Source organism: Scardinius erythrophthalmus (assembly GCF_964197995.2).
Source record: "Scardinius erythrophthalmus genome assembly, chromosome: 1".
Lineage (NCBI taxonomy): Eukaryota > Metazoa > Chordata > Actinopteri > Cypriniformes > Leuciscidae > Scardinius > Scardinius erythrophthalmus.
This window is the reverse complement of record NC_138221.1, coordinates 14,716,999-14,861,177: the sequence shown is the minus strand read 5'-3', so window position 1 is coordinate 14,861,177 and position 144,179 is coordinate 14,716,999. Positions and strand designations below refer to the sequence as shown.

Here is a 144,179-nt window from a genome sequence, read left to right as displayed (position 1 = left end):
ACTTACGTGAGAATGGGGGGTGCTTGGGTTCGGTGTAGGTCAGCTGGATACCACGAAGGTGCACCTTATAAGTTTCTAATAAGTTGTAAAACCTTTTGACAATAAAATATTTAAAAATAATAAGACCCAGAGATAGTTTTTAGTTTAGCAAAATAAAAACTTGGTTTATTTTAAATAAAAGAATTTGACAAATAGAATATAAAAGCTTTCCCCAAAAACAAAATATTAACGAATATACAAAATAAATAACCAAAAAATTCCCCAAACACTTAAATGATAGCCTCGTTAAATTTAGCTAGAGACCTTAATAGCTTCAATCACACTTGTTACACCAGAATAAATGATCTAAAAGTTCCCTCCCTTAACGTTAGCTCTTTCCTAACAATCGAGAATTCACAGAGAACTTTACAATCAACACAAAAAACCCCCGCCAAGTGTCCTGAAACAAGTCTTAGCAAATGCAGTGGTGGGCCCACTCACACACACATTCACACACGTTCCAGTTTACTCACGGTAACGATTTGAACAAAGAAAAAAAAAACGTTGCAGGCCTGTGTTGGTCGTGCAAAACATTGAGTGCGCTGAACAAACACTTGCAACACATTGAGAGCGTGGAAATTCAGTCCGGATGCTAACGTGCAGCGCGATTCACCAACATGTCCGCCAACATAAGCCCACATGGCTAGCTATCTTGGCTACCTCCGATCACACGCTTCCGCTCCTTCTCTCCCGCTCCGTCAGACGGGTCTCGGGCTTCGTTTCTCACTCAGTCGCTCGCTCAGCAACAGCAACACCCTGAGTCTGCGATCCTCCTATCTGAACACCCAGTTCAGTTTCATCGGCTTTACTCACTCTTTCTAGCGTTATATTTTTCTTTATTGACTATACAACGTTAATACCCAAATGACCAAAAAAATAAGGTAACACTTTACTTGAAGGGGTGTGCATAAGACTGACATGACACCGTCATAATCATGACATGACACATGTCATGAATATGACGGAGGTCTTATGCAAGTTTATGACAACTGTCATTAAGTGTCATTCGTTCAATTTTGTCATGTTTAATGCAAATATGACATTGTTTGAGATGTCTTTGTTATGGCAACTTGACATTACTAAGACAACACAACCTGTCATATATGTCATAAACATGACATAGCAGATTAATTATCAAACTTAAGAAACCACTTAGCTTTATGGGTTAACATTTCATTAAACTGTCAGGTGGTTGGTTTTGACATTGACTGTCATGAAGCCATTATAACATTTTAATGACAAATTAAATTTGTACCACTGTAATTGAGGTCAAGAAAAACATTCATGACAGTTATAATGGCTTCATGACAGCCAATGTCAAAACCAACCACCTGACAGTTTAATGAAATGTTAACCCATAAAGCTAAGTGGTTTCTTAAGTTTGATAGTTAATCTGCTATGTCATGTTTATGACATATTTATGACAATTTATGTTGTCTTGGTAATGTCATATTTGCATTAAAAATGTCATAATTGAGCGAATGACACTTAATGACAGTTGTCATAAACATGCATAAGACCTCCTTCATATTTATGACATCTGACATGTCATGATTATGAAGGTGTCATGTCAGTCTTATGCACATCCCTTCAAGTAAAGTGTTACCAAAAATAATAACATGAAAACAATAAGAATAGAGTAATAAAAGGCTTACTGTATAAAACCTCTGATAATATTATTTAGCTAAATAACATAAACTTTAAACTTTAATTTTTGGAGTCCATCTCCAGAGGCCAGCTCACCCTCCGATGCTGCGATCTGCGTCCTGTCCGCTGGGGGAGCCCCGGGTGAAACGGCCGGTCCAAATATTACGGATGGACCAGCACGCTCCACGGGGGACACCACCGGCTGCGGCGGAAGGGATGAGTGAGGGAATGGTTAGACATCCAACACTATCGTCCTGTCACCCACGCGGCACCCGAAGACGGGACGTGGTAATGGGGACTCACGCTTCGCGGACGAAAGCGAGTCTAAACCTCAACACTGCGACAGTCATATTCCCGCAATGAGAACATGAACTGTCCACTGAAGCTGCTTCAACGTGCTGTAAGCCCAAACACGTGATGCAACAATTGTGACCGTTACAGAAAGACAGGGAACAAATGCATCGAGAAATGCACTGGTGGAATGACATATTTTTCTTTTTGGAATTGGCTTGATAAAATCTTAGTACGAAGAAGACAGGCTCCCTAAGCTTGATCCCCATTCAGTCGACATCGACTACGTCTGAGGTTCTCGACTGAAAGGGAACTGACCATATATGGACTTGTTATACAATCTATTTTTCTATATGATGTAGCCTAATGGAACCTTAAATCTAACAAGTACATTGTTATTATTTTATATTTGGGAACTTTTTAAATCATAATAAAAGATTTGCAAATGCTATTCCATCCTATCCCCACTTTAAAATTGAATTAAACCCAATTCTTAAATCTCTTTATTATATAGGCTAAATAATGAAATCAAACTAAGATTCCTTAAAAATTCTGAAGAAATATTTAAAGACAAATATTTGTCTTTAAATAAGTTTAAGTTATAATAAATAGGTTTTTTAGAAGCTTTCCTAGTGTATTAATGTTATTGTATTAATACAACTGTAGTGTCTGTGTCCTTGTCATGTTGTTTAGCAACTTCATTAGCAAAATTATTATATAACTCTCTTTCTATTAAATTGTCTATCTCAATTTGTAGTAAGATGTGTGTGTCCATCATAAAAAATAAACATTAAAAACGTACTCGGTTACTAATGTAACCTCGGTTCTCTCTAGAAGAGGGAACGAGTATTGCGTAAGTAGCTTACGCATCGGGAAAGTCTTCTTTCTTCGAGATCTGAAGCCAAAAAATTATCCTTAATTTTGTATTCATTGTCAACGCAGTGCAGCAGCCGACAGACCTAGGCAGGCTAAATAAGCGTGCTCATTGGCTGCTCGGCTGCAACTGCTTAAGCCTATCGGTGAGCGCTCTGAACGCGGCAACCAATGAGGGCGCTTCGCGCCCTCCACACCCTTCTAACCGTCAGAATGGGCGTGGCCAGCGTGTATATATTCAGCGCTCACAGGCTAAAATTCTGGTTTTCGCAGTCTGAAGCGCAAAAGCTCGTGGCGCGACACGGCAGGTTACGCAATACTCGTTCCCTCTTCTAGAGAGAACCGAGGTTACATTAGTAACCGAGTACGTTCTCTTACGAGAGGTTCTCTCGTATTGCGTAAGTAGCTTACGCATCGGGAACCCTTTGTCAACGCCGTGTGCGCCGAGCATCCAGCCCATGAATCCCAGGGGAACCGGGGAAAACACTCTGCTGGGAAATGTGGCCGGTCGGAGAGACGGGCCAGCGCAGTACATGCACTTCATGCAGCATATGAAATAGAGCGGCGCGGCCGGTCTATAAACATAACAGTACAAACAGTAGGGCCGGCGGAGCGAGCCCATACAGCACATAAGCACTCATAAGGGTAGGAGAAAACGACATAGTCGGTCTCACATGAAGAGAAAAATTCCCACGCGGCAGAGAATAATGCGGGCGGCCAGCAGCGCGGGCCAGCACCGATAACAGCGCGTAACGGGAAATAGGAAACAGAACGGATCAGCCGGTCTGAGTCAAACACTTCACCCTGAGTAGTTACCAGAATAGCGCCAGCATATGAACGTAGTCTGCACACGGGAGCTGGGCAGAGCATACATGTCACTTATACTGACAATATTTTTGCCTGTAGGGCAGGAACTTCCAGGTTATAAAACCTCACGAATGTTGACGGGGAGGCCCAGCTCGCCGCCATACAAATGTCGTGGATAGAAATTCCGCTGGACCAGGCCCACGACGAGGCCATGCCTCTAGTGGAATGGGCTCTGATGCCCAGAGGGCACTGCAGGTGTTTGGAGGCATAAGCTGCTGCTATCGCGTCCACTATCCACCTGGACAAGCTCTGCTTCGAGGCGGCAAGACCTTTGGTGCGTCCGCCGAAGGAAACAAAGAGCTGCTTTGAACGCCTGAAAGCGGCGGAGCGCGTGATGTAAACTCTCAGCGCCCGGACAGGGCATAGGAGGTTATCACTGTCCCCACTATCGGATGCTGGCAGAGCCGAGAGGGAAATAACTTGTGCCCTAAACAGGGTTCCAATCGCTTTGGGGATGTAACCGTGCCTCGGTCTGAGAATGACTTTCGAGTCATTCGGCCCGAACTCGAGACATGCAGGGCTAACAGATAGCGCGTGCAAATCACCCACTCGTTTGACTGAAGACAGAGCTATCAGAAAAACGGTTTTAAGCGACAGATACTTTAGATCCGCGGATTCAAGCGGTTCAAAGGGAAAAGCCTTTAGGGCCGCCAGGACCAAGGACAGATCCCACGAGGGAACCGAGGGGGGCCGCGGGGGATTCATCCGTCTAGCTCCTCTGAGGAAGCGGATAATGAGCTCATTCCTTCCCATTGCCCGGCCGCGCGTCGTCTCAGCGAACGCTGTAATAGCGGCCATATATACTTTGAGCGTGGAAGGGGATCTGCCCTTTTCCAACAGCTCTTGTAAGAAGGAGAGCACCCGCGGGACCCCGCATGCGCGCGGATCCAGGTTTTGAGTAGCGCACCATTTAGAAAACACCGACCATTTAGACGCATAGAGCCGTCTCGTGGAGGGGGCTCTCGACTGTGTGATCGTGTTCACGACCCCTTCTGACAGGTCAACGGGTATCCGTTGATCACCCATGCATGCAGCAACCAGCGCTCTGGATGGGGATGCCAGATCGATCCAGCGGCTTGGGAGAGGATCCTTTCTCACCGGGATCGGCCACGGGGGTGAGTGCGACAGCCTCACTAGCTCTGGGTACCAAGTTTGGTTTTCCCATCGCGGGGCTATAAGCAGCACTGAGTGGTGCGTTTCTCTGATCCTCTAAATGACCTGTGGCAACAGGGAGATCGGAGGAAAAGCATACAGCGGGAGGCTGGGCCATGTCTGGGACAGCGCGTCTTCGCTCTTCAAATAAAACTTCAGGCATTGAGCATTGTCTTTCGACGCAAAGAGGTCGATTTCCGCTCTGCCGAATAGGCGCCAGAGAAACTGGACTGTCTGGAGGTGCAGAGACCATTCTCCCGGGGGAATGTTGTCCCTGGACAGTCTGTCTGGACCGACATTCAGGTGGCCCGGTACGTGCGCGGCTTTCAGCGAGCGCAGCGAGCGGTAAGCCCACACGAGAAGGCGTTCTGTCAGCCTGCACAGATTCCTGGATCTGACACCGCCCTGTCGGTTCACATAGGATACCACGGACATGTTATCCGAGCGGACTAGCACATGGTGATCCCGTATGAATGGGAGGAAGCGCCTGAGCGCGTTCTCGACCGCTATCATCTCCAAACAGTTTATGTGGAGGCATTTTTCCCGGTCTGACCATAGGCCAAAAGCCGGTTTGCCCTCGAACAGAGCGCCCCAGCCTGAGGTGGAAGCGTCCGTCGAGATAATTTTGCGGTGTGAGATAGCTCCCATTGTCACTCCCCGCTGGTACCAGTCGGCCGCTAACCAGGGCTTCAGAGCTGAAACGCAGCTCTGAGTCACTCTGATGCGAATACCGCCGGAAGCCCATGCTCTGTGAGGCACTCGGGCATTCAGCCAGCATTGTAGCGGGCGCATTCGTAAAAGACCCAGCCGAAGCACTGCTGCGGCTGAGGCCATACAACCCAGTAGCCTCTGAAATGTTTTGAGAGGTACGGTGCTGCCCGGCCGGAGAGACGCGGCCAGGCGTCGAATGCAGCGCGCGCGCTGTGTCGACAGGCGGGCCGTGTACTGATATACCTGACCGTCGAAGGCGAATCTCAAGAATGGCCTGTGACGGGGTATTATCAGGATCTGAAAAGCACGCGTCTTTTAGATCGAGAGATATAAACCAGTCCCTCGGGCGAATTTGCGCGAGAATTTGTCTGGTTGTGAGCATTTTGAACGGTCTTCTCATAAGAGCCTCGTTCAAACGTCTCAGATCCAAAATTGGTCTGAGTGCTCCGTCCTTCTTGGGAACGAGGAAATAACGGCTGTAAAAGCCCGACTCGCTCATGGAAGGGGAAACCGGTTCCATAGCCCTTTTGCACAGAAGTGTATTTCTGCTCGAAGTAGATGTGCTACTTCCCCATTCACTCTGGTCTCGATACGCGCTTGAAAGCGCGGAGGGCGGCGAGCGAACTGCAGAGTATAGCCCTGTTTTACTGTGCTTAGCACCCGTTCTGATGCGCCTGGAATAGTTTCCCACGCTTTTGCGTGTGCAGCCAGGGGCAGAATGGCCTCCGGGCTCCGATCGCCGCGCATCGCGGGCTCGAGAGCTCGAAACAGAGGGGCGGGCGCGGCGCGCGCGCTCTTGGTGCTTAGATACGGCAGATCGCACGCAGCGATAGCTGGCCGTTTTACACACAGTGTCCCGGTGGCTTTAGACGGGGAACATAAAGTGTGAGGCGCGACGCGCGATGGCGGCGTCGGGGCGAAAATGTTCGTTAGTATGTGTGAGCGCTCGAGGGCGGGCACAGGAGTTACATTCAGGGGCGGGCGCGGCGCGCGCGCTCTTGGTGGTTAGATACGGCGGATCGCACGTAGCGATAGCTGGCCGTTTTACACACAGTGTCCCGGTGGCTTTGGACGGGGAACATATAGTGTGAGGCGCGAAAATGTAACGTTATGTGTGAGCGCTCGAGGGCGGGCACAGGACTCACATTTAAAACATGACCGGTCGTGCAAGGCCGTGTGACAGAGCGGGCAGTGAGTAGGTGTGGGCACGGAGAAGTGGACACGTGACCTACTTTTAACACTAAAGCGGCTTTTGCCTGCTTCATGAGAGTGGGCTCTGTGAGAGACACGGGATGTATAGTGCTTGTGTACAGGGGTGAGCACAGAACGTGGGCACATTCACTGTACTAGAAACACATACGGCGTCAGCCGTGCAACCAGACATTATGCTCTTTTGACATTTTCTGGGTTGCCGTGAGAACGGCGGATGCGCGCAGGCGAGCGAGTAGATACCGGCTCGTTGACTGCGGGGTAAACAGCTGCAGTAGCCGTGGCAACGGGGACTGACAGAGCGTTAAGCTTCGATGGTGGTCCAGCCGCAGGGCTGCGGGATTTAACCGTCTTTTCTTCTCTCGTGTTTAGACGCTCAAAAAATACTCGAGCACCCTGAGAAGGTGTGGTGCGAGGGGCGGGTTCGCTTTCTGTAAGTAAGAAAGACTGGCCGCGAGCTCGGAGAAGCAAGCAGCATAAATTTTATTTTCCCCGAGAGCTGGGATCGAACGCGGGTCTCTCGCATGAAAGCGTATGATTCTGCCACTGAGCCACAGGGGAATCACATAGGCTTTCAGTTAGCGCGAGCATATAAAAAGCGACCATGTGTCGCGTCGGCGTTCGTTTGCAGGCGAGCGTGTGTTTAAAACAGGCTCGTTTACTGCAATAGTAATATTTCCAGTCGCCTGAACTTAAGAGGGGACTGAGAAATGTGTGAGGATTGGCGGTTGTCCAGCCGTAGCGAGACTAACACACTCTCTTCTCTTTTCGCCGGTGAGTGAGGCGCGCACGCTGAACGCTGCTCGTGACCGTCCGCTTTGTCATCCCTTGAACGGCGCAATTTGCACGGCCCAACGAGGGAGAGAGCGGGCTTGTTTTCTGTATGTAAGAAAAACTGGCCGCGAGCTCGGAGAAGCGAACAGCATAAACTTTAACTGCCGCGAGAGCGGGGACCGAACCCGGGTCTCTAGCTTGACAGTCTAGGATTCCGCCACTGAGCCACAGGGGAGAATACATTAGTACGCGGTTAGCGTCATCATGTCTTGTGACAGCGTTTGCTTGCAGGCGAGCGTGTATTTATAACAGGCTCGTATACTGCAATAGTAACAATTCCAGTCGCCTGAACTTAAGAGGGGACTGAGAAATGTGTGAGAATGGAGGTTATAGTCCAGGCCACGGCGGGACGAAAACACTCTGTTCCCCTTTCACCAGTGACGCGCGAAGACGGAGTAGCTTTCTTGTAACGTAAAGAGAGCTCAGACCGTCCGCTCCTGCCATCCCTTGTGAACGGCGCAGTTTGCGCGGCTCGAACAGAGGGAGAGGAAACTCGCTCCGAGACCGTCCGCTCCTGCCATCCCTCGTGAGCGGCGTATTGCACGGCTCGAACAGAGGGAGAGGAAACTCGCTCCGAGACCGTCCGCTTCTGCCATCCCTCGTGAGCGGCTCAGTTTGCGCGGCTCGAACAGAGGGAGAGGAAACTCGCTCCGAGACCGTCCGCTTCTGCCATCCCTTGTGAGCGGCGTATTGCACGGCTCGAACAGAGGGAGAGTACGGGTATCTATCACATTCACCTCATCTCCTGACGCGGCGGCGGCGCAGGCAGAGCCGGCGGTTGAGCGGCCGGGAGGGAGAGGGCGAGAGAGAGCTCGAGGGAGAGGTTCCGGCGAGCTCCTCAGTCACAACAGTCTCCGGTGGTCGCTGCGAGCGGCGCTTCTTATTGCGCGGCCCGGCAGGGACAGGCGGAGCGACAGCTTGGTCGAAAGCTTCAAGTCGAGCCCGCAGGGTCGACATTGAAAGCTCTTCGCACTCGGAGAGTGCGGTGGCGGCGTGCCCGCGGCCCAGTCGGAGAGCGCAGAGAGGTGGCGGTCTCCGTTGCTGAGCGGGGCGCGGCACGAGCCGCAAAACGAGCCACGTGCTCTTTTAGAGTACACACAGAAACAGTAATAATGTAAAGGATATGTCGCCGGATAGCGTAGCAGGCACGGATGGCTGAAGGCGGCGAAGACGGCCGGCTTCCTCAGGCGCTGTCCTAAGCTTGCTGGTCGCTGGTTTCAACGGCGGCGGCTCTCAAGATCCAGCGATGCGAAGAGCGTCGCTGAAGACAAGAAAATCAGAATTTTAGCCTGTGAGCGCTGAATATATACACGCTGGCCACGCCCATTCTGACGGTTAGAAGGGTGTGGAGGGCGCGAAGCGCCCTCATTGGTTGCCGCGTTCAGAGCGCTCACCGATAGGCTTAAGCAGTTGCAGCCGAGCAGCCAATGAGCACGCTTATTTAGCCTGCCTAGGTCTGTCGGCTGCTGCACTGCGTTGACAATGAATACAAAATTAAGGATAATTTTTTGGCTTCAGATCTCGAAGAAAGAAGACTTTCCCGATGCGTAAGCTACTTACGCAATACGAGAGAACCTCTCGTAAGAGAACCTGTGATTACGTCTGATAGCAAGGCTTCGAAGCTTGTGTCGAGAACATCTGGTTGGCCTATTATGTGAAGTGCAGGCTGACAACAACACGCAAAATGGTTATCAATGTTGGAAACAGTTGCTACTCAATGATTTTTTGGAACCTGTGATACTTTATTCAGAATTCATTGATGAATAAATGGTTAAAAAGAACAGCATTTAATTAAAATAGAAATTTGTCTTTATTATATTACAATAGAAAACTATTATTTTAAATTGTAGTAATATTTCACAATATTACGTTTTTTTCTGTGTTTTTGAACAAATAAATGGAGCATTAATGAGCATAAAAGGCTTCTTTCAAAACATTAAAAATAGAAATGTTTCCAAACTATTGACTAGTTCTGTTGTGGATTCTCTCATGTCTTTTCAGATTTGATGACTGAATGAATCTCTTGTCACAGAGTGAACACTTGTAAGGTTTTTCTCCAGTGTGAATTCTTAGGTGCCGTTTTAAACTGTTCGCTGTAGTAAAAGTCTTCTCACACTCAAAGCACATGTACTCTCTCACACCAGTGTGTGTTTTCTGATGTCTTTTCAGATTTTCTGTATGACTGAATCTCTTGTCACACTGTGAACACTTGTGAGGTTTTTCTCCAGTGTGAATAATCTGGTGCCGTTTTAAATTGTTCGCTAAATTAAAAGTCTTCTCACACTCAAAGCACACGTACTCTCTCACATCAGTGTGAATTTTCTGATGTATTTGTAAAGTTTGCAGCCGTGAAAAACTCTTTCCACACACAGAACATGAATGCGGCTTCTTCTTCGTATGAACTCTCAGGTGTCTCTTCAGGTTTGACGCACAGAGAAATGTTTTGCTGCATTGATCACATGTGAACGGCCTCTCTCCGGTGTGGATCATCATGTGACCTTGAAGGTGTTGTTTTTGTGTGAAGCTCTTTCCACACTGATCACAGGTGTGCGGCTTCTCGCCTGTATGAACACTCATGTGGATCTGAAGACTTGGTTTGTTTGTGAATCTATTCCCACACTGATCACAAGCGAACGGCTTTTCTACAGTGTGGATCCTCATGTGAACATTAAGACTTTGTTTGCGTGTGAAACTCGCAACTGTGAACGGCTTCTCTCTAGAGTGGATTCTCAAAGGTTTTTCTTCAGGTTTGACATGTTCCTCCTTCACTTCACTCAGTTCTTCTCTCTCCTCCTTCACTTCACTCAGTTCTTCTCTCTCCTCCTTCACTTCACTCAGTTCTTCTCTCTCCTCCTTCACTTCACTCAGTTCTTCTCTCTCCTCCTTCACTTCACTCAGTTCTTCTCTCTCCTCCTTCACTTCACTCAGTTCTTCACTCTCCTCCTTCACTTCACTCAGTTCTTCACTCTCCTCCTTCACTTCACTCAGTTCTTCACTCTCCTCCTCCACTTCACTCAGTTCTTCACTCTCCTCCTTCACTTCACTCAGTTCTTCTCTCTCCTCCTTCACTTCACTCAGTTCTTCACTCTCCTCCTTCACTTCACTCAGTTCTTCACTCTCCTCCTCCACTTCACTCAGTTCTTCACTCTCCTCCTTCACTTCACTCAGTTCTTCTCTCTCCTCCTTCACTTCACTCAGTTCTTCACTCTCCTCCTTCACTTCACTCAGTTCTTCTCTCTCCTCCTTCACTTCACTCAGTTCTTCTCTCTTCTCCTTCACTTCACTCAGTTCTTCTCTCTCCTCCTTCACTTCACTCAGTTCTTCTCTCTTCTCCTTCACTTCACTCAGTTCTTCACTCTCCTCCTTCACTTCACTCAGTTCTTCACTCTCCTCCTTCACTTCACTCAGTTCTTCACTCTCCTCCTTCACTTCCATCAGGTCTGAAATCAAAGAGAAAAATTTATTTCATTTTCATTACAACAAAAATAATTCAAAGAGAGGAATATGAAGTGAAAGGACATAAAAAGAGCTCTGATGTAATAGCAAAAACTACTTTCCATAAATAAGGTACATTAATCTTCTAATAATATTTTTTAAAACATTATAGACACAAATAACGTTTCTGTGGCAAACAACTATTAAATATATTTGATCAATGACACAATTATCTAATGTAATATTAGCACTACAAATTATACAATAGTTTCATAATGTTGATACCAATGTTTAGATTGATATTTAATTTATTTTACTTAAAGCTTTTTTAATTATTACAGTCCAGTCACACTAGACTTTTAATTCCAATGACTCCCATTCATTCGCATGTGAATGTGGGAAACCAGAAACTCAAGCTTCGCTGCGTTCCAGTTCAAGTTGGAACGCCAATTAATTATTAGTCATTTATATTATAATTTAAAACAGACATTTGATTATTCTATTTAACTCTTTACATTATAATTTACTGGTTCATTTGGATTCCAGAGTCAGTTTGGATTGGCGGCTCCGTTGTGGGCGAGAACTCCCTGCGCATCCATGCAGCCTAGCATGGATAAGAGCAGGGAGAGCAGCAATAACCCCCCTTGGGGTAAACAGAACAGAACCAACATGAAAATTTAATATATTTAATATATGCAAATATATTTAATTCAAGAAAAAAAATGTAATATATGCAAATATATTTAATTCAAGATTTTAAAGTACAACATTATTCGATAATTATTCTGATTCAAGGGGAATCAGAATATCAAATCCTGACTGGGCGAGAGGAGGAGCTGGGGATGGAGGAGGGTAATTAGCTCCTGAGAAACGCGATCGCTGCTGATAATACTGAAGGAGCTTATATATGTATATGGTGATAGGCGTCGTATTCCTATAGGTAGATGTGGATCAGCTGAGGGTCAGCTGATGCGAGCTTGACTAACGTGACCTGCCAGAACTAACGCTATGCTTGATTATTAACAACTTTATAACACAACAATAAATAACACAAAAACTAACTCTCTTTAATACTGCAAATATCATGTAGAGCATTTGATTCCTGAGATGCAGAATCACAGAATCCAGTCACTAATGGAACTTACTGTATAAAACGGAACGTCACAGAATTGTGGGATGAATAAATCATTTAGAGAAATAACAGTTTTTCTTTAAAGGCTTGTATCCTGACTCAAATAATGTGTTTCTAACAGCAAACACTCAGAATAAAGTGAGATGATCTGCTGATGATCCTGAATGGCTTGTTGAATGAGTGTTGATAGTCTGAGGCTCATCAATATTAACAGATCAGCTGAAAACACTCTTTATTTCATGACAATAGTTCCTGTTTTCACCTCATTTATTATGCTGATGTCTTCAGATCTCCTGTGAATTGACACTTAAAGCTCATTTCATTGGTGTCAGCAGACTGAGGTTACAAATATTGCTTTTATTTTTATTCTTTTGTTCAAATGCTTTTCTTACAGTTCTTTACTACTTTAAAAATATTTGCCCTTATCTAAATAAGGAAATAGAATAATGTTAGAAATATAAATACAAATGTGTGAAATAGCATAAATTGTTTTATGATAGACTGACAGATAAATTATTTAGCCTCAATTAGCATATAGATAAAAGAACTGAACTGAAACTCCCTTTAACTGAACATTTGCTGAAAATCTGTACCATTTCATAGTTTAACTGTTTATCTAAATGTGATGATGTGCTTGAATGTTTCTAACATGAATGTTCTTCAGCATCATGAATGAATGAAGAATAAACACCAACCTCTTTGTTCTTCAGGATCTTCAGTGTGTTTCATTCTGCAGGGTTCTGGATCACTCATGTTCTCACTGTCCTCTTTAATAAACTCAGTCTTTGCAGTTTTCAGCTCTTCCTGATGCTTTGATGCTCGTCTTCACTTGTAGCTGATGGGAATTTACAGCATTTATTGGAGAATTACAGTGGGAGGAGCTTCACTGATGATGTGACTGCTGTGGGAGGAGCTTCACTGATGATGCAATTGCTGTGGGAGGGGCTTATCTGCCAAAATCAAAAATATATATATCAGTTACTGAGTTTGTTTTAATAGGGTCAAAGACCAGATGTTTATTTTCAGTGTCAGATTGATATTACATGTACAAAAGTGATTGTGTATACACAGAAAACCCAATAAATGCAAGTGTAATGTTTCAAATAACTTTTGTGGAGACAAAATGTCAGAATATAGGTGAAATAATGTTGAATCATCATTCAGCGTAACATCTTTATGTAAAAATGAAACAACATAATTATTCTGACTTTTTTTCTGAAGAGACCAAGAGTTCAAGAATAAGAGATCATACTAAATTTCATTATTTTTTAAATGATTAAAAGCTTCTTGCTGACAAAAAAAGTAGTTTGAAGGACAGTGGGAGAAGGATAAGTGTAAAGACTTAAAATGAAAATTTATTTTAGTATTTTGGGGCTGCACTATGATCCTAATATACAGTGTTTGAATATGTCATCAAATTATTCTTGTTCTAAATATGACTGAAAAAAATATAGAGAGAGATTGTATTTGTTGTTTTTGCTATATAAACCCCTTTTTGTATTTAACCATATACTAATTTGCACAGTTAAGCATTTATATCTGTCTGTCTATCATAAAGCAATTTGTATTTCTAATTCTAACATTATTCTATTTCTTTGTGGAAAAAATAGCAGATATATAGAAAAGTAGTAAAGACCTGTAAGAAAATGTTATAAAATCATAAAATACAGAAATAAACATTCATATAGTAATCATCAAATCCCCTCAGTCTGACACCAATGAAATGAGCTTTATGTGGCAATTCACAGGAGATCTGAAGACATCAGCATAATAAATGAGGTGAAAACAGGAACTATTGTCATGAAATAAAGAGTGTTTTCAGATCTGTTAATATTGATGAGCCTCAGACTATCAACACTCATTCAACAAGCCATTCAGGATCATCAGCAGATCATCTCACTTTGAATGAATGAATGAATGAGGCATTTATATAGCCCTTTCATATGCACTACTGAAGCGCTTTACAATCATATCAGGGGATCTCTCCTCAACCAACACCACTTTATTCTGAGTGTTTGCTGTTAGAAACACATTATTTGAGTCAGGATACATGATAAAAGCCTGTAAAACTGCTCTATTGGAAAACTTGATAAAGTTTGATTTTATGATAACTACATTCATCAGAATAAAGTAATTAGTTCATTAAAGTGTGCAGAAACTGAAAACAATCATAAAACTTTTACAAATAGAGAGCACCACAAGAAACATTATTCCAAGTGTAATGGATAGAATATTATTTATGTATAGATTTAAAATGTCTCATGTGAGTCATTTTAGACTCAATGTAAAGTATTTAGCAGTATCTGTTGCAGTTTATTTGAACAATTTAAAGTAACTAACAAATCCAAAACTTTAATCCAAATGTGTCAAAAGAGTAGAAATAAAATGGCAGCAGCAACACTTTAGATCGAATCAATTCCCCTCACAGATCTCAAACCAGTAACAGTTCACCGATATAAAGTTGGTTTGACGTTGGACGTTTGACATTTGTCAATGATTCAGCTCCGAATACATACATCAATAACGATTTGGCATTAAGAACAAAAAAAAGGTTGTGTTCAAACTGTTTTAAATTGTAGATGAGAACACACAGTGTAGTTTGTGTTTGAATTGGTTTAACTGTATATCTATACATTTTGCTATGTAAAACAGCAGATAGGGATCATCTATAAAGTACAAAACAAAGAGGAAAAACGCTCAATTGTTCCATCCATATGCTTTACTCTTGAAAAAAGGTACTCAAACTGTGCACACAAAGCCCTTTAAACACACACACTCAATCTCACCTGTTTCTCACTCAATCTTCGCCAAGACGGTGCGGAAACGCTCTTCATGAGGCTTGCAGATGGATCTGACAGAGGATCTCGAGACTGCTGAGGCACATTTTCGGAAATCCTCTGCCAGTTCTGATGTTCTCCCCCCGTGGCTTCTGCCCACTAAACCATGCAGGGATACATCATCCTTAGTTGTTAGAGCTTATATGGCTGCGGGTCGGGATGGCGCTTGTCTGCACACAATGGCAGTACTCCAAGCTTACCAGACCGACCTTCTTAAAGATATTGATGAGGGCGAGGGCCCAACTCCGGAAGATATTGCGGAGTTGAGGAAGGCTGCAGACCTGTCTCTCTGAGTCACCAAGGAGACGACCTGTGCTATCGGCCGATCCATGGCGGCGATGGTGGTCTCGGAGAGACATCTATGGCTACATTTATCGGGCATCAAGGAGAAAGACAGGGCTTTCCTCCTTGATGCCCCAATTTTGCCTTCTGGCCTGTTTGGCGACGCTGTAAATACCGTCGTCGACAGGTTTCAGGAGGCAAAGAAGCATTCTGCAGCCTTCAAACAATACATCCTTCACTGCACCAAATCTAAGAAGTCTGCCCCCAGTAGGCAGCCGCAGCCATCCACCAGCTACCTTGCCTACATACAGGCGCAAAAAGAGAGCATCACGTCTAGAGCTTGGGGTCACAGACGGCGCTCTCAAGCGAAGCCTCAGCAGAAGCAGGGCGACCTGAGGGCCATCCTGCAGGCTAAAAAGGCTTTGTCATAGAGATCCTAGGCCCACACATGGCGGAGCGATCAACCGAAGTTTAACGGGGTGGTCTGGACTGTTGTCGACCCAGAGCAGGGTCAGGTATTGGAACAAGAAGTAAACTCCCTGTTGGTAAAGTAAGCTATAGAACGTATTCCTCCACCAGACAGGGACTCCGGGTTTTACAGCCAGTACTTCATAGTTCCCAAGAAGGATGGGGGGTTGCGTCCAATAATACATTTCAGGCACTTGAACCGGTCTCTAAGGAGGTTCAAGTTCAAGATGCTCACCATTCCTATCATCGTGAACCAAATTCAATCCGAGGATTGGTTTGTCACGATAGATATAAAGGACACTAACACATTTCCATCCTTCCATCTCACAAGAAGTTCCTGAGGTTCGTTTTCAGGGGTGAAGCGTACAAATCGATCAGACATATTGGCACCAGCCTTACACATCTGACCTAAGAATGTATCAATCTCTGCTTTCTTCCTTTTCTGTTGATGTTCATGCCACAAAATATTTCCACAACAAGATCAACAGCTCCTCCAACACACGATCACTCTTCAAGACATTCAACTCTCTCCTCTCTCCATCTCCACCACCACCCACCTTCTCTTTAACTGCTGATGATTTTGCTAACTTCTTCACCAACAAAACTACAACTATCAGCAGTCGGTTCTCAGCTCCACAGACACAGGAACCCAGACTGACCCCTTCAACAGCCAATAACCCTCTCTCCTCCTCCTCTTCGCTAACCGAGGAAGAAGTATCTAAACTTATCCTCAGTCTGTTCACACCAATGAAATGAAGTGTCAATTTACAGGAGATCTGAAGACATCAGCATAATAAATGAGGTGAAAACAGGAACTATTGTCATGAAATAAAGTGTGTTTTCAGCAGATCTGTTAATATTGATGAGCTTCAGACTTTCAACACTCATTCAACAAGCCATTCAGGATCATCAGCAGATCATCTCACTTTATTCTGAGTGTTTGCTGTTATTCTGAGTGTTTGAAAACACATTATTTGAGTCAGGATACATGATAAAAGCCTGTAAAACTGCTCTAATGAAAGACAAAACTGTTATTTATCACAAATTAACATGGATCAGTGGTTCCCAACCTTTTTTACCTTTAAGTTCATAGTAATTGTTCTGGCTTCATGAAGCCTCATGGTGTGAATGAAACATCAAACTGACTAGAACAAACTCTTTGTAATGTGTATATGATACAGGATATCAAGGGTGAAACTGTTAATAATGTAGACAGACAGCAATCTCATTCAGTGTCAGTCATGTCTGGGTGAAATATAATTTATTAGCCATTTATAAGCTATTTTGAGAAAATTAAAACATGGAAAGCTCAAAAAGCAATCATATCAGGATACTTCATAACTTTCAGATCTAAAATTATTCCTGATTCAAGCAGAATCAGCAGAAAATAAAAAACAGTCAATAACAATGTTTAATGTTTAAAGTTTAATCAATCATTACATGAAGCAAATACAAACATTAAGTAAAAGTGAAAGCAAATGAGAGATCTCTCTCTTTACTGACTTATAAGAGCCAAAGCATCTCAAGAGAAGAAGAGAAGTGTCCAGTTTCAAAGATACATGAAAGTATATCTTGAGTTTGCGTGGAAGAGTAGAAGTGGAAGAGAAACTAGATGTTCTGATGAAAAACAATGAAGAAGGAGTTAAAATTATTTTCTGCTGTAATATTACGAATGAATCTTCTTCTTTGTGTGAATCTTCAGGTGTTTCTTCAGGACTGAGAATGAAACGGTTTACCGCACTGATCACAGTTAAATGGTGTTTCTTCAGAATGAGAAGAAGTGATTTCAGAGAGAAAGCCTGAGCCGCTTCTTCCCAGTGTGAACTCTCATGTGAACCTTCAGACTTGATTTATATGTGAAATGATATTATAATGCGTTTTTTACACTGAGGACAGGAGACCTGAAGCGGTGACTGATTTTTAGCTTATGTTTTTCCTTTCTTGTTCACGTCCATCAGGTCTAAAAGAAACATTAAATCAAATGAGATTTCAAATGAGAGACAAACGTGAAATGAAAAGTGAAGCTCAAGATCACTGATGAGTTAAACACTAATTTTAATCTCATCAAATCTGGTCAACAACGGCTGTGCACGATTATGATCTATTTTAATGTCAAGAAGATTATTTGTGTTATAAGTCACTAGTTTGGTCATGAAACAATGTAAATCTGGTGAGCATCAGCATGTCATAATAATGAGATAATTTTATGTAATAATGAGATATTTTCTTATAATTATAACTCAAAATCTTATAATAATGTAAAAAATGTGAATCAGATAGCAAGCAACCACCAAGATGTCCTGTTGCTCATCATGGCTGTTAGGAAACTAACTTACACAGGAGAGACTTTATTGCTCAGCACATAAAGATGAACTACTTACTGTTATCTCAGACTGTGATTGTTCTCCATTTGAGTGAGTCACTGAAGATACAGACTGATGTCATGAAATGGCGTATGTATGACACGCCAATTCGATTTCCATTTTTGGCGTGCTATCAACATGCATAATCGCTTTTCAGCTTGTTTATCAACGCCGTTGACTTAACGTTACATTACTGTATAAATATGACCTAACGTTACCCCAACTCCGTCCCTAAACCTACCAGTCACTGGGGTTAATACCATGAGTCTTCTCCTACCATCCTAGGAAAAAAAATCGATTCCCCGGTATCACGACAAGACGTGAAATAATCACGTTGTTGGTCCCCTTTGGAAAACGTGTAACAGTTAGATGTCACAGTTTAACGCCCTCAAACGTGAATCATACATGTTTGCCATATCTTGAAGATATCTGTACAATTTCCTATACCATTGTTTAGATTATAAATGTAAGATCCCTTACTCCCACACCTAAACATACCCATTTTATGGACAATATTAAAATGATAAAACGTAATGGACAGATATGGCATTAAAAGATAGTTTGAGCCACGAATCCTACCCCTAAACCTAACCATAACCATTTCTTAAAACTACCTAGGCAACAATTATAAAGAAAAACAACAGACAGACGAGTATAATCACAATAATTTATTTATGGTTACTATAGAACCATAATATACTAACCTTACAACACAACATCGATTCACAAAATACACCAATTTTATTAGCTTGATGCAATCCAAACCTTCAGAATCCATATATTATTTGCAAGAAAATGATCCAAACTCAGCCCTTTATCCAGTAATCGTCATCTTGACCGTAAACGTCACACCCCGCTCTTGTTATGAATTCAAATTCAAAAATTGCGCCCTCAAGAAGCGTTACGACAGGTTACTATGGTTACGGCAGTAATATCAAACGCTCATTGGCTCTCGCCTCGCCTGCTTCGTCACAGATTGCGTCATGCACATTCACATTTGAAATGAAGCGCGCACTGCCGTGCCGCGCAGCCCTCAGAGCGAACCGAACCAAAGACGGATTAACATTTTCATGGATTTGAATTAATAATTTAAATTCTGCTCTGTTACCTCATACAAAACCACGGCCAGAGAAGACTGCGACACATCGTCACGTGAACAACTTTTGGTACCGATTTTGACATTTTCTCATTAAATAAATTATTGTGATTATATTTGTCTGTCTGTTGTTTTTCTTTTTAATTGTAGCCTACGTAGTTTTAAGAAATGGTTATGATTAGATGGTAGGATTAGCAAAAGTCCGGTGATAATGGTACGAGTAAGATTCACGTCTGAGGCTGTTAAACTGCGACATCTACACGTTTTCCAAAGGGGACCAACATAATTATTTCACGTACATTTTGCTCCGTTTCGCTCAGACATTTAACGGCGTAGACATACACGCGGAAGATGACGGTTCGTTTCGGCGTGAACATACACGCGGATAGCTCAAAATGCATATAGATAACACGCCACTTTTGACTTGAAAGTGGCGTGTATGTTTACGCAAAGTCATGATGTCATGTTGGAAGATAACTGAAGGAACCTCTCTCCACATGGATCATGGTGATCCGGTTTATCCACTGCATGGATCTTCAAGTGTTGCTTCAGGTGACTTTTAAAAGAGAAAATCTCTCCACACTGATCACACGTGTGCGGCTTCTCTCTGCTGTGGATCCTCTCATGTGTTTTCAGACTTATTAAATGATTGAATCTCTTGTCACAGTGCGAACACTTGTACGTTTTTTCTCCAGTGTGGATCCTCTCATGTGATTTCAGAGATGATGACTGACTGAATCTCTTGTCACAGAGTGAACACTTGAAAGGATTTTCTCCAGTGTGGATCTTCTCATGGGTTTTCAGATGTCCTGATTGACTGAATCTCTTGTCACAGTGTGAACACTTGTACGTTTTTTCTCCAGTGTGGATCCTCTCATGTGATTTCAGAGATGATGACTGACTGAATCTCTTGTCACAGAGTGAACACTTGAAAGGCTTTTCTCCAGTGTGGATCTTCTCATGGGTTTTCAGATGTCCTGATTGACTGAATCTCTTGTCACAGTGTGAACACTTGTACGTTTTTTCTCCAGTGTGGATCCTCTCATGGGTTTTCAAATCTGCTGACTGAGTGAATCTCTTGTCACAGTGTGAACACTTGTAAGGCTTCTCTCCAGTGTGGATCCTCTCATGTCTTTTCAGATGTCCTGATCGACTGAATCTCTTGTCACAGTGTGAACACTTGTAAGGTTTTTCTCCAGTGTGAATTCTCTGGTGCAGGTTTAAACTGTCCGCTGTAGTAAAAGTCTTCTCACACTCAAAGCACATGTACTCTCTCACACCAGTGTGGGTTTTCTGATGTATTTTTAAATTGGACAGCTGTGAAAAACTCTTTCCACATACAGAACATGAATGCGGCTTCTCCTTCGTATGAACTCTCAGATGTGACTTCAGGTTTGATGCACAGATAAATGTTTTCCCACACAGATCACATGTGAACGGCTTCTCTCCGGTGTGGATCATCATGTGAACATTAAGGGATGATGATCGAGTGAAACTATTTCCACACTGATCACACTTAAACGGCTTCTCTCCAGTGTGAACTCTCATGTGAAACTCAAGACCTTGTTTGGTTGTGAAACTCTTTCCACACTGATCACATGTGTGCGGCTTTTCTCCGCTGTGGATCCTCTCATGGGTTTTCAGACTTATTAAATGACTGAATCTCTTGTCACAGTGTGAACACTTGTAAGGTTTTTCTCCAGTGTGAATTCTCTGGTGCTGTTTTAAATGTGCAGCTGTAGTGAAAGTCTTCTCACACTCAAAGCACATGTACTCTCTCACACCAGTATGTATTTTCTGATGTGTATGTAAATAACACTGCTGTGAAAAACTCTTTCCACACACAGAACATGAATGCGGCTTCTCCTTCATATGAACTCTCTGGTGTCTCTTCAGGTCTGATGCTCTAAGAAATGTTTTGCTGCATTGATCACATGTGAACATCTTCAGTCCGGTATGGATCCTCATGTGACGCAAAAGACTATGTTTGGTTGTGAAACTGTTTCCACACTGAACACACATATGTGACTTTTCTCCAGTGTGGATCATCATGTGAACATTAAGACTTTGTTTGCTTGGGAATCTCTCTCCACACTGATCACACGTGTGCGGCTTCTCTCCAGTGTGGTTCCTCTCATGTGTTTTCAGATGTCCTGACTGACTGAATCTCTTGTCACAGTGTGAACACATGTAAGGTTTTTCTCCAGTGTGGTTCCTCTCATGTTTTTTCAAATCTGCTGACTGAGTGAATCTCTTGTCACAGTGTGAACACTTGTAAGGCTTTTCTCCAGTGTGGTTCCTCTCATGTGTTTTCAGATGTCCTGATTGACTGAATCTCTTGTCACAGTGTGAACACTTGTAAGGTTTTTCTCCAGTGTGAATTCTTTGGTGCAGGTTTAAACTGCCCGCTGTAGTAAAAGTCTTCTCACACTCAAAGCACATGTACTCTCTCACATCTGTGTGAATTTTCTGATGTACTTTTAAATATGAAAGCGATGAAAAACTCTTTCCACACACAGAACATGAATGCGGCTTCTCCTTCGTATGAACTCTCAGGTGTGACTTCAGGTGTGATGCACAGATAAATGTTTTCCCACACTGATCACATGTGAACGGCTTCTCTCCGGTGTGGATCATCATGTGAACATTAAGGGATGATGATCGAGTGAAACTATTTCCACACTGATCACATGTGAACGGCTTCTCTCCAGTGTGGATCATCATGTGGCACTCAAGACCTTGTTTGGTTGTGTAACTCTTTCCACACTGAGTGCAGGTGAAAGATTTTTTGGCTCTTCTTTTCTTTAAAAATGTCTGTTTAGTCTTTGAGCGACTCAAAGGTTTTTCTCCAGGTTTGACATGATGTTCCTCCTCCACTTCACTCAGTTCTTCACTCTCCTCCTTCACTTCACTCAGTTCTTCACTCTCCTCCTCCACTTCACTCAGTTCTTCACTCTCCTCCTCCACTTCACTCAGTTCTTCACTCTCCTCCTTCACTTCACTCAGTTCTTCACTCTCCTCCTTCTCTTCACTCAGTTCTTCACTCTCCTCCTTCACTTCACTCAGTTCTTCACTCTCCTCCTCCACTTCACTCAGTTCTTCACTCTCCTCCTTCACTTCACTCAGTTCTTCACTCTCCTCCTTCTCTTCACTCAGTTCTTCACTCTCCTCCTTCACTTCACTCAGTTCTTCACTCTCCTCCTTCACTTCACTCAGTTCTTCACTCTCCTCCTCCACTTCACTCAGTTCTTCACTCTCCTCCTTCACTTCACTCAGTTCTTCTCTCTCCTCCTTCACGTCCATCAGGTCTGAAGTGAAAGAAAAATATTATTATTCATCAAAATAATACAAGAGAAAAACAATGAAGTGAAAAAACATTAAAGTAGACAACTGCTATAAAATCTTACCGTTTTGCTGTTTTTTTATTTTTTTTATTATTAATTACAGTTAAATAAAGCGAGATCCCCTGTGTTCCAGTTCCAGTTTGGCGAACTCAATTCCCGCTCTTTTTGCCACAGAAACGTCACACTGTGGCCTCTTAGCTGAATTAACACAAGCTTTTTGCAGTCCAGTGGAGCAGACTGTCTATTATTATCATATTTTGTATTTATTATTATTTTTTATACATTAAATTTATCTTTGTAAAAAATACACAGCAGAGTGCGACCAGTGATGGGAATAACGGCGTTATAAATAAACGGCGTTACAAATGGCGTTATTTTTTTCAGTAACGAGCAATCAAACGAATTACTGTTTCCGCCATTACAACGCCGTTACCGTTATTGTCAATAAAATGTGGCGTTACTACAAGCTCACTGAAGCGGTTTTCATCCGAGTAGGCTTTCTCTCAGCCATAGGAGCTGCAAAGTTTTTTCTCTGGTGTGTGTGTTTGGTAGCCTAGAAATCTAGACGCACCCTAGCGGCAGCAAAATGTATTTCGCAGCCAGGTGGGTCTAGACCAGGGTTCACCAATCTCTGTCCTGCAGAGTTTAGCTCCAACCCCAATTAAACACACCTGAACCAGCTAATCAAGGTCTCACTAGGCATACTAGAAACTTTCAAACAGGTGTTGGAGCTGGTTGGAGCTAAACTCTGCAGGGACAGCGGCCCTCCAGGACCGAGATTGGTGAACCCTGGTCTAGCAACTCTCAATAGACCTACTAGCTGCAAAAACCTGAATTGGGTCAGGCCAATCACGTCGTGTATAGAGTAGGCGGGGGCGGGCTTAAAGGGATAGTTCAGGATTTTAGACATGAATCTCTATAGCTTCCCCATAAGCAGTGTGGTGCATTGACCATGACTTACCCCCGACAGCGTCCTGTGAGCCGAGCTCCGGTCCAGTTTTGGTCAAGATGAAATTAGTCCGGCAAGTTTGCTGGGGTCACGGCAATAAAGCTTTTTTCTTCTCAAATCAATATGTGTTCAAAAGAGTGATATATTTGCAGCACAAAACCGCTGTCTATGGAGAGGTCAGACCTCGTAATGGCTTGGCACTATTTTCTTCCCCGTCATATCACTGCGCGCTGCCGCTGGTTGGTTGAAGCGCTGTCCTATTGCGTGCAGAGGGAATTTGAAAGACAGCCGTTTATCCCGCCCCTCGGATTATCCGCGTCTATGGTGAGTTTCCAGACCTAACATCTTGATGTAGGTCTGGCTTGCCAGGCTATGTGTTTGAGGCAACCGGTCAAAAGCGAGGCGAACGCCGCGAGCGCGCTGACAGTGCGCGAGTGAGACCGAGTCGAGTGTGTCCGAGAAAACGCTCGACAGTGCGCGAGAGAGACCGAATGTGTCCGAGCAGTATAAATACTTTATTATAAAAATAATTTACACATTTCAGCATTAGAATAATCTCTGCAGCATATTGGTATCAATGTTGTAATTAGTTTATATAACAAACTCCACCAAAATAACCTGCAGGGAACGTTCAAAGAAAACATCTTTGTTTGACCAGTTGAGAACACGACTAGAATTTGGCTAAAATAACCACTGATGATGACGTTCTCTGTAGGATATAAAAATAAACCCCCAAAAGATTATATTTTATTATTATTCTTTATGTACATTGTTCAGTATTAGAGAACTTTTTGTTAAACTTACTACTGTGAGGGAGAAAATACTTCAAGTAGGCTATACAGAATGTCTACCAGTTGTAAAGGTGTGTGAGTTTGATCATTTTAATTATATGCACTAGTGTATGTGTATGTATATTTTGTATTACTATTTATTTATTTTTTGGTATAATTCTTAAGAGGTATAATTTATTTTTAGACTTATTGGTTGGCCAGTTGTGGTCTGTGCAATAAATATTAAAAGATCTAAACCATCTATTGTGTTTTGTTGTTCCACTATAGTAATGATAATATTTTATTATTTAAGTTAATAGGTGTCTCTCACACTGTACCACAGCAACATTAAAATAGTGTAGATTAGTGTACAATGTTTTGTTATAATAAGATGTTATATTTAGTGTCCATTTCATTCATTTAACATTTCACATTGGAGGTATCCAAGAAATTTCTTATATTTAAACTTTTTTTTTAAAGTAACGCAATAGTTACTTTTCCTGGTAATTAGTTACTTTTGTAATGATGTAATTCAGTTACTAATGCAGTTACTTTTTGTGAGAAGTAACTAGTAACTATAACTAATTACTTTTTTTAAGTAACTTACCCAACACTGAGTGCGACATATCACGACAATGTCTGTAGAAATGTCATATTCTGAAAGTCTAGACTGACCTCGGCTTTAACTAGTTTTAAATGAACTATTTTTGAGAATTGTCTGTGTCCTACATGTGTCACTCAACCCTGTTACTTAGTTGATTTTAAAAAACTTGTGAACCAGATATAAGTTAAATTAAATAAAAGCTAAAATTATATTTAGTTTGACCTGATGTTGACAATAAATATGAACAGTTCTCAAACCTCGCTTTACTGACCATTGTTTGGAAACCAAAAATTAAACTTTTGTACTCATTTCATAGTTTAACTGTTTATCTAAAAGTGATGAAGTGCTTGAATGTTTCTAACATGAATGTTCTTCAGCATCATGAATGAATGAAGAATAAACACCAACCTCTTTGTTCTTCAGGATCTTCAGTGTGTTTCATTCTGCAGGGTTCTGGATCACTCGTGTTCTCACTGTCCTCTTTAATAAACTCAGTCTTTGCAGATTTCAGCTCTTCCTGATGCTCTGATGCTCGTCTTCACTTGTAGCTGATGGGAATTTACAGCATTTATTGGAGAATTACAGTGGGAGGAGCTTCATTGGTGATGTAATTACTGTGGGGGGGGGGGTAAATTATGGTAAATTTTAATGGGAGGAGCTTCTCTGCCAAATATATATACTATTTGCCCAAAATAAAAAATAAAAATAAATCTGAGTTTGTTTTATACTGGTGGTGACAGACAGTGTGTCAGGTTCAAGCTCTCTGCAGTAATTTATTTAAGAATTTTCTTCAGCAAATACATCTCTATTTGTTAAGAGTCATTTTATGTTTCACACATTAATTATTCAGTGTCTTTTTTAACATTACAACGAATTCCAGTGTCTGTGTCAATACAAAATCCATAATAAAATAAATCTCTAAGTACCAAATGCATGTTCACTTAGATGCATGTTCACTCTTCGTGCTTGTATTTTACACTATTTATCAAAATGAAATGTAAACTTAAGCCAATGGTAATATTCACCAGATATTTTTAGGATACTTAGAAACTTTCATTCACAGTATTTTATCAGTATCACGTCAATACAGTACTACAAATAATGCTCAGAACTAATAAAGTGTTCCAAGTGTAACTTCAAATCACATTTTAAACTGTAACCATTCTTGTCTAAAATCATTGAGCAAAAAACATTTTTAACCGATGGTGGGGAGTTAACATACAGTGAGCTAAACAATACTCGTTAACATTGCAAGCTCATAAAATATCTTCGTGTGCATGCACGTGGGAAAGTGTGTTGAGCTGACTTGCTCTCTCTAACGTAACGACAGTTACTCTGCTGGACTTTGCCCTCTCGTTTCAAACTCGTTACAAACAAAATCAGAAACAGACCCTAACGAAAATTACTTAACTAAAACAGTCCACTCATATCCCAAACACATTTCTGCATGGCTAAATTCTAGCTCTGAGGTCTTTTTTGTACATTTACCCACCTGTAACACAGGAGAGGAACGATGCGTCCCAATTCGCATTCTATCCGTCCTAAATAGTTTTCGAAAATAGAATTAGTAGTTTATCCCAAATCGTGGCATGCAGCCTGTAGCACGATGACGTAGCTGGATCAGATCCGACACGTACTGGACGCGCATGCGCGGTGGTGTGTTTTGGTCTGTAAAAAAAAAAAAAAAAAAAAAAAAAAAAAAAAGATTTTAAGTTAAATATAAATAATCACTCCAGTGACAACTGCGTGATCTGACTGCTGTGATTAGTTTGTACATTAAACTTAAATTTAGGGTTTGTTTTTTATTTGTTTTGTTTTTGTTTATCATGGCAACAAAGACGCTAAAATGCAATCATGCAATGAGCTTCTCTACTAATTGTGAAATTGATATTTTTTATATTTACTATTAGCCTTATCCATACTGCAACATCCTTATGTTTGTATATGTGTGTGCCTAATGAAAAATACGTGACAAATCCTGTCCCTTATTGATTTGATTCGGGACGCATCATCTTACTTGTAAATACGGGACGATTCCGTATTTTAAGGGACGGGTGGCAAGAGGAACCTAATGTACAGAAAACTGTGGAAAACTTAGTATAGCCATTAAAGAAGGAACTCTTGCAGGCAAAATATCATTAAGCACTTTCTTTTCTGGCAAGATTTAGTTTCTTGATGCTGTTATTATTTTTGCATTTTCCCTTGAATGTGTACTGGAATTTTAAGTTGTTTACAGACCGTATTGTACAAATTACATGACTAATTTTTGATTTTTAATCATAATTTTTTCACTCAAAAGCAAATATGACTTGAATAAAATAAAATGGCTTTATTTTAAAATGTTCTGTGTACACACATTAGATCCATCACATTTAGGTTTAAAATCATGTTATTTAAAATATTGTAAAATTAACTATTTTGCATGTAGGTAGAGAGAAACTAAGAGCATCACATTTATGTAAATAATTACTTATTCATCAATAATTACTTATTACTAGGCTATTTATTAGTAGGCAACTACTACTACACAGGTTAGAACATCATCTCAATACAATATTGTGACACGTGACAAATGAATGAAAGACTCGCAAGGTAAAGTAATTATTTATGTTCCCTGTAAATTATTTTTGACTGCATTATAATGATTTCTTAATTCAGAATATTATCAAGATTGCGTAGGTGGATGTGTTCAGGGAATTTACCAGTTAAAAGTAGGCTATAATAACATTTAAAACCCCTTAAATGAACAAAATGACTCGAAAAAAGATTCATTCATTTTGATGGACGAGATCGAACAAGAGAGTCAGTATATTGATCCGAACTTCAGTGTTGCCAGATTGGGCGGGTTTCGGCCCAATTGGGCAGTTTTAAATTTGATTGTGCCGGTAAAAAAGGGTTTGGGCGGGAGGACAAAATTTGGGCTGGTTTGGGGTCAGTTCGGCGGTTTTCAAACATCTACATTTAAAAGTCTAATTGGTTAAAAAAATAAACTAAAGTGTGCATGTAGTCCATAAAATCAGTCATCATGACATTACTGTACACACACGCCCATGCAGAGTCAGCTGGCGTTAGTGTTGACATCACAGACGAGCACGCACTTTTAGCCATAAGTTGTAGCTGTATATTCAAGTGATCGCTAATGCCAAAGTGATATAGCCTACTAAACAGTAAGTAGTATCTACACAGTAAAGAGTGAGATAGTGAGCAAAAACGTAAACCTGGTGGGAGATATCGATGGTGAATATAACTTTGAGGAGAGCACAGTTGAAGTACTTGAAATGAAATCAAATATGGGACGTGAAATATGTCCATGGTCATGTGCACACTAGCCTAACCTTACCAGACATCGGCAACTTTTACACCGTCCAGACTGCACAATACTCGACCCTGACAGCTGCTGAAAAAGGTTTCAACGATGAATGAGTTTGACTGCTATTCTGCGTTATGTTCTGCAATGTGTACTTCCGAGGGTTAAAGTCATCGGTTCATTTCTTGATTGCCGTTTTGACAGTGTCCATCTGGACATTTTATTGGCTAATTCTCCTTAATTATTGCCCTGTTTTGATCTGTTTTCTTGGAATTTTATTTTATTTTTTTTATTTTATTTTATCATTGTTATTTTGTTTTAAGGAGATACAAATTGTGCTTATCAACCTTGAATGACATGGTAATGAAATTATATCATATTATTTTGGCAGTAAAATTTTGGGCGTTTTTTTCTTGTAGTGTGCGGGTTTTGGTGAGCTTTTGGGCTGGAAATCACCGTCCCAATCTGGCAACACTGTCGAACTTCCCCATCCAGTATGTATTGGATCAACCAGCTACGTCATCGTGCTACAGGCTGCAGCGAGGGGTGTCTCGATCAATGCGCACTCTAACGGCTAATATTGCCCACAACCCATTGACGCAATCCAATTGGACGAGTGTTAAAAAACTACAGACATGGAGGACGCGCGAGTCCGGCGGTTATGTAGAGAGGTTTAGATCTTTTACTGTCTATGGTTTAAAGGGGGTTGAGTGATTATTATCATTATCTAACCTGGCGAAAATGTATTTATTTAATCTTGTCTACATTATATATCTGCAGCAGCATTGTGAACTTTTGTAAAAAATACATTTAGCCATTAACTTTTAAATGCATCATTATATTCAAATTGCAAACACATGAGGAGAGTCTGAAAGACCCACGGCTGGCAGATCAACGTGCAAATACATTTCTCTTTGAAACAGTAGGAAATTAAATTAGAGTGAATGGAGGATTTTAACTGTGACCAAATGATTGACAGGGCAGTTTGCGGTGACAGGATGCATGCGACAGATCTGTCCGTTAAGATGACGAAGTAGTATGTCCCAAAGCTCACCGGACCCTGCCCCTGCTGGCCCGGAGCAAACACTACACAATTTACTTTGAAGAAGGAAAAACACATTAAAATAAAAACCCTTCGGATACCTTTTTTCCAAAATAAAATACAATAACTTGTGTTCAAATAAAATACAATAATTCAGAATATTCTTATAACACAAATACGACACTTTTGTGGTCGCCACACCTACATAGTTACCAACAAATCCCCTCAGTCTGCTGACACCAATGAAATGAACTTTAAGTGTCAATTTACAGGAGATCTGAAGACATCAGCATAATAAATGAGGTGAAAACAGTAACTATTATCATGAAATAAAGAGTGTTTTCAGCAGATCTGTTAATATTGATGAGCCTCAGACTATCAACACTCATTCAACAAGCCATTCAGGATCATCAGCAGATCATCTCACTTTATTCTGATTATAGGCATTGCATTAACCATGCTTGCAATTTAATGCATTGCATTTTTAGGGCTTGCATTTTTAATGGGCTGAAATTCAACATGGTTGAATATTTAAGCTGTGAATATTTCAATTAAAAACATTTCAAACACATTTTCATTATTAAAAATTCAATAATCCATATTCACCATTCATATTTCACTTCCAAAATATTCAAACTGATTAAAAATACAACCAATAATATTTAACAGGCAATTTTCTGTCCATTTTATTTCGCTTTGCAAATTCGCTTCCACAAATTCAGTGGTTCAATTTCGACAGTAAATTCAACATTGACGTCCAGGAACTGCAGGAAAAGCAGAAGATTGCCGAGCATACTCTCCATCTGCTGTTAGTCGACCTCACCATCAGATGGTGCAAAAGCAGTTGTTGTTGACGAAGACATTCATTCATAAAATGAAAATGATTAGCTGTGTCAGTATATATATGCGGAAAAGACGATAATCACACAAAAGCTGTGTTTATGTTTCATTCAATAACTTCATTGTTACTTTCCCTGTGTAGCCTATGTAGCAGTATGAGTTAAAGGAGACATATCATGCTTTTAAAGCGTTCCTTTTAACATATAAATCATACATTTGTAGTCTATATAAAGCAGAACTGCAATGCTTGGGTCTGAATTCCTCATTATTATAGCTCCACAGGCCCCTTTTTTTACCCCTTTTCTGATGTGCGTCTGAGAGCAACTCGTTTTGGTGCGGTCTCTTTAAATACAATTGAGACACGTCATACCCCGCCCCCTGTCCAGTTTGCAGAGGTTCAACTCCACCCCGTTCGGCCATTTTTGTAGTTTGATAGCAGAGATACGATTATAGCGGCACAGAAACTTTTTATTCACACATTATTAACAAAATGTCAACAACAGAAGACTTGTCCAGCCAGCCTTACATGTTCGAGCCAGAGTCGGAGCCGGAGCGAGATGAAAATGAAGACGACGAACCTGCAGAACAACGTCTTCATATGGATGTATCGCAATGGTGTGTTACTGTATTTACACATGAAACTTTGGTCTTCCGACCTTTTACCACCGTGTCGATTTATTTTGATTAATTTGTGCGAGGGAGAGAGAGCAAGACAGCGTCTAGTTTGGAGACGGTGTCGTTTACACTTTCGCCTGGCTCCGAAGAGAGAGAGCGTGCGCGCGACCAGGTCTCTCTCTCTCTGCTCGTTCTTTCAGTTAAACATGCGCCCTGTCCACAGTCTATGGCCCTGTCACAAGCGTGGCAGTTCATCTACATTAGACGGTGTAATGAAGCGTGTGGGTTACTACATCCAACAACCGAACATTTTGACTTACCCTCTCGTAAGTTCTGCATCTTTGAGCTTGGACTACAAAATTGCAGCGAGAAATAAAAATGGCGGATTGCTCGAAGTGTTGGGCTGGAAGTCAATGTCCTTATTTGGCAGTTCCGCTGCAAATACTGTGACGTAATAGTTCACAAAACGTCATAGATAACAGAAAAATCTAAACAGGTTGAAAAATAAGGTCAAAACAGAATATAAAGATATCAATGAAGCACCTGAAGAGAATAATTTCAACTTTTCTGTACTCTTAAACACTCCAAATATACAACAAAATGCATTTAAGGGCTAAAAAAGTGGATTTAGCATGATATGTCCCCTTTAATGTGTAATGAGCTGGCGTACTTTTGGCCAATCCCCGTGTGAGGTTCTGTCCTATAAATATAGCGAGTAGTCCTTCTAACGCCCTCTCTTGCTCGTCAGTGACGGAAGTTGTGTTGTGTTGTGTCGTTCAGCGCATCCAATAAACGGATTTACTGCATTATTAGTGCCGTTGGTACGCGTCGAGCCATCTACCTCGGGTGTACATGGATTCTGCTTGATCGGTATGTATGCCATGGCGTGGGATTCATTTTATTTGTATTAATTGGGGTTAATGGTAATATTTGTGTGTAAATAACAGGAATGAGGCCGGTTTAGCTGGAGATCGTCGCCAGCAACACAGTATTGGTTACAGTATCTACCTGCTGTTTTGCCTGTACGGCTGTGTTACCTACGCCGTTTTGCCCTGTGGCTGTCTTCCTGGACCGTTGGGTTTTCCTGAACTACTGTTTGCTTTATGTGTATGTATTGAACCTTGTAACAGCAATGGGCGCAGATTGCTGTGTGCTCGTCTTGCCATTATAACTGCGGGGCATTTACGGCTGCATGGCCAACAGTATGTGTCATTTGTTTTATGTGGGTTATTTTTATGATGTTTGAATATAGCTCAAGGGGTTGGGGCTTTATATTATAATTTTGCTGATTTTGAAGTTTGTTTGTTTTTTCTTTTTTTTTTTTCTTTTTTTTTATTCCAATTTAGATTAAATTGTATTTATTCCTTGTTTGATTTCTTTTTTGATTACTGTATTTATATATTTATAGAAATATCAAGTTGTCTTTATACTGTCTTTTTATAACCATTGCTGATTTTGGCAGTTATTGTCTGTATTTTGTGATAAGTTTATTTCTTGGTTGATTTTCCTGATTACTGAATTTATATATATATATTAATTTATTTTTATTTTTGTTGTTTTTCTACTGCCTCTTTAGAACCTTTGCTGGTTCTGGCAGTTATTGTTTATATTTTGTGATGAGTTGTTAGTTCTTTTCAGTTAAAGATATTGATTTGCTGTATTTTTCTATTCCTTTTGGAGAATCTTTGTTAAAGGAGTCATAACCTAGTATTACCTTGGATACCCACGCTCTATTATAGTCTTTCAGGCCCTTCTAAAAAAATTAAAGTGGAAAAAAAATAAACACAGAGCTCCTCTGACCCTTATTTCTTAAGGCATTATTGTCTCGCGAGATCTGATGCGATATTTTGGCTGTCGTGGACGGTCATTTTAATAATGCAAATGAAAGGCGCGTTGATTGGTGGCACTACTTCAAGTGGTACAAAGACATAGATAAAATACTCAGTTAGCGTAACTTTAAATGTAACTGAAATCTTCATTTGTTGTTTGCAAAGTAGCAGCCATTCAACTACAAATGAACAGCCATTCCCCATGTTTACCTCGAAGCTAATACTCCCGCTAGCATAGAATAGCCGCATTAGCAGTTAGCTTCTGTTTGTTACACACAGTAGAGCAATAAAAACACAGTCTTACCGTTTCAATTTCAGTGATTGTTGGAATTGCACCTTTTTCCAAACGGAGCTTCGATGCCAACTTCGCCTGATATTGGCCCAAATTTGTGAATGATCCCTGTGTAAAATGTTTAGCGCAGACACCTAACGTTAACGTTAAGCCCGTTGAAAGGGTTGTAAGAACAGCGTCATTAAAAATGAATTTAATCCACTGGTCCCTGATAGTTTGGTCCGTTCTCGGTAGAGAAAACACATTTACATGTTGATTCTGGCAGTCAACCACAGAGCAACTCAAGTGTGCACTACGTTTCTGCATCTTTCTCGACTGAATATGAGGGGGAGAGGGGCAGGGCGGGCTTCCTGCAGCGGTGTCCATATATGGTATATCCTGCCCCGTCTTGATGTCAAGTCGGGGCAGAAATTAAAATCTCATATTTGAGTGCACGTGCACGTGGGCTGGTTTACAAACCCAGGGGTAAACAAACGCTTCACTTTTAAATATCGGCTTCCCAGCCAGTGTACAATAGTTAGGCAATCATAACATACATTGATTCTCGTGGAAAAGTGAAAATTACAGGTTATGACTCCTTTAATGGAGTGTGTGTCTGCGTGTCTTGTTCTCTTTTTATTTTAGTGACTGAGAGCCGATGGTGGTGTTGGTGTCTGGGTGGTAGTGCTGTTGATTTTCTTGTATTCTTTTGTGTTCACTGTGGTGTGGCTGTGTGTTTACTGGGGGATTTTCCCTGGGATTTCTAACTGCCTTTGACTCCTTTCTCCTCCATCGGTAAGTCTCAGCAATTATAAATTAATTCTTGTGTTTTTTTTTGTTTTTCTTTATTTTTCTCTTCCCCGAGAGATGATTGTTAAATTATTGAAATAAAGGTGTTTATTCAAAATTGAACATCGTCTTTGGCTGTATTGTACGTGTACCTGTGTGTCCTTAATTGTATTAATATCATTGCAATAAGGGAGTAAAATCATTCCCTGGGTTAAATTCCCAGGGTGGCGTAGTCGGTGTTTTGTCTGTTCTTGTTTTAAATGCCACACCTACATGTCATCAGCTTTCTCTACCATGAACAGGATTATAATCAGTTTCCCTCAATACCTCATACTCAAGGATTCCCCTTCCGTCTCAGGACAAAGCGCTTAATGTAGCTTAATGGACTAATACAGTGATATAAAAGACCAATCTTGCTCCTTATTGGGGAAGTAGGCTGTAGGCTATAGGCTGTGTGTGTGGTGTGTTTGGTGTGTGGTGTGTGTGGTGTGTTTGGTGTGTGTGGTATGTGTGGTGTGTGTGTTATGTGTGGTATGTGTGGTGTGTGTGGTGTGTTTGGTGTGTGTGGTATGTGTGGTGTGTGTGTGTGTGTGTGTGTGTGTGTGTGCGGTATGTAGGCCCGGAGTGGGTAATCGGGAGAATCGGGAGATTTCCCGGTCAAGGAAATTATTATTTATTTATTTTTTCACATTTCAATGTCACATTAGTTACATTAGGCTACACACGTTCCGCATTCTGACACCGCAGCGCGCAGCCTCTGCATGGGTTGTACCATGTGAGGGAGTTCTCCCCTCCCCTCCTATAGAGTTGGTTGGGTCCATAGCCCGTCTTTTCCAAAAAGTTTTCTCAGGTAGGCTACCCCGGCACCGCCGGCGCATACTGATAGCTGGGCCGGCCGTAACGGTACGCGTCAGGGAGGATGGATGGGAGGAAGAGGCCAGGAGGTAGGCTATGGAAGCTTTGTTTCCGCCACAGAATAAAACATTTTAAAAGATAATTGCGACTTTTTCTCTCACAAAATTGCGAATTTACATCTCGCAATTCTGCGTGAAATAAAGTCGGAATTGCGTGTTATAAAGTCAGAATTGCGAGATATAAAGTCAGAATGGCCTGAAATAAAGTCGCAATTGCGTGTTATAAAGTCAGAATTGCGTGATATAGCCTAAAGTCGCAATTGTGTGTTATAAAGTCAGAATTGTGTGAAATAATGTCGCAATTGACCCTTCGCAGGGAGCTTGATTGACAGGTGATCTGACCAATCATTCTTCGCCATCCGCCATTTTGTCCGACAAAGCAGTCAGGAGAGTTAGTAGATTAACATGGGAGAATTTGAACTTGAAAAACGGAGTGTACTGACGCCTTTCCATGGTTAAAACAACATTCCTTCTTATGTTTGTTTATGTTTATTTGAGGCTATAAATTAACTAGAAGGAAGAGATGATCGGTTCACGAGAAGCTTTAACTGATGCTCTAAAGCAGTGGTTCACAAGCTCTCCTGCAGGGACCCCCTGACAGGCCATGTTTCTGTTTTAACCCTGAAATGGCACACCTGATTCAATTAGGCTACGTTTACACGGAAACGATCTGAAGAGAAAACGCAAAAGTGATCACTTTTTATTCTGCGTTTAGACGAGCGTTATGGGGGGGAAATCTGCGTGCATACGGTGACGCAAAAGTGTGTGAAATTCAATGTAGTATGCACTCCAGGCGGCTAGGTGGCAATGTGAAGCACTGATCGGTGCCTTCACTGTCTAGCAGACTTTTGCGTTTTTACCGTTTAGACGGAAACGCGACGGTGGAGCGTTTTTAAGATTTCCACTCTGGAGGGTGGTTTCACTTTTTTGCGTTTTTAAGCCCCAAAAACGCCGTCGCCGTCTAAACGAAAGGCACATCTGATAAAATATTTTTACGTTTTCACCCGGGACCGTTCTCGTGTAAACAGGGCCTTAATTAAAGGCTTAATGAGTAGACATGGTTTCAGATTTCTAAACACGAGCGCCAGTGATTGAATGTCAAAGTGCGGTTTGAACGCCCCGCCCCCCAGCTGAACTGGAAGTTTTGATTGGTTTTGCACCCGAGTCAGAACTGTCTGTTATTGGCTGAAGCGCAGGGCTGAGGGCTCAGCCTCCACCGCACGCAGTCGTTTGAAAAGTGTTTGTGAAATGTAAGCTCGCTCACGATCTGAAGAGAAAACGCAAAAGTGATCACTTTTTATTCTGCGTTTAGACGAGCGTTATGAGGGGGAAATCTGCGTGCATACGGTGACACAAAAGTGTGTGAAATTCAATGTAGTATGCACTCCAGGTGGCTAGGTGGCAATGTGAAGCACTGATCGGTGCCTTCACTGTCTAGCAGACTTTTGCGTTTTTACCGTTTAGACGGAAACGCGACGGTGGAGCGTTTTTAAGATTTCCACTCTGGAGGGTGGTTTCACTTTTTTGCGTTTTTAAGCCCCAAAAACGCCGTTGCCGTCTAAACGAAAGGCACATCTGATAAAATATTTTTACATTTTCACCCGGGAGCGTTCTCGTGTAAACAGGGCCTTAATTAAAGGCTTAATGAGTAGACATGGTTTCAGATTTCTTAACACGAGCGCCAGTGATTGAATGTCAAAGCGCGGTTTGAACGCCCCGCCCCCCAGCTGAACTGGAAGTTTTGATTGGTTTTGCACCCGAGTCAGAACTGTCTGTTATTGGCTGAAGCGCAGGGCTGAGGGCTCAGCCTCCACCGCACGCAGTCGTTTGAAAAGTGTTTGTGAAATGTAAGCTCGCTCAGTTGCTCCGTCGGTACTCTGTACTCTGTACTTTTGGTGAAAAATAAATGTAGCAAAGTTGAATACTTTATTTTAATTCTACTCAAGTAAAAGTAAAAGTACCACATTTTAATTATACTCAAGAAAGTAGAAAAATCTAAAAATCTACTCAAGTACTGTAACGAAAGTATTTGTAATTAGTTACTTTCCACCACTGGTGTGGTGTGTGTGGTGTGTTTGACAAACTTTACTGGCCTGCTTTTAGATTTCAAACTTATCAGGATACAAACAATTACTGAACTTTTCAACTGTCATGTGAAACTGGGTCATGTGGACCAAGTGACCATGTCACTTGAAGTGTCTTTGCATGAGACAGTCTTACTTGTGGAATTCACGAAAACAGTCCTTGTTTTTGTTGAGGCACAGGTGAACGGTGCACTTTGCACATTTGATTACAGTCTGGCCCTTGCAATGTGGGAGTTTGCAGCGTTGTCGCTCACTTTCAACCGTTGGCCAGTGACCCACAGCATCCGAACGGACTTCCTGTGTCGGCATAACCGTAGCTGGACCTCGATGTTTCTTCTTCTCAAGCTCCCTTTCAACATCCATTGAAGGCCGCCCCCTCTTCTTCTTTGACAGATCCTTGCCTTGCATGCAGAGTGCCTGTGCAATAGATGTTCTGAAAGCAAGCAAATCCTTCTGCTTCTTTCTTGGGACTGTCAGTGACTCACAATCCCGCCGATACAACAACCAGCTGTTGACAATGACCATGTCCACAAAGTGAAAAAAGAGTCTATGGTAGTACTTTTTTGACCTTACGTGGATGCGGTGATATGCAATCAGTGCATCAAGAGCATCAACGCCGCCCATGAACTTCTTGTACAGGCTGATGATGCTTGGGCATTCCACAGTCACTTTCTGTTTCAGATTTTTATCCCATCTTTCAATGTTGGAAACAGGCTGTGCACTGGCAAAAGTGCTTGCAACGATCACCCCTCTCTTGTCAAACCATTTGACTGCTCTTATTTCCACATTGTCAACAACAACCTGTTGCTCTTCAAGTGTGCCTCTTCCCTTCTTCTTCATTTCTGTGTCTGCACTGAAACTGCACCCTCGTAGGCGACACTGCCGTACAGTCCCAAGAGCTGGTATCCCGTTGTTTGCGAGAGCAACAAACAAATCCAAAGAGGAAAACCATTTGTCAAAGTACACCAGATGATTGACAGCCCCATGGATAACTTGTGTAAGCTTTAGCACAATGTTTCCACTTGCCCCAATGTCTGGTAGTCCTGGTACAGGCTCAATTTTCCCTGCAAATATGTCAAATGAATGCACCAGGCCTTTTGTGTCACAAAGTACAAAGATCTTGTATCCCCATTTGTATGGCTTATGGGGGACATATTGCTTGAGACTTGATTTTCCTTTGAATGGCACAATTTGTTCATCAATAGACAACATTTGTTCTTGAGGGAGAGCCTGAAATTTGGGGAGGAGTGAATCAATAAGTGACCTGACTTTGAAAAGTCTATCACTGTTGTTGGGTGCCATGTTGTCATTGAAATGAATGAAATGTTTTATTTCTTCCCATCTGTCTCGGGACATCACATCAGCAACATGCGGTATTCGACATGCACTGGACCAGTACATTCTTGACCTCGGTAAATTGAAAACACTCATGTACACTACAGTGCCAATAAACTGCTCCAGTTCATTCTGATCCAATTTGAGGGCACCATTTGGATTTTGTTGTGTGCAATAAAGATTGCTTTGTTCCACAATAGTATCCAAAAGATCAGAATCAAAAAAGTCTCTGAAGTATTGAATGGGCAATCTGATTGCATCAGCATCTGGAAGAGCACCTTGCCAAATTGGAATGTCTTTTGCAGACTTATTTTGCTTCACTGTCTTCCATACTACCTTTTGTCTTTTTCTTTTTGTAGTGGTAGCTGATTTCCCTCTTGCAGCAGTAGCACTGGTGCTAGGATGTACATCACAATTTCCATCGGAGTCTTCATCATTGTTGCTGTTGTCAGTACTCTCACCATCGCTGCTTTCATCACCTGGTGTAGGAGTGTGGTCTTCATCACTATCCCCACTGTCACTGAGACAGCTGTCGTCACTTTCAAATGATGGAATCCTGATTTTAAGTCCGCCTGGTTGCTTACCATAGAACGTTGTTGCATTCATTATGTTCTGTGTTAAAACAAACGACAGGAATTGCTTTTATATCCTAACATGCTATTTTTTGTGGACGAATGTCGCGAATTCGCTACAAACATAAATCTACAAAGTACGTATAAAACATTCGTCACATGAAGTCTATATGAATAACATAGCTATAGAAGCAATCAATAAGCTGGTACATATTTTTATCTTAGCACAACTTACCTCATTTTGGGCAAAATTTCAAACGGTCCTACGAGAAACCAGTGCGTGGCTGCGTGCAAAAGTTTCCTAGGTATGTATCGAATGTGCAAAAACAAGCATTAGGGGAATACACACGCTATCTCGCCTGCAGTCTGAATGGAAGGAGTTTGAAGCGGATTCGCGACAGTCTGCGTTTTAATGTCATGAAGATGATGTGTTATAAATCACTAGTTTGGTCATGAAACAATGTAAATCTGGTGAGCATCAGCATGTCATAATAATGAGAAAATTTTACGTAATAATGAGATACTTATAATTACAACTCAATATCTCATAATAATGTAAAAAAAATGTGAAGCAGAGAGCAAGCAACCACCAAGATGTCCTGTTGCTCATCATGGCTGTTAGTAGAGGTCGACCGATTCATCGGTTTTGCCGATTAATCGGCACCGATAGTTGATTGGTGGAACTATCGTTATCGGCAAAAATACTTACCGATAGTTTTTCCTGGTTGCGTCCGTTGCTGGAGCGGCTGAGAAGCGCGCGCTGTCATTCATTACACAGTAAGAGAGAGCTGAGAAGGCTCTGCTGGCATCATGCAGTACAAGAGCGGCCTCTAGAGGTGTAATACAAACTATCGCTGATGCCTCGTGTTGTTTATTTCCACACGTGATTCTGCGTGCTGCACTGAGAGCACACGCTGCGTGGAGAGCGCTCAGATGCGCGTTTAAACCACCAACAGCTAAAAGGTATTTTTTCATATCATTATAAAGCGATTAATTTGTTGACTAAATGCTGCATTAGTAGAGAAAGAACAGCACAACAGTTTGTTTGTTTGCCTTCGAGGCTGAGAGGACGCTAACATTAGTACCAGTACCTCAAGTGGTTAAAACACTGACAAAAATAAACTAAGTCCGAACCGAATGCATATTTAAAGCTAGAGACGTAAGATAGCAAACTGATATGTTCATACAGCCGACAGAAACATAAATCAGAAAAGCATTCGATTTCGGTTATTTTTTCATCATCACTTTAATATGTATTTTGTTATTTTGATTAGATAATCATCAAGTGTTTATAAAATAGAAGCAAAAGTGTGAGACTATACATGTAATATTTATGTCATTTCAATGCTCTGGCGTTGTAGATATTTAAAGTTGGCCATCTTTAAGCATGACTGTTTGGATTCATTTGAAATTATAACACTTACAATAAAATTACATATGTAACATTAACTATGGTTAATAACTGCTGTATAAGGATTGTTCATTGTTTGTTTGTTAATTAACATGTACTAATACATTTTTAAATTAAGGTTTTTATTTGTTTACCATTTGTTAACCATCAAACTAACATGAATGATCAAGGTGCAATTTGTTATGAAACTATCGGTTCATTAATCGGTTATCGGCAAGTATGGCCCAACCTAGCTATCGTTATCGGTAAAATCCACTATCGGTCGACCTCTAGCTGTTAGGAAACTAACTTACACAGGAGAGACTTTATTGCTCAGCACATAAAGATAAACTACTTACTGTGATCTCAAACTGTGATTGTTTTCCATTTGAGTGAGTCACTGAAGATAACTGAAGGAACCTCTCTCCACATGGATCATGGTTATCCGGTTTCTCCACTGTGTGGATCTTCATGTGTCGCTTAAGTTCACTTTTCAAATAGAAACTTGTTCCACACTGATCACACGCAGAGCCGGATTAACGCAAAGGCAAACTAGGCACGTGCCTAGGGCCCGATTGGCGGGATGGGGCCCAGACAGAGGGAAAAAAAAAATGCAAATGTCCTATCTACAATTTATTTCAAAATGCATTAATTAACTAAAATAGTGACGATGTTTATCTTAACCATAGACTGTTACATTACGTCACATTAACGCCAGCCCATGACTGTATATAGAGGCGCCAGCCAGTTAAGTCCGAGGGGACGTCAGCGGCGGTCAGAGGCGGTCAACGAACGCATCCATCAGGTGCAGCGAGTGCGAAGCAAAAGCCTAAATAGGCACGCAAAGAAACACAGCTCGTAATGCAGGTCATCGATTTTGGAGTGATTGCAATGTATTTTAAATATAAACTTGTGGGCTACTGTAGATCAGCGTCATTTCTGGAAAAATCATTCACCGCTTTGTTAGTCTACGAGTTTAAAAGAGCGCGAGCGTCATTAACGTGCCCAGACGCGACGCTTTGAATTTGCGCGTACAATGAATAACATCGCGTTGGGAGCTGACTAGTAAAAAAGCTACAAAAGTAAAATACAAGACGTTTGTATTCAAAGTTAAAAAACCAACACACTGCAACATTTTTAAATGTTTCAAATAAAGGATCTCATATCTATGGGTCTATCTTCTATATTCTGATGCTGATGATTAGATAATACCCTGACATCATAGCCTATACGAATATTAGTTTAGAATCTTTTTCCTGCTCAGTAGCGATCGTATCTTTCTCTTCCACTTGATTTGTGAAGAAAAAAACAGGAATATTCAGCGAGGATGTGTTAAATATATAAAAGTGATAGTGAAGACTTTTTTAAAACAACTTTTTAATAATCAAAAAATCCCGAAAAAAAGTATCACGTTATAAAATAAATATTAAGCACCATTTCTAACATTTGATAATAAATCAGAATATTATAAAGTTTTCTGAAGGATCATGTGACACTAAATTCAGCTTTGCATCACAGAAATATATTTTATAGTATAGTAAAATAGAAAACCATTATTTTAAATTGTAATAATATTTCACTATATTATTTTTCTGTATTTTTGATCAAATAAATCCAGGCTTGATGAGCATAAGATACTTCTTTCAAAAACATTAAAAATAGTAATTTGTCCAAACTTATGTACTGTGTAAGTAAAAACATACTAAATTTAAAATTAAATGTTGTATAAATAAAAAGGTTAGGAATCATATTTGTTTCAAGTGAACATGAATTTTGCCTAGGGCCTCCTAATGTCTAGAACCGGCCCTGATCACACGTGTGCGGCTTCTCTCCAGTGTGGATCATCTCATGGGTTTTCAGATTTGATGATCGACTGAATATCTTGTCGCAGTGTGAACACTTGTAAGGTTGTTCTCCAGTGTGGATCCTCTCATGTGATTTCAGACTTATTAAATGATTGAATCTCTTGTCACAGTGTGAACACTTGTAAGGTTTTTCTCCAGTGTGAATTCTCTGGTGCCGTTTTAAACTGTCCGCTGTAGTAAAAGTCTTCTCACACTCAAAGCACATGTACTCTCTCACACCAGTGTGTATTTTCTGGTGTGCTTTTAAATTGCACAGCACTGAAAAACTCTTTCCACACACAGAACATGAATATGGCTTCTCCTTCGTATGAACTCTCAGATGTGACTTCAGGTCTGATGCCCTAAGAAATGTTTTGCTGCACTGATCACATGCGTAAGGCTTTTCTCCAGTGTGGATCCTCATGTGAAGATTAAGATGTTCTTTTTGTGTAAAGCTCATCCCGCACTGATCACATGGGAACGGCTTTTCTCCAGTGTGGATCCTCATGTGAATCTCAAGACTTTGTTTGCTTGGGAATCTCTTTCCACATTGATCACATGTAAACGGCTTCTCTCCGGTGTGGATCCTCATGTGGCGTTTAAGACCATCTTTGCTTGTGAGACTCTTTCCACACTGAGTGCAGGTGAAAGATTTATTGGCTCTTCTTTTCTTTAAAAAATTATTTTTAGTCTTTGAGCGACTCAAAGGTTTTTCTCCAGGTTTGATATGATGTTCCTCCTCCACTTCACTCAGTTCTTCACTCTCCTCCTTCACTTCACTCAGTTCTTCTCTCTCTTCTTTCACTTCACTCAGTTCTTCACTCTCTTCCTTCACTTCACTCAGTTCTTCACTCTCTTCTTTCACTTCACTCAGTTCTTCTCTATCCTCCTTCTCTTCACTCAGTTCTTCACTCTCTTCTTTCACTTCACTCAGTTCTTCACTCTCCTCCTTCACTTCACTCAGTTCTTCACTCTCTTCTTTCACTTCACTCAGTTCTTCTCTATCCTCCTTCTCTTCACTCAGTTCTTCACTCTCTTCCTTCACTTCACTCAGTTCTTCACTCTCCTCCTTCACTTCACTCAGTTCTTCACTCTCTTCCTTCACTTCACTCAGTTCTTCACTCTCTTCTTTCACTTCACTCAGTTCTTCACTCTCTTCTTTCACTTCACTCAGTTCTTCTCTATCCTCCTTCTCTTCACTCAGTTCTTCACTCTCTTCCTTCACTTCACTCAGTTCTTCACTCTCCTCCTTCACTTCACTCAGTTCTTCTCTCTCCTCCTTCACTTCACTCAGTTCTTCTCTATCCTCCTCCACGTCCATCAGGTCTGAAGTGAAAGAAAAATATTATTATTCTTCAAATTAATACAAGAGAAAAAAAATGAGGTGAAAGAACAATCAAGTAGACAACTGCTATAAAATATTACCATTTTGCTGTTTTTTTTTTATTTTTATTAATTAAATACAGTTAAATAAAGCGAGTTCCCCTGTGTTCCAGTTCGAGTTTGGCGAACTCAATTCCCGCTCTGCTTGCCACAGAAACGCCACAATGTGTGTGGCCTCTTAAGTTTAATTACAAGAACAGAAGCTTTTTAAAGTCTAGTGGAGCAGATTGTCTATTTTTATCATATTTTTATTTATTATTATTTTTTATACATTAAATTTATCTTTGTAAAAAATACACAGCAGAGTGTGACATATCACAACAGTGTCTGTAGAAATGTCATATTCTGAAAGTCTAGACTGCCTGCGGCTTTAACTAGTTTTAAATGAAATTTTAGATTTTTGAGAATTATCTGTGTCCTACATGTGTCACTCAACCCTGTTACTTAGTTGATTTAAAAAAAAAAACTTGTGAACCAGATATAAGTTAAATTAAATAAAAGCTAAAATTATATTTAGTTATATTTATAAATATGAACATTTCTCAAACCTCGCTTTACTGACCATTTTTTGTAAACCAAAAATTTAACTTTTGTACCCATTTCATAGTTTAACTGTTTATCTAAATGTGATGAAGTGCTTGAATGTTTCTAACATGAATGTTCTTCAGCATCATGAATGAATGAAGAATAAACACCAACCTCTTTGTTCTTCAGGATCTTCAGTGTGTTTCATTCTGCAGGGTTCTGGATCACTCATGTTCTCACTGTCGTCTTTAATAAACTCAGTCTTTGCAGATTTCAGCTCTTCCTGATGCTCTGATGCTCGTCTTCACTTGTAGCTGATGGGAATTTACAGCATTTATTGCTGAATTGCTGTGGGAGGAGCTTCATTGGTGATGTAATTACAGTGGGAGGGGCTTCAATTATGGTAAATTTTAGTGGGAGGAGCTTATCTGCCAAATATTTATATAATATTTGCCCAAAATAGAAAATAAAAATATATCAGTTACTGAGTTTGTTTTATATTGGTGGTGAACAGATTGACTCCCGTAACACAGGAGAGGAATGAGGAGACAGTGTGTCAGGTTCGAGCTCTCTGCAGTAATTTATTTAAGAATTTTCTTCAGCAAATACATCTCTATTGTTAAGAGTCATTTTATGTTTCACACATTAATTATTCAGTGTCTTTTTAACATTACAATACATTTCAGTGTCCATGTCAATACAAAATCCATAATAAAATGAACCTCTAAGTACCAAATGCATGTTCACTTAGATGCATGTTCACTCTCCGTGCTTGTATTTTACACTATCAAAATGAAATGTAAAGACAATGGTAATATTCACCAGATATTTTTAGGATACTTAGAAACTTTCATTCACAGTATTTTATCAGTAGCCTATGACGTCAATACAGTACTGCAAATCATGCTCAGAACTAATAAAGTGCTCCAAGTGTAACTTAAAATCTCATTTTAAACTGTAACCATTCTTGTCTAAAATCATTGAGCAAAAAAAAAAAAAAATTTTAACCGATGGTGGGGAGTTAACATACAGTGAGCTAAACAATACTCGTTAACATTGCAAGCTCATAAAATATCTTCGCGTGCATGCACGTGGGAAAGTGTGTGTGTTGAGCTGACTTGCTCTCTAACGTGTGCGTTTTCAGTAAATTAGACAGTTACTCTGCCGGACTTTGCCCTCTCGTTTCAAACTCGTTACAAACAAAATACTTCACTAAAACAGTCCACTCATATCCCAAACACATTTCTGCATGGCTAAAGGTCTTTTTTGTACATTTACCCACCTGTAACACAGGAGAGGAACGATGCGTCCCAATTCGCATACTATCCGTCCTAAATAGTTTTCGAAAATAGAATTAGTACATCCCAAATCGTAGCATGCAGCCTGTGTAGCACGATGACGCAGCTGGATCAGATCCGACACGTACTGGACGCGCATGCGCGGTGGTGTGTTTTGGTCTGTACAAATAAAAAATTATAAAATTAAAATGAATTTAAGTTAAATATCAATGATCACTCGAGAGACAACTGCGTGATCTGACTGCTGTGATTAGTTTGTATATTAATGTTAAATTCAGGGTTTTTTATTTTTATTTTTTAGCCTATGTACATCATGGCATGATGTAAGTATAAAACTCTGTCGCTATAGAAACGCTAAAATGCAATCATGCAATGAGCTTCTCTACTACTTATTGTGAAATTGATATTTTTTATATTTACTATTAGCCTTATCCATACTGCAACATCCTTATGTTTGTATATGTGTGTGCCTAATGAAAAATACGGGACAAATCCTGTCCCTTATTGATTTGATTCGGGACGCATCATTTTACTTGTAAATACGGGACGATTCCGTATTTTAAGGGACGGGTGGCAAGAGGAACCTTATGTACAGATCACTGTGGAAAAATTTGTATAGCCATTAAAGAAGGAACTCGTACCAGGCAACATATCATTAAACACTTTCTTTTCTGGCAAGATTTAGTTTCTTGATGCTGTTATTATTTTTGCATTTTCCCTTGAATATGTACTGGTATTTTAAGTTGTTTACAGACCGTATTTAATTACAGAGACAATTACCTGACTCATTTTTGCTTTCACTCAACAGCAAATATGACCTGAATAAAATAAAATGGCTTTATTTTAAAATGTTCTGTGTACACGCAATAAATCCATCACATTTAGGTTTAAATTCATGTTATTTAAAATAATTGTAAAATTAACTATTTTGCACGTAGGTAGAGAGAAACTAGGAAAGCATCACATTTATGTAAATAATTACTTATTCATCAATATTTACAATAAATGAGGTGAAAACGGGAACTATTATCATGAAATAAAGAGTGTTTTCAGCAGATCTGTTAATATTGATGAGCCTCAGACTATCAACACTCATTCAACAAGCCATTCAGGATCATCAGCAGATCATCTCACTTTATTCTGAGTGTTTGCTGTTAGAAACACATTATTTGAGTCAAGATAGACGATAAAAGCTTGTAAAACTGCTCTAGTGAAAGACAAAACCAGTTTTTTTTCTCACAAATTAACATGGATCAGTGGTTCCCAACCTTTTTCACTCCAAGGCCCCCTAAGTGATTGAACACCTCTGATAAAACATTGCTAGTGATGACGTCACCCAAACATGTCAAAACGCCTATACAAATAACAACAAGGATTACACGCCACTTTCTCTTTATTCCAGCTGCTCTCTTTCTGCTGGTTGTGTTAGGTTGTGTTGATATGGAAATCATTTTCATTTTATTTACTAATTCAAGCAGAATCAGCAGAAAATAAAGGACAATAACAATGAGATGTTAATTAAAAAGCGTAAAGAGTTTAATCAATCATCATATGAAGCCAATACAAACATTAAGTAAAAGTGAAATAGAATGAGACAGATCTCTCTCTTTACTGACTTATAAGAGCCAAAGCATCTCAAGAGAAGAGAAGAAAAGAGTCCAGTTTCAAAGATACATAAAAATATATCTTGCATTTCCATGGAAGAGTAGAAGTGGAAGAGAAACTAGATGTTCTGATGAAAAACAAAGAAGAAAAATTAATATCAGATTCATGTCTCTCTAAAAGTGTTATGACTTCTTCTTCAGCTCCTGAACCGCTTCTTCCCAGTGTGAACTCTCATGTGAAGCTTAAGAGATGATTTACAGATTTAGGTTTACAGACATTTTTAGCTTCTGTTTTTCCTTTCTTATTCACGTCCATCAGATCTAAAAGAAAAAGAAACATAAAATCAAGTGAGATTTCAAATGCGAGACAAATGTGAAATGAAAAGTGAAGCTCAAAGATAACTGTCATTTTAATCTCATCAAATCTGGTCAACAACTGCTGTGCACGATTATGATCTATTTTAATGTCATGAAGATGATTTGTGTTATTAATCACTAGTTTGGTCATGAAACTCTAGATGACGCAGGCTTGACGTGATCTGTAAGAAATCACATCGTTTCCTACACGACACAAGCTGATTGGCCTCTAAACAATGTGAAACAACTTGTTGGCAGACGGCTCTTTCACAACCAGCATCAAACAAATATGTGTTGGACTGAAGGAAAAGCTGTTGTAAAAATTTCTGCCAAAGCACTAAATGTAAATGTCTTGTAAATGTAAGAAAAAACTTTCGAACATTAATCGATTCAGTTCAAAGTGTCCAGAAATGCAGAAATAGAAGTAGCAGAAATGCTAATGTTTCATTTAAAGTAATTATAATCTTTAATGCTGGTTTCACTAGTGCCACCAAATGCTCTTAAATGTGAATTTGCTCAAAGTTTATAAAGATGAACTACTTTCTGTGATCTCAGACTGTGGTGATGTGGTTTCTCCACTGTATGGATCTTCATGTGTCGCTTCAGGTTAACTTTAACAGAGAAACTCTTTCCACACTGATCACACGTGTGCGGCTTCTCTCCAGTGTGGATCCTCTCATGTATTTTCAGATGTGTTGACTGATTGAATCTCTTGTCACATTGTGAACACTTGAAAGGTTTTTCTCCAGTGTGAATTCTCTGGTGCTGTTTTAAAAAGCCCACTGAAATAAAAGACTTCCCACACTCAAAGCACACATGATCTCTCACACCAGTGTGGATTTTCTCATGTCTATGTAAAGTTTGCCGCACTGAAAAACTCTTTCCACACACAGAACATGAATGCGGCTTCTCCTTCATATGAACTGTCAGGTGTGACTTCAGGGCTGATGCACAGAGAAATGTTTTCACACACTGATCACATGTGAACGGCTTCTCTCCGGTGTGGATCCTCATGTGAACATTAAGATGGGATGATTGTGTGAAACTCTTCCCGCACTGATCACATGTGAACGGTCTTTCTCCAGTGTGGACCCTCATGTGAACTTGAAGATTTTTTCTGTGTGTGAAACTCTTCCCACACTGAGTGCATGTGAACGGTTTCTCTCCAGTACGAACTCTTATGTGAACCTCTAGTTGTTGTTTGCTTGAGAAACTCTTTTCACAGCAATTACAAGTGAACGGCTTCTCTCCAGTGTGTCTCCTCATGTGAACATTAAGACCTTCTCTGTTTTGAAACCTCTTCCCACACTGATCACATGTGAACAGTTTCTCTCCAGTATGAACTCTCATGTGTTTCTTAAGTACAGATGATCGCAAGAAACTCTTCTCACAATGATGGCATGCATGATGTGGCTTCTCTCCAGTGTGATCACTCATGTGAAGCTGAAGACTTTGTTTGTATGCAAAGCTCTTCCCACATTGATCACATGAGAACGGCTTCTCTCCGGTGTGAACTCTCATGTGAATCTCAAGATTTTGTTTGCGTGCGAAACTCTTTCCACACTGAACACATGAGAACGGCTTCTCTCCAGTGTGGATTCTCATGTGAATCTCTAGACTTTGTTTGGTTGTGTAACTCTTTCCACACTGAGTGCAGGTGAAAGATTTCTTGGCTCTTGTTTTCTTTAAAAATGTATTTTTACTCATTGAGCGACTCAAAGGTTTTTCTCCAGGTTTGACATGATGTTCCTCCTTCACTTCTCTCAGTTCTTCACTCTCCTCCTTCACTTCACTCAGTTCTTTACTCTCCTCCTTCACTTTCATCAGTTCTTCACTCTCCTCCTTCACTTTCATCAGTTCTTCACTCTCCTCCTTCACTTTCATCAGTTCTTCACTCTCCTCCTTCACTTCACTCAGTTCTTCTCTCTCCTCCTTCACTTCACTCAGTTCTTCTCTCTCCTCCTTCACTTCACTTAGTTCTTCACTCTCCTCCTTCACTTCACTCAGTTCTTCACTCTCCTCCTTCACTTCACTCAGTTCTTCACTCTCCTCCTTCACTTCACTCAGTTCTTCTCTCTCCTCCTTCACTTCACTCAGTTCTTCACTCTCCTCCTTCACTTCTCTCAGTTCTTCACTCTCCTCCTTCACTTCACTCAGTTCTTCATTCTCCTCCTTCACTTCCATCAGGTCTGAAATGAAAAGGGGGGGGGGGGTCATTTTCGGTAAATCTTCCAGTTATTCCAGAACATTATAGGCACATATCCCATGTTTCTGTAGTGAGAACTAAAATTTTATTTGAACAACGACACAATTACCTAATGTAATATTAACATTAAATAATAGAGAATACTGCCATAATTATGGCACCAACTTTTAGATTGCCATTTGATTTATTTGACTAAAATTCTTAATTTATTAAAGGCTGGTCAAACTAGACTTTTTCTTCCACTGACTTCCATTTATACGCATGTGAATGTAGGACACCTGCATTTGTATCAGGTGGACACTTGTGGCCAAGATTGACGCATCAGTTAAATTAAAAGAACACCAACTCATTGCAGTCAAGTGGAGAAGATTGGTATTTTTACATTTAGATGTATTATTATTTGTATGTTGAATTTATCTAAAAAAAAAAGTGTGACATTAAATCACAACCTTTGCACAGCAGAGTGTGACATATCACGACAGTGTCTGTAGAAATGTCATATACTGAAAGTCTAGACTGACCTCGGCTTTAACTAGTTTTAAATTAAATTTGAGATTTTTGAGAATTATCTGTGTCCTACATGTGTCACTCAACCCTGTTACTTAGTTGATTAAAAAAAAAACTTGTGAACCAGATATAAATTAAATTAAATATAGCTAAAATTATATTTAGTTTGACCTGATGTTGACAATAAATAAATATGAACATTTTTCAAACCTCATTTTACTGACCATTGTTTGGAAACCAAAAATTAAACTTTTGTACCCATTTCGATAGTTTAACTGCATATCTAAATGTGATGAAGTGCTTGAATGTTTCTAACATGAATGTTCTTCAGCATCATGAATGAATGAAGAATAAACACCAACCTCTTTGTTCTTCAGGATCTTCAGTGTGTTTCATTCTGCAGGGTTCTGGATCACTCATGTTCTCACTGTCCTCTTTAATAAACTCAGTCTTTGCAGATTTCAGCTCTTCCTGATGCTCTGATGCTCGTCTTCACTTGTAGCTGATGGGAATTTACAGCATTTATTAGGGAATTACTGTGGGAGGGGCTTCACTGATGATGTGAATTGGTGTGGGCGGAGCTTCACTGGTGATGTATTTGACATGGCAGGGGCTTCAATTATGGTACATTTTAGTGGGAGGAGCTGATCTGCCCAAAATAAAAAAGATATATTAGTTACTGAGTTTGTTTTATACTTATTTTTAAAATAATATAAATAATGTAAAGAAATTATTCCAAATATAAATAATGGTAAGAAAAACAGTTCAACGCAGAAAGACTAAAGAATAAATGTAGCCTACATAGTAACCAACAATTACTCTCAGTCTGACACCAATGAAATGAACTTTAAGTGTCAATTCACAGGAGATCTTAAGACATCAGCATAATAAATGAGGTGAAAACAGGAACTATTGTCATGAAATAGAGTGTTTTCAGCAGATCTGTTAATATTGATGAGCCTCAGACTATCAACACTCATTCAACAAGCCATTCAGGATCATCAGCAGATCATCTCACTTTATTCTGAGTGTTTGCTGTTAGAAACACATTATTTGAGTCAGGATAGATGATAAAAGCCTGTGAAACTGCTCTATTGGAAAACTTGATAAAGTTTGATTTTATGATAACTACATTCATCACAATAAAGTAATTAGATCATTAAATTGTGCAGAAACTGAACACGATCATAAAACTTTTACAAATAAAGAGCACCACAAGCAACATTATTCCAAGTGTAATAGATAGAATATTATTTATGTATAGATTTAAAATGAAGAGTAAAAAATGCTATACTCTTGAAAAAAGGTGCTCAAACTGTGCACACAAAGCCTTTAAACACACACACTCAATCTCACCTGTTTCTCACTCAATCTTCGCCGAGACGGTGTGGAAACGCTCTTCATGGGGCTCACAGATGGATCTGACAGAGGATCTCGAGACTGCTGAGGCACATTCTCAGGATTCCTCTGCCAGTTCTGACATCTATGGCTTAAGGGATAGTTCACTTTAAAATCAAAATTCTGTCATCATTTACTCACCCTCAAGTTGTTTCAAACCTGTATGTATTTCTTTCTTCTGCTGAACACAAAGGTAGATATTTTGAAGAATACAGTTAACTGGAACCATTGACTTCCATAGTATTTTTTTCCCTACTATGGAAATCAATGTTTCCAGTTAACTGTTTGGTTACTGACATTCTTCAAAATATCTTCCTTTGTGTTCAGCAGAAGAAATAAATTCATACAGGTTTGAAACAACTTGAGGGTGAGTAAATGATGACAGAATTTTCATTTTAAAGTGAACTATCCCTTTAATTTATCGGGCATCAATGAGAAAGAAAGGGCTTTCCTCCTTGATGCCCCGATTTCGCCTTCTGGCCTGTTCGGCGATGCCGTAAATACCGTCGTCGACAGGTTTCAGGAGGCGAAGAAGCATTCTGCAGCCTTCAAACAATACCTCCCTCGCCGCACCAAATCTAAGAAGTCTGCCCCCAGTAGGCAACCGTAGCCATCCACCAGCTCCCCCGCCTACAGACAGGCTCAAAAAGAGAGTGTCGTGTCTAGAGCCCCCCCCTCGAGGAGCCCCAACCTGAGGGCTGTCCTGCAGGCTAAAAAGGCTTTGTCATAGAGATCCTAGCCAGCCTAGGTTCTCTGCAGGCGGCCCCACCCATGGCGGAGCGATCCAGGTCATCTCCTCCGCGGAGCCCTGTCCACCCCACAGGCCTGCGGCCAGGCAGCAATTGCTTTCGGTCGAACCCTGCCGGAGATCCGCTTCAGGGGGTCGAGAGCGAATCCCGATTGATACCTGAAGCCAGCCTTGAGAGTTCCCAAGAAGGATGGGGGGTTGCGTCCAATAATAGATCTCAGGCACTTGAACTGGTCTCTGAGGAGGCTCAGGTTCAAGATGCTCACCATTCCTATCATCGTGAACCAAATTCAATCAGAGGATTGGTTTGTCACGATAGATCTAAAGGACACATACTAACACATTTCCATCCTTCCATCTCACAGGAAGTTCCTGAGGTTTGCTTTCGGGGGTGAAGCATACCAATATCGGGTTCTTCCGTTCAGCCTAGCTCTCTACCCTTGCACATTTACCAAATGCATGGATGCAGCTCTAGCACCGCTGAGGCTCCAGGGCATCAGGGTGCTCAACTATATCGACAACTGGCTGATTTTGGCCCAGTCACAAGAGCTGTCATTTCGGCATCGAGATGTCGTTCTCGCCCACATCCAGAGCTTGGGGTTGAGACTCAGCACGAAGAAAAGCGTGTTGGCACAAGCCCAGAGAACCACGTTACCGGGAGTGGTGTGGGACTCGGTCACAATTATCTCCTGCATGGATCGAATCCATCCTCGCCACGGTGTCCAGGATAAAGCTAGGCCAAGCCATCACTGTCAAACACTTCCAGAGAGTGTTAGGTCTCATGGCAGCAGCGTCCAATTTTATTCCATTCGGCCTGCAGCACATGAGGGCCCTGCAGTGGTGGTTGAAAACCAAGGGGTTCTCCCCGAAGGGAAACCCATTCCGCATGATCAGGGTTACGCAGAGATGCCTTCGTTCTCTATGTGGTTTCTGTCCCAAGGCCCCGTGCTGGGAGCGTCACGCCGGAAAGCCATTTCGACAGACGCCTCCCTCACGGGCTGGGGTGCAGTAATGGACGGCCGCGTTATGAGAGGCCTAGGGCAGGACCATCATTCCTCCTGGCACATAAATTGCCTGGAAATGTTGGCGGTGTCCCGAGCTCTGAGGAGCTTCCTGCCGGACCTTAAAGGTCCTCATGTCCTTGTGAGATCAGACAGTAGTGGTGGCCTATATAAACCTTCAGGGAGGTCTGAGGTCTCGTCCTTTATACAGACTGGTGCATCAGATCCTCTTGTGGTCCCAAGGGAAACTGTTGTCTCTCAGAGCAACATACGTCCCGGGGAATCAGAATCAGGGAGCAGACATCTGCTCATCTGCTCAGACATCTGCTGAGGCCCAGGGAATGGAGACTCCACCCCGACGTGGTGGAGTCAATATGTCAGAGGTTTGGCCCAGTGGAAATGGATCTATTTGCGTCTCAAAAGACTACCCACTGTCCGCTGTGGTTTTCCTTCACACATCCAGCCCCGCTGGGGTTGGATGCCATGGTACAGACGTGGCCAAGGCTGCGAGTTCTAGAGAGGGTCCGTCGCAACGGGATCAGTCTACTGTTGGTAGCCCTATTGTGGCCGGCCCGAGTATGGTTCTCAGACATAATTTCTCCTGGATGGCGCTCAATGAGGGCTCATTCGACCAGAGGCATGGCGTCCTCTAGAGCCCTCCTTTCGGGTGCCCCGATCCAGGAAGTCTGTGATGCAGCAGGATGGGCAACCCCTCACACTTTCATTAGATTTTATAGCCTTGACATTCCATCTACACTTGCGCTCTTGTCCTAAGTGTGCCTCTACGCAGCTTCACACGGGGACAGGCAGGGCTCGTTGTGGCATAGTGGGTACTCGTTCCCCCAAAGTGTCATTTGACGCAGTTTTCATTCCCTTTCTCAGGGAACAAGGGTTAAAGTCATAACCCGAGACGTTTTCTTCCAGGACAACCTTTTATGTGGCTTGATTCGTGCGTCCTTCACAAAGCCAAATCTGTTTCTGTCACTGCCCGATTTCAGCCTTGTTGAAGATCATCACCGATCCTTCACCAAATTTCACAGTGGGTGCGAGACACTGTGGCTTGTAAGCCTCTCCAGGTCTCCGTCTAACCATGAGATGGCCAGGTGTTGGACAAAGCTGAAAACTGGGGGTGCTTCAGTAAGATTGCAATCAGGCAAATTTGTCTTTGTAAAGGACGCATGAATTAAGCCTGGTACAAGGTTGTCATGGAAGAACACTTGCTTCCTTCTGCTCTGACAATGTTCCCCAACTCTGAGGATTGTTTTTTTCAGCAGGACAATGGTCCATGCCACACAGCAATCAAGTCAATCAAGCTGTGGATGGAGAAGGGATTTCTGAACTCTTCCTAAGTAAAACATTAAACAACATATTGTGTTGTTTAAAAATGAATTTGAGCTTATTTTCTTTCCATTATTCAAGGTCTGACAACACTGCATATTTTATGTTATTTTGACCAGTTGTTTTCTGCATTGCAAATGCTCTAAATGAGAATATCTTTATTTGGAATTTGGGAGAAATGTTTTCAGTAGTTTTTAGAATAAAACAAAAATTTTAATTTTACCCAAACACATACCTATAAAAAGTAAAACCAGAGAAAATAATCATTATGCAGTGGTCTGAACAGAAACAAGGAGTATGTGTAAAAAAATTAATTAATGAAAGCCTGATGTCAAGTTTTGAAAGAATGACTAGGGGTATTACAGGTGTGGTGAGGTTGAGGCTATTTCATTGGCACATACTTGTATATGGGTCATTCTAACTCAAGAGGTCCAAAATTGTAAAGTGTGTTGCACAATTACCTTTATTTATTTGGTGTTGCAGAACCACCAGTGTTCTACTTGGTTTAACCACAGTAGCTGACTTTGAGTCATGACACACAACACATTTTAGGTATATCTCAATATGAGGTAAACCTCTATCACAGCTCAGGATAGTCCAAACACTCTTAAAAAAATACAGCACATCTGTACAAGAACTTGCACAATGTTGTTACTTAGACATTACATCCAAATTAATTGATCAAGAGTAACTTTTAGTGTCAATTTATAATGTGAGGGTTTCAATGTTTTTAGGATGGGGAAGCCTACTAAAGTATAGTGTGCAAGCAGACCATTTCAGGACAGAAACTTTATTTTGACTTTCATGAATGTGAAAAGAAAAATTATATTTATTTTTATAAACCGTATTTTTCTGTTAGCCAACTATCACAATCATAACTATACATATAAACCTCTTTTTTAATTGAAATGGAATATTGAATTTTAAAATAATAACAGTACAAGCCACTGTAGAGATGCATGTCTATCCTTCACAGCATTGCTTTCATTCTCATTAAAAATCAATAGATATGTTGTCTTATTTTTTCAAGTTGGCTCAACTTTTTTTATATATATATATATTTGTCTTGACAAGAAGTTTTAAGTTCAAAAGATTACCTGGTACTCATTAAATGAACTAAAGTATTTAAGTTGATATTAACTGGAGTGGATTAGTTGAGTTAACTTAAAAAGTTGAATGCGATAGGTTGCCTTGTTTTTTTTTTTAGTTAGCTCAACTATTGCATTCTAAACCAGAAATTCCAAGGTAGCAAAAGGTAGATAAAGACAAACCACATCCTCTTGACTTTAGATTTACCGCTTTATTACTACATTGGTAAATAAAGGTAAATAATCATGCGATTGCTCTTTCCGTAGACTGGTGCCCGAGTCTTAGCCTAGTTCCAGGTGATTGTGAAAGGCTTTTCAATGGTGTGAGATTGTGATGTTGCATCAATCTGCAACTCCTGAACCTGAGGGAGAGGAAGAGAAAGAGTTTATGATGAAGTTTATCAAACAGAATGAAAGCTAATCTACACACTCATGGTCAGTTACTACACAAATCTGCTTTAAAGGAATATTTCACCACAAAATGAAAATGTGCTGGAAATGTACAGGTCCTCTAAGATGTAGATGAGTTTGTTTTCTTCATGGGAACAGATTTGGAATAATGTAGCATTACATTAATTGCTCAGCAATGAATCCTGTGCAGTGAAGAGACTCCAAACTGCTGATAAAACACATCACAATAATCCACGAGTGATCCACACCACACGAGTCCATCAGTTAAACTTGTGTGAAGAGAAAAGATGAAACAAATCCATCAAGGCATTTTAACCTCAAACCACTGAGTCTGGTTAAAATATGAGTCCATAATTCATAATAATGCTTCCTCCAGGGAAAAAGTCCATCACATGTTGTCCTCTCACATGTTGTTCTGGCTTGTAAATGGTACTTGATTATTCCTCTCCTGTTATTGAGTTATCCAATTATTGAGTATTCCTCTCCTGATTCAGACCAGACGACTTTTTCATTGGAAGAAGTGTTTTATGGACTCGTATTTTAACCAGAAGTAATGGTTTAAAGTTAAAAAGTCTGAATGATGGATTTGTTTAATCTTTTTTCTCCACAAGACACTAATGGACTGGAGTGGTGTGGATCACGTGTGGATTATTGTGATGTGTTTAATCAGCAGATTCACTGCACAGGATTCATTGCTGAGCGAGTGATGTAATGCTACATGTCATTTGTAGGAGTGTTTCTGACAGTGTGAAACTGAAGTATATGTTTGCATGAAGAGTCTGACCTGAGCATTATATGTGAATGGCAGGTCGACGTCAGGCTGTCCAGTCACGCTCATGGTAACACGAGTGACGGGCGCTGTTACACCCCACACCTTCACCAGACCCAGAGTCAACCTGTCGGCCTGGGCCAGACCGTCTGTGGGAACCATGCTGGTCAGAACACCCTATACAGATCAACACACAGATGTTACACACATATATAAACACACAGCTGTTACACATATATAAACACACAGCTGTTACACATATAAACACAACAGTTGTTACACATATAAACATATAGATGTTACACACACATATAAACACACATCTGTTACACACATAAACACACAGGACAACTGTTACACACACATGTTACACACTTGGATTCCCTATTGGATTTAATGAACACAATCCAAATAAATCTGAAAGAACTGCACACATAACTTTCTTCAAAACTTATGAACGTACCGAAGACGCAGTGAAAGTTGTCAAGAGGAAACGCTTGTTCTGAACAGTATCTGTAAGGAGAAAGAAGGAAAAAAAGGGTTTTATGGTGATGTACAAACTAAAATAAAGATACATATTCAGAACACCCCCCCCCCACCCACACACACACACACACACACACACACTCTCTCTCTCTCTCTCACACACACACTCACACATATAACTCACCAATTCCCTCTCCGTCATCCCAGAACAAGGATCCATGTGCTGAACCTCCATCATCAAGAGCAACAAGAAGACCCAGAGGATTCAGACGACTACAAGAAAAAAAAAAAACACAAAACAAAACAGTGAACATTACATTAGTGTTGTGACATCACAAGAATAAACATATTAACACCTACATTTACATATTAAACTGTCCCTATTATGATATTTGAAAGGTTCCTAGTGTTCAGGTTCACATGCAACATCTCAGTGTCTGAAACGCTTTAGTCAAGGATTCATTCTCTCGAAACCCCGCCTCTCTGACAGCTGCTCTGCTCTGATTGGTCAGATGGCCCAGTCTGCTGTGATTGGCCAGAAACCAAATGCTCATTATCATATCTGAATCTCAGCTCTTGATACACAGATACAGTATATGAACAAAAATTATGGCGTGGGTTTTACCGTATCAATCTCATCAAAGTGGATTTGCTTTCTCAGCAGAAAACAGCTTCTTCTCGACATGAACAACATGAACCAAACTATTCCAGTCTTAAGGCTGATTTATACCTCTGCGTCGGACCTACGCCGGAGCCTCTACGCCTCTATACTTCTGCGTCGTTTTCCGCGTAATTACACAGAGGGAGCATGCGAAACCTAAGGGAGCGGTCCCAATCACAGCATCCTCGTAGAGTTGACGCGTTGTTACCTTTTTGTAGAGGCGCACGTCAGGGTACGCCGAAGGGTACGTGCGCTACACACAGCCTACGACGTAGCTACGGCATGAGTTTGACGCAGAAGTATAAATTGGGCTTTAGATACAACTACAGTGTTTGAGGGCGGGGCAAAGAGATGCTGTTCAGCCAATGAAGATCACAGACGGCATTATGCAAATGATTTGGAAGTAAGACTGGAATTACTGAAGACTTGTTTCATGCAGTTCAGAATCGCTTCTTTCTTTCAGGAGACAAAAACTTGTAAAATGCAGACATTTAACATTCACAAACAGCTCTATTACACATTGCATGAGAGGGAATATCTGAAAAAGCATAATATGGGTTCTTTAATACTTATTCAGTGATCAGAAACTTGGTCATCTTGATGAACAACAATATGACCTCTTAAAGACACACAGAAAGAGTGGAATATGGATATGTAAAAGAAAATGGACTGTTTGTCTAGCAAGAAACCTTTTGAAAGTGGAAAATAAAATCCTATGCAACTCTAGAGAAATGTCAGAAGTCTTAATAAAGATGGCGGGCAGCTTCTTGACCTGTAGTGTGTGTTGCTCTCTGCTTTCTGCCAGGGCAGGATGTGTCCTCCTCTCACGTGCAGGTTAATTTTCCATAATGGTGTTTCCATATCCACAAACTGTCCTCGCACTCCAACAACTTCACCCTGGTGGATCAATCACACACCAGCAGAAAAGAGAGTGCCTTATGACTGATCTTTCATTGACCTGCAACAGAAATCTGGCAAGCTTGCTGATGAAATGCTTACCGTGTGGTAATCGTACCAGCGAGCGTTTGGCACGTAGCCCCTGACCACAGTAACACCCTTCACAAAACAAAACCAATGGGACAGCAATTAACAACTACACAAACATGTGTGTCAGTACAGGGGCATCATTTAAGTTTATGTGAGCAACCCTCAAAACTCATAAATGACTAATGGAGACTCTGACTTGTAGCATTAACACAGTGGAGTTTGTGTTTGTGTAGCATGAACACAGTGTGTGTGTGTGTGTGTGTGTGTGTGTGTGTGTGTGTGTGTGTGTGTGTGTGTGTGTGTGTGTGTGTGTGTGTGTGTGTGTGTGTGTGTGTGTGTGTGTGTGTGTGTGTGTGTGTGTTCAGTACCGGGTCCAGTGCAGGAGTGATCAGAAGAGCGGGACCCCAGAGGAACTGTCTGTCGATCTTCCATGTGTTTTCATCTGTGACAAACCTGCATTACAGAACATGATCTCATCAACACTGGGCATGATCTCTTCAACACTGCACATGATCTCTTCAACACTGGACATGATCTCACATGATCTCATCAACACTGGACATGATGCAGCTCATGAGTGGAAAACACAGAAAGCGAGTTTAGAGCATGAAATGAAAACATGAGTTGCAGAACAAAGTACATTTATCTTGCTTTAAGGACATTTAAATTAGTTTGAAACTGGGTTTAAAACAACACTTTAAGAAAATGATTTTTGCATATGAACATGATCTCATCATTTTTAAGCTTGAGAGCAATACACAGACAGAGAATCTGGCCCAAGTTCTGATTAGTCATTCCCATGATGCTTTGGGGGAGATGTACAGTAATTGAAACAAGAGGGTGGACTGAAGATAATGTGATGAAGATACACAATATTGGCAAAAGTTTTGGGACGACTGCCTTTACATGCACATGAACTTTAATAATAATAATAATAATAATTTGTTACATTTATATAGCGCTTTTCTAGGAACTCAAAGCGATTTACATGGAAGGGGGGAATCTCCTCAATCACCACAATGTGCAGCATCCATATTGCTCCAGAACGCCCACCACACACCAGCTTACTAGTGGAGAGGAGACAGTGATGAAGCCAATCAGTATTTGGGGATGATTAGGAGGCCATGATGGACAGAGGCCAAGGGGCAAATTTGGCCAGGATGCCGGGGTTACACCCCTACTCTTTTTCGAAGGACATCCTGGGATTTTTAATGACCACAGAGAGTCAGGATCTCGGTTTAACGTCTCATCCGAAGGACAGTGCTCTTTGACAGTATAGTGTCCCCATCACTGCACTGTGGTGTTAGGACCCACACAGACCACAGGCTGAGCACCCCCTACTGGCCTCACTAACACCTCTTTCAGCAGCAACCTGGTTTTCTCAGGAGGTCTCCCATCTAGGTACCAACCAGGCTCAGCCCTGCTTAGCTTCAGTGGGCAACCAGTCTTGGGCTACAGGGTGATATGACAGCTGGTCATATTAATGACATCCCATTCTTAATCCGTAGGGTTTAATATGGATTTGGCCAACTCTTTGCAGCTATAACAGTTTCAACTCTACTGGGAACACTTTCCACAAAGTTTAGGAGTGTGTTTATGGGAATTTTTGACCATTCTTCTGGAAGTGCATTAGTGAGGTAAGGCACTGATGGTGGACGAGAAGGCCTGTCTCTCAGTCTCTGCTCTAATTCATCCTAAAGGTGCTCTATCAGGTTGAGGTCAGGACTCTGTGCAGGGCAGTCCAGTTCCTCGTCCAGTTCCTCCACACCAAACTCACTCATCCATGTCTTTATGGACCTTGCTTTGTGCACTGGTGTGCAGTCATGTTGGAACAGGAACATCGCCAAACTGTTCCCACAATGTTGGGAGCATGAAAGTGTCCGAAATGTCTTGGTGTGCTGCAGCATTAAGAGTTCCTTTCACTGGGACTAAGGGGCCAACCCCTGAAAAACAACCCATAATCCCCTCTCCACCAAACTTTACACTTGGCACAATGCAGTCAGGCAAGTACCGGTTCTCCTGGCAACCGCCAAACCCAGACTTGACGTCCATCAGATTGCCAGTCAGAGAAGCGTGATCCGTCACTCCAGAGAACACGTCTCCACTGCTGTAGAGTCCAGTGGCAGCTGCTTTACATCCCAAGCTTTACACCACTGCATCTCACACTTTACACCCCAGCATCCCATGCTTTACACCACTGCATCCCACGTTTTACACCACTGCATCCCACGCTTTACACCACTACATCCCATGCTTTACACCCCAGCATCCCATGCTTTACACCACTGCATCCCACGTTTTACACCACTGCATCCCATGCTTTACACCCCAGCATCCCACGCTTTACACCACTGCATCCCATGCTTTACACCCCTGCATCCCACGCTTTACACCCCTGCATCCCACGCTTTACACCCCTGAATCCCACGCTTTACACCCCTGCATCCCACGCTTTACACCACTGCATCCCTCTAACCCTAACCCTAACCCACGCTTTACACCCCTGCATCCCACGCTTTACACCACTGCATCCCACGCTTTACACCCCCGTGCATCCAACGCTTTACACCACTGCATCCCATGCTTTTGCACCACTGCATCCCACGCTTTGCATTGCACTTGGTGATGTAAGGCTTGGATGCAGCTGCTCGGCCATGGAAACCCATTCCATGAAGCTCTATGCACTGTTCTTGAGCTAGATGGAAACCTATCACGGAACCACGCTTGAATTCACTGAGCTCCTGAGAGCGACCCATTCTTTCAATAATGTTTGTAGAAGCGTCTGCATGCCTAATGCTTGATTTTATACAACTGTGGCCATGGAAGTGATTGGAACACCTGAATTCAACGATTTGGAGGGGTGTCCCAATGCTTTTGGTAATATAGTGTTGTGTATATTTTGAGGGAAAGAGAGGAGCACAAGATGAACGAAGGTCTTAAAGGGACAGTTGATGTTCTGTCAACATGAGCTGGTTTTGGGTGATTTTCATGTGTGTTTGAGTGAACTCTTGAGAAACACTCACTCGTGCAAAAGGGGTCTGACCACAGTGTTTCCATGAGCGTGAGCTTCATACATCAGTGTGTATAGGTATGGCAGGAGGGTGTAGCGAATATTCAGCACGTCACGAGACATAGCAGCAAACTCCGATCCCCAGGCCACGGGGTCCTGCCTCTGTCAAAGATCAGATCATCATCGTTCAGTACTTCTGAAGAAAACATGAATGGATTCTCACACAAGCTTAGCACAGTGATGAAGGATCTAAAAAAAAAACATTTTTAGATCCAAAAAATATTATAATGTGCAAAAACCATGAGAGCTTTTAAAAGGGAAAAGACCTGACACAATCCATTCATACTATTGTCATACCTATAGGCTTAGAATAAGATAATCAAGTTTTTGGTCCAGAAATCCTCAATCTGACCATAAACAGGTGATGTGAGTGTGTGTTCTTACTGGCATGTCAATGGTGTTGTGGTTTCTGGAGAATGGGTAGAAAGCTCCGAGCTGCATCCAGCGCAGGCACATCTCGTATTCGGCATGGTTAAAGAAGCCACAGATATCAGCGCCGGTCTGGAACGAGAGTGATAGAGAGAAACACAAATATAGTTCTCTGTAAAAAACAGAGCATTCATAAATAAACTCTAGAGTCAGTGTAGTGGCTGCATGCTAGTGTAACCCAAATTTACTAAAAATATTATTTGACAGGAAATTAAGCACAAATGATAGATTAATAGGACGAGAGAGGTACTTACGTAAGGGATGCCAAATATGCTGAACTCCATCATGCCTGAAAGATAGAAACAGAGGGAGGGAGGTTTTGGTTTTCATGCATACAGATATTAGTTTATACACTGAACTGTACAGTAGAGACCAAGAAGCAACAAATAATAAGCATCATCATCATACCTATGATGGACTTCAGAAGCTGGTCCCACCTGGAGTAGTTGTCTCCCAGCCAATGTCCTGCCCAGCGCCCACTAGACGGGTATGTTGAGCGGGTAACAACCACTCCTCTCTTTCCAGTGGTACTAAGCAAAGCACTGTGAAATACACATAGCATAATTTCAACACTGATGAACCCGGCCCTAAGTTCAGTCAGGTTCTCCTCCAGTGTGTGGAACCATTGGCGTTTTAGCCTAAATGTAAATATGTGATATTGTGTGATTTTTTGTTTGTTTGCATTTGTCTGTTATTGTTTGTGTCAGTTACTGTTTGTGTTTTGAACCATGTGAGTCTTTAATAAAGTTTTGATAATGATGATGATAATGATGATGATAAACACACAAAGCAAACAAAGCTTGTATCAGAACAACCAAGAAATAAATATAGTAGTGAATATGGAGAAACAGAAAACTCACTCATAGGTGGGTTTGGTGTGAGACCATCCGTACAAGTTGTGGACATCATAATGCTTGACGCGTGTGCCATCATCGAGGATCTGCTCGCTGTTCATGCACATAGTCTTATGGTTCAGACCTCTATGCATGGACTCCAGTCCTGGGAAAAGATCACACACATACATTTTGGACAGAAAGTGCTAAATACTAGTGTAAATGTTGGGAATAGTCGACTAAACATTAATCGGCCAGAAGAGGCTTAGTCAAACAAAATGTTATGTTATGTGTGAAAAAAAAACTCTACAGAAAGTGGTGAAGTCACACAGAGTTCGTTAACAGCGCTTCTTGTGGTAATTACAATGTGTCGGTCAGGAAATCCAAATGTTCGCCTATCATCCATCGACCTCAAATATGGCTTATCATTTGAAAAATTTAAGAAGCAACTTTACTTGTCCACTTGCTCTAAAGTTAACGATTATATATATTCTTGCTATTTTTTCTGACACACTCATAGTCATGATTTTTGCCAGTGCTTTGCTTCAAGCTTTATGCGTGTGCTAGAGTGCTGAAAATATTAAAGTCTCATTGTGGTTTAGTTCACTCTCAGGGTGTAATTAAATTATTATAAGCATGCGCGTAGTCAACTAATGTTTTAAATGAACAACTACCGGTCGACTATAAAAACTTCAGTCAGGAGCAGGCCTCGTAAATGTTGACTATGGTGTTGTAAAATCTCTGGAGCCAAGTATTCATGCCAGGATGCGCTCATAAGAACTTACGGGGCATGTATGGAGGATTTTCCAAAGCTTGATCCCCTAAACACTTCTCTCCGACGGTGCCATGAACAAAACTGGCCGGCTCATTCATGTCCTTCAGAAAGCAAAACACAATAACAGTATTATCATCCAATCAATCCAAAGAGGATAACTGTGATGATATGCAAATACACTCAAAGAGTGTAGAAATGGGGCGTGGCTATGCTAAACCTTCACTTGTTCTTGCACAGCTCAACATTACTCTGACTAGTAAGATGTATTCATGAATCAACATCCTTGTTAAGATTTCAACAACATTATTATCATTTTCCTCGATTTTGGAGGTATTTAATTATTAAGGACGTGTTCTTTTAAGAGAAACAAAGGCGCGTAATAGCACTGATGTCCTCGAACATCTTGTACAATTTGAATTCATGAAATTGGTTTACTTTTCATTCCAACATGAAAAATGACAAAAAAAAAAGCACTCACGATCCAAAGTCCATCAAACTTCATGACGTTGTTGTAATAGTCTTTAATCTGCTGTCCCCACCACTCTGCTGTACTTTTCTTGAAGAAATCAGGGAACGCCACGAACGCTCGGAACAGCTGAAAGTTTAAATGAAAGAAGCATTAGGTTGGACAAGATGCTTTAACCATTTCTACATGCAGATTGGATGTTTGCTCATTTGTTTAAGCAGTAATGTACTTCTTATCTGTTCTGATTCTGAGTTTGAGTTTGTTTACCACAGCATAGCACTAGTATGTGCTCATTGGCTGATGTTGTGTCTTCTACATGCTGACTGGTTGATAGTATCTATGATATCACACTCATATCGCTTGACTCCCCATTGTACTGATGATTTCAGTATGAATAGACTTGAATATGGGGGAGCAAAAGAAAAGGTGTCCGGTTCTCTGATTAAAGAGTGATAGAAATAGAAAGAAAGCGATATATATATAGAAAAATAATAAAAATGGAACAAGGGAGAAAGAGGCAGTTACCTTTACTTGAGTATCCCAGTCCAAAGAATTGTCCACATCCACATTGGGATAATCAGGCCACACCTATGAGAGCGAATCAACTGCTAAAATCAGGGGTTCAGGATCATTCCTGCTTTCAGTTCATGTCCATGTCATACTGTATATGACTGAAAACATCAGATGAACAGGTTCTCTAATCAAAATACTCCAAACAAATAAAAAAAAAATTTCTTCAACTAATGTTGCGCTCCAGATGAAGTTTCCCACTTTAACCTCATTTAACCCGAAACTCTGAATCTGAATTCTTCCGCCACATTAGAAAATAATCAACAGAATTTTGCTTCATTCATCATCAAATGAAACTTCTGACTGAAGTATGGGTTGATTACAGGTTTTTTCGATTGCTAAACGACAGTGGGCACAACTGGAGTCACATGTGCAAAACTCTAACTACAGTCTGCACAGCAGCAGTTCATGTGGACCAAACTCTAGTTCGTTTTTCATTGCTTGAACACAGTTTTCAAAACTCTACACACTTATCCCATGACTTTAACCACAACCTGCACAACACTGTGGATTTACAGCACTTTGTTCAAATGCTAACACACTGCTGTCAAAACTGTGAACCACACATTCAAAACAGAATAGATTTCAGCCTTGTGCCTTTCAAACACTGCTGATTGCAATCTCAGCTGAAAGGCTCCCATACACAAAATAAATATATTTGAAATATATTTTTGGAATATATGCAAATATTCGAAATTGGCCCAATAAATATATTTTAGTTAAATATATGTAAATATATTTCACACTTACTGTAACATCATATATTTTTGTTATATTTCAGAATATATTTCAAAATGATAAATATAAGTGACCAACAATGCAAATATATTTCAATGTATTTGGAATATATGCCACATATATATATTTCAATATATTGTTTTTCTGTATGGGTGGAGGTGGAAAGTGTTTGGTCACCACCCACATGACCAAAGGTCTCTTTTGGAAGCCATGCGTGCCGGATGTGAGGACACGACTGCCAGGGATGGATAAGGCACTCCAGAAGGTTCTTCCCCAGGTGCATGGCAAGAGAGAATATTAGATGTGATGTTGATGAAAACCTGTGGCCTGATGCTAGAGAGAGGCAGGATTAGCCCCTCAATTATTTGTTCGAATTACATTACATTATATTACATTACCTTACATGTTCGTATGTACTTTTAGTTTCTACCTTTTTTTTTCTCATTACTGTAATTCCGTAAATTACTACAGACTATTGAAGCAAACTGCTCATTTTCATTTACCTTAAAGAATTGTTATGTTCTAAAAAATTAAATAAATCCTGTGAAAAAATGTCACTCTTTTCTTTGAAGAAAATATTACTTTGTATGAAGTCACTGAAATTGTTCAAACTGTAAAGATGAAAAGTTTGTATTTTCTGTATTGGTGTTTGATGCTAGTGTTTTTCCTCTCAGTGTGTTCTGAGTGACAGTGTGTGTTATCTCAGTGAGGGTTGTGCATAGTGTTTGGCTGCACTGAGCCTGTTTTGAGCCATGTGTTAAGAGTTGTGTTGCTTGGAGTGAGTTTTGCAGGTGATGTGAACTGTTTAGCTCAGGTGACTGTTGGTAGTGCAGACTGTAGTTAGAGTTTTGCACATGTAGCTCCAGTTGTGCTCACTGTCGTTTAGCAATCGAAAAAAACTGTAATTTGCCGTTCAGTGGTTATTCCCAAGTAGGAGTTGGGAAAATTCCATTTTAGGACCTGGAGAATGTAGCATAACAAAACATAATAATGACATCTCAGGATAATGAACCCCAAACCTGTGCTGCAGAGCAGAGAAAACTAGACTGTCAACAAAACTATGAGGTATTGACTCAGTATACATCAATATATGCTCTTCTTTCTCTTTGCGTTTGTCATACCTTTCCCCACACAATGTCATCGCTGAGCTTAGGAGGCCATTTGATGAAAACATCTTTTTCAATCCCGGTATCAAACGCAGGGTAGGAGCCTTTAGTCTCATTGGCTGCTATAGCCGGGTCCTGAAGCACACAAACAAAGCAAGCATGTAGTTTTGCTACAGAATAAATTTCACTGTTTCTGGCCATACTGATGTCAGACTACATCCATCTATATTTATAAGCTGTGTTCCCTTTTATGCAAACAACATTTAATGTCCAGTAATTAAGAATTGTTGGTACCAAAATGAAGATATAGCGCATCCCCTCGGCCCTCATGCGGTCCACCAGAGCAGGCAGTCCCTTGAAGTTCTTTTTGTCCAGCGTAAAGTCCATCTGCCTCTCCATGTACTCAATGTCTGCATATTGAACATCCTATGAGGGATCAAAGGTCAAATATTATGATCATTACATTTAATGACCAAAGACATCAGAAGTGTAAAAGATGAGGTTGCTTACATAAGGAATTTTAGCTGCTTTCATATCGTTGTAAAGATCTGCGATCTCCGCATCATTGGCATAGCCGTAGCGGCAAAGCTGGAATCCAAGCGACCAATAGGCTGGAAGAACCGGACGGCCGATCATCTGTCAAACAAAACCAAGAGATAAATATTTTACATTTGATGCACATACATTTTAGAACATTATATATTCAAGTGGCTTAAGATGGTGGTTCCCAACCACATTCCTGAATTGTACTGCACATGCACACACACTCTCACTCTTACACACACACACCTCAGTGTACTGTTGAACCACAGCTTCTGGAGTGGGTCCCATCACCATGTAGAAGTCCAAGATTCCTCCGATGGTGCGGTAGGTCAGAGCTGGAGTCGGCAGGATGGTCACATCTAAGAGCAAAACAAGCAACAAAAAAAAAGAGAAAAGGATGACATCATCCATGTAACTCTGTCACGATACTAAAAGTCATGATACTAAAAGAAAACAAATGAATAAGAAAATAAACTCAGATAATCCAAGTCCATCCAAGTAACAATAACTGACAGTGACCTGAGATCTCAGAGGAACTTAAATCTACACAGATAATGAACAGAACAATAACAGGTGTGCTCAAAATTAATCAGTAACCATAGTAACAAACAAGTGGAGTTGGTGAAGGGATGGGAGCAGGCAGGCAGGCAAACGGGAGTGACCGGGGACGCTTGCGGAGCCGATGGAGCTGGAGACCTGGGTGCAGACGGTGTGTTGCTGGAACCGGGCGACATCTCAGGCTTTGGAGTTAAACTGCTTTTGTGTGACTGAGCTGCAACCACAACCCCTGAGGTGGAACTGGGGTACCAGGGCTGCAATGGAACTGGTGCGACTGAGGAATGATGCTGAGCCTGAGGGAAGGCGGAGCCAGACTGAGCCGAAGAGGTGGAGGATCGGAGCGCAGCGGACAGTTCACATGTCCAAAGTGATGAGCTGGCGATGTCTGACCTATGTAGAGCCGGTAGGCCAAAAGGGCCCCGTGGAGTCGTGAGCCCGATGGTCCCCAGTGATGCCCTGGGAGGAAGGAGTGAAGGCAGAGGAGTCAGGACAATGGGGCGATGGGCCGAGGTTGAGATACAGGATCAGCAGAGCCAGGGGATCCTCCAGTCCAGTTGGTGAATCCATGCCGCAGATAGCAGACTGGAAACTGACTGGAAATGACGGAGACTGGGCAGGATCTGGAAGAGGAGGTGGGAGAGGGAGGCTGGGACCTGCTGAAGAGGTACTCTTCTGATCCACCAGGTACTTCTGAAGAGGAAGGGATTAACAGAGGCAGAGAAAAGTCCTCTCCAATTTCCAGAATTTTATCCACAGAGTTCAGAGTGCACTCACTCACTCCAGTGCGGGTGTGGACAGGGAACCCCCCAGGTCAGACTAGTGGTGCTCAGAGGGTCGTTGCGAGCTAGGCACTGGGTCGCGTGGTAGGATGGATCGAGGGTAGACTCTCTCTAGACATCTGATAACGGCCTCCCTCCAGCTAGGTCCTTTGATATCTGGGAGGTCTACAGGCTAGTGGTAATTCTCCCCAAAAACAGGGATTTTAGTATCCAATCATCGTAATTAGTGGCGGCAGAAATCCCCAGTAAAATCCAAAAATGTAAGTCCCTTTTGGGCAATGGCAGCCAACTGATCTGCCATTTCCATTTTGAGGTCGTTTATTCTGTCACGATACTAAAAGTCCAAAGATTAAGATAAGTCAAGAGATTCCAAAACAAATACATTTAATAAGAAAATAAAGTCCATGAGACAGTGTGTCTAAGCATTCAGACATTTGAGCTATTGTTGTCTACACCGATGCCAGTTTCAAAAACGTACAATTTGAAACCTGTTTTAAGAACTTCGTGTTTTCAGACACCCAAAGCGCAGTTGTCGTGTAAACGAACAGCCAAAACATATCAAAAGTTTTACGTTTTTGGTTACTCTTACAGCATTCAGCACAGGTTGTGTCCGGTGGGTCACACATGTTCAGTGTGTGTTTGTACTCACCCATGGCATTGCTGTTGAGCAGGAGGACGCCGTGAGCGTTTTTTGATTTCTCCAGACCCATGTAGAAGGGATGGACTCCATAACTGTTCAGTTTATACTACAGATGGGCAGAAAGAGATCAGAGTTTGAGTTTGTGATTTCAGTTCTGCTCCAGACAATGTAGTGTCAATGAGAGATTTTTATTTGGCTTAAGAACAATGCAAATCCCATTTCTCTGAAGCCTACAGAAAGCAGAATGACCCGAAAATTGAAGATATCAGGGTGAAAATACCCCTGTATGAGCAATAAAATAAGTAAGGGATAATCCACGGCTAGCCATGCATTAAAGGATTTTAATGCACGACGTAGAGGCGAAGAACCACCCGACGCGAAGCGGATAATCGCCTCTACGAAGTGCATTAAAATTCTTTAATGCATGGCTAGCCGTGGATTATCCCGCTTATACCTTGGTTATTTGCCAAGTTAAAAATAAGTTAAAGCTGTAACTGATGTTTACAGTGTAATTTTTTAACAGACGTGTAGAAATGACGGTTATTTCTTAAGTTTAGGCTCGTCAGTTCTTGCACTCCGTCCGCTTTAAATAAAGTAGAGCCATCGGATTGCTTTTATTTGAATGAATTCACATTTATTTAAATTCATTATTAAAAGAGAGAGACAGAGAACTGAAGGAGAAGGAACAGAGAGAGAGAGAGAGAGAGAGAGAGAGAGAGAGAGAGAGAGAGAGATGCGTGCGCGCGTTAACGTTACCTGTGTGTGTCGATCTCTTCTTTAAAGTCTAGCAGCTACAGTCCCCTCGTGGCTTAAGCATATAGCTAACTTAATGATTCTTTAATGGATTTATTACAATTATTTATGAATGACAGGCAACACTGACAGTGACAAGGCAATCTTTATTTGAACTAATCATGTCATTTATTTATTGTTAATTCTTTGTGCCGCTTTTTGTCATTCAACGTCTTCTCCAAGTCTTCTATTTCGTCTTGTGCCTGGGCCCATTTCTCAGAGTTGCCATATTCACCATACAAATTAAACGATATGCAAAAATCATCCATTTAGCCTACCTAAACGTTTTCATATGCGTCTCTCACTCTACTTGCAAGTGTATCTGTGTTACTATGGTTACCAATGTAGCGGATTAATTTCGAACTGTAATCAAACTGACTGGAACTACCTGTGCATTAAACGGTTTTACTGCACACCTTCCAGCCAATCAGAATCGAGTATTTAAACAGCCCATGGTATAACAAGCAATAAGCGCAATATCAGACGCAATATCATTTACTTCATTCCTGAATGAATCAGCCGTTTGTGAAGTGCAGATGACATTATCAACGCTATCTCACGACCAATTCGTACGAATTCGTACGAATGATAAAAAGTTGGTTAATTCGTACTAATTCGTACGACCTCACTCGGGGTCAGGGGTAGGTCATTCGTATGAATTCATACGAATTGGCCAATTCGTAAAATATGTACGATTTTGCAAAAAACGTACTAATTCGTACGAGTCATGTCGTATGAATTCGTACGAATAAGCCACCTCGTAGAATTTGTACGTTTTCCCGTGAGATCGGAATCGACATTATATATCAGGCTTGTAAAACATCAGCACTGGTTCGGACACTCACCCCTGGAGGCTGGTCTTTGGCAAACAGGCCGTATGTGTGAAAGTTGAGGTCATGACTGTAGCTGGGGTGCTCGGTTTCACCAACACCATAGACATAGTTTGAGGGGAGGCGTGTGGAGATCTGAAGGAACTGATCAGAGAATGTAAACCCTGGCACAGCAGAGTCCCATCTAGAGGAGAAGAGATTTAACAGAACTTTGAGAACACTGATAAATAAGTTCCTTATATTAAGAAGGCAAACTGTGCTTTATAGTCCTATACATTTATTTTTATTTAATGCATTTTATTTAACATATAAAAACATTATTTAATTTCAACTCAAACATTAGATTCAGTTCATAAAAAGAATACTTTGAATGTAATGCGTCTGCCAAATACATGAATGTAAATGACATATGTATGTCACAGACATTCACTTATCTTTGTCTTTGTCTATATTTTTCACTTTCATGGACTTTTATGTTGTATTAGTTCCTGGTTTGCTTTGTTTAGTTTAACGCCACTTATGAGTTGTCATGGAGATTCAATAATGCATCACATAGTCGTTAATTACCCTCATTTGCCTCATATTTAAGTTACAGGGCCCTGCCATACACCCCACGCAATGCAGCACACAAACATGCCAAATATTAAAAATAAAAGTACAACAGTGTAAAATATTATTATTGTGTACATAAAGATATGGTGGAATCCGGTGGACAACCCTTTTAGATCATGCGCTGGGCATTTTTCCCATCGTTAAACAAGCAAAAGTGGATTCAGACGCCCTAAGTGCACTTGGGCTGTGCGCTTTAGACCATGCGCTTAGATCCTTAAAATAGGGCCCACAGTCTTTTCAGATTAGTTTGTCTGGTCACGTCAATGTTAAGTTGTATTTTTTAAAATCTTGATTGATAAAAAAAAACTTTTTTATATTGTTACATGTGCATGTAGTTTGACTGTTTACTATTTCCTTTCCTAATGTCTGTCTGCCCTCTAGTGGATGGAAGTGTATTTTGTGTCTTATTAGGAGCTTATTCTCTACACCTGTGGACCATGTAAGAGGAGTGTGGATATAAAGAACCCTGTTGTTACATCTGGGAGGTTGGATTGGTGCGGTGGTCGAGTGGCGCTTGTTTTCCCTATTTCTTTTCTCCCCGAAGTTTATGTTATGATTATTGTTTATTAATAAAAAAACCATTGGACTGAGCCTTCCGTGTTAACCCTCTTTGTGTTATGGCAAGGGCTGTAACACACACACACACACACACACACACACACACACACACACACACACATATATATATATATATATATATATATATATATATATATATATATGTAAAAGGACATGCTCAAGTTTTTGAAACTACAGGAAAACTACCAGATTTTTGGCAAGAGAAGCTCTCTGGACTCCATGTTACCATGTTAATTGAGGTGAATTACTCACATGATTTCTTGTGAGCTCTTTCTGATGACTTGGATCCCGAATGGCTTGTTCTGGATCTGAACCCTGTACAGTCTGTTGTTTTCCTCAGTCTCTGGGGCGGCCGGCAGCTCGAGGGGAACGGGGACCTCGAAGCGAGCGTTGGCTGGGTCAAAGATCTAGATCAATAAGACCAAAATCAGTCGTAGTCTGAAATTCAGTCCTAAATATATTCATCTATTTACTTAATTTGGATTAAGAGAATGGTCCTAGTAACACCAAGATTATGGGTTCCCAAGAGAACGCATTAACAAAGTATACCTTAAATGCAATGTAAGTCGCTTTGGATAAAAGCATCTGCCAAATACATGAATGTAAATATTTTTTATACTGTGATTATAAATGGTGACATCCGAGAATAGTGACAGCAAATAAAAATAGACACTTTCTCTGACATATTCATATAAATTTTAATCTAAAATTTTGGTGTTAGTTAAAAAGAAACCCATTTAAAATGTATAAATGGATATGGGAAATTTTGTAGCGATAGCGCCAAAACATTAGAATGATTTACCTCTTTCTCTCAGATCGGCACTAACATTAAGTGTTTTTAAACACAAGCTTAAGGAATACCTCCTTGCATTAGTATTTAATGGGGTATAGAAGGTTTATTTAGCTGTTATTTTAAGTGGGGTTTTAGTGTTGTGTTTTTATGGTTGTCTTTATGTGTTTTAGATATTGTACAGTACTTTGTTCAATGGTCAGTTGTGTAAAAGTGCTTAATAAATAAAATAAACAAAACAAAACGAAACTTGCACCGCACGCTTTAGACCATGTGGTTAGATCGTTAAAATAGGGGCAAAAAAGTTAAATAAACAGGTAAATTTACGTCTATACAGTAGGGGCCGCAGCTCAAACAAACATCTGTGCTGCCATTCTGGATTGAAGAAGAATGGGATTTTAATTTTTTAATTTTTTTTAAAAGTGATGTTTATCTAAAGTCATTTTCTAGTATGGTTGAATTGGATTATTGAAGGTCAGCAGCAAAGACATTGGTTAAAGGGACATCATTTGTTCACCCAAAAATAAAAATTCTTTAATCTTTTACTTACCCTCAAGTTGTTACAAACCTGTATGAGTTTCTTTCTTCTGCTGAACACAAACAAAGATATTTTAAAGATAGCTGGTAACCAGACAGTTGATGGTAGCCATTGACTTCCATGGTATTTTTTTCCTACTAAGTCAATGGCTAATGTTTACTGTCTTATTACCAACAATCTTTAAAATATCTTCTTTTGTGTTCAACAGAAGAAAGGAACCCATACATGTTTGGAATAACTTGAGGGGAAAGTAAATGATGACAGAATATAAATTTTTGGGAGAACTATCCCTTTAATAAAGTAATATTAAATATATAAAGTTTAATTGTGTAATTTAATATTTAATTATTGCTGGTTTGCGTTATATTCAGAGTTTGCATTTCACTGTTTTTGTTCATTTTGAGGAATACTGAATCTGTTTTCTGCAAGCGAGATAAATAAATGCATGTTCACATTTATTCTAGAACTTTAATAAGTAACTTGTGTTACTTATTTGAAAAAGTAACAAAGATATTTTATTTTAAAAGTAATGCGTTACTTTACTAGTTACTTTAAAAAGTAATCTGATTACACTACTCAAGTTACTTATAATGCATTACCCCCTACACTGCTAATACTCTAATGAGTGTTACCTGACATGTAGTTGCAAAGTAACAGAATGTTCAAAAGGTACCAGCAAAATAAAGTGTTACCCCACATTATTGCCAAAGGAAGTAACCGCTCTGAAACTCTAGAAGCATCTGTAAAATGCATGAATATAAATGGTACATTTAGTCATTGTATTGGTCTAAATCCTACATGTAGAAAAGCATACCTTCCAGCGCAGGCTTTTTCCACTCAGGAATGTGATTTCCACACGGAGCTTGTTGATGTCTCGAGATTGAGAGCGCTGAATTGGGAAATCGGTATTGCGCTCTATATCTACAATGATGCCGCTTGCTGTTTCAACAATGTTGCTGGTGACGTAGCCGTGGGTCTCGGCGTAATAACACCAGGGCGCGTTGGGAATACTTGAAGGCTATAAAAGATGATACAAACATTTGGAGCAGATGTTGAATCACGTTCTAACAGTAACAGTACAGACACACTTCAGCTCAAACAATGTCTTTGAATATTGAATGTCTTCGCTCTCTGACCTCCCAGATGCAGCCACGGGCTTCACATTTGGCCTGATCGGAACCCCCATCAGGGTAACAGTCAAAGTCCCGAGATTTTAGGGATTTGGCCTCCCAGTTGACTGTGTAGTCAGGTTCCAAACCTGAAAAATAATAATAATCTGTTAAGAACCCCTTTAAGAAAAAAACAAAAAAACATCCTGAAACTGCCACTGATGAGAAGCAAGATGACTCAAGATACTAAGTCTTGTTTATGAAAAATGTATAAAATCTTTTTTTTTTTTTTCTCCAGTGGGGGCAGACAAAATAAACCTTATTCAAAGAGAAACGTTCAAACGTTCCCTGATGCTATTTTGCAGGTTTATACAACAATTCCTCCACTGACCAGGAAAAACCTAGTCTAAAGTCAGTGGCGCGTTGCGCATGTTATTCATATGCTATTTTAAGGGCGCATGCTTGGCCATAATCAATGTAGCATGTGCACAACGCGCATACACTTTGCTTATCTCATCTACACAGAAGCATCAGTTTTCATTTTTGCAAATCATACATTATTACAATAGATAGATAGATAGATAGATAGATAGATAGATAGATAGATATTCTCTGTGTTTTACGGCCCTGACGAGAACGTCGGTCTCCTCAGCTGTAAACCGCTGCTGGCACGTGCCTGGCAAATCCGCTGTTATAATAGCAATCCGCCGTGGAACAAACGCGCCGGCTCTTAAAGGGAATATGAGATGTCGCTCTGATTGGTTTATTTCACGTTACGCCCAAACCACACCTATGAATAATGAAGCTACTTCAGACCAACACATTTTAGATTTGCGTCGGGCGCAAGAGTCATTCATCCCGCCGGTATAATAGCAACAGTGCCCAAGACCCGCCCACAAAGTTACTTGTGTTTCGCGCTTGATACTTGCGTTTCAGATCGTTAAAATAATTCCCTAATTCTTGTTTCTGAAAAATGTACAAAATCGTTTTTTGTTTTTGTTGTTGTTGTTTTTCAGTGGGGTCAGGTCAGATAAAATAAAAGTTCAAAAAATATTTTCTTCATATTTTTGTCTTGTTTTCCAGTACAAATATCTAAACATTTTTAAATCAAGATAAATTTACTTAAAAAGCAAAATGACTTAAGATATTAAGTCTTTTTTTCTCTCTTTGAATAAATATTCTATTTTAGAACTTTTTTAAAATTTTGAACTTCTAAAGAAGACTTGTTTGCAAAGAAATACTTTCTATTCTATTCTAAAATTGCTGTAAACAACAGCCACATTTTGACAGTAGCATACTGTTTTCTTATTGACCAGAGGAAACCAATGCATTCTGGGTAATTTTTTCTTGAAAGTAGCCTACAGAAATTTACTGTGAATTCGACACTCAGAGGCTGTGTTGCAAACACACCCTATACCCTCAATCACTAATATATATTAGTTCACTAATATAGTCCACTTGACAGTGAATGAAAACAAATGAGTGAATTCAGACACTGATGAACACCTGCTGCTAACAAGCAGAATAGCTGAAAAACAGAGAAATAAGAGAAAAAAAGAGAAACACGAGAACTACAACTAAATTCCAGCCACAGCCTTAGATGAACTGAAGATAAAATACATAAAATATCTCCAAATCTAATTAAACAACTCCACAAACAACATTACCAGCTTCACTTACTACTAACTAGTTTGACTTCATTTCTGCCAATGTCTACAGAAGTTCTTGATGAGAATTAACTGAGATTTAATGATTTATTGTTTCGTTTGACATTACCGCTTTAGATTAGTTGAACAACAACATTAGTAGAAGACAAGAAAAGCCTTATCACCACAACGTTTATTTCCAACAGGATGCGTTTCCTCTTAAAAAGAAAGAAATACTATAAAACAAAAAAACAAAACAAAAACTAGTAGCAGTATAGTAATAGTGGTACCACTACTACTACTACTACTACTACTACTACTACTACTACTACTACTAATAATAATAATAATAATAATAATAATGATAATAAAAATATACTACAGATTAACACACATTTGTTGATGTATTTTATTATCAAAAATAATAATATAAATACACACGTTTTATCGTCTTAATTTACTATAATAATTAAGAAGCAAACTTAGGTTTATTTTAGTGCACATACTGTATTAGATCATTCTTCTGATTAGTCATTACAGAGTCCCAGGTGTGCTACAATTCATGTTAATATAACAATAATGTGAAACATGGAATAATGTAAGAATAATCTTACCTGAAGCACTCAAAGCTATGAGAAGACAGAGAGACAGGTAGACAGTCCAGACCGCCATTGTTTCTCAATGAACACTGAAACTCTGCATAGAATAAAAAAAAAGAATTATACATAAATAATTATTACAAGGTTCACATGGTTCAGTTATGTATTTTTGTAACACGAACCAGTTCAGTAGATCAATGTGAATGTCTGGATATTGCGCTGTGGATCTCTGGTTTATCTTTATATACTGGAGGGGAGTTTGTTTATCAGCACCTGCTCATGTTCTCACATCTCACATGTGAATTAATCCTGCTTTATGTGTGTTCTTGTGTGTAAAGATATTTTTAATCTATTCAGTAGTGTAATTTTGTAATTGCGTCAGTGTACATGTTTTATGTGCATGATTCATATATTTCTCACACTCTTCATAAGATGGTCTTCGGGTCATCTCAAATCATGCTGGAGAACATGATCATCAGTTTTATACAATTTTCTATTTTATTTTCAGGCAGTTTTATGTGGATAATATCATTTTGCAATAAAAATGTTGTATTAAATTTGAAAGAATACACACACACATATATATGTATATATATATATATATATATATATATATATATATATATATATATATTTTTTATTATTATTATTTTTTTAATAAAATCAACAACTGTTATGTTTAAAGCTGGAACTGTAATTTCTGTAACACTAACCTTGTTGTATAAGCATTTTTACAAATGTGATAGCATTGTGTAAACAGCATGTGAGCAGGGTAATCAACATTACCTTGAATATGAGAGTCACATGGAGGATTCAGAGGAAACATATATTTATTTTATTTATTTTTCCTAAGCTCAAGAGACTTAGTTGTGATTCTCATAAATCAGAAAACGAGTCAAAGCTGAGAATGTGGTGGAAGGAACATAGAACATTTTGTCTTGCTGTAATCTCTTTCAAGTCCTCATTCATATTCATATTTTATTGCTCGGAGGTTGCTCTTTTCAAGCTCAGGAGACTTAGTTGTGATTCTCGAATAATCTATAAATCCAAATAAATAACATTTTAGAAACAGTGTCTCATATAATCTCAGATTCCTTAGGATAAATAAAAGTAGACACAACTGAGACAGTTCTGAGAGAAAAGAGTCCAACATATCTTCTAAACTTTAGAGGAGACAAATATGAGAGTGTTAGAGTCTCCATTTGTTGTTAAAGCAACCTCATTTTTGTTTAGGAAAGACATCTGAGATGTTAAAGAGATCTAACGTTTGATTTTTCTTCCCCTTTTCTTTCATTTACAGATCGTATTCATAAATTATGTAAAAACAGATTTTTTTAAAATGTATCATTTATTTGCCAAAGCTTCCATTATACCTTTCAGTTACAGGACATAACAATACAATGTCTATACAATATTATCCTTTTTAAATTATAAATAGTTTCTTTATGTAAATATATTTTACTGTTATATAGATATCTTTGAGACCCTAACTCCCCCCTATAAACCCTAAACGTGAACACTTTTCAGCCACTTCACAAAATAAAAACGTCTATCACTGCATGTTTATCACTCCTGATCTCTTTTCTTACCTCTCACAACTCTCATCCAACTCTTGTACGTTCTCGTGGGAACTCATACACTATACTAAAAGTCTTCCCTTGTTAATGTTTAAACGTATTAAACAGCTTCTTTACTAAATTAAACTAAATAAAGTCTCTGGCAACTTCTCTTCATTTGTAGACATGTCTTTCTTGCTCTCGTTGCACTTGGTCTCTTTGCAGATGTGAGCTCATGCTCTCCTTCTCAAGCTCAGGAACAGCTGAATCCACAGACAATGATGCATGTCTCATGTGTTTGACATTACTTTTGATCAAAGATCCATCTTCTGTATTCACAAGTTCAAATGAGCTCAAAAGGATAGCTCACATATAAATAGTATTGTTAACAGAATGGGATGCGGTATTGCATTAACTAAAAAATGTTGTCATTGTATGAATCAGGAAACTTTAAAAATAGTAACAGAGTCATTAATATTATGTCACTTGTCATACTGCACTGAGGTGTGGTCCTCTGCATCTAAAAAGGACTTGGCAAAAATTCAGGTTGCGCAAAATAAAGCAGCAAGACTTGTTCTGGGTTGCTCAATTAAAACAAGTAGAGATCAGATGTATACTCTTTCATGGCTCACTTTAAACCAAAGACAGTTACTTTAAGCACTATGATATATAACACATTGACAATGAAAATGCCTATTTCTCTGGTTAATCAAATAGTGTATTGTAATTCTGTGCACAATCATAACACCAGAAAGGCAAATAATGGTCATATAATGACCCCTATCCAAAAACGAATTTTATGTATATGAAATGTGTATGTGTTAAATGTGATTATCGAAATGTTGTTGTTGTTGTAATGTAATTTTTTTTTAGAACGGACCCCAGGAAGACTAGCTGATTGCATAGACTTTCAGCTAATGGGATCCTTAAAAATAAACAAATAAACAAACCTTGCACTTTTAAAACCCATTTTCTCCTTATATGTTAATGTTACACTTGCATTGCATGTTTAAAACGTCTTTTTCAGATATCGATGGAACCGTTCAATCTTCCCGTTACTCTTAGGATAATACAGCGAAGTGCAGATGTCTTTGATATGTCCTTGATTTAGCTGGACAATGACTTTATTCTGGAGCTGCTATAAAGCCAAAACAACCTCTGTTACTTTGATTTCCAAGTATCACTGTAAAGTTGCTTTGAAACAATTTATATTGTTAAAAGCGCTCTATAAATGAAGGTGACTTGACTATACATGCTGTGATGTATACATGCATGCTACAACATGCATTTACTAAAGAAGAGGGACGCATAGTTCTACCTTCTACAAGTCCATCAGATAGCAACAATTCATTCGCACAACGCTGATACAGAACTGACACTTCTGGAACTGGACTTGGCCACTGGTTTGTGTGAACTCAACTGCTTGAATCAGATGCTGAAGAAGTAGTTTAATCACATCACTTGTTTGTGCCTGTAAGGCATGTGTCTGCACCAACAATACTTTCTTCAATAATCCTCCACATCTTCAGTCGTTTCAGTCTTTGGCAAGGGAAGTCTGGATGGAGAATCAGCAACAACGTGATGGAAGAGGAGTGTTGAGTATGAGCTAGTGTGAAGGAACACTTATCTTTGTTCAGTTCAAGTCCTCTTTCTTTGAATCTTTCAAACACTGCTCTCAATCTTTCCTCCAGCTTTCTGTCAGTGTCAGCACACACTAAAAACATCATCCATGTACCAATCTACCCCTGGTGATCCACAAAGTATGGAGTCAGTTGCTCTTTGATAAGCCCCGGTGCACTAGAAAGGCCAAAATGAAATTTTTGGAAACGGTAGCACCATCTGTGTGTGATGAAGTTTGTTGACTACTCTGCTGAATCAACCTGTCAAAATCCTTTTGCATCTTGCATCGCTTGAAGGATGCTATTAACTGTAGGGACTGGATGTCTTTCACGAATGACTGCTTTATTGACCTCTCTTAAATCAACACACAGTCTCACCTCTGTCGTGTCTTTCTTTGCTATCAGTAAGAGGTTGGAGGTCCATTATACACCTTCATTGACCTCCTCAATAATTCCTTCTTCAGTCCTCTTATCGAGCTCTTGATTGACAGCTTCAATCATGTGATATGGGACTCATCTTAGTCCTTGTGCCACAGCTGATATTTTCTCATCGACAGTGACTCTGTGAAACTATCCTGACACTTGTTGCTGTGTTTTGAGCAGTGACTCTTTGACCAGTTTGCTGAACCTGGAATGGTGTGTGGCAAACCTGCATCTGTGACATTTCTTATCTTTCTCTGCACGCGATTCATGTTTGTTTGCTCTGTGTTTTTGCATGCGTTCACTGCGTGCGAGTCTGCCGTTTAGTGAAGCGCACTGGACTGCTCCGACAGCATCTCTGACTTCACTAACGAAAAAGAAATATACTTCTTATAAGGACTATAGTTCATTTTATGAAGTAATGTTCAAGTATATATTTTAAGTGTACTAATGTCAATCTACTAGTTGTAAACTTGTAAGTGTACTATTTAATTACTGCTTGGGACTAAATTGGCCTATTTTTACTATAATGTAAAAAGTATATATTTAATAAGTGTAGAACTGTACTGTTGCAAGTTGTAAACTTTAAGTGCACAACTTGTTCATTTGTACTGCATCTGTACTACAAGTGAACATCTGTATACTAGTAGTTTACTATTTGAAAGGTGCAGTCTGTAAGAATCTAGTGGTGGGAATAGTCCAAATTAAATATCTGCAAACATATTATGATATTTCTATGCTTTAGTAGAGTGAAGAAGTTGCAGCACCTTTAATACTAATGCCTTTTTATAGTTTATGAAAGTACACTTTGAAGTATACTCTAAATAAACTAGTTTAGAAGTTTTATCCTGCAAAAATACTGGAAGTTTTCTTTAAGTGAACATAACATCATACTTAGTTTACTATATATATATATATATATATATACATATATATCCATCCATCCATCCATCCATCTTCTACCGCTTATCCGGGGCCGGGTCGCGGGGGCAGCAGTCTAAGCAGGGATGCCCAGACTTCCCTCTCCCTAGACACTTCCTCCAGCTCTTCCGGGGGGACACCGAGGCGTTCCCAGGCCAGCCGGGAGACATAGTCTCTCCAGCGTGTCCTAGGTCTTCCCCGGGGTCTCCTCCCGGTGGGACATGCCCGGAACACCTTCCCGGGAAGGCGTCCAGGAGGCATCCGGAAAAGATGCCCGAGCCACCTCAACTGACCCCTCTCGATGTGGAGGAGCAGCGGCTCTAATCTGAGCTCCTCCCGAGTGACCAGCCAAGACAGCCCCACAACATCCAGAGACTTGAGGTACTCAGGGCGGATCTCATCCACCCCCGGTGCCTTGCCACCGAGGAGTTTCTTGACTACCTCGGTGACTTCAGCTTGGGTGATGGATGAGTCCGCCTCCGAGCCCTCAGCCTCTGCTTCCTCAATGGAAGACGTGACGGCGGGATTGAGGAGATCCTCGAAGTATTCCTTCCACCGTCCGGTGATATCCCCAGTCGAGGTCAACAGCTGCCCACCTCCACTGTAAACAGCGTTGGTAGGGCACTGCTTCCCCCTCCTGAGGCGCCGGACGGTTTGCCAGAATCTCTTCGAGGCCTACCGATAGTCCTTCTCCATGGCCTCACCGAACTCCTCCCAGGCCCGAGTTTTTGCCTCCACAACCACCCGGGCTGCAGTCCGCTTGGCCCGTCGGTACCCATCAGCTGCCTCAGGAGTCCCACAAGCCAGCCAGGCCCGATAGGACTCCTTCTTCAGCTTGACGGCATCCCTTACTTCCGGTGTCCACCACCGGGTTCGGGGATTGCCGCCTCGACAGGCACCGGAGACCTTACGGCCACAGCTCCGAGTGGCCGCGTTGACAATGGAGGTGGAGAACATGGTCCACTCGGACTCAATATCTCCAGACTCCCTCGGGATCTGGTCGAAGCTCTGCCGGAGGTGGGAGTTGAAGATCTCTCTGACAGGAGATTCGGCCAAACGTTCCCAACAGACCCTCACAGTACGTTTGGGTCTGCCGAGTCTGTCCAGCTTCCTCCCCCGCCATCGGATCCAACTCACCACCAGGTGGTGATCAGTTGACAGCTCCGCCCCTCTCTTCGCCCGAGTGTCCAAGACATACGGCCAGAGGTCGGATGAAACGACCACAAAGTCGATCATCGACCTCCGGCCTAGGGTGTCCTGGTGCCATGTGCACTACACACTACACATACATATATATATATATATATATTGCACTTTTACTACTATGTTCCTGGATTCAGAACGATGATCGAAACACAGATGGAGTAGATCGAGTCCATCAACACCCCCAAAGCTTCACAACTCTCATTCTCGTGAGAACTCATACACAGTGAGAACTCCTGAAAAGAAGTATAATAAAGTTAAGAAGAATGGCTTTCATAATGTTTCGGTGCATATGTGTACATTCAGGAAATCTTACTCTGTTTGTAAAGTACACAAGTTTGTCACGAGTGTCACTGACTACTACACACTGCATACATCTCTTAGGGACTGGAGCTCATGAACTCCATGAGTTTTGTGTGTTTTTGTGTGTTTTGTGTGTTTTTGTGTGACAGAGTGTTTGTTAAATAAGCTTTTGATGTTATCGGTTTTATTTTTAGCTGGATGGAGAATGTTTGAAGCTGCTCGTGTTAATAGCCAGTCATTAAAGGAAGTTATACAAGTGTTGATAAGTTTCACTCTCAGGACATTCAAGCATTTAAGCAAAATGGAAAAACTAACATCATATGACTTTCTTTACAGATAAGAATATAGCCTTTAAATGTAAGTTATGCAATGTGAAAAACACATCTCAAGCCAGAGTAAACAACACAGGCATCTGAAAAGCTGTGATAAACTGAAATCTCACATCATGCCTATTAGAAGTGACACTTGTTTGTTTTTAGCAGAACTGCCAGAAAGCATCTGGATTGAAGGAGAGGACGGAGAGAATGCCAGTGATCCAGAACCTGCAGAATGAAACATCATGATACTGAAGAGGTTTAGAGGTTTGTGTTTATTCTTGATTCCTCATTCATTCATCCTGATGAAGAACATGCTGATGCTCACCAGGTTTACATTGCTTCAGGTCGAGAATAAAAACATGACAAATTAAAGCAAATGAAAAACCCAAGTGAATTGATTTTTTTTCTAGGTTTGTTTTTATTATCATTTTGTCATTTAAATACATTTGACACAGGAAAGGCAAGTGTATGGTGCATAGATTTGAAATAGAAACAGTGGATTCTGATGACACTGTGCTCGAATATCCCCTTACTGATAAAGCAATGCTTTAATTCTAAAATTAATGAAACCACTCAAATATTGATCAAGCATCTCAGTGGCTCCAATCAGCTTGTGTCGATGTGCATGATTACAGATATGTAATCTTTTATGAGTCAGTAAAGAGAGAGATCTGTCTCATTCGCTTTCACTTTTACTTAATGTTTGTATTTGCTTCATGCAATTATTGAATAAACTCATTACTCATTTTATCAACAACTTATTGCTATTGTCTGTTTTTATGGCTGAATTATTTACCGTTTAACCCTTGATATCCAGCTCCATATATACATTACAAAAAGTTTGAAATGTAGATTTTAAATGCAATGAATTATCATTTATGCATTTGATGTTATGCATTTGAATACGTTTAATAAATGTGCAGACAAGCATGCTGTTGCTCCGCTTTAATAGCAATAGCAGGAGGTTCCTTCAACAAATAACCCAGGAGCAGTTTCACACAGATCTACAGTTTATTTTAACAGTAACTCACTGTCAGTAAGGGCAATAAAGCTAATGTAATGGTCTGAATAACCAACTCAACATCTTAGTTCGTCACTAAGCTTCGCTACAAACTGAAATGAAATGATGTGCCGAAAAATAAATAATAATTATTAAGGGTGATTTACAGGTTCTCGACTGGACCAAAGATTTTATGTGGGCTCAATAACCAAGGAAACACTCACGTACCCAAAATTAGTCAGATGCAAATGTAACAATTTTACTTTTGTACCATCATAGTAAAACAGCAAGTTAATGCAATCATGACAGGTACAATTGTATTTGATGTAATTTAAAAGAATGATAATCAGCAATAAGTTAGATTAAAGAAGAAGACATCAACGAACATGATAATATTCAGCACGTGTTTCAAAGGGTGTTAAATACATACATTAAATCAGCTCATGTAATCACCTGACATGCATAATTTCAGTGCACAGAAAACCTCAAAGCCATATAAATATATTAATATAGGTTTAGGAAGGATGGTTGGAAAACAAGCATATGGAGAAGTAGAAACTGTGAGCCATGCACTAATGGACTGTTTATGTCATCGTACAGAAAGAAATCTCATGAACTCAGAGCTGTATATAATTTCAAGTTATTTACTAAAATCATTACTTTGTACTAAGGACTGTCTATGAGACAACAAAACTTGTTCTCGACTTTTTTTGTACCGGACTGGACTATAAGGATATAATGTGTTAAATCTATTAATTCTTCAAATGAACTGAGGAGGGCAGCAATACGCCATTCTAGCGACTATAGTCTGCCGCAAATATCAGAAGAAGAAGAAGGAGAAGAAGGTGAGGAGAGAGCAGTTCACGGTATTTCTCATATTTACACAACCATCACACACACTTTATACAGTTTAAGCGACAGACTCTTTTCTGTATTGTTTTCATCGATCACAGCGATACTTGTGCGTCTTTTCTGGCGTCTTCCTTCTGAAATAAACATTTAGTGCAGCAGCAGCGAGCATGAGGAGAATATGTGGAGTTCATTCAGACCAGGGACCGGTTGCACCAGCTGGGCGTAAGTTATAACTTAGCCTAGTTTTGACGTAAATGGACACCAAGTTACGACTTGCGCACTTCTAAATATTTTTGCGTTGCACCATTAAACTTAGTTGAAGCGTAACTCTACGTTTAAACTAAATATTTACGGCAGCCTCCGATCAGGAGTAACGGATGGAATAAAATATCAAACACACTGAACTTCATCAATAAGCTATTATTTTACCTGACAGACTTCAATTCTTAATACATATATGATTATGCAGACATTTACACTTGCTTACATTTTAAGAGAGAGAACATTATGTGAAAAGATTACTTTGTTAGAGGCTATCTTTAACACAAACCCATCCTAAACAGCACGTCGCTGTGTGCATCGGTCCATGGTGTGCATATCAAATATCAGTCATAATCAATAAACGTAATTTCTTATGCTTTTTGTATCAATATTTATTTATTTATCCTTATTCATTTAATTTCAAATACAGTTTCTGAATGTTACATATAAAAACACTTATGCTATTCATGATCAAGTATCGTATTTAATGGAAACTTATTTTTACCGTTAGTAACGTGAGGCAAAAGAATGAAGGATAAACTGAAATTCACAGCATTTCAACACAACATCTGCTCACGTATTTGAAGGCTGCTATTGGATAACCGAGGCTAAACGTCATATTATGCGACTACGCATTACTTTACGGAGAGCTTACGACCTACTAGCTACGTTCTGCCTTACGAACAAATGGTGCAACGGAATAAAGTTCAGAGTTAGTTACAAACTAGCTAGTAGTTACTAAGCCTCTAGTGTGGACTTTACGTTCCAATTTAAGAAAGAACTTACGAACGGCTGGTGCAACCCTACCCAGGGGTGCGTTTCCCGAAAGCATCGTTAGCCAACTATGGTCGCAAGTTCCGTCGTTACCAATAGAGTTCAATGGACATTGCGATGAACTTGCGACCATTCGGCCAACGATGCTTTCGGGAAACGCACCCCTGAGCGATTTTGTGTTCGTTTGTGTGATTGTCTCGATGTTTGTGTGAGAACTGTTACTGAATGTCAAGTCAAGAGTTAAAGTTTGAGATCTGTGAGGGGAATTGATGGGAAACGATCTCAAGTTTTGCTGTTGCCATTTTCAATGTTGCCTTTAGATTTCTTTGTTGACATTTAGCAGATTATTGTTAAAATTGAAATATATATAGAACAGACAAACACTTTATATCGTCTTTGTAATGAGTAATGAACGTGGGGAAAGTTCAAATCTATACATAAATGATAAATATAATAAAATTGATAGAATAAGAGAGAGCCTAAATATTAATGAAGTTTGAAACTGGACATGTTGAAAACATTTGTGAGAAATAGCTAACAGTTCTATCTTTCACTAGAGCAGTTTTACAGGCTTTTATCATCCTGACTCAAATAATGTGTTTCTAACAGCAAACACTCAGAATAAAGTGAGATGATCTGCTGATGATCCTGAATGGCTTGTTGAATGAGTGTTGATAGTCTGAGGCTCATCAATATTAACAGATCTGCTGAAAACACTCTTTATTTCATGACAATAGTTCCTGTTTTCACCTCATTTATTATGCTGATGTCTTCAGATCTCCTGTGAATTGACACTTAAAGGGGTCATGACATGAGAAACCAAATTTGCCTTGATCTTTTGGTATATAAGAGGTCTTTGTACCATTAAAACGTCCTGCAAGTTTCATAGCTTAAGACGTCCTCCCCACAAACCATTTATTTAATCAAGCTCTAAATACAGCTCGTTCTGGATCCATGGTAAGAAGTGACGTCACGGTGCGAAGTGACGTACCGGCCGTTTGCATATGACCGCCTCCAGCACAAGACAACTACGCTTCAAGTGCAAGATAACTACATTCATTTCGTATCGTTGTCGCGCCGCGCGCCTCACAAGTGTTCAGTCGACGGACAGCGAGTGGGTCTGTGTACAGGAAAATTACGATGCCACGCAGATGCGCTGTTCCTGGCTGTGGACAAACAACATCTTTGAATACGCTGCCGAAAGATCCAGACGTCAGGGAAAAATGGATGCACTTTATTTTTTGCGGACGTCCCAGTCACTGTAGTGTTAATTTAAGCGTTTGTTCTAAACATTTTAAGGATGACTGTTTTGAGAACAAATCCCAATATGATGCTGGCTTTGCCAGAAAACTGTTGCTCAAAGATAAGGCCGTGCCGACTATTCTGGGCTCAACAACGACGACGCAAACTGTAAGTAATATATTTAAAACTTTAAACTACTTTTTAAAACGCAATTTCATTCATTATGAATAATCACAGTGTTTTTACTTAGTTTACTTGCATATTGTTTTCAGAGACCGCCATGTTCAGGCCCTATATCAAAAGATGTGTTAAATAATGTTAAACTGTTAGCAAATTAAGCTATAGGATAATTATGCAACAATAATCCGTTTTCAGGTGTCTCGGGTAACAATTTTTTTATTAATTCAAAATAGTTTCACTTTCCATGTGGACACGGGCTGATCCAGTCTTCGTTGTTGTGCTGATGGTTCATTTTCCTTTGATTCCTCATCTGATTCCGGCTCAAACATATAAGGTTTTATCATTGCAAGAGACATCGCTTCGCATGCATCACCCGCTACTAAACAGTTACGCTGAATCCACAAATGTTCTGGCTGGGGGCGTTAATAATTGATGCATAGGCACTGACGTTAGCCAATCATAACAGTGGGCGTTAACATTGAACTCTTAAAGGGGAAACACCCCCAAAACAGACTGTTTGAATCAGAGGATAAGAAACAGGACGGGAAAAGGTCATAAATCACTACATTTTGAAAGTTTTTTGTTAAAAAAACTATAGTAATACTATAATTGCACCTAGGGGACCATAATAATAATATAGAAAAACCCATGTCATGACCCCTACAAATATGGAAGTTTATTTCAGTGTTCATCTTTTTAACTGTTTTTATGGCCATCATTTATATTTGGAAGACAACTTATATATATATTTTTTATGTCTACTATATCTGTCTATATTTTAACAATTTTACAATGTTCTGGTTAGCAATAATAGAAGTTGTGAATTAGCATCAGTTATGATAGACATAAATAGGGGTGCAACAGATCGTAACATTGGCTGTACCTGAATACTACTGTTAGGCTTTATAACTTTGTTATATAGTATTCACCTATGCTTGAAATTTGTGTATTTGTTCTTATTTTAATATTGTATGTTCACTTGTCTTAAATAAAGTTTGAACTGTATCAGTTATGCCAGTTGTTTTTGCTGTGATATCAAAGTACTTTAATCTTCAAGTAATAAATGAAAAGCAAAATTATTATTATTTTTTATATTTTTTTGCTTATCCTCTCCGTGACTCGAAAACCTTAAATGATCCGAAACGTGAGTTTTGTGATCCATTACACCTCTAGACATAAATGCTTAAAACAAATTCTGTAACTGATATATTTTTGATTTTGGCAGATCAGCTCCTCCCAATGCAGTCACATCATCAGTGAAGCTCCTCCCACATCAGTCCATCATCAGATAAGCCCCTCCCATTGCATTTACATCATCAGTGAAGCCCCTCCCACAGTAATTCCCCAATAAATGCTGTAAATTCCCATCAGCTACAAGTGAAGACGAGCATCAGAGCATCAGGAAGAGCTGAAATCTGCAAAGACTGAGTTTATTAAAGAGGACAGTGAGAACATGAGTGATCCAGAACCCTGCAGAATGAAACACACTGAAGATCCTGAAGAACAAAGAGGTTGGTGTTTATTCTTCATTCATTCATGATGCTGAAGAACATTCATGTTAGAAACATTCAAGCACTTCCTCACATTTAGATGGCTGTAGCAGAAAAAATCTTAACAGCCGTGTGATAAAATGTTTAAAGGGCACCTATTATGCAAAATTCAGGTGTTTTGTTGTTGGATGTAAGAGTGAAGACCACATTTTTTTGTTTGAGCGAATCATTTTACACCAGACTGCAGTTTATTAACCCCTTAAACCCTGAGGGCATTTTAGAGTTGTATTTTCTGAGTGACACACACAACACTAAAGACTCCAAAACTATAGCAAGGAGAGTCAAAAGGTAGAGATTGTTTGATTGAACACTTGTTACATTTTTAGAAAATATACGTTACATTACATTTGGACATTCTCATGTATATATAATATGGATTATACTTTTTTTTTTTTTTTACATGGAATAACTCAGGAAGGAAATAAGGTACGAGGACATTTCTAGACAAGTCTCTCTACATGTGAGCTGCATATGGATAAAATTGTGTGGCGATTGCATAAAGTAATCAAAAGTTACAGCATTTGGAACCAAGATAGCCTTTTTGCTCAGTCCTTGACACCCCCAATTTTAAAATTGTTCATCCATGAGGAATATCTTGTGACCACTGCAATAGATTGTTCATTTTGGGCTCATTTTAATTGTAATAATATGCTGTAAAAAATGTATGTGCGTTTTGTCAACCATCTGTGAATGTTTAATGAGCTGTATGATGTTTTTGACACATTGCAAGTATTTTTGTAGATTATGAGAAGAAGAAATTCTATTTATCAGCAAATATTTCAGATTGGCTACATTCATTGGAAGGTTCAGACTCTAAGCTTTCAAATGACACATTTTGTGTTGATTAAGGCAGTAGTTTTGAAAAATATGATAATGAATATATTTGCAGTTTTGAGCGACTAGTCAGCACTTGTTAAGAGTTGATCAAAGTGGTTAGATGCATTAAAAAGCTGAGATTATTTAAGATGATACATATTTTGTGTTATTCCATGTTTGAAAACGAGCACGGACGGTTCCGGGAACATTGGAAAACACATTGCATCCCGGAAAGATAAGACACATGTTTGAAAAATGAAAAATGTGGTGATGTGCAATGTATATTCTGAGAAAATTAAACTGTTTTTTTACTTTTGAAGCACGTAAACATGTTATAGGAGACTCCAAAACGACATTATGAGCCTTTAAAATAGCATAATAATAGCACCACGTTATTCCATTCTCCACTTTGCCTTCCTTGAGTTGAGACATGTTTTTTAGCCAAGTATGCATCACTTCGTTAGGAATATCTTGTATTTGGGCTCTTTGTAATCACGAGAATCTGCTGTCAATAAAGATGTTTGATTTTCCACAATTCATGCATGTTTCGTGGAGTTATGAGCTGGAACGTCACATCAATGCATATATATACTTCATTGGATGTGCGCCTGTTGAGGTTCATGTGCTAGAAGTCCTTGAGGAATATCTTTAGATCTGAGTGATGGATTATGGTGAGTCTGGGCTCTTTTTAATCTTAACAATCTGCTTTAAATAATGATGTGCCATTTTCCACAATCTATGCATGCTTCAGGGAGTCATGAGCAAAACCACGTCATCAGTATACAAGGCTCTGTGTGCGCCTTTGTGTGTGACAACTCCATTAGGAATATCTTCTGATCTGAGAGATGGATTATGCTGAGTTTGGGCTCTTTTTAATCGTGAGAGTCTGCTGTAAATAGTGTTGTGCCATATTCTACGATATGTGCATGCTTCATGCAGTTATAATCTAAAATGCAACACGAGTTCTTCATCAGAATGGCTACATTCGCCTGTGGGATTTATTTTGTGTTAGACCTCCATGGGGAATATCTTTAGATCTGAGTGATGGATTATGTTAAACGTCACATCAATGCACCATCTATATATACTAAATTGGATGTGCGCCTGTGCAGCTTCATGTGTTAGAAGTCCATGAGGAATATCTTTAGATCTGAGTGATGGATTATGGTGAGTCTGGGCTCTTAATCGTAACAATCTGCTGTAAATAATGATGTGCCATTTTCCACAATTGTGGAATGTGTGCAATTCAGCATCTGTGTATGATTTACATATGAGACTTGAAGGGCTTAATGTACAAAACCTCACTCAAGTTAGTCAAAAGCACAAAACAAGTATGCTTGTTGTGTTCTACTCATTGATATCTTTCAAATAACATATGACACACAACAATCTGAGCTGTATGATGTGTTTGATGTATTGCAGTATGAAGCACAAAAAAAAGTATTTCATACATTGTGAATTTGTTTTTCTATTTTTCAGCAAATATCTCAGCACTACCTAAGAGTTTATGAAATTGATTAAACTCGCTTTCAAATGACACTTGTTTTGAGTTGATCAAGGTAGTAGTTTTGAAAAATATGATTATTTTTATTTTATATTTTTTATTTTAATTTAATTATTTTTTGCTCACCCATTGTGTTCTTACAATAGGGTAATTTTGTTGTGTCGAGTTTACACAACACATGAAAGCTTGATTTCAATCTTTGAATTAAATTGGAAAAAAAGAAGCACAAATTTAATAGAATAAAAAGAGAGAAAAAATAAGTTTTTTAGGTCTAACACTAGTATTCAGAAATTGAATAAAGTAGTCAAATGTGACTAAATTAAATACATAGGCTATTAATCCTGATTCATTACAATGAAAGATATCTTTTATTGTTTTGACAACAACATTAATGACAGACACGTATGGCTGCTGTCACTTTAAGAGCTAGTGCACGGATCCATTACTGTTCTGACACGTGTTTTATGCTTATTTAAGACAAAATCGACTGTGTTCACGAAGATACTCACTAAGACATGAATTTTGACATAATTTTGTGTTTTTGACCGTTAAAGCGATATAATCCGCGAAAAATAACTTTTGTTACTCGCGATCTGTTTCGGAGGTGGCTCTCAGAGAGCGATCAAGATCACTGGTAAGACTAAAAAAGACGTGAAAGTTATCAACTTTAGTTATGATGCAATGCTGCGCAATTGTGCAAGTGACGATTTCGTAATGTCCCGACTCCTAAACATGAGAGAGTAGTATCACCGGCCTCTAGCGCGCCTGACGCTTGCCTTGTGCAACCTATGTTGAGCGATGAGAGAGAGAAGACGCGGCACCGCTATTCACTTACGCTGTTTGTGAAATTGCGCCTCGGAGAATGTTTTTAACCCACATACCGTGTTCACATTACAGCCCTTAATTCTGTGTTCATAGACAAATGTGGACACAGAGGTCTCAGGTGTGATCCAATTTTTTGTTTATTATAAATGTTATATCACTGTCTTCGATAAAATATAATCTATCAATTTATGGTGTTTTTATTTTTGGGGTATTTTTGAATTTATTTACCTCTAAAAGCACCATATTTTCTATGTAAATTATGCTTATTTTTGTTATATTTAATATTTCTTTAACTACATTAAAAATATCATTCCACTAAGTTCAGAGAGCTAAAACCTAAAGATGAAGTGACTTTGGTGGCATCTGGTGTCTTATATTGGTATTAAATTAACAAAAAAACAATAATATCAATAGCCACTAGATGACTGTAGTACTTAATGGCTGCATATAGGCTGAACTAAATGAGCCACTGTATAAATGAATTTGACCTCATAAGTTTTTGACTATCCCAAGTTAAAATTCTAATTTAAAATATATATATATCTGTGTTAGGTGAGACTGTACAAAGATGCCAGAATATGCTTAGATAAATATGACCATGCTATAAGGAAAAGACAAAGTAGTAGATCATTTATTTCAAACAAAAAACATCAAATTTCAATAACTAATTGGTACCAAACAGGTAAGAATATACATAACAATAACTAAATAAGTGTTAGCTAAGAATAAACAGGTAAGAACAAACAATAATAGTTATTTACATGCACTTGTGGCAGCAGGTAATTGTAACCGAATGTTCTTTGCAGATATATTCTCTGCATTTTCCACATACAGTGCTGTTTTTTTTTTCCTGTTGGAAGTACAGACATGGCACCTTTTTCTCTTGGTTGGGGGAGTTGCTGTGGATGTGCCAGGGATGTTTTCTGAGGAGGGTTGTCTGATCTGATTCAGCATCCTCAGAGTGGCCGCTCCACGGGGAACTCTCTTCCTTCTCTGAATCTGTGGAGACACCAGAGCCTTCCCGAGCTCTTCCAGAAAGATCCGCCTTCGGAAGTTCTTTCCTGAATTCCAGGCAGGATTGATTTCAGACCACAGGACAAAGGCGTTCAGGGCAGACACATCCAGCATATTGGAAAACACAACCATGGGCCAACGGTTGGGTTTTCGCTTACAAGTGTAAGCAGCTACCATCTTGAATAATACACACAGAAAAAGAATAAAAACACTATACTGACAAAAGTACATTTGCATTTATTCACTTAGCAATTCATACATTTGTTACAAATTATAAACCACAAGCAATTTGTCATAGGAAAATTAGTAAACAATGAAAAAAAAAAAGATAGTAGTAGTAAAATACCTGGTCAAGGCAGTCCACTCCACCTTTTGTCTTGTTGTAATCCAGGATTACATCTGGCTTCCTCTCTTCACCTGTGCTGACTGTGGCTTCCTTGTGAACTGTGCTCATCAAGAGCACTTTTTTTTGGGGGGGGGGGGGGGGACATTAATGGCGCTTTTCCACTACACAGTACCAGCTCGACTCGGCTCGGCTCGGCTCGACTCAGCTTTGTTTGGTTTTCCACTGTGTAAAAGTTGTACCTGTATCTGCTTCCAGGTACTTTTTTTCGTACCACCTCCGGCGAGGTTCTAAGCGAGCTGAGGCGATACTAAAATGTGACGTGAAAACACGGCAGACTGCTGATTGGTCAGAGAGAATCGTCACTATTCACTGCGTCATCATTGCACGCGCCAGATGGAGTATCCTGAATAAAAAACAGCAAAAACAAAAACATCCAAAAACAGCATACACTCGAGTTCCTCCATTGTCCTGTGTGTTTGGGTAGCGGGTGCCTCGCGTAGAAGATTAAGTCATGGCATTTTCCTGCAGCGTCGCTATGACGACCAGGTACTTTTGTGGAGGTACTATCTGCAATGGAAAACGGAGCGAGGCGAGTCGAGTCGAGCTGAGCTGGTACTGGTAATGGAAAAGCGCCATAAGACACAAGTGTGTGTGTACTGGTAAATGCAAACACTGAAGAGAATTTCTCTCTGCCCCTTGTCGTCACCAGTGCTGATGGGAGCTCAGGCTTGTTCTTCCTCACCATTCCCAGCATGCCTAGTGTCCTCTTCAGGAGCTCCTGGCCAAGGGCATACGACGTGAAGTAATTATCACACGTGATGGTGTGCCCTTGGAGACCTGCTGACATGTCGAGGACAACGCGCTTTGCCAGGTTTTTTTCTCGCTGCCCATCAGCCGGCTTGCCAGTATAGATTTGCATATTGTAGGCATAACTGGTCTTAGCATCACAAGCTGCCCAGATTTTGATGCCATATCTGGCTGGTTTGCTTGGCATGTACTGCTTGAAGCTACAGCGTCCTCTGAAAGGTACCAGGCATTCATCTACTGTGACTTCTCGGCCTGGGTTGTACATTAGAGGCAGACGTTCGACCCATTTGTCCCAGATTTTTCGTATCGCATGTCAAACCTGATGACCCTCGTCATGATTTTAAAGGCTTGCAGAGACATTGTAGCACGAAAAATGGCTCTCCTTGTGTCTGCATTCCACAAGCTCATTGAGGCCTCGTTGTGGGAATGATAGACACCGGCCAGCAATAGCAGACCAAAGTCCACCTCTTTCCATGACTCCCCATACACTCTTTTGCCCTCTAAATTTGTCATGTCAACCTGTGTCTCTTTGAGTTTCCAGAGGGAAAAAAAGGTCAAAAGCTGACCTTATGTTGTCCACACACGAACAGGCAAATCGTGTTGGCCCAGGGGTCATCTTCATCACTTGCTCTGCAGGTGCTCTCCCTGGTGTCTGGGTAGGTGCAGTAGCAGTCCAGACGATTTCCCCCTTTTTAGATGCATAAGTTACTTCACCAGGATCCTGTTCCTCAGAGTCTTCCCCATTGGTGTCCTCACAATCCTGGTCATACTCTGTCTGACTATCTGTTTCAGACCTTCATCATTTGATGACTCCAAACCACAGTCTGGCAGGCCTCCTTCCTCCCCACTTGATTCCAGGAGAATATCCAGGGTCTCTGCTGCACTGAACCTCTTACTCATTGTGCTTCTCCTGAGTGAACTGATAAAATAACTGCCACTGAGGTTTAGGTAGCATATGCTGCAGAAACATTTTGTTTTCAAAGTTTCAACAAACCTTGCAGTAGCACTTTGATCTGACTCTGAAGTGTGCCTGTGTGAGGGTGATGAGCCAGGTGGATGATTGGATCATACCAAAAACATGGTCAGACATTGGCTCATTCAATTCTTTGTTTTTGTATGTGTGAGTGAGTTTTTATAAAAAAAAAAAAAAAAAAAAAAAGCCCAGCTCTGAATGCATAGGCTCATTGAATGCATTGTGTTTGCGTGTATGAGTGTGAGTTGTTGCCATGTTGCGAATGTTGTACAGGATCAGCCCTTCATTTGTGTGTATGTTAGATATACATTGTATTGGATCTGTTGATTTTTTTTTTAAACAAAAAAAAAACAATAAGAATGCTCTGAATTATAGTTTTCCCATTCATTCCAATGGGTGCCCATTTTTGTCCATGAACACAAGATTAAGGAGTGTTTTTTTGTTGTTGTTTTTTTACCTATTTAACATTGTAGAATCAAGTCATTTTTGTGTGTTTGTGTTCAGGTGGCAAACTTTGGAAAAGTAGCCAAGTCTTGTACCGCTCAGATCAAGGGAAGTATTTAAAAAAAAAAATAATCAAAATTATTTTGCCCACATTTGTCCCCAACAGGGTTTGAGGACTGGTTAGATTTTATAATCTGTGTAATTAATCAAAGTGTTAAGCAAAGGTACATGTACATGTGATTTTTGTTTTGTTTTATATTTTTAACAAATTTGCAAAGATTTCAAACACATTTCTTTCATGTTATCATTATGGGGTATTGTTTGTAGAATTTTGTGGAAACTAATGAATTAAATCCATTTTGGAATAAGGCTGTGAATACTTTCTGTATATTCTCTGTAGGCATCATTGTCCGACTCCGGTTCAAAAATATAAGGCTGAACTGGCTATTGACAGTTTCTGACATTTTCATTGCGTGTGATTGTCAGGTTTTGTTACCCTCTTCTTGAAAGGGGGCTGGGAGCACCAGCTCATTTGCATTTAAAGGGACACACACAAAAACAGTGTTTTTGCTCACCCCCAAAATGTGGCAATTTTAACATGCTATAAATAATGATCTGTGTATTTTGAGCTGAAACTTCACATACAAACTCTGAGGACATCAGACACTTATTTCACCTATTATAAAAAGGGGCATAATAGATCACAATTAATCAAAATTTTAGCTTTCAGCAAATGTTCAGGAAAAGGAGGTTTGAGAATTTCAGATTGATTGTCAACATCAGGTTAAACTAAATATTTAAGCTCTTTTATTTTATATTTATTGTATATCTGGTGTTAAGTGAAAGTTGTCGGACACAGATAATGCTTAAGAAATGGTACATTTAACACTAGATTTTTGAGTATGTGAAACTTCAACAGAACCTGAACCAAAATGCGGCGAAATTCGCTTATTGTCCAACATTCACTTGAGTATGAATGGAAGTCATTGGAAAGATGCCATTAATAATAACGTTTTTAGTAAAACAAATTAAATGGCAATATAAACGTTGGTGTCAAAATTACAGCTGTATTGTATTGTATATTTTTGATATTATGTTAGATAATTGTTGTTCAAATGTATTTAATAGTTTACACTTTATGTCCGTTCATTTTTTCTCTCGAATTTTGATTTACTGAAAATTAAATTAACTCTTTTTCTTTCATTTCAGACCTGATGGAAGTGAAGGAGGAGAGTGAAGAACTGAGTGAAGTGGAGGAGGAACATCAAGTCAAACCTGGAGAAAAACCTTTGAGTCACTTAAAGACTAAAAATAAGATTTTAAATAAAAGAGCACCCAAGAAATCTTTAATCTGCACTCGGTGTGGAAAGAGTTTCCCAAGCAAACATAAACTTGAGTGTCACATGAGAGTTCACACTGGAGAGAAGCCGCACATATGTAATCAGTGCGGGAAGAGCTTCGCACAAAAACCAAATCTTAATCAACACATAAGGATCCACACCGGAGAGAGGCCGTACACATGCACTCAATGTGGGAAGAGTTTTAATTCCTCAACACACCTTAAAGAACACATGAGAGCTCACACTGGAGAGAAGCGGTTCACATGTGACAAATGTGGAAAGAGATTCAGATACAAACAAAGTCTTAATGTTCACATGAGAATCCACAGTGTAGACAATATGTTCACGTGTGGTCAGTGTGGAAAGAGCTTCACAAACAAACAACATCTTGAGCTTCATGTAAGAGTTCATACAGGAGAGAGGCCGTTCACATGTGATCAGTGCGGGAATAGTTTCGCACAATCATCACAGCTTAAGAACCACAAGAGGATCCACACTGGAGAGAAGCCGTTCTCATGTGATCATTGTGAAAGGAGTTTTGCACAATCAGCACACCTCACTGCTCACATGAGGATCCACACCGGAGAGAAGCCGTTCTCATGTGATCAGTGTGGGAAAACATTTCTTGTGGCATCAAACCTGAAGAGACACCTGACAGTTCATACGAAGGAGAAGCCACATTCATGTTCTGATTGTGGAAAGAGTTTTTCACTGCCCCTATATTTACGTGCACATCAGAAAATTCATACTGGTGTAAGAGATCATGTGTGCTTTGAGTGTGAGAAGACTTTTACTTCAGTGGGCGTTTTAAAAGTGCACCAGAAAATCCACACTGGAGAAAAACCTTACAAGTGTTCACACTGCGACAAGAGATTCTGTCAGTCGACACATCTGAAAATACATGAGAAGATCCACATCAGAGAGAACCCACACACGTGTGATCAGTGTGGAACCAGTTTCTATTTTAAAACTCACCTGAAGCGACACATGAAGATCCATGCAGTGGAGAATCCAGATCACCGCAGTCTGAAATCACAGTAAGTAGTTCATCTTTGTGTGCTGAGAAACAAAGTCTCTTCCGATTAATAATAGCTTTCAAGATCCCATGGGTACTTTACATAATATTGAAAGACTAAGTAATCCTATCCCATGCCTAAACTTCAATGTTACAACAACTACCTTACTAACAATTAATAAGCTGTAAATCAGGAGTTTATTGAGGCAAATGTCATAGTTAATAGTGGATTATGTGTTCTCCATTCTAACTTCTGGTTAAAAACAGCATAGATACTGGACAAAGATAAATGTTTTTAGAGCACATGTGTTGACCGTCTGAGTTCGCACACACTATCAAATGGAGTATACTTTGAAAGGTTTTGTATTCGATTCACCGACTATATTCTTAATTAAAATCCTGTTAGGGAAACCACCACTTAAAATACAACACAAAGAATGTAGCCTAATTATTTTGTTCCAAAAAAAGAACCAAACAGGAACAAAATATTAATGGTAGGGGAACATTTAGTGTTCGCTAGGTTTGAACAAAATTTGTTTGTAGGAAAAAAGTGCCTTTTTTCTTGTGTCTTTAAAATCGATATTTGTGTTCTCTCATGTGTTAATTTATGTTAGATCCGAGTATGGAGTATACTTCAAAGGTTATTGTGGCGAGGGGGCCAAGTTCAAAAACTATGAAATGCTCCATTGGTAATCTATGGAGCTCTGTAACACAGTTCTCCTTTCTCTCAAACTAACACTTGTGTCTCAACAAAAGCAAAAATAAATCAGCGATCATTGGAGGACAAATGAAAAATAAGATATCAAGAAGGATTTTTGAGTTTGTTTCAAAACAGACAGCTGAACTAGAGTTGTCTAAAAGAACCAACTTCGGTGCCAAGTTAGTACTGAAATTTAAAAAATGTGACGATACCAGCATTTCCCTCTAGCATTTTGAGTGCTGTTGAATGGATTCTTAAACATCTCTGATTGGCCATTGTGTTGACGCACTCAACATGTATGTCTGTGATTGGCTACAGTGATTAACAATGACATCTTTGACACTCCTCACTGAGCACTTACAAAGATACACACGGGATGGTTTTCAAAGATACACACGGGATTGATTTAAAAGCAGGTGTCTATCAGCGAAACCGACTAGCAGCGGATATATTAGCGATTTGCTTATAGACACCGCTTTCAAATGCTCCCATGTGTATCTGTGTAAATGCTCGGTGAAGAGCGTCAAAGACGTGTTTTTGAAGCGTTGATCATTGTAGCCAATCATAGACATACGATTTTGCAGGTTTTCCCACTTACAGCTCATGTAGAAGTCTGTAATTTTTATCATAGGTACTCTTCAACTGTGAGAGACGGAATCTCCAGAAAATCACATTGTATGATTAAGTAATTAATTTGCATTATATTGAATGACATAAGTATTTGATACATCAGAAAAGCAGAACTTAATATTTGATACAGAAACCTTTGTTTGCAATTACAGAGATCATACGTTTCCTGTAGTTCTTGACCAGGTTTGCACACGCTGCAGCAGGGATTTTGGCCCACTCCTCCATACAGACCTTCTCCAGATCCTTCAGGTTTCGGGGCTGTCGCTGGGCAATACGGACTTTCAGCTCCCTCCAAAGATTTTATATTGGGTTCAGATCTGGAGACTGGCTAGGCCACTCCAGGACCTTGAGATGCTTCTTACGGAGCCACTCCTTAGTTGCCCTGGCTGTATGTTTCGGGTCGTTGTCATGCTGGAAGACCCAGCCACGACCCATCTTTCATGCTCTTACTGAGGGAAGGAGGTTGTTGGCCAAGATCTCGCAATAGATGGCCCCATCCATCCTCCCCTCAATACGGTGCAGTCATCCTGTCCCCTTTGCAGAAAAGCATCCCCAAAGAATGATGTTTCCACCTCCATGCTTCACGGTTGGGATGGTGTTTTTGGGGTTGTACTCATCCTTCTTCTTCCTCCAAACACGGCGAGTGGAGTTTAGACCAAAAAGCTCTATTTTTGTCTCATCAGACCACATGACCTTCTCCCATTCCTCCTCTGGATCATCCAGATGGTCATTGGCAAACTTCAGACGGGCCTGGACATGCACTGGCTTGAGCAGGGGGACCTTGCATGCGCTGCAGGATTTTAATCCATGACGGTGTAGTGTGTTACTAATGGTTTTCTTTGAGACTGTGGTCCCAGTTCTCTTCAGGTCATTGACCAGGTCCTGCCATGTAGTTCTGGGCTGATCCCTCACCTTCCTCATGATCATTGATGCCCCACGAGGTGAGATCTTGCATGGTGCCCCAGACCGAGGGAGATTGACCATCATCTTGAACTTCTTCCATTTTCTAATAATTGTGCCAACAGTTGTTGCCTTCTCACCAAGCTGCTTGCCTATTGTCGTGTAGCCCATCCCAGCCTTGAGCAGGTCTACAATTTTATCCCTGATGTCCTTACACAGCTCTCTGGTCTTGGCCATTGTGGAGAGGTTGGAGTCTGTTTGATTGAGTGTGTGGACAGGTGTCTTTTATACAGGTAACAAGTTCAAACAGGTGCAGTTAATACAGGTAATGAGTGGAGGACAGGAGGGCTTCTTAAAGAAAAACGAACAGGTCTGTGAGAGCCGGAATTCTTACTGGTTAGTTGGTGATCAAATACTTATGTCATGCAATATAATGCAAATTAATTATTTAAAAATAATGTGATTTTCTGGATTTTTGTTTTAGATTCCATCTCTCACAGTTGAAGTGTACTTGTGATAAAAATTACAGACCTCTACATGCTTTGTAAGTAGGAAAACCTGCAAAATCAGCAGTGTATCAAATACTTGTTCTCCCCACTGTATATGTTGAGCGTGTCAACACAATGGCCAATCACAGACATGCATGTTGAGTGGGCCAGTCAGAGGTGTTTAAGAATCTGTTCGACAGTGCTCAAAATGCTAGAGGGAAATGCTGGTATCGTCACATTTTTCTTATTTCTGTACCGAAGTCGGTACTTTTGACAACTCCAAGCTGAACTTTGTGATATACATTTTTGTAACAATCATTCAGAAAGTGAAAGCATATTATACAGTGAAAATGGCTTCAGCAGGTGAAGATTATTAAATTTGTTCCGTATGCTGTGAAATCTTCAAAGGATCCTGTTTTTTTATCCTGTAGTCACAGTGTCTGTAATGAGTGTCTTACACCGTTCTGGAGAACCAAGATAACTCAGGAGTGTTCTTTCTGTAGGAAACCTTCAAAAGATATTCCTCCAGGTAATCTGCCATTAAAAAAGTCATCGCTGAAGGAGAGAAACAAGAGGCATTCAACAGGATCTGAGGAGATCTGCACTTTACACATTGAGAAACTCAAACTCTTCTGTCTGGAGGACAAACAGCCTGTGTGTTTAGTGTGCAGAGATTCAAAAGTACACAACAATCATAAATTCAGACCCATTGGTGAAGCGGTTTCATCATATAAGGTAAGACAGATGTCTCGTTTCACATGTAAAGATCAATAATTAGTCAAACACAGATATTACATTCATGCACTCAATATTTACTCAACTTCATATGGCATACTGTACTGTTAAAGTATTTGGCACCATCCTGATTTCTGATTTTGTCTCATACTGAATAGTTGTAGATCTTCAAACAAAATACAACATAAAACACAGAATACAGTTTAACACAGCGATAGACATATGCCGGTATTTGGTAATGCAATAAATCGCGGTAATGAATGTGCACGATATTGTTATCGTGGACACTTCAAAATACCGTGAAAAATAATAGATCACAATTTATATTTATAGAATGCGCATTAGCTTATTTTCCATCAACCGTTTAAACAAACACTGCGTATATGCTGCGCGAAACACGTGCGCACTCTGATGTAAACAATCCCCACATGTAGAAGCACTGTGTGCATGCGGCCCAGTGCGCACTCTAGTCTAATGTAGGCTAATGAATCCTCACATGGAGAAGAAGCACGGCGGAAGGAGGCACGCTGCCGACGATTTATCCCCCTTCTAAAAGCAGGGCTGCCAACTCTACGCATTCAGTGTGAGACTCACGCAATCGACACTTTTCACACGCTCTCGCGCCACACATCCATTTTCTCACGCAGAGAAAAATCCCGGAGCAAAGAGGACACTGACACCGACAGACTAGACAGAGCAGGTTACTTTTGATTTGAAAAAAATTCTCAGCTCTCAGGTTCTGTCCATTTTATTACGAAATTCAGACGATAAATACCGTTTTGGCGCTTGTAAATGTGACGTGACAGATCGCTGTAGCGCCTCAGTTCAAGTAAACCGATCATCTGTTACTTTTTATTTAAAGATACAGTACAACTTACCAAAATGTATTTATGCCTCATAAATAATATCGATCAATCAGTGTTTTTCAGGCACGGAAAGAGGTCAATAAAACTGCAGGACAACAATTATGTCACAGAACGTTACATTTACCTCAGGAAAGCCATTTAATGACCTAGATAAGTTATTTGACTAGAAAAAATAGCTATAGAGTATTTTGCTAAATATGTGCAGTATATTACATTTGTATTATATTTTTACTTGTGTCATAATTGTTATTATAATGAAAACCAAATTATATTTAATTTAATTTGTTATTTTTAACCTTTAATAATACCAGCTGACAGGGCTCTCTGTATGTGTACAGCATTATGTGAGATATATTTTTTCTTGAGAAAAATTAACATGTAGGGCTGTAGCTACTGTAGCCTGTAGCCTACTACTGTATTTACTACCTACTACCTATTTACTAGCTACTGTAGCCTACCTAATATTTATCCAAAGAGTCAATATTGAATCAAGATTGAAATCAAATCCCAAGAATTGAATTGAAATCGTGAAAATTGTGTACAATTCTGTTTAGTTACCAAATGTTTTGACAATCACAATTACACCTATTGTTATGCAAGTTTTTTTTTTTTTTTTTTTGTAGTTTAACACCTATCACATATGTGAAAAAGTAATTGCCCTCTTTAGCAGCTGAATGCTTGTGATAATGACTCAAAATGACATCATTATTTACAGCAGATGCTTACGATTAAAGTAAGTCCAAGCTCAACATAATTCATCACTCAGATCTAAAGATATTCCTCATGGAGTTCTTACACAAAAAATCCCACAGACATACGAAGCCAAGTATACTGATATACTGATGAAGCACTCGTGTTGTGTTTTAGATTATAACTGCTTGAAGCATGCACAGATCAGTGAAAATGGCACATCATTATTTACAGCAGATTGTCACTTCACCAACAAAGAATGTTCCCCCCACCGTATTTCCTTCCCGAGTTATTGCATTTTCAAACAAGAAAGATATGCAAAATTATAATAAAAATTATAAATATTTTTTTGGCATGAAAATGCCCAAATGTAATTTATATTTTCTAAAAATTTGACAAGTGTTCTATCAAACGATACCTACTTTTTGACTCTCTTTGCCATAGTTTTGGAGTTAAGAGTCTTTAGTGTTGTGTGTGTCACTCAAAAAAAAAACTGCTCTAAAAATGTCCTCAGGGCTTATGTGGTTAAAAGTTCCTGCATGTAACTACAACTTTAGGTAATTCCTATAAATACACTGTTGACCTTCCCTTACCCCTTAACCCATCCTTAAACCTACCCATACCACCAAACATGTATTAACCTTACCTGTATCCCATCTCAATAGCGGCACAAATATTCTGCAATACGAAATGAACACATAAGCACATAGTATTTAATGACACCTAATATAAAATGTGGCCATTTTTTTAACATTCAATCTATTATTTTCTGATTAGTCAACTATACATTATCATATAACCTTACTTAACCTAGCAATAAATAATTATTTCTGTCATTAATCTTTTAAAAGTTAAATTAAACATTTTGTCATAAGATTTACAAATGCAAAAAATATATAATAATACAAATGTACAATCTGCATTCACAGTCAACAGCCGCATTTCCATTACCCTTCAAATTGCGCAAATTGAAATTGCGAATTGAAAATATGCTTAATGGAAACACACAATTTTCGCGAAAACTCCCATTTATCTCAAAAAAGTTTTGACGCTCACATGAGATGGTTTTTCAGGCAATTCGAAAAAGAAATATTTCGCAAAACTGCAATGGAAACAGTTTTTGCGCATTTACGCAATGACGCGGTGTGTTTGGACAGAAGACGAGACAGAGTTCTTTATTAAATTCATAAAAGACAAAATAATTACAGGAATACGCACAACCAAGACCTCGATGCAGAAATGAGGGAGAAATGGCCAGAAACACCTCATACAATAGGCTATATGTGCCGCTCAAAGTTTAAGTGTCTTTCTTTACCATTAATGCTCGGATAACACGCCTATCTCCTTCGATTAATAATAATAGATAGTGTGTTGGCTGCAATAAATAAACCTACCAACATTTGTTTCCATGATTTTTGGAATGACTTCTCGTGAGAGGGAAAAATTACGTTTTAGTCGCATAATCATTTTTGCTTAGGTCTATTTTTATTACTACAAAAAAAATGGATCTGATTACTCAATTAATCGTCAGAATAATTGACAATTACTTCCAGATCACTGTATTGTCTTATCTAATTGTCTTCACTGCAATCTGTTGTTTTATGTATTTTTGTTCAATTCTAGGAGGAGCTCAATACAGCACTGAAGTCCTTACAAGAGAAACTTCAACGCAATGAAAAAAAGAAAGGAGAGTTTGAGAAAAGAGTTCAACACATCAAGGTGAGGAAACCGAAACAAGAGTCAATTTAATCACAGCTGTAGGATCACTTTATACAGTTATGATTTGATAGTTTATTATTTCCGTAAAAGACAAGCAGCGATCTGCTTTTGAATCCGTTATATGTCGGGTATCCAAGTTTATCTTGAATATGAATGATGTGAAGGGTTGATGTGTGTTGATTGAGATGATTGAAGTGAATGTGATGTGATTTCAGTCTCAAGCTGAGCACACAGAGCGTCAGATTAAACAGCAGTTTGAGGAGCTTCATCAGTTTCTCAGAGATGAAGAAGATGCTACAATCACTGCACTGAGGGAGGAAGAGGAGCAGAAGAAGCAGGTGATGAAGGAGAAGCTGAAGGAGATGAACACACGCATCTCAGCTCTTTCACGCACAATCAAAGACATGGAGGAGATGATGAAAGCCAATGATGTCTGCTTTCTGAAGGTCTGATTTCAGATCATTGGTTGATTATTGGTTCATTGATTTGAGTTCTTGATGATAAATGGTGTGTTTGTTCTGCAGGAGTTTCCAGTCTCAATGGAAAGGTGAGTAATCTGCTCCTGTCTCTGGTTTCTCTGGTTCTGATCCAAAGTCACTGCTGTTCTGACTCCTGAATGTTCTTCCAGAGTCCAGATCTCACAGCCGGATCCACAGATGCCTTCTGGAGCTTTGATTCATGTGCCACGATACTTGGGCAACCTGCTGTTCAGAGTCTGGAAGAAGATGCAGGACATCGTCCAAAACAGTGAGTCTGACTGCAGGAGATCTGAGCTGGAAATGATGGACGGAGTTAAAAATTTTAGCATTGTGTGTGAATTTCCATATGAGCTACAGCACCAAAATGAGCTGTAAACAAGAAAAGAACATGACATATACAGTTACGGTGATACAGCAGATCTTTACAGTTCAGTTTTGATTGATTTAGTCAATATCAGTTTATCAAGCGCATCTTTACTATAACAACTGAGGAATATATCTGATAGGTTTGATCAACAGGACGAGTGTCATAATTCATAATAATCTGTGTTGGGTTCTCTCTTGATCAGAATAAAAGCATTTGTTGATTGTGTCTCATCAGCTCCTGTGATTTTGGATCCAATCACTGCAAATCCAGATCTCGTCCTGTCTGATGATCGGACCAGTGTGAGAAACAGTGAGAACAATAAACCCGTTCCTGGTTATCCAGAGAGGTTTAACTTTGGTCCCTGTGTTGTGGGTTCAGAGGTTTTTAACTCAGGAACACACTGCTGGGATGTGGAGGTTAAAGAGGACTCTTGGAGTAACTACAGCATCAAACAGGAGGAAGGGACGTGACTTCTATATCACTGATGTCTGGAGTGTGTGGTATAATCAGTACGGATGGACTTTAGTTTCAAATTTTTCTGATATTCTGATATTCTACACACATTCACAACCACCAAGACTCAGTGAAATCTTCAACCAAGATCAACTAATATTGATCCGTTTAACTTTTTTTTTTTTTTTTTTTGTGATGATGTGATTTCAATGCCATTTTCATAGTGAAAGCTTAAATGTTTTGGCATGAGAAAGTAATGTTTTTTTTTTTTTTTTAGTTTTTTTTTTTTGTTTGTTTTTTTTCTCAACAAAATAGATCCAAATGAAGCCATAATAAATTAATAAACTGATCTATATAAACACTTGCTAATGTAGAATTATTCCTCAGTCCCTGTGAGCAGCTTTACTGACATCTAGAGGTCAACAATTGACTGTCTAGACCATAGATATCATATAAAGGCTAGATGTCTCGTGCGCGCTGCTGGCCAATGGAGGTCGACGTCCGCACACGGCGGCCATCTTACCACAGGGTGCTCGCTCACTCGTAACATGGTGCATGTACATTTAAATAACCATAACTTGCTCAATTTTCTACCAATTTTCAAACGGTTTGGTTTGTTATAAACGTCAGAGATGTAGCTATGAAACTGCATACATATGAATAATTATACAAATGAACTTCCATATGAAAGAATTATAGCCACGGTAATGACGTTTGTAAGAAACCAAACCGTCCAGATTTCAGAGAGATAAGAGGATTTGTGTGTGTGCTGCTCACTCACCTTAATTCACAGAGCCCTGTGGTAAGATGGCCGCCGGTGATGCCGGAAGTGACTCCGCCTTAAGACATCTAGCCTTTATATGATATCTATGGTCTAGACCGTCAACAATAAGAATCAATCCAAAAAAAAAATGGCTCTCCATCCTAATTGTTTATTTGAAGATGGATTCATTGATGTATAATAATAAATCAAATTTTTTTTTTTACAGAGGAAATGCAGTACATTTCAGATTTTTATTAGATGTGTGACATTCCCTAAAAATGCACTCACGCCAAATGAAAACACACAAAGCACATGTACTCTCTCACACCAGTGTGGATTTTCTGATGTACTTTTAAATTGCACAGCACTGAAAAACTCTTTCCACACACAGAACATGAATGCGGCTTCTCCTTCATATGAACTGTCAGGTGTCTCTTCAGCTCTGATGCCCTAAGAAATGTTTTTCCACATTGATCACATGTAAACGGCTTCCCTCCGGTGTGGATCCTCATGTGACGCTCAAGATGTTGTTTGTTTGTGAAACTCTTCCCACACTGATCACATGTGAACAGTCTCTCTCCGGTATGAATTCTCATGTGAATCTCAAAATATTGTTTGCGTGTGAAACTCTTTCCACACTGAGTGCAGGTTGTAGATTTCTTGGCTCTTCTTTTCTTTAAAAATGTCTGTTTAGTCTTTGAGCGACTCAGAGGTTTTCCTCCAGGTTTGACATGATGTTCCTCCTTCACTTCACTCAGTTCTTCACTCTCCTCCTTCACTTCTTCACTCTCCTCCTTCACTTCACTCAGTTCTTCACTCTCCTCTTTCACTTCCATCAGGTCCGAAAAAAAAAAGAAAAAAAAAGTGTAATTTAATTTTCAGTACATCAAAATAATTCAAAGAGAGAAATATGAAGTGAAAGGACATACAAATGAGCCCTGATGTAATAGAAGAAGGTAGACAAATTTTAAATGCAAGGTCCACCCAAATGGCCCAACGTCTGAATCCAATGGTGGTGTAGAAGGTTTACTGCATACTTTGACTTTTCGGTGTGCAATGTAATTTAAGTCCAATAAGGTATTTATGACTCTATTTTTTTCACATCCTTAAATTTAGGTTGTAAAGTAATTTAAGTAAACATTTGATTATTCTGTTTAACTCTTTATATTTTACTTGTTCGTTCAGAAGTTAATATCACTTAGAGTTTCCCACCGGCCATTAATGCAGATCTCACGGTCACAAACTCATCAGTCTGATTATTAGTCAGAGGTTAGGGCAGCTCGATTATGGCAAAAATCATAATCACGATTATTTTGGTCAATATTGAAATCACGGTTGTTTAACGCGATTATTGGTGGGTGATATGATCAAAGCCTTATTTCATTATATGGGTCATTTTAAATGGCAGTGACATTTTTACAATTATTGATACATCAGCAAAAACTACTGGTTGACCGATATTGGTTTTGTGATGGCCTATTGCCGACATATGTATATATATATATATGTATATATATATATATATATATATATATATATATATATATATATGTATATATATGTAAGGCGGTATATATATTTGTGTTGTCCACAAGGTGTCCCCATAACGCTATTGAATTAAAACAGATTCAAGTGCCTTTAGCGTTGTTTGGGCCTCGTCATGTACCGTAGCGTTGATACGGGAGTATTGCGTCATCTTTTCCTCAGTTCATGTTGTCAACGCTATAGACGAATCCGACGAGCGTTCTGTGTAGGCTGCCATCTTGTGGCGACGCCATTACTGAGCTGTTACTAGTAGCCTATGTAAACAAACCTCCGTGATAACGCAAACGCACCTTCGATGACAGCTACAGCCAGGCAGTATGACTTGTTGGGTTGATGATGTTAGACAGTGGCCTCCAGTCATAGATGAAGGTACAAACGATCTTACAGATTATTTATGAAAATAGCTTGGCAATAACTATGCTAGCTAGGCAAACTAACGAGGAAACTATTAAAAGATCTGTCCATTTGGCAACAATAAATAAATTAATGATATCAAATAAACGAATTCATGTTTTTCATTTTTGACCATTATTTATCTCATTTTCACATTTCAAAAGGAAAGGTATAAGGTACAGCTAACTGCTAGCGTTGTTGGTTCTCAGAATCACAGTCAAGCAAATACAGTAATGCTACTACTGCCCCAACGCGCCCCTTCGGTTGTTTTAAAGGTATTTAAGAATATTTTCTCCTTAGCCTGGCATCCGATGATCAACAAAATGCCAACTACAGGTCACTGATAGAGGGTCAAAAAAATTATCTAAGCTCCGTAGCCTATGGGTTGGTCAAATAATGCACACTCTACCAGATGATAAATTAGTTCTTAAAGGACCTGTCCGATTTTCACAGACTATTAACAACACTTATACTGTTCAAATAACTCTGCAGAGGAAGAATAGTAAAGTTGTAGATGTAACGTTAGTGACAGTCGTAAATCGCGGGCTGTTTATTCCAGTGGACACAACCAAACCAATAGGAGGCAATGGCGCAACGCTACCCAGCAACAGCTCAGTAATGGCGCCCGCTTACTTCCGGTAGTTTCGCCGGATTCGTCTATAGGTAAGCCATGTTAATGGTAATGGGGAAAAATCAATGTAAAATATAGTTGTTGTTTTCGCACTAAAGATCAGTTAATTAAGATATTTTGTGTTTTAAACTGTATAAGACCTAAATGCAGATTAATAGAGAGTTGAAATGGTTTGTTTTTCCTTTAAAAAGTGATTAATGCATGGTGGCTAATGTATGATAAAACAAGCAGCACAAGCTTACTATTGAATTGCATATGCATTGAAATACTTTGTTGGTTTAAAACTTAAGCTGAGTTCATGTTGTCAACGCTATAGATGCCGTGCTGTGGAATAAACGGTCAAGCCACAATCCCGAACCACTCTGTGTCTGAGTCCCCGCTTTCTACCACCACCCACGAACATATAACACAACGCAGAGCAGCGGAGGTGCTAGAGTCCAGTAAGCATGCGGAGAGAGAGAAAGAGGGTTACATATATATATATGTATATATATATACATGTATATATATATATGTATATATATATATACTGCAAGATGGGAAGACAAGAAAATAATCTCAATCCATTGTCTCAGCTTTTACATACACTGTGCAGTGCTTATTTATCAACCCTGTTACCAAAGTTATTGTAAGAATAGTAATCTATATAACTGTATACATTTCTATCAATAACTTCTGTAAGTTATGAGAAAAACAACTTTATTAGTAACAATAAAAAATAAAAATTAATTATTTATTACTTTTGCTTAAATTATAATTGCAATCCAGTCAGCCATTCTGGAAAATTTCATTTACTTGATAGTTTGCTGTTTACTGCTTAAATGTTTTTTTTAAACACGTTGTAAACTATATTGAAAAATGTCCAACATTTTGGTGACATGGTTGCAAAAAATGTCAAACCAGATATATAATATGTGTAAAAGAAATGAGCTAATTTGACCTGATTTTTAGTTTGACCTTATGTTAAAGGTCCCATGACATGAAATTTTCACTTTCTGGGGTTTTTTAACATTAATATGACTTCTCCTAGCCTGTATATGGTCCCCAAGTTTCTAGAAATTTTAATCGGTGTAAATCGAGCTTTTGCTATCTTTCTCTGCCTTTGAGAAAATGGAAGCTCAACCGCGCTGATCTTGAATCTCCTCCTTATGACGTTATAAGGAGGAATGTTACCTCCCCTGTCTCTGCTTTGCCCGCCCAGAGAATATTTTCCGCCCATGAGAAAATGAGCTAGGAAGTAGGAACGCGCGCGCGCGATTTTAGTTTGTCCACGAGAGAGATAATGGCTTTTGAGCGAGCGAAGCATAATAATTGCTTAATAATTTGATGTACAAATGAACACCGAAGGGTTAATACAGAGCTGGGCTTGCTGAACGTCTGAAACTAAAGTCTGGATCAGTACCAACTCTCTTTGGCTCAGCTAACGTTACACACCTCGGACAAGTAAGTCAACTAATAATACAAGTTGTTGCTTTACTGTTTATGGTTACCTAGCTTGTTACACGTAGAATGTGGCTGTAACATTAGCTATGCAGTTACTTGCGCTAATGTAAAGTTAGATAGCATCAAGTATGTGTGTGAATACACACACTGTAACGCGAGTGTTGTACACTTCTTTGTTATTTGGATAGCGTTTTCCTGTTGGTTATACGGCGTGCGCGATATCCGCATTTCAAGATCGCAGAGCTTGATGTAATTGTAATAAGATAAATTACAGATGTTACAGATCTCTCGTGGAAAGGCAACAGTAGGTTAGCGTTAGCTACATGATAATAACTAAACCATCCGAATAAAGTCCAGACATAATATTTTAAACTAACCATTCGGAAACGTCCTGCTGGAGCCGCTGAGTTGCAACTTCTTCATCCGTTGCTTCTCCATCTGGATCAGATTCTGGGTCAAACTGAAATGCTTGAACGACTGAGTGTCTCCGTGCCATTGCAATATATCCAATGTAAACATGCATGGTCTACCGTTGCCGCAGATGGTCAAGGCCACACCCACCCTCCACCTTACGCCGCCTATCTCCTCCTCATTAACATTTAAAGCTACAGACACCGAAACAGCCCGTCTGAAGGAAGCTCATTCTGGGACTGGCTTATAGTGGCTATAATTCTGCACCGAGACTGAATGTTACGATATTAAAGTGTCTAGGAAATATACATAACATTAAAGATATTAAAACACTACTGGTGTGTGGAATGTGGTGGAAGGAATCATGACAGACAACTTCTGAGAGAGAAACTTGACTGGAGTTTTATTTTACAACAAGCCGTAGCCACTGAATCCAGTCAAGGCAAGTATATGTCTGTGGGCTATGTACAGTGCAATAAATAAATAAAGAAATAAAAAGAGAAAATTGGGAAAGAACCTAAGTGGCGCCAAAGAATATAACAAAACATAACAAAACAATCCTTAACTAGTCCCTAAACCTAACCAAAGAAAACTGCAGAAAACAAACCGAAATCTTCGCGCATACGGCGCCTAAATAACCTGACTAATAATAAAAATACAAGGGTTGGCGCTCACCTCTTACCTGGTGTGTATATACACAAAAGCAGCTACGGGCAGAATGTATATCGCGATATACTGACCTGATGTTCCTTCCCAAAATAGCTCTGCAGCTAAACTCTTGTTAGATTCTCACATAGTAATACACACGTACGAATAAGCTACTAAATATAATCACTAAAGCACATAGCACACTTCTCCAGGTAGATTAGATTAAACAGGCAAAAACTCTCAAGGAGTACACAAAAACTCAGCACGCCGCATAACAGCTTGCTGCCGCAAGAGAGGAAGAGCCCAAAAGTGAATGAACCCGCCGTCTCTCTTAAACAGCTGGACTGCCTCTGATTGGTTCTGGTGCTCCGCCCTAATGATGACTGACGGATGAGTCAGCCAGTCACAGCGACCTAGAGGTGGGATTAAACAGAAAGAAAACTCAATAAACGCACAACACACGTGTAGTGCATCAGCGAGCAAAAACATCAACATTCCCACGCCAACGAAACGCACGTGGAACGTAACACCCTCCCCCTTAAGAACCAACCATATGTAGAAAAAAAAACTAACATATGGTTGTTCAAACTAATGTACTCAGACGCCGCAACAGGCAACTCTAGACAGTGCATCCGCGATCACGTTTTCTACGCCTTTCTTATGTTTGATAATTAAGTTGTATCCCTGCATAATCAGAGACCAGCGCATCAAACGCTGATTCTGATTATACATGCGAGACAAGAAAACCAACGGATTGTGATCGGTAAACACTGTAACTGGGCTAACACTTGATCCAACATACACATCGAAATGTTGAAGGGCCATCAGCAACGCTAACGCCTCCTTCTCGATCGTCGAGTAGTTTAACTGGTGTTTGTTGAACTTACGAGAGAAATAACAGACGGGATGGTCAATACCATCTTTATCTCCTTGAATTAGCACAGCTCCAGCACCCACATAACTCGCATCTACATCGAGTTTGAAAGCAGAATCAAAGTCTGGAGCGGCTAAAACAGGTGCATTACACAGAAGATCTTTGACCGAGTTAAAAGCATGCTGACATTCAGCAGACCACAAAAACGTTCGCGACGGACTGAGGAGTGAAGTTAACGGCTGTGCAATCGTCGAAAAGTTTCTACAGAAACTGCGATAATAGCCGGCCATCCCTAGAAAACGACGAAGTTCTCGACGGGTGGTTGGAGCAGGGAATTCGGATATCGCAGTGACTTTCGCTTCGATTGGGCGCACTTGCCCCTGACCCACTTCCTTCCCCAGATACGTGATTGTAGCCTGACCGAACTCACATTTAGCTAAGTTCAAGGTCAACGAAGCTTTCTCTAATCGCTCGAAAACAGTTCTCAATAAAGAGATGTGCTCTGACCAGTCGGACGAGTAAACTACCAAATCATCAAGATATGCGTTACACTTAGGCACCCCGGACAACACAAGATTTACGAGTCGTTGAAAAGTAGCCGGTGCGTTACGCATGCCGAAAGCCATCACAGAGTATTGCATGAAACTGTCGGGTGTCACGAAGGCGGAGATGTTAGAAGCACGAGCCGTAAGCGGTACCTGCCAGTACCCTTTTAATAAATCTAATTTACTGACATAACGAGCCGAACCGATGTTGTCAATGCAGTCTTCCATACGCGGCAATGGAAAGCAATCTGGTACAGTTACGGCATTGACCTTACGATAGTCAGTACAAAACCGAGCAGTGCCATCGCTCTTCGGTACCAGTAAACACGGAGAACTCCAGGGACTGCAACTGGCTTGAGGCAATCCATTCTCCAACAAATACTCAACCTCTTTCCGCATAAGGTCTCTCTTCACTGAATTCATGCGGTACGCATGTTGCTTGATCGGAACAGCATCACCCACATTAATATCGTGCTCTAAAACTGTGGTGCGAGAAGGTACATCATTCAATAAAGCAGGAAAATCATTGAGTAGCTGCACAATATCACATCCTTGTTGTTCAATTAAATGCGATATCAAAGATGTAAGGTCAGACATTACCTCAGAGTTCTTAAGTCGTGCACATTGCTGGTGAGTGTGACGTATAATAACTCCATCCTCGTGATCAGCGAGTTCAACGGCAGCACATGCTACCGAGACAGGAGCAGGAGATGACATAGGAACAGCAGGTTCCTCTACCGGCGAAACATCAGGCTGGACAGCTCCTCTGCAATAAAAGGTCTTTAACATGTTCACGTGACACACACGAGTCTTTCGTTTTCTATCGGGCGTTCCGATTACGTAGTCTGTGCTACAAATTTTTCTGACCACCTCATATGGTCCAGAAAACCGTGCTGATAACGCGGAGCCTACCATAGGCAGCAATACCAACACTTTGTCGCCCTTGTTGAAGGAACGCTGTACAGATTTACGATCAAAAAGACATTTCATTTTTCTCTGCGCAACTTCGAGTGACTCTTTTGCCACCGAACAAGCCTTATGTAATCGTTCACGGAACTTGCTCACATAGTCCAACACATTCAGTGATGGGCTAGACTCAAAAGACATCAGGTCCTCCTTAAGCATCTTCAAGGGTCCTCTCACAGTGTGTCCAAAGACTAACTCAGCAGGGCTGAATCCAAGACTCTCTTGAACTGCCTCCCTGATCGCGAATAGGAGCAACGGTACACCCTCATCCCATTCTTTATTTGTCTCCATACAATACTTTCTGAGCATTGACTTAAACGTTTGATGAAAACGTTCGAGCGCCCCCTGGCTTTCAGCGTGATAAGCACTTGCAATTCGATGAGTTATGTTTAAACTAGATAATACTTGAGTAAAAATCTTCGAAAGAAAATTAGTGCCTTGATCTGATTGCACAACTTTTGGTAACCCAAATGTAGAGAAGAATTTTACAAGTGCTCTAGTTACAACAGGCGCTGTAATTTTTCTCAAAGGAATTGCCTCAGGAAATCTGGTTGCAGTGCACATTATAGTCAACAGAAACTGGTTACCGGTCTTAGATTTAGGCAAAGGCCCAACACAGTCAACGATAACATGTTCGAACGGTTCTCCTATCACTGGAATAGGCACGAGAGGAGCACTAGGAATTACCTGGTTCGGTTTGCCAGTGATTTGACAGATGCGGCAGGTACGACAGAAATGAGTAACATCAGCTTTTAATCGAGGCCAGAAGAAATGTCTTAAAACTCTGTAGTAGGTTTTCTTGATTCCTAAATGTCCTGACAGATCGTGATCGTGAGCTAGAGATAGAACTTGCTGTCTGTAACAGGTTGGAATCACAATCTGATACACATTAGTCCATTCAGCATCATCAGAAACATCAGAGCACCACCTACGCATCAGTAAACCATTCTCAATAAAATAAGCAGTCTTCCTTTCTCGTGCTTTCTCCAATGATACAGCAGCGGCAATGCAATTTTGTAAACTCTCATCCTCATGCTGAGCAGCAATAACTCTCTCGCGCGTCACGCACGGCTTTACATCAGGAGTGTTTAAAACAGGCAAATTTTTAACAGTCTTATTCTCATCGGGTAACGTGTCACTAATAAAAACAGGTGCAATAAAAGATGTAGCTAAATCTTCAGCATCCGTCTTACGAGACTGTGCTCGCGTGACTACACAGACTGGAAAAGTTTTGGGAAAAGACTTTGCCAGTTCATCAGGCTGATCCGACACTACAGGATTATTAGATACCTCCAGCAATGGCATGACTTTCCCACCGGCTAAATCATTGCCCAAAATGAACTGTACTCCACATACAGGCAAACTCTCACGAACGGCTACCTTCACAAAACCTGTACACAGTTCTGACTTTAGATGAATCTGGTGCAACGGGACTTGAACAAGACCCATCTCTATGCCCTGCACTAGGACATAACTGCCACAAAAAGTTTGATCAGAAAACGGCAGTACATCAGCACAAATAAATGACTGCATTGCCCCAGTATCACGGAGCAGATTCACGGGTATTTGCTCCTCCGAGTTTCCTGTAACAGAAATTAACCCTTCCAGAAGGAAAGGTGCGTAACTGGAATCAGGTTTATCATTTCGCTCAGTTTCAACAGGATCAACTAATTTTACAAAGCCAGCGCTTTTAGGCACAGAACTCGATTGTTTTCGTTTTAACACAAAACACTCTGCAATCAAATGACCGGGTTTGTGACAATAAAAACATTCACGATCCTCTTTCGATTTCACAGTAGCAGTTTTCGGACGTGATGAATTATTCGAACTCACTTGAAGTGGCGTAGCTCTCTCAGAACGTGCAGGAATAAAAACATTTTTATGTGTCAGTGTAAATTCGTCTGCAAGGACCGAAGCTTGCGATACCGATGTCACCTTCTGTTCGTTTAAATAAACGACAACACGCTCAGGTAAACAATTCTTGAATTCTTCTAAAAGAATTAACTCTCGAATGTCTTTAAAATCATTTACCTTACTCGAAGTGCACCATTTATCAAACAAGACGCTTTTCTCCCTCGCAAATTCAACAAATGACTGAGTAGAATTCTTTCGATGACTTCTAAACCGTTGCCTATAGGCTTCGGGTACAAGCTCATAAGCGCGCAATATTGCAGCCTTCACTGCTTCATAATTCACGCTATCCTCTAAGGATAATGTAGCACAAACATCTTGAGCTTTACCAGTTAGTTTGCACTGTAACAGCAACGACCAGACCTCTTTAGGCCACTGAAGTGTGGACGCAATTCGCTCAAATACATTGAAATACGAGTCAACTTCTGTTTCTCGGAATTGTGGTACGAGAGAGATGTGTCTGCTAACCTCAAAAGTGTTCCCTGTCGAGCCAGCATCTGCAGACTTTGAGAACAAGGGTGGTGTAACCGGGGCCGGTGTTCTTTTAGCTGCGATCTCAAGTTCACGCAGCTTAATCTGTGTTTCCGCTTCAATTTCAAGTCTGCGAATTTCAAGTCGGAACTTCATATCCGCCTCCAGCCGACGACTTTCTGCGCGTTCGCGTGCCTCTACCTGCACTCGCGCTAAGCGAACTTTTAGTCGCGCACCACTTTCAGACCCATCCGAGCCTGGAGAAAAAGGATCGGAGGGCGGCAAAACAGCCTTGGCTTCGGAGACCTCCACCTCAGCAGTTTCGCTCCGCTCCTCCTCACCAGAGCGACCGTCAGCTTCAGTGGTAACTTCACCGACACCTGCAGACAGCGTTAAAACACCTAATTGCACCAACCCTGAAGATACAGCGGACCTAATCTCTAACTTACGCAGCTGTTTCGAGACAGCGATTTGGTAATGAGCAGCGATACACAACAGATCCTCTTTTCTACATTTACAAAGCTTTTCCACTGAGGGTGAACCTACGAAAGAGTCTAAATCAAAATCAGCCATGCTTAATCCTATCAAAATTATTAACCAAATTCCAAAACAGCCCATCCGCTAATCACTACCTTACGAGCACTAATACTCTACTTTATTTATTAATATTTTTGTATCCCGGACGAGCCCCCATTTAATGTTACGATATTAAAGTGTCTAGGAAATATACATAACATTAAAGATATTAAAACACTACTGGTGTGTGGAATGTGGTGGAAGGAATCATGACAGACAACTTCTGAGAGAGAAACTTGACTGGAGTTTTATTTTACAAAAAGCCGTAGCCACTGAATCCAGTCAAGGCAAGTATATGTCTGTGGGCTATGTACAGTGCAATAAATAAATAAAGAAATAAAAAGAGAAAATTGGGAAAGAACCTAAGTGGCGCCAAAGAATATAACAAAACATAACAAAACAATCCTTAACTAGTCCCTAAACCTAACCAAAGAAAAATGCAGAAAACAAACCGAAATCTTCGCGCATACGGCGCCTAAATAACCTGACTAATAATAAAAATACAAGGGTTGGCGCTCACCTCTTACCTGGTGTGTATATACACAAAAGCAGCTACGGGCAGAATGTATATCGCGATATACTGACCTGATGTTCCTTCCCAAAATAGCTCTGCAGCTAAACTCTTGTTAGATTCTCACATAGTAATACACACGTGCGAATAAGCTACTAAATATAATCACTAAAGCACATAGCACACTTCTCCAGGTAGATTAGATTAAACAGGCAAAAACTCTCAAGGAGTACACAAAAACTCAGCACGCCGCATAACAGCTTGCTGCCGCAAGAGAGGAAGAGCCCAAAAGTGAATGAACCCGCCGTCTCTCTTAAACAGCTGGACTGCCTCTGATTGGTTCTGGTGCTCCGCCCTAATGATGACTGACGGATGAGTCAGCCAGTCACAGCGACCTAGAGGTGGGATTAAACAGAAAGAAAACTCAATAAACGCACAACACACGTGTAGTGCATCAGCGAGCAAAAACATCAACATTCCCACGCCAACGAAACGCACGTGGAACGTAACACTGAATTTTTGGAAAGAGATTTCAGATACAGTACTAGGGACCACTAAGGCCTATATTAAAGCCTACAAAAAGTAGCATGTCATGGGACCTTTAACAATCAATATGAAAGTTTCTCAAACCTCCCTTTACTGACCTTTTGTTGAAATTCTGTACTCATTTCATAGTTTAACTGTTTATCTAAAAGTGAAGAAGTGCTTGAATGTTTCTAACATGAATGTTCTTCAGCATCATGAATGAATGAAGAATAAACACCAACCTCTTTGTTCTTCAGGATCTTCAGTGTGTTTCATTCTGCAGGGTTCTGGATCACCCATGTTCTCACTGTCCTCTTTAATAAACTCAGTCTTTGCAGATTTCAGCTCTTCCTGATGATCTGATGCTCGTCTTCACTTGTAGCTGATGGGAATTTACAGCATTTATTGGAGAATTGCAGTGGGACGAGCTTCACTGACCATGTGACTGATGTGGGAGGAGCTGATCTGCAAAATAAAAAATATATCAGTTACTGAGTTTGTTTTTATACTAATTGACATTTCTAAGCATTTATGTCTATCTATCATAAATTACGGTAACTGATGCTCCTTCATCTGGAGTCTGTCACTTCTTTAAAAATCCCTCTTGAAGTCTTGAAAATAAACTTTATTATCCAAGTAACAAAGCCAAGCGCTTTTGAACATACAGCATAGCCTACACCTCAAATGTAATCAAAACGTGTGTTTTAAGCAGTGAATATGAGACTAAGGGCTTCACCTTATTTGAGCATTTCCATCCCTGAAATAGACAGCCGGAAGTGTTGTACGTATAACCAGCAGGATAGCAGTGATGTGTGAACTGAATTTGGTGTGTTACAGTGAAGTTATTGAATATTTTTCATAGTTTGATAAAATGTGCTTTTGCATATTTTATACTAAGTGTTGTAGTATGACCAGAAGGAGACCATTGATGTGTAAACTGAATTTGCTGACACTACAGAGATTAACATTGAAGTTAATGAGTATTTTGGGGTTTTGCACTTTGCAGACTTTCCCTTAGGACGTCTCTCCGCTGCTCATAGATAATTTGGAAATAGTTGGCATTTGTGTTTGAACAAAGTTTAGCTCAAGAGTTATTGATCCGGGAAGTTCAGATCTGTGAATATATTGCCAACTTTACTGAACTACATGAATGGCGCATTGTTAAAGGAACATTCCACCGCTGGAAAGATGAATGTGTATTTAAAATAGGTCATTTATGTAGAAGAAATGTGAAATTATTTTTGAATTTCTAGACTGAGAAAAGCCAGAAAATGTATTTTTGGCTCATGTGGATGAAAGACAACAACTGCCAGAATGCACTTGCTTCGCTGCTCTACGAGGCCACTCCCAAGCCACGCCTATCGGTTAGAGAGCAGTTGTAAACAACAAGGCTAGGCTAGGCTACGATTATTGCCCAAAATGTCCGGGATTCGGCTTTTGCGTTCTACAGTCGCCATTCATCATGTTTACTGTGGCGAGCAGGACGAGGCTGAGGGGCGCGGGAGAACGGCGCAAGGCCGGTGGCGTGATTACTGACGACCGACACCTGTGAGGCACTGGTCTCGTATCTCTTAACGGAGGAGCAGGTATTTTCTTAGCAATGGTAAAACGCACATCAACCAATCACGCCACCGGCCTCGCGTCTTTCTCCCGTGGCTCTAGCCTCGTCCTGCTCGCCACAGTATTACTGTGATTACTGATGAGCGAGACCTGCTGCACTGGTCCCATATCTCTCACAGAGGAGCAGGTATTTTCTTAGCAATGTTAAAACGCATATCAACCGATCACTTGTTTAGCGTTCATGTAAACACTACATTCAGATTCACCAATCGGAATGAATTCAGTTAGATTGAAACAAAAGGTGAGCATGTAAACAATGAATGGCGACCGCAGAAAGCAAAAGCTGAATCCCAGACATTTTGGACGATCTCGACGGCCGGACATGTCCGGGGAAAAGTGTATGGTAACCCCTACTAACTTACTCAGCTTTCTTCATCCATGTTTTCTGCAGGTTTCTGCCGGTGAAATCAAACGTACTCGCACTGATCTGTGATAGGTCTGTTAGCGCATTAGGTTCAACCCCCTATGGGCGGGTTTGAAAGGGTGGGAACTAGTGCTTGTAGTCTCAACAGAAATCCCCCCCTCTTACACTTCCTCCTACAATGACGCAAAATGACGATTTTTGCGTCATTGTGGGAGGAAGTGTAAAGAGGTAAATACAGATTTCTCTCGTCTCGGGGGAAAATGAGAAAATGTTGCACGACCATTCAATAGTATGACTGGGTTTCTAACATTGCAAAGCTTAATGCAAATGGGTAGAGTGTTCCTTTAACGAACAGATCTCTGAAACACTGCCAGCGGGACATTAAACAGCACATGTTTGTCCGAGCTCACAACAGGAGTTGTGAGGGAACGTAAAAGTTTTGCAAGGGAATGCAAAAGATTTTACTTTTTTTTCCTCCTATGCCAAATTCTTTCCACCATGTCTGTAGAAATGAGCGCTAAGTGGCCATTTACAGGAGATCTGAAGACATCAGCATAATAAATGAGGTGAAAACAGGGAACTATTGTCATGAAATAAAGAGTGTTTTCAGCAGATCAGTTAATATTGATGAGCCTCAGACTATCAACACTCATTCAACAAGCCATTCAGGATCATCAGCAGATCATCTCACTTTATTCTGAGTGTTTAACTGTTAGAAACACATTATTTGAGTCAGGATATATGATACAAGTCTGTTAAACTGCTCTATTGAAAGTCAATGCTGTAATTTCTCACAAAATGACATGGGTAAAACATCAATAATACAAAAACATGAATGATACTCAGGTAAATAACTAAACCATTATTTGTCCATATGAATCTAAACATTGTGTGATTTTCTCAAAGCTGCATTAATTGCAATACAATTATTAATCATCATTAGATCAGTTCTCATTAAAGGGTTAATATTAAAGGGGGGGGTGAAATGCTCATTTTCACTCAATCTCCTGTTAATCTTGAGTACCTATAGAGTAATATTGCATCCTTCATATCTCCAAAAAGTCTTTTGTTTCATTATATTTTTAATTGAAATATTGGCTGTACCGAGTCTTTCCGGAAAAAAAACGAGCGGCTGGGGGCGGGCCGTGTGGGTGAAGCTTAGCTCTGCTAACGCGCCGAGCTAACAACACACAGAGACATTTGTTCAACAGTTTTACTCACCGTTCCAACGCACGACCGCGAACCTTTATCATTGTGACTGCTCGATCCTTAACCCTCTGGGGACCAGGCTGTTTTTGGGGTCCTTGAGATGTTCTGACATGCCTTGACATTTGTGCTTTTTTCAGTTATTTATAAAGACGTTAATGGCAAAGGTGTAAATTCACTCTATATAGCACAAACAGGGCTACCATAATATGCGAGCAACGTGTATGTAGATGTTTGTATTTTTAAGAGAATAATGTTTATGCGTGGTTATTGGAAAAAAATTAAATGAAAGTTGCTGAATTAAGACCACAAAACACATTAAATATGTGTCCACAAGACTTTTGACTAATGGATGTTGTCCCTTTGAGTTCTAGCTTCAAAATTATGTTAAAATAGTCTTGCTTTATTGTTCACAAAAAAAATACATTGATTTAAATGGTGTAAAACTGGTTTTGCTTGGAAAGCCAATATGCGAGGGGGAGGAGTAGTTTACACATTAGATTTCAATGTCCCACCCACTCTGCATAATGACTCTGCATAATTAGCCATTCATTCAGGTGTGACACTGACTGAGCCACAATGCAAGGACAAAAGATGTATTTAGAAGTAGACTTATATTGACCATTTAAGATTTCGCTTACATCTCTCTTGTAAATATGTTTTGCCATTTTATTAAAAATGTTACAATTACAAGAATAATTACAATTTCAACAATATTTCAAGTGTACTCTTTCTTTGTAAAAAAGAAAAAGAAAAAAGATAGGCCTACATTTTATCATTAGTTTGAATATAGACAATTGCTAAACAAAAGCTTATTTGATGTGGCAGTATATTCTACAGTAGCCTAAAAACTGTACCCAAATCTAGTCAACAAGTGACTGACTGTAACGTTGTTTTTATGAAATATTAGGGCATATACATGCTAATTTGCAGTTTAATACGTTGCTTATACAAATACATTTTATTTCATTTTATTTCAACATATTCCAGTCGATTTTTACTCATCTCAGTAGGCTATAGCAAAGCAGTTTATTCTTTCACACACAGACGCGCGATTCATATTTAGGCTGAACAGTCTTTACAAATATGTCCCCTTCATTCATCTCACAGAAAGGCGAGTCATCTTTTTGCGGTTTACATAGGCCTACACTAACGTTATTCCATAACGTTATTCCACACGTGAGAAAAGAAAACAGCCTACCTCTTTCCTCAGCGGAATCTGCTCCTCATATCAGCAACATCTTTTCTCCATAAGGTAGGCTAAATTATGCCTCACTCGATCGCGACGCGCTTTGTTTACAGCTGATGTGGGCGTTTCACAGGTGTGAAATGGTTCTCAGAATTTGCGTTTGAATAGTACGCGCTCTCCGGGGAGTGGTCACATTACTGTGAATTAGCTCGTAATGAGCTCGACTGGAGTCGCTCTCTTTTTATACAGATTACAGAAGCTGAGAATATTTGTTTTTTATATAAATGACTTCATTTAACCCTCTGATGGTCTTTTTTTATGTCTACACTCGAGTCCTTTGGGGTCTCTAGAGACCCCAGACAATAACATTTAATTTTGTAACAAGATAGTAGGTTTTTTTTTTTTACAAATGGAATTTTGTTCTGTTTGTTAATGTTTTTACTCAACATTTGTGCAGTTTTTGGAGAATTTATGATATTTTTTAAATTTCTATAAATAAATAAATAAATAAATATTTAAATAACCTTTTTACAAAAAAACAGCATTTGATGTAAAATTCACTTTATAAAAGACCCAGATTTCTAACTTTCATTCATGGGGATAACATGGATGATTTTAAATGGTTTAATGTAACATTTATGCCCATTTTTTGGAAAATGCAGTTTTAAAATAAAAAATAATCATTTTAACCACTAGATGGCTATAGAGCTCCAGTATATCGTCGCTGCCCGATGAAACTCACGTATGTCCAAAACGGTTACTTTTCAGGAAGTGAAAAAAACATCGTATTTCAAAAGCAGTTGAATGTAGCGTTGTCATACTTGGTACGGCATGTTTGAATGTAACCATATTCTTGCCAGTGTAATGATATAATCCACATTTGACCAAAATTTTGTTTAAATGGACATACGCGTATATTTTACAGTAACGGTGGTCGATACGCGTTCTTCCGATCATTACTGAATGGCCAAGTCGCGTTTCATATTGACAGATGAATACGCTCAGTTTATTAAATAGCCTACGTCTTAGTTTATTAAATACGCTTAGTTTATTTAATATTAATTATAAATGTATTAAATGTCTCTTGCAAACTATGAAGGGACAATGAATCACTACACTGGCATGGTAATGCTAGACAGATACTTTGTTTGCACAGTCCTACCGTAATTTTGTCACTCCTAGACGTACGTCTGGCGTCAGGGGGGAAACGTTGACCTCGATGAAGGAAAGTCATTGTCTCACCAGGCTATGCTTATTTGGCAATGTATTGCAGAAAAGAAAAGTGAAAATGAAGATGCAGTTCCAGTAAACTCCAGTTACCAGTTCATGTTTATTCTTCAGGTGATTCAAGCAATACCAACTAATCAGACTCAATACTGACATTACAGGTGGAATTATAAAATAGCAAGAGGCATTAAAGGGATAGTTCACCCAAAAATGAAAATTCTGTCATAATTTACTCACCCTCAAGTTGTTTCAAACCTGTATGAATTTCTTTTTTCTGCTGAACACAAAAGAAGATATTTTGAAAAATGTCTGTAACCAAACAGTTGATGGACCCCACTAACTTCCATAGTAGGAAAAAAAAATACTATGGAAGTCAATGGGGTCCGTCAACTGTTTGGTTACAGACATTTTTCAAAATATCTTTTCTTTTCAGAAAAAAGAAATTCATACAGGTTTGAAACAACTTGAGGGTGAGTAAATGATGACAGAATTTTCATTTTTGTGTGAACTATTCCTTTAATGCAAGATTTTAATCATGTCTTTCCGGTCAGAATTGGCTGATAGGAATTCCAAAAATGTCAACAGATAAGACCAAGTCATTTTAAAACATGCACATAAACAATTACATGACAATACACAATAAATAGAACATTTAATTAATAAATTAATCAGTAAGTCAGGACAGCTCATTCATCCAGGTAGTGAAATTGCATCACTCATGGTCAAGTGCATTGTAAAATGGATGAAAGTCCTTGGGTAAAACATGTTTCAGTTCTTGAAGGTGCTTGAACTTCAGGGCTTTAATTTTTGGGGCGGATGTATAGAGTGGGGCCACGATGACACACGTCTTCCTCAGGGATGGGGATGTGAAGGGTTGCCAGTTGTCAGAGTGTAGTAATTTAAACTCCATACTGCCATCCACATTGTATCTAATAGATAGATTAAAGAAAAGAAGGGGGGAGGGGTGTCGGGGAAGGTCACAGAGATAAGAGGGAACCAAAAGCATGTTTAGATTTATGAAACAAAATATTTTAATATGATATGGCTAATGTTTCATGTATTTGTGAAAAAGTGTGTTAAAAAACAAACAAACACCTGACTGCTCGAAGGTCATGCACCGTAGGATCTCCAACTTTGCTACCAGGTCGGACTGACTTACAGATGTTGACTTTGCTGAAGTCTTGGAAAAAGCTGTAACCAACATACTTCACCTCGTATGGTTTTGGACTGGAACGAGCTCCTCGAATAACTGCAGCATACTCAGCTGGAACATGTATGTCACGGTTTCTCAACTTCCTCTCAATCACACTGTGCACAGAGTCACATTCCATTTGTGTGTGACCTCTTTCAAGGTACTTCTGTGTCACACGTTTCTTTTTCTCAGTAGCAAACTTTAAGAGGGCATTGCTCAGGATCAGATTTCGGTTTTGATAACCACACCCATCACTCCAAAGGATGAATTCATTGTAAGTGGGGTGTGCTTCAAGGTAATCCACAATGCAGGAGGCGAACTCGTTGGCAGAGACCCCAGCTTCACCCTCATGCCAAAGGTAATTTTTTGCTTCATGTGATGCCATATTGTAGATGGTAAAATTATGGACACCAAGCTTCATTTTGTAGTACAGGGCAGACGCTTGAAGCTTTGGGCACAGGAGAAGGCCCTGCAGATCCATGCATGCAACCAAGGTGGTGTTGTTTGCAAGTTGTTTGTCCTTTACCTTTTCTGCTCGTGCGTCGTCCTTTTTAACACAGTGTTCCTCCCACACGGCAGCCTCGATGTTCCCGGCTTTGAAGGCACAGCAAGTGTCACACTGATCTTTTTTCGGATGGAACAGAGAAAGATTTAAATCGTTGAAGGTGTTAGTGAATACTTGCCGTGACAGAGGCTGGATGCTGTTGTCTGCACATGATTGCTTATACTGTGTGTGGAGATGACTGATGGACTTGAAGAAAGGCTCCAGGTACATCTTTGATGAGGAGGACCTGCAGTAGTGCGATGGAACTTTTGGCAGATCCAGAAGGAAGGTCTTAATGAAGTCCTGCTCCTCTGTCCTTACACTCACTCTCGCCATCTTCTCAGGACTTTCCCCTCTTCGCCCAACCCACTTTAAAAAAGTCCACTGCTTGATGCCAAGTGTAGACAGGAACATCCTTTGACAAACTCTGAGCCTTTTACCATCTACACATAAACAACAAAAGAGAGATGCTGACCTCCGAGATTGAACCGCTTCTGTCCGGCGCCGCTTGACATCACTCACCTCCACCGATGTTTTCACATACATTCTCCTCTCTTTCCATTCCAATTTCCCCCAAAAATACTTGAAAATTTCCTCCCTCTTCCCTTCATCAATTTCGGAGCAGTGTAGTTTGCTCGATTTCTGGCAGGACACAGACTGGCACCGGCCGCCCATTTTTCTTTCTTCTTTGATGACAAATTCATTTTTTTTCCGTCCAAGATAAGATTGGCCCCTCATTCTTTTCCTTTTCTGGATGTTACCCTTCCAATTGTCTGGGTTGGCCCTCTTCCTTGACCTTCCTCGATTATCAATGGCACCTTCATATGATTAAAATAAAAATAAAATAAAAATGATGTTCTACAAATGCACATTTCTCTTACATGGTTTCTTAGCATGTGGATATATGTGTGTGTGTGTGTGTCAGTGTGTAGGCATGCATTTAAGTTTGGCATTGCTGTTTGTGTGTGTGTGTGTGTGTGTGTGTGTGTGTGTGTGTGTGTGTGTGTGTGTGTGTGTGTGTGTGTGGACATGTTTTTCTACACCGGTGGGGACTTAAACCTGAATGCACACAGACTTATGGGGACTCGTGTCACCGTGGGGACCTAAATTGAGGTCCCCATGGGTACAAAAGCTTATAAATCATACAGAATTAGTTTTTTTGAAAATGTAAAAATGCAGAATGTCTCCTGTGATGGGTAGGTTTAGGGATAGGGGCAGTGTAAGGGGATAGAATATACAGTTTGTACAGTATAAAAACCATTACGTCTATGGAGAGTCCTCACAAAGACAGTGTGTGTGTGTGTGTGTGTGTGTGTGTGTGTGTGTGTGTGTGTGTGTGTGTGTGTGTGTGTGTGTGTGTGTGTGTGTGTGTGTGTGGCTGAGCCCACTAGTAGCTGACAGAAATGTAAAAATAATGACAATAAGTTACTCACCTTCATTGACAGGTGTGTAATCCGGCTCATTTTCTGGATCGTGTTCAAGTGAGTCTTTGAATAATAAAGAGGAACACATTTAGTACAACGGATGCACTGTTCACATCATTCAGATATAAGATTGCATTCATTTTGACTGGTAATAGATTAAATACGCTAGATTTGTAATTAGTAATGGGCTTTAGTCTTTAAGTCCTACTCAAAACTAATGTGAGGTGGAGGCTGTAGTATAGTTTAATCTGAGAAGAAGAAAAAGAAGAATAATAATACTTACCCTCACTGGCAGCTATTTCGGAATGATTTTCTTTATCACTTTCCAGAGAATCTAACAACAATAAAGATAAAATGCATTTAGCACACTGAATAGCCTACAATGTTTGAATAATTAAGAACTGAGCTTGCATCAGTAGCTATGACCAGCAAATGTACAGTAACTATACATTTTGAATTCTCTGTGATTAAAGGGATAGTTCGCCCAAAAATGAATTTAAGCCATGATTTACTCACCCTCAAGCCGTTCGAGATGCATCTCTTTTCAGACGAACACATTTTCAGTTGTTTTAGAAAATGTCTTAGATCTTTCAGTGGTTATTATGTGAAGCAATGGGGTCCGGCTGCTTCAGGTCCGAAAATGTGCCTGCATCCTTCACAAAAGTAATCCAGGGGCTCCAGGGGGATAAACGAAGGCCTTCTGAGGATATTCCGTGAGGTTTTGTCGTAAAAATATACATATTTAAAACTTTATAAACGAAAATAACTGGGCTACGTCCTACGTCATACGCCAGCATCCATCTCCAAATGAACGCGCGCCGACCACCGACCGCCACCGGAAGCCAGTTATTTTCGTTTATAAAGTTTTAAATATGTATATTTTTATGACAAAACCGCACGGATTACCCTCAGAAGGTCTTCGTTTACCCCCCTGGAGCCGGATGGATTACTTTTGTGAAGGATGCATGCACATTTTGGGACTTCAACAATGTGGACCCCATAACTTCACATTATAACCACTCAAAGATCAAAGATATTTTCTAAAATAACTGAAAATGTGTTTGTCTGAAAAAAGATTGACATATGCATCTCGAATGGCTTGAGGGTGAGTAAATCATGGCTTAAATATCATTTTTAAAACTTTAAAATGTTTTAATTTAGCCACATACAATTTGATGGGTTAGTATTTGGAAATGCAACAGCAGTTTCTTGGATCAAGGGAACCAAAATAACATGTGTGACAGTTTCACCTTAATGTGCAACACATCAATAGGCTTTAGGTTGCTGTATAGGTAGCTGCTACTGGGAGAAAATAATTTAAGCCTAAAGTACCTACCCTCATTGGCAGCTGTCTGAGAACTGTCACTTTCAAGTGAATCTAAGAATGACAGAAAGGAAAACTAGTTAACATTTCAGTAATGAATACAATGTAGAATTAACTGTTTGGCTGACTCAATTCTATTTTCCTACAAACCTTCCTCCTCATTGTTGACCCTCGCAATCGCCTCAATAACAGCCCTATCATTGTCATCCTTTACAGAGACAGACATCCTGAAGGAAGGGAGAAAAACAGATCAGAAAAAATATAGCGCTATGCCCAGTCAACATTGTTTCACTTCACTTCGGAAATCCGTGCGTTAACATCTTCACAATAAAAACGTAGCAAGATAACTCTAGTGCTGGAAATTCTCAGCCTCTGGCAAGCGGTGATAGCAGTATGAGTGAGGCATGTTCTAGTGACAATCAGACAGTAGCATTACAGGCTATAATTTGATCAGTTTGACAAAGAAAAAAAAAAGTTTTAATCTTATCAATGAGACCGAGTTTATTTACTTACTAGCAAGCAAACTAATCTGTGAAGAACTAGATTAGAACTAAACTGTGGAGAGCTTCAATGTCGTACTTTCGTCAGTCAGGTTCACAAATATAAAAATAAATAAAAATATTCGGTGACAATCACTTCGTCTAGACCATTTACCGATAAATAATAGTTGTGAATGTATAATAAACTTGAGAACAGTTGTCAAAAACAAACATTTGCTGATACTTTACCTCACAGTGTTATTCGGCTATCCAGTGCTGAGCTTCGATGAAACTTCACGAGACCGGCGAGATGCTTCCACAGGGCGGGAGATACGCGGCGTGATTGACAGGTTTGACACCAAATGGATATACGTGAAAATCAGATGACATGATTTCACAACTTTTCATTGGCCATTTAGATATGTGAAGCATACTGTATACGGAAATGAACCTGGACATTCAATCCGTCGAAAAATCTCAAAATCGGCAAAATGGACATACGTGGTTTTCATCGGACAGCGACGATATGCTATTTGCTATTAGACTACCTGAAAGATATCTTTTCACAAGTTGGATTCAGTTGGATTCATATCTAAATATTATAAAATCACAATTATAACAAAAATAAAATATTTTTGTCAAAGTTTAGCATTTTTTGTACCAAAACCCCCCCCAGTTTTTCAATAATGTTACATTATGATTAGAATCAAACCTGAACAAAATGTTATAAAGAGAAATGTTGGAGTCTTAAGATTTTATCATTTATTTCAATCATTTATTTTTAATCTAATTCTAGATTCTAGACACACTCAATTGTGTGTGTGTGTGTGTGTGTGTGTGTGTGTGTGTATGTCTGAGAGATAAAGAGAGAGAGAGTGTGTGAGTACACATTGTCGATGAGCCAGTGTCACCACACCACTTTATATTTGTAGTGGGTCCGCATTTTGGATGATTTTATTTGACACATTATAGCCTTACAAATGTTCCTGTGTGTGTATGTGTGTGTGTGTGTGTGTGTGTGTGTGTGTGTTTGTGTGTTTTCAATGTGTCAGTATCACCAATTTATTTTTGTGGTGGTACTGCATTTTGGATGATTTTATTTGACAAATTATAGCCTTACAAATGTTCCTGTGTGTGTGTGTGTGTGTGTGTGTGTGTGTGTGTGTGTGTGTGTGTGTCTGTGTGTGTGTGTGTGTGTGTGTGTGTGTGTGTGTGTGTGTGTGTGTGTGTGTGTGTGTGTGTGTGTGCACATTTTTCAATGTGTCAGTGTCACCAATTTAGTTTTGTGGTGGTACTGCATTTTGGATGTTTTTTTATTTGACACATTATAGCCTTACAAATGTTCCTGTGTGTGTGTGTGTGTGTGTGTGTGTGTGTGTGTGTGTGTGTGTGTGTGTGTGTGTGTGTGTGTGTGTATGTCTGAGAGATAAAGAGAGAGAGAGTGTGTGAGTACACATTGTCGATGAGCCAGTGTCACCACACCACTTTATATTTGTAGTGGGTCCGCATTTTGGATGATTTTATTTGACACATTATAGCCTTACAAATGTTCCTGTGTGTGTATGTGTGTGTGTGTGTGTGTGTGTGTGTGTGTGTGTGTTTGTGTGTTTTCAATGTGTCAGTATCACCAATTTATTTTTGTGGTGGTACTGCATTTTGGATGATTTTATTTGACAAATTATAGCCTTACAAATGTTCCTGTGTGTGTGTGTGTGTGTGTGTGTGTGTGTGTGTGTGTGTTTGTGTGTGTGTGTGTGTGTGTGTGTGTGTGTGTGTGTGTGTGTGTGTGTGTGTGTGTGTGTGTGTGTGTGTGTGTGTGTGTGTGTGCACATTTTTCAATGTGTCAGTGTCACCAATTTAGTTTTGTGGTGGTACTGCATTTTGGATGTTTTTTTATTTGACACATTATAGCCTTACAAATGTTCCTGTGTGTGTGTGTGTGTGTGTGTGTGTGTGTGTGTGTGTGTGTGTGTGTGTGTGCGCGCATTTTTCAATGTGTCAGTGTCACCAATTTATTTTTGTGGTGGTACTGCATTTTGGATGATTTTATTTGACACACTATAGCCTTACAAATGTTCCTGTGTGTGTATGCGCGTGTGTGTGTGTGTGTGTGTGTGTGTGTGTGTGTGTGTGTGTGTGTGTACATTTTTCAATGTGTCAGTGTCACCAATTTATTTTTGTGGTGGTACTGCATTTTGGATGATTTTACACACACATTATAGCCTTACAAATGTTCCTGTGTGTGTATGCGTGTGTGTGTGTGTGTGTGTGTGTGTGTGTTTACATTTTCAATGTGTCAGTATCACCAATTTATTTTTGTGGTGGTACTGCATTTTGGATGATTTTATTTGACAAATTATAGCCTTACAAATGTTCCTGTGTGTGTGTGTGTGTGTGTGTGTGTGTGCGTGTGTGTGTGTGTGTGTGTGTGTACATTTTTCAATGTGTCAGTGTCACCAATTTATTTTTGTGGTGGTACTGCATTTTGGATGATTTTATTTTACAAATGATAAGAGAACAGTTTTTATAGTCTCAAAAATGTATTCCTCTATAGGCCTATATGTGTGTGTGTGTGTGTGTGTGTGTGTGTGTGTGTGTGTGCGCTTGTGAGCAAAATAATTCAGCATTGTGGATGCTTTTTGAATTGGTGGAAGTGTGCCACTTTATTTCTGTCATTTCTGTCGATGTGTTCTGTGTTGTTTCTGATTTTGATGATGAATTTTGTCTATTTTGATTGCGGGGTCTCCAGAGACCCCAAAGACCACGAGTGTCACAAATTTTGTCACGCTAACATAAAAACAGATATCATTCCACTTTATTTTTTTTTTTGTAGATCTAGAAAGTGTTAAGAGCCGTAGAAGGTTTCATACCATTTGGACAAAGGGAACATTTTTTTTAATTTGAGCAAAAGTCATTTGCGGGTCAAAAAGACCCCGCGGACCATCAGAGGGTTAAAAGATCTCAAGCTTTATGCCGTGGGTCTGTTTGCCTGTTTGACTGAATTTTCGCGGAGTTATAGATCATTTTCGAACGTGTTTCAAATGGGAGTTTACTGACAGAGAGAAGGCAGAAATCACATCATGTTCATTTTTCTTTATTTGTCAAAAAGCAAAACACTTTATTTTTATTATGAGTATACAGAAAAAAAATAGAAACTGAACAGGATCGATTGATGTATTACACGAAAATGAAAGATCAAAATTAACAGAGCATTTAGTGTTTATTTTCATTGCAAAAAAAAAAAAAAAAACGAGCAAAACGCGCGGGCGCGTTTCTGGTCCCCAGAGGGTTAAGCATTAGACGATCTGCAAATCCGACGATCTGGGCTTTGTTTGTAAAACAATCATCGTCGAAATGCAGGGAACAAACAGTCTTACACAACTCTGTTTATGCTCAGGAAAACAAACTCCATCCACGGGTTCCTTAACGCCGGGTTCTTTGGGAATCTGTGCAGGGTTGTCTTGCCCTGGCAACCAAAAACACACTTCTTTGGTGACATTGACTTCCCAAAAGCCGGGCAGGGCGCTTTGATGGCGAACTGCTTTCACTCTCTTGCTCTAGTCTACGAGTGCGCGCGCGCGCCCGCGATCTTACCGGAGAGGTGCCCTTAGGACCCATATAAGGAAACTCCGCTCTATCTTACGTAAGACAGAGCCATACTCGAAAAAAACTTTCCGAAACTTGTGACAAACCGGAAGGAGTATTTTTGGAACAAAAATACTCCTTCAAACGTACAACTTAGTTTTTGAAACTTTGTCCATGTTTAGCATGGGAATCCAACTCTTTACCAGTGTAAAAAACTCAGTATGCATGAAATAGCATTTCACCCCCCCTTTAAGTATTTAGAGGTATCTATTCAATATATTTAAATTTTAACAACGTAATCTGCCAAAGATAAATGTCAACAGAGATAAGGTAAAAATAAAAAATGGCAACATCGATTCCCATCAATTCCCCTCACAGATCTCAAACTTTAACCCTTGACTTGACACTCAGTAACAGTTCTCACTCCACACATCAAGACAATCAAACAAACGAACACAAAATCGCTCAGGTCTGAATGAACTCAACTTATACTACAGGGCCGTTGAATGCTTGTATCCGATTATCTGATTGTATCTGCAATTATTTTCAGGGAACAACGTTTCATCTGGAAAGCGGCCCAAATCTCCTCCTGAAGTGGTTTGAGTGCGATCGGATTCAAATCCACCTCGAATGCGTTTTGGAGGGCACTTACACCTGGTCTTTTCACGGATAGCTATCCGATCTGAGAAAACGCATGAAGTGGCCAGGTGTAAACAGCCCCTTAAAAGTGTTATGGCCTTCTTCTCCAGTGTGAATTTGCTGGCACTCTTTCAGTTCATCTTCTGTAGTAAAGGACTTCAGCACTGAAACACACACCGCCGTGTCTTTTCTGCTGTAATATTACTAAAGAATCTTCTCCTTTGTGTGAATCTCCAGGTGTTTCTGCAGGACTGACGCCCAATGAAACTGTTTACCGCACTGATCACAGTTAAATGGTCTTTCTCCCAGTGTGAACTCTCATGTGAAGCTTAAGAGATGATTTGTGTCTGAAACTAGTTCTGCAGTGAACACACATGTGTGGCTTTTCTCCAGTGTGGATCCTCTCATGTGTTTTCAGATGTGATGAGTGACTGAATCTCTTGTCACAGTGTGAACACTTGTAAGGTTTTTCTCCAGTGTGAATTCTCTGGTGCTCTTTTAAACAGTATGCTGTAGTAAAAGTCTTCTCACACTCAAAGCACATGTGCTCTCTCACACCAGTGTGTATTTTCTTATGTTTATGTAAATTACCCTGCACTGAAAAACTCTTTCCACACACAGAACATGAATGCGGCTTCTCCTTCGAATGAACTGCCAGGTGTGTCTTCAGGTCTGATGCACAGCGAAAAGTTTTGCAGCATTGATCACATGTAAACGGCTTCACTCCGGTGTGGATCTTCATGTGACGCACAAGACTATCTTTGATTGTGAAACTGTTTCCACACTGAACACACATATGTGACTTTTTTCCAGTGTGGATCGTCTTGTGTCTGGTCAGATGTTGTTTTTGAGCAAAACTCGTCCCACACTTATCACATGTGAATGGTCTCTCTCCGGTGTGGATTCTCATATGAACAACAAGACTTTGTTTGGCTGTGTAACTCTTTCCACACTGAGTGCAGCTGAAAGATTTCTTGGCTCTTCTTTTCTTTAAAAGTGTCTTTTTACTCTTTGAGGGACTCAAAGGTTTTTCTCCAGGTATGACATGATGTTCCTCCTCCACTTCACTCAGTTCTTCACTCTCCTCCTTCACTTCACTCAGTTCTTCACTCTCCTCCTTCACTTCACTCAGTTCTTCACTCTCCTCCTTCACTTCACTCAGTTCTCCACTCTCCTCCTTCACTTCACTCAGTTCTTCACTCTCCTCCTTCACTTCACTCAGTTCTTCACTCTCCTCCTTCACTTCACTCAGTTCTTCACTCTCCTCCTTCACTTCAGTCAGTTCTTCTCTCTCCTCCTTCAATTCTCTCAGTTCTTCACTCTCCTCCTTCACTTCACTCAGTTCTTCACTCTCCTCCTTCACTTCAGTCAGTTCTTCTCTCTCCTCCTTCACCTCTCTCAGTTCTTCACTCTCCTCCTTCACTTCACTCAGTTCTTCTCTCTCCTCCTTCACTTCCGTCGGGTCTGACATAAAAGAAAAAGGTTTATTTAACTTTCAGCACATCAATAATTCAAAGAGAGAAATATGAAAGTGAGCCCTGATGTAATGGCACAAAGTACTAGTAGACAATTGCTATAAAATATTATGATAAATCTGGTGTTGGTTTCATTAATTAATTGCATGAATGAGGTACATTGATATTTCAATTATTATTTTTCAAGACATTATAGGCACATATCACATTGAGTGAGAAATATTAAATATATTTGATTAATGACACAATTACTTAAAGGGCACCTATTATGCAAAATTCACTTTTACATGGTGTTTGAACATAAATGTGTGTTGGCAGTGTGTGAGCAAAACCACCCTAGAATGATAAAAATCCACCCAGTAGTTTTTTTACTATCTCAATAAATCATAAGCACTGTCTCAGAACGCCCTGTTCTAGATTTCCCTCACTGTGACGTAGAATTGAGCTAAGCCCCACCGACGTGATTTGATTGACATGTGGTTTTGGCATAGACCCCGCCCTCGGTGATCTGCATCCTCCATTGTTTCAACGACAGCCGGTAATGTCTCCTAAGAAGTGTAGGTGTTCTGTTGTGGGATGTAAGAATGGACATACTAGTCTTCACTGACATCAGAGCCACTGAAAACGCAGCGGATGGATTTTATTTATGAAGAAAAGGCACCACTTAAACTTCCTAAATACGAGATTCATTTTCTGACTGACTGTTTAGTGAACGAGGGTCAAAGTTAATCCTAGAGTGTGGATCGTTGCCTACAGTTCGCGATCCAACGTCACTTCCAGAAAAAGTAAGTGTATTTTATGATTTTTGAGCAAATAGTTATTTCAATCGATGTCAGCCAGTTCAACAACAAATGCGTCTAAAGCTATTTATTGTCGTCATCATAGGATGTCTCAACAAACAACGTCAGCCAGTTTTATGTCACATAGGCATTTTTTTTAAGCATTTTACAAATGTAAATAAATTAAGGTCTGCTCTATCTCCATAGACAGATAAACGTCTATCTCCCTCCCCTTAAGAAATAAATAAATAAATCATTTGTACTTAGCAAATGTTATCACAGTAGTGTGTGTGTGTGTGTAGTTTCAAAAAATTGCGCGAACGTTATCACAGTTCGTGTGTGTGTGTGTGTGTGTTGCACATCCATAATGGAAAAGGGGACGCGATTAAAACTTTGTAAGTACATAAATGTATCAAATAACCATTCTGAGACGTTTAGTCCATTCTCATTCGTGTTTATTGTGTGCCAGATTCTCTTCATCATCTAGGTCCAGCAGCAGGGCGGGGATATACAGCTCATTTACATTTAAAGTGGTACACACAAAACAGCTCTTTTTAAAACAGGCCCCAAAATGACATTTTCAAATGGTTATAATAAATTAACTGTGGGGTATTTTGTGCTAAAACTTCACAAATGCATTCTGGGGACACCCAAGACCAATATTACATCTTCTAAAAAGGGGCATAATAGGTGCCCTTTAATGTAATATTAACATTTATACAATAGTGCCTATGGTGTGCAAATAAAATTATTGGTCAGTATTTGTTAGGATTTTTAACAAGGTAAAACAATTGTCCCAAAGTCTGAATCCAATGGTGTGGTAGAAGGTTTTCTGTATGCTCTGTCTTATCGGTGCACAAATTCTGTCAGCTATTCTGGAAAGTTAATTGACTTGATAGTTTGCAGGTTGCTGTTTAAAAAAACAATACAAATAATAATCTGAAATATATACACTGTATTTAAATTCAATGTTGTAAACTATATCAGAATATGTTTTGTACTTTCTAAAATAGTAGCAAAAAAAGTGAACCAGATATAAAATAAGTGTAAACAAGGGAGATAATTTGACCTGATGTTGACAATCTATATGAAAGTTTTTCCAACCTCCCTCTACTGACCTTTTGTTGAAAATCTGTACCATTTCATAGTTGAACTAAATAAAAGTGATGAATGCTTGAAAGTTTCTAACATGAATGTTCTTCAGCATCATGAATGAATGAAGAATAAACACCAACCTCTTTGTTCTTCAGGATCTTCAGTGTGTTTCATTCTGCAGGGTTTTGGATCACTCATGTTCTCACTGTCCTCTTTAATAAACTCAGTCTTTGCAGATTTCAGCTCTTCCTGATGCTCTGATGCTCGTCTTCACTTGTAGCTGATGGGAATTTACAGCATTTATTGGGGAATTACAGTGGTAGGAGCTTCACTGATTATGTAATTGTTGTGGGAGGAGCTTCACTGATGACGTGTTTGCTATGGGAGGAGCTTATCTGCCAAAATAAAAAATATATCAATTAGAGAGTGTTTTTAAACTAAATGACACATCTGTACATGTCTTTCTGTCTATCATAAAGTAACTGATGCTCATTCAATTCATAACCCTAAAATGATTATCCTTCTTCATTAAAATGTAGCCATATTGTTGTGGAGTCTGTCACATCAAGTCTTGATGCCAGAAAAAAAAACTTTACTACCCAATAAATAATTTTATCTAACAAAGTCGAGTTGCGAGTTTTGCAAAAGCAAAAAAAAAAAAAAAAAAAAAACAGTCCAGTATCAAACATATACACTCAAAGATGATCAATACATGTTAAGCTAAGTTAAGTTAAGCTTCTGCCCTGTTCCATATATAATAGTTAATGTCTTTGATAATATGCTCATAGATTTCACTTAATTCAGTTAATAATCAATAAAAATATTCTACAATATGCAGAAATAAAGACAAACATTAATATCTTAATGTAAATTCTTCCAAATAAAAAAGTTAAACTCAGAAATAATCATATGCCAAGCAACAATTACCCTCAGTCTGCTGACACCAATGAAATGAGCTTTAAGTGTCAATTTACAGGAGATCTGAAGACATCAGCATAATAAATGAGGTGAAAACAGGAACTATTGTCATGAAATAAAGAGTGTTTTCAGCAGATCTGTTAATATTGATGAGCCTCAGACTATCAACACTCATTCAACAAGCCATTCAGGATCATCAGCAGATCATCTCACTTTATTCTGAGTGTTTGCTGTTAGAAACACATTATTTGAGTCAGGATGTATGATAAAAAACTATTAATCTGCTCCATTGAAAGACAATACTGTTATTGCTCACAATATGACATGGATAAAACATCAATAATACAAAAACATGAATGACGCAGGTAAATGACTACACCATTATATATGTCCATATGAATCTAAACATTGTGTGATTTTCTCAAAGCTGCATTTTGCAATAAAATTATTAGATCATCATTAGATCAGTTCTCATTAAAGACTTTAAATTGAAATGTATTGAACAGATACCTCTAAATACTTATTATTAACAATGTAATCTGCCAAAGATAAATGTCAACAGAGATGAGGTAAAAAAAATTAAATAAAAATGTGAACACATCGATTCCCATCAATTCCACTCACAGATCTCAAACTGATAACAGACTCTTGACTTGACATTCAGTAACAGTTCTCACTCCAAACATCGAGACACTCTTGCTGCAAGCCCTCAGATACCAACAAAAAAACGGCAGGCACCTCAACCACCAAAGCCTGCGGGCCCAGCTCGCCCTCCCCCTCCTGTGAGAGCTCTTCGGCCTCTACCACAACGCCAGGGCCCACACCCTCCTCCATCTGCTCGAGGTGAACCAAAAACAACTGATACCAGCTCTCAGTGATGTGTTTTGGGTCCCCGCTCTGATAACAGTAACTTTCTCAAATGTTTACAAAACAAGCGGGAACCCAGTGTGCCTGTATCTTTCTCTATTGCTGTTCTATTACAAGATAGAAAATCTAAGGCCTTCAATAGCCGTGCAGCAAACCTAACTAATCTGGTGCCTATTACACGTCAAACTAATATTGCTGTGGGGACAAAAAGTAAGACTGTCAAGTTAGCACTTTTAAACATTCGTTCACTTAAAAATAAATCACTTCTAGTCAACGATTTAATAACCACAAACAACCTGGATTTTATGCTTCTAAATGAAACCTGGCTAGAAGACAGCTGCAGTGCAACAATCCTCAATGAAACAGCCCCTCCTAACTTTACTTTTATGAGTGTCTGCAGAGCTGTTAAGAGAGGTGGGGGTCTAGCTGCTCTTTTTAAAGATGTCTATCAATGCAAGCAAATATCATTTGGGAATTATCTGTCTTTCGAATATCTGGGTATTGTGTTAAAAGGTGCTCCACGGATTTTACTTATCATTATTTACAGGCCTCCAAAATACTCTCCAGTCTTTGCTGAGGACTTTACAGAACTGTTATCAACAATTACCTCAGAGTTTGACTGTTTTGCCATTACTGGAGATTTTAACATCCACATAGATAAGAAAACAATAAGAAGGCAAAAGAAATTAAAGGTGTTTTAAAAACTTTTGATCTGACTCAGCATGTACATGGACCCACACACAATCGTGGACACACTCTAGACTTACTTATCAGTAAGGGTCTAAACATTTCATCGATTGTTATTAACCCTCTGGGGACCAAGCTGTTTTTGGGGTCATTGAGATGTTCTGACATGCCTTGATATTTGTGCTTTTTTCGGTTATTTATAAACATGTTAATGGCAAAGGTGTAAATTCACTCTATATAGCACAAACAGGGCTACCATAATATGCGAGCAACGTGTGTGTAGATGTTTGTATTTTTAAGAGAATAATGTTTATGCGTGGTTATTGGAAAAAAATAAAATGAAAGTTGCTGATTTAAGAACACAAAAACATATTAAATATGTGTCCACAAGACTATTGACTAATTGATGTTGTCCCTTTGAGTTCTAGCTTCAAAATTATGTGAAAATCATCCTGCCTAATTGTTCACATAAAACACTACATTGATTTAAACATTGTAAAACAGTTTTTTTTGTCAGAAGAGGTTTATGCGTGGGAGTGGTAATGGGCCATCAATATTAATGAGATTCAGACCAGGGGTGTGACATAGACGCTCCCCCAAGTGCTAATGGGCCATCAAGTGAGGCAGCCTGAACAAAGAATGAGGAGATTCAAATGTTTTGTTTTTCAATCTGTTTTATTGTAATTTTGTAAAAACAAAAGTAAAGGCAGGTATCTCTGAATGTTTGTCTTGGCCCTCTTTGCCACATTCCTATAAAAATAATAATATTAATAAAGGTTAATAAAGGTTGATCAAAGTACTATCAGCATGTCAGGGCAGGGCAATCAGCATGTTGATAAAACAAAAAATATATAAGCTCTTTTATATTAACATTACCAATCAATAATTGTAATATTGCGCATGCATAACACATTTTTTGCAAAGCCACAGTAGTAGGTAAAAAAATAGTAGATAAATATGTACTTAATCTTTTTGATTTTCGTTGCTCCGTGTCCTGCAAGTTGCAGTGGAAGGCGAGAGTGAACAAGCTACATTCCTTTTAAAAAAAGTTGAAAACTATTTTTATCATATATTTTACAGAGTACTATTCCAGCACATGCATAACTGATGGACATTTAGCAATGCTAATAAAGCAACACAATATAAGCTCTTTTATATTAACATTACCAATCAATAATTGTTATATTGTGCATGCATAACAACACATTTGTTGCAAAGCCACTATTACGCCCCGCCTCTAGGGGAATATAAAACACTAAAGAGGCGCAATAAATAATTAGTTGGGTTGTGGAAAGGAATCCCAGCACGCATCACTCCGGTCGATAATCAACAACAAAAACACAGATGTAGCAAAAGATAATACATTTATTGTAGAGTGATGAATGAAAAGAGCATCTCTTCAGGGTGTCCCAAAGGCCAAAACAACAAACAAAACGAATAAACAAAGAAAAAGAAGAAACATAACTAACCTAATCGAATATCAAAAGGAAATACATTTTAACTAACCTGACTCCCTGTCATAAACAGAGATCAAACGGTTTAAAAATAAATAAGGCAGGACACCCCTACACGCTCCACTCTATTATGGTTTTAAACAGGACCAGTTCAGACATTACCACACGGTGTAGCTAGTGGCATGGACATAACAAATGATTCAAAAGATTATATGCACATCTGGTCACTTAAACTATAGAAAATCACTAATACGAAAGCAAGGTTGATCATCGGCCGGAGGAGGGATTCCGGAGCTCCCAACCCACGTGCGACCGGACCAAAGTGAGCTCCCAGACGAGTGCCAGTAGCGTCCTTATGAAGGCGACGCCCCAACTAGACGACCAATGGCCTTCTTACAGCTCCTCATGAGATCACCTGCTTGTAATCAAAAGAAAACACGGAACAGCAAAACGAATGAAAACAGCAATAAAACAATGAACAAAACACAGGTCGTAACAGCCACACAGGCACATATAGGCTACATTTGTATTATCACTAAGTATATAAAAAAAATGTAACTAACATCTGTAAAATAGTAGGTAAATATGTACTTACTCTTTTTGATTTTTGTTGCTGTGTGTCCTCGTTGCAGTGGAAGGCGAGAGTGAACAAGCTACATTCCTTTTAAAAAAAGTTACAAAACATATGTAACATCAACCAATCTCCAAAAATAAATAATAAAGTCATACAGGCGCATATTATTAACACTAAGTATAAACAAAATTGAACTAACATCTGTAAAATAGTGGGTAAATATGTACTTACTCTTTCTGATTTCTGACTGTGTTGCTAAGCGCACTCCGAGTTGCAGGCGGAGGTAAAAAAGTTGAAGAATATTATTACATAAATATAACTATAGTAGCATTAGTCTATAATAAATAACTGATGTAAATAATTTTAAACGCGTGCAATAAGCCTATATGCGTGTCAATGGGCCATTACCGGAGAGGTACACCGCAAACATTAGCCTAACACATTTGTGCACTTCATTAACTGGGTATATTTACACATTTCAGCACATTTACAAGTGATATTTGCGAGCATGCATCGTTAATGATAATGAGGCAGCATTTATATAGTCAAAATATAATCTAAACACCTATAGGCCTACTTTCTAAAATAATTTCTAAATTCTATCTTTCATACATAATGATCTAAACATATCATTTAGGCTACACATACAAATTTCCTAACCAAGGGGTGTAGCATATGTACACAAAAAAAAACAAAAAAAAAAACATTTTTGATGTTGAAATGGTACAAGATATTAAATTCATGGTATAGATATGCACTTTCATTAGATCGTGTTGAATATAGGTAGATATCAAATGTCAATACTCTGGATGGCAAGTCCACCCTCTATAATATGTAAGCTCATGTTTTGAATAGCTTGTCAACTAATGCAAGTAAGAATAAATACTTACTCATCCGAAATTCTATCCACGGCTGCATCAAGTCGCTCTTCAAAATACAAACGGTCGTCATCAGAGTAGTCGCGCTCCTCTTCTGATGAAAATCTGGACTCTTCGTCGCTTGTATCCAGGGCGAACTGAAGGGCTTCCGCACCGGTGTACCGTGTCATCTTCCCAACGCACAGGTCACGAAATGATGAAACTTGAAGCGTTTAATGCATTTGCTTGGGGGCGTTTACCTGTTTTGCATAGATGGCTTAGCACATTATCTTGTGAATAGCGCGCTCCGTGAGTAGGCGTGAACGAATTAAAGTCAATGAGCTCGTAATGAGCTTGACTGGAATCGCTCTCTTTTTATACAGATTACAGAAGCTGATAATATTTGTTTTTTATATAAATGACTTCATTTAAAAGATGCGATCTCAAGCTTTATGCCCGTTGGTCTGTTTGCCTGTTTGACTGAATTTTCGGAGTTATAGATCATTTTCGATCGCGTTTCAAATGGGAGTTTACTGACAGAGAGAAGGCAGAAATTGCATCATGTTAAAGTTTCTTTATTTGTCAAAAAGTAAAACACTTTATTTTTAATGTACAGAAAAAAAAATAGAAACTGAACAGGATCGATTGATGTATAACACGGAAATTAAAGATCAAAATTAACAGAGCATTTTGTGTTTATTTTTCATTGCTAAAAAAAAAAAACGAGCAAAACGCGCCGGCGCGTTTTTGGTCCCCAGAGGGTTAAGGATGTAGTACTGTCTGATCATTACTTTTCTCAACACCCCCACAACATTAATTACATATTTAACTTCCAGAAAAACATATTTTCCCACCTCAGGCATCAAATCCCTATTATTATTGGTAATTATTTTAGGATATGGGCACTATTAGTCTTCAACCCCGTTATGGGCATTATGGGAGCTCTCTGAATATGATTATAAAATATATTTGTAATGAAATCAACATTTTCCTATTAATCAGATGTCCCTCACACTAATTCAGTAATTGTAAATGTAAAATTTACATAGAATTTTACACTTATGCTATACTAAAGCCTGAAATGGGCACTTTTTGTGACAGCAACCTCATCATTTTTGATCAAAGATGTGGCTTAACTTCAGAATTTGAACAAAAATCAGTATTCTTATGATTGCTCTGAACATTTCAGTCTAAGTTCAACAAACATTAAATTACTTATTCATAAACCTAAAAAAATAATGAATAAAAATGTAGGTGTGACGTGTTGAGACTAGGGTAACAGGGATGAAGATGGTAACGGGGTTGAAGAGACAAATACAGCTTAACATATACATAGTTGTTTTTTACTCAAATTCATTTTACCAAACCTCTGTCTCAGTTTGTATCTCTTACTACTCAAGTGTTTTAACTTGATCTTGTGTATTTGTACTTGGACTCTGAACTCGTTTGTGAACCTTTGCTGCCTGCCTCTGACCTTGCTTGTTTGACTACGATTCTGGATTGCCCTTTGTCATCTATTGAGTTTCTGTCTTCCTGTTCTCAGTTTTAGATAATCTTTAATAAATAACTGCAAATGGATCCAACCGTCTCTGCCTCTACGTCACAGAAGACTTCACCAAATCAGGATCTAGCAGATTTCAGTCGACTGGCCTCCAAGGTATCTAATCAAGCTTATGTACTTACTGCCCATCAGCAACAGCTGGTAAAATTAACCATTCTCACAGAGAAGCTCGCAAGAACTGTTCAATCCCCATCGCTGCCTAACACAACTGAGAATCAAACTTCTAACCAAGCTGCACCCGCTTCTGTACCACCTGTCGTGAGTAACAACTCCATTCAACCCAAATTATCCCTCCCTGAAAATTTTGATGGCTCACTTTCTGCTTGTAAGGGATTTCTGTTGCAGTGCAGCTTGTATTTTGACCAGCAGACACAGTCCTACTCCACTGATGAGAACCGCGTGTTCCCTACTCACTGGTCGAGCTCTGGAATGGGCCACTGCACTCTGGTATGGAGGTCAGCTCTCTTTCCCCTCTTATAACGAATTTCTGACTCAATGTAGAGAGGTGTTCGAGCACTCAGTGGGAGGAAAGGACCCAGGTGAACTACTGCTCATGTTACGCCAGGGAAATTCGACCGCAGTGGACTACACGCTCTCTTTCCGTACCCTTGCTGCCCAAACTGGATGGAAGGAGGAACCTCTTTAAGCTCATTTATCGCAAGGGATTTAACCCGAACCTCCAAGGAGAGCTGGCGTGTCACGACGCCGGTAAAACTCTATATCAAATTATGGAGCTTGCTATCCGCCTTGACAATTTGTTACGCTCCCGACACACACCTCTCAGATCCAGTCCTCTTGAGTGTACTCTCCCCAGCGCAGAGTCGGAACCCATGCAGATTGGCTACACACGCCTCTCCACGGCGGAGCGGGAGAGGAGACGGCGTAATCATCTCTGTATGTACTGTGGAGAAGCAGGACATCTGAAGGCCACCTGTCCGGTTAATCCAGCTCTCAAGAATTCTGCTGCGGTGAGTTCTAATCGCTCTTCTAGACTATTTTCTGTGGAGTTCTCTGAAATTTAACTGACAAGATTTAGACATAAAAGCCTTGATTGATTCAGGAGCTGAAGGAAACTTTATCGACCTTGCTTTTG

General features: G+C 39.7%; 4 protein-coding genes across 4 annotated transcripts; 1 reads left to right on the top strand and 3 right to left on the bottom strand.

Annotated features, from left to right (window-relative positions):
- Positions 1–9,350: 9,350 nt before the first annotated feature.
- LOC308690591 (uncharacterized protein) lies at positions 9,351–26,558 on the bottom strand. The gene is made up of 4 exons (XM_081365155.1): positions 26,396–26,558; positions 25,312–25,451; positions 12,886–13,140; positions 9,351–11,063 (listed from the first exon to the last, which is right to left on the bottom strand). Exons 3-4 carry the CDS (start codon positions 12,941–12,943, stop codon positions 9,583–9,585), a joined length of 1,539 nt encoding a protein of 512 aa, XP_081221281.1. The 5' UTR covers positions 12,944–13,140; positions 25,312–25,451; positions 26,396–26,558; the 3' UTR covers positions 9,351–9,582.
- A 9,860-nt stretch (positions 26,559–36,418) lies between these two features.
- Positions 36,419–45,049, bottom strand: LOC308686952 (uncharacterized protein). The gene is made up of 4 exons (XM_081359085.1): positions 43,818–45,049; positions 41,697–43,061; positions 40,251–40,406; positions 36,419–38,541 (listed from the first exon to the last, which is right to left on the bottom strand). Exons 1-3 carry the CDS (start codon positions 43,873–43,875, stop codon positions 40,378–40,380), a joined length of 1,452 nt encoding a protein of 483 aa, XP_081215211.1. The 5' UTR covers positions 43,876–45,049; the 3' UTR covers positions 36,419–38,541; positions 40,251–40,377.
- Positions 45,050–55,382: 10,333 nt separating this feature from the next.
- On the bottom strand, positions 55,383–76,577 carry LOC308695101 (sucrase-isomaltase, intestinal-like; the record flags this gene model as incomplete). Its single annotated transcript, XM_081373067.1, has 25 exons — positions 55,383–55,550; positions 56,384–56,545; positions 56,832–56,881; positions 57,039–57,127; positions 58,288–58,412; positions 58,515–58,571; positions 58,871–58,955; positions 61,526–61,674; positions 61,957–62,073; positions 62,256–62,290; positions 62,410–62,543; positions 62,862–63,000; positions 63,620–63,710; positions 64,088–64,204; positions 64,601–64,663; positions 66,505–66,624; positions 66,784–66,915; positions 67,000–67,125; positions 67,279–67,391; positions 69,019–69,115; positions 70,647–70,815; positions 72,075–72,229; positions 73,965–74,168; positions 74,287–74,408; positions 76,520–76,577. 25 exons carry the CDS (start codon positions 76,575–76,577, stop codon positions 55,476–55,478), a joined length of 2,784 nt encoding a protein of 927 aa, XP_081229193.1. The 3' UTR covers positions 55,383–55,475.
- An 8,079-nt stretch (positions 76,578–84,656) lies between these two features.
- On the top strand, positions 84,657–106,177 carry LOC308704391 (uncharacterized protein). The gene is made up of 9 exons (XM_081388625.1): positions 84,657–84,709; positions 88,378–88,663; positions 96,641–97,808; positions 101,008–101,239; positions 104,419–104,514; positions 104,730–104,960; positions 105,039–105,061; positions 105,143–105,261; positions 105,595–106,177. The coding sequence occupies exons 2-9, from the start codon at positions 88,606–88,608 to the stop codon at positions 105,828–105,830; spliced, it is 2,163 nt and encodes a 720-aa protein (XP_081244751.1). The 5' UTR covers positions 84,657–84,709; positions 88,378–88,605; the 3' UTR covers positions 105,831–106,177.
- The last annotated feature ends 38,002 nt before the right edge of the window (positions 106,178–144,179 follow it).

Bases quoted from the DNA above. Each gene is read 5' to 3' on its own strand.
- LOC308690591 (XM_081365155.1), bottom strand. From the start codon at position 12,943: ATGAGTGATCCAGAACCCTGCAGAATGAAACACACTGAAGATCCTGAA. The intron at 11,064-12,885 runs GTTGGTGTTTAT...CTTTGATTTCAG, and splicing joins AGATCCTGAAGAACAAAGAG to ACCTGATGGAAGTGAAGGAG.
- LOC308686952 (XM_081359085.1), bottom strand. From the start codon at position 43,875: ATGAGTGATCCAGAACCCTGCAGAATGAAACACACTGAAGATCCTGAA. The intron at 43,062-43,817 runs GTTGGTGTTTAT...CTTTCACTTCAG, and splicing joins AGATCCTGAAGAACAAAGAG to ACCTGATGGACGTGGAGGAG. The intron at 40,407-41,696 runs GCCGGTTCTAGA...GCGTGTGATCAG, and splicing joins GCCGCACACGTGTGATCAGG to TGTGGAACAAGTTTCTATTT.
- LOC308704391 (XM_081388625.1), top strand. From the start codon at position 88,606: ATGAGTGATCCAGAACCCTGCAGAATGAAACACACTGAAGATCCTGAA. The intron at 104,515-104,729 runs GTGAGGAAACCG...ATGTGATTTCAG, and splicing joins AAAGAGTTCAACACATCAAG to TCTCAAGCTGAGCACACAGA. The intron at 104,961-105,038 runs GTCTGATTTCAG...TTTGTTCTGCAG, and splicing joins ATGATGTCTGCTTTCTGAAG to GAGTTTCCAGTCTCAATGGA.